Source organism: Haemorhous mexicanus, chromosome 6, assembly GCF_027477595.1.
Source record: "Haemorhous mexicanus isolate bHaeMex1 chromosome 6, bHaeMex1.pri, whole genome shotgun sequence".
NCBI lineage: Eukaryota > Metazoa > Chordata > Aves > Passeriformes > Fringillidae > Haemorhous > Haemorhous mexicanus.
Genome location: NC_082346.1, coordinates 669767 through 813163, shown reverse-complemented (window position 1 = coordinate 813163; position 143397 = coordinate 669767). Strand labels below are relative to the sequence as shown.

At 44.7% G+C, this 143397-nt stretch overlaps 3 protein-coding genes and 1 long non-coding RNA gene across 17 annotated transcripts; 2 read left to right on the top strand and 2 right to left on the bottom strand.

The window, feature by feature from the left end:
- The first annotated feature begins 23204 nt into the window (after positions 1-23204).
- BMAL1 (basic helix-loop-helix ARNT like 1) lies at positions 23205-72871 on the top strand. Of its 10 annotated transcripts, none has more exons than XM_059848257.1 (19): positions 23205-23274; positions 49012-49134; positions 49811-49958; positions 52737-52757; positions 53653-53691; positions 54037-54078; positions 54609-54766; positions 56580-56659; positions 57666-57758; positions 58748-58865; positions 61496-61645; positions 63346-63589; positions 66735-66841; positions 67181-67331; positions 67897-67985; positions 68825-68933; positions 70558-70651; positions 71643-71745; positions 72173-72871. In XM_059848257.1, exons 3-19 carry the CDS (start codon positions 49819-49821, stop codon positions 72331-72333), a joined length of 1899 nt encoding a protein of 632 aa, XP_059704240.1. In that variant the 5' UTR covers positions 23205-23274; positions 49012-49134; positions 49811-49818; the 3' UTR covers positions 72334-72871. The 10 variants fall into 10 exon arrangements, with proteins under 10 accessions (XP_059704240.1, XP_059704242.1, XP_059704244.1 ...); XM_059848251.1 differs by having other exon boundaries at positions 23206-23274; positions 63343-63589; XM_059848253.1 differs by having other exon boundaries at positions 23212-23236; positions 63343-63589.
- Positions 72872-73155: 284 nt separating this feature from the next.
- On the bottom strand, positions 73156-102245 carry BTBD10 (BTB domain containing 10). Of its 5 annotated transcripts, none has more exons than XM_059848263.1 (9): positions 102004-102179; positions 95107-95265; positions 80873-81066; positions 79900-80185; positions 78189-78291; positions 77348-77468; positions 76148-76345; positions 75470-75580; positions 73156-74221 (listed from the first exon to the last, which is right to left on the bottom strand). In XM_059848263.1, exons 2-9 carry the CDS (start codon positions 95205-95207, stop codon positions 73911-73913), a joined length of 1425 nt encoding a protein of 474 aa, XP_059704246.1. In that variant the 5' UTR covers positions 95208-95265; positions 102004-102179; the 3' UTR covers positions 73156-73910. The 5 variants fall into 5 exon arrangements, with proteins under 5 accessions (XP_059704246.1, XP_059704247.1, XP_059704249.1 ...); XM_059848264.1 differs by having other exon boundaries at positions 95107-95231; XM_059848266.1 differs by lacking the exons at positions 95107-95265; positions 102004-102179 and adding an exon at positions 102186-102245.
- A 399-nt stretch (positions 102246-102644) lies between these two features.
- On the top strand, positions 102645-115509 carry LOC132328439 (uncharacterized). Its single transcript, XR_009486773.1, has 3 exons — positions 102645-104030; positions 112343-112437; positions 114936-115509. It is a non-coding gene; the product is annotated as an uncharacterized LOC132328439 (long non-coding RNA).
- Positions 106879-108409, bottom strand: PTH (parathyroid hormone). The gene is made up of 2 exons (XM_059848249.1): positions 108198-108409; positions 106879-107140 (listed from the first exon to the last, which is right to left on the bottom strand). Exons 1-2 carry the CDS (start codon positions 108281-108283, stop codon positions 106879-106881), a joined length of 348 nt encoding a protein of 115 aa, XP_059704232.1. The 5' UTR covers positions 108284-108409.
- Positions 115510-143397: the final 27888 nt, after the last annotated feature.

Here is a 143397-nt window from a genome sequence, read left to right as displayed (position 1 = left end):
CAGAGCAGAGGAGTGTGAACACACAGACAGTGGCACGGGGGATCAGCGAGATGGAAGAAAGTGCAAACAAAGGCTGAATGAAGGCAGAGAGAGAATCACCTGCTTTCCTCTGCCACGGCAGGCCAACAGGGCTCCCCACCATGGACCTCCTCCTTGCACATTGACCTGGCAACTCCAAAAACCTCTTGGATCATTTTTTGTAGCTGGTAAGGCATTGCCAATTGGGCACAATCATTTCCTTTTGTTTCACAACAAACATCAAAGGATCAGCATCCTCCCAAAAACTTTACATTTTGACCTTAACATGCACAAAACCAGAGTTTGCTGTCCTTAACCAGCAAACCTCTTACCCCTCCAAAATGCCTGCCATGAATACAACCTCAAGAAGGAAACAATGCCAGCTTGGAAACCAGAAGAGCTGGAGAGACCATGTGGCTGAGCATAAACTGTGAGAGGGGATTTTCAGCAGGCAGAATCACAGAGAGCCACGGGCAAACGAGGGCTGAAGGTGCAGCACCCTTTGAGCTCATTTAAACTCTTGGGAAATTTTTATCCTGGCAACACTTAAGGAGTTGGGAGCTGAACAGGCACCTTGCTTTTGAAAATGAAAGGCTAAGAACTGTCCACAAAATTAAAGTAACAATAATTTCCCACCTCATGTCACAAATGTAACACCTCATGAAGCAACACAACAAGTTCTATCCAACCCACGGCTTCAGAAATTCAAGTAAAATTCAATGAGCCAAAAAAAGAGAAGCTCCCAGAGGGAACTTTTCTAGATATGGTAGATACAGATTCTTTGTTTAGCTACAGAATAACACAGATATTTCCTAAAACTCCAGGGAACAAACTCTTCTTTTTAGAAGGAGCAGAAACTTGTAGGTAGAATTCTGATCTCAAACATGCTAGAAGTTCTTAAACAGGGAGATGCAAACATTTTGATCTCTAGCAATAGGACATCTGTTTGTTTTCAAGATACAGAAATAAAGAGTCCTACTATCTAAATAATAAAAAAAATATTGCATAACTATTTCTAAGGTTTGCCCACCCCCAGTCAGATGACAACACAACTTGGTTCTGTTATTTTACCTTTAGTTGGAATGCCTGTATTTTCAAAGATGAAGAGCTGACTCAAGGAAATTACCCCAAAATTCAGACAAGAACAACTTGAAGGCAGTTTTATGAAACTATCAGTTCTTCAAATATTGGTTCATGGGATTTTCAGAACAAAAAAAACCCTCTTATCTTCCCAGAGAAGAAAATAATTGACATTTTCATGTGACAACAGCAGCCACTGTCTATTGTGCACTTATTTGAACCAGCTCTTGAGAGAACTGCTTCAGAAAGAAAAACCCACTCTAAATATAATCTGCATTAGGTTTGAAGCAGTATTCAGTGTGATTGCTGCATCTGGGAATAAACCCTGCAATTTCCACTCAGTCAAGAAGCATTTCCAGGCTATTTTGGAAGAAGTGACTCAAAATTGGCTAGGGAATTGATAGTGACTGATAATGAAGTTTTTACCCTAGCAGAGAGACCAATGAGTTTGTAATTCATCGTAGTACAAATCTTGAGAATTGTGAAAGAAACGGGGTCTCAGCAAGTTAATTTCTCTGGACTTTATTAGTTTCCATGGCAATTTACCTGACAGAGGACAGCATGAGAAGGAATGCTTGAGGCAGTTCATAAAATGGCAAAATTCCAAGCAGGTAATGTAAAATATTCCAGATTCCAGTTGAAAGTAAATTGAATAGTCCACCGTAGTTCTTCGTGGCTTCAAACATTGTTCATCCACTAAGCATTAATATTAGAAGAGCATTTGGAACGAGAAGTCCTGAATGAAAAGATTTACATAGGGATATCTTTACTTGTATGCTACTAAAATTATAGTCAGACTGAAGGAGACTAAAAAGCCAAGAGAAACTTCTATCTTATGGGTTTTTCTCTAAGAAAAGTGAAGCAGTATGTAGAAGATAAGACTCTAAAAAATTCATCAGATTCAATTCTCAAACCAATATTTTTAGGCAATTGCAGCCTTGGCTTCATCTGTTGATCCAAATCATTCAGCAAGATCATGCTGACAAGTAAAGCTTGTGTTTATTTGCATTTCAAACAGCTAAAAATTAGCTCAAGATGCTTTATTTATCGGGATCCTTGCAGACAGATTTTAGTGCAGGGCTATTTTGGCCTTCAGAGCACAACTCCCAGTTGAAAATGTTTCACAGGAAGTTGGGGGCTCTGTCAGATGGATTTGCCAAGGAGCAGAGTTAATATTAGAGGGACTTTTAGACTTTAGCTGGGTGCTTTTGTTCAGGGAGCTAAGTGGAAATGAGTGTGGGCACAGGAACAGTGAGGTTGGGGTTGCCAAGTCCTGCTGCTGAGAACCAGGGGAGGATGTCCTTTCACAAGGTTTGCCTTGCAGATGCAGAAACACAAATGGCACCAGCTCACACTCAGGTTTTCCAGATCTGTCTCCCACACCATCACAGGGCTGGCCTGAGCAGCTGGGTCCTGAGGCAGGGTGCTACAGGAAAATGGGCATTCTGTGCCTGCAGTGTTTGAAACACCTGAGCTGTTTGACATCAGACAAGTGCTGGGCTTGTGCTTCACAGCCACACGTGCTCTGCACTGGGCTGGTGCAAAAATACTGCACAGCTGTGTGGGCTTATCCCCTGAATTCCAGCAGCAGGGGTCACACAGCTCATAAAAAGTCAATTTCTGTCAGGGGGATGTAAGTCACAATGCCAGCAGTAGTTCCATGTGTGGGAATTATGGCACTCCTCCAACTCCAAATGATGAGATGGTGCCTAGTAAAAGAGCAAGGCAGCCAGAGTGGCTCATCCAGGTGACACAGGGCAGTCCAAGAGCCCAGATGCCCGGGGCTGAGCTGAGACCAGCCTGGGGACAGAGGTTCTGGGGGAGCCCACTCCCTGCCAGCCTGATGAAGAGCCAGCCCCACGGCATCTGCAAAGTCCTTCGTGTCAGACTGCATCCTGAGCCAAGCTCTGAACAAGCACCACTCCTCTCTCAGCTCAGACAGGGCAATGCTGATCACAGCCCCTAAACAGCACTCCTGCAATAAAACTGGGATTGTTGGCCTGCAAAAAATCCTTCTGCTTTCACTGTCAGGGCTTTAAACAGCCCCCAAATCCTTCTGCCTACCCAGCCCCAGACTGTGATGACCATTTTAGCCATTTCATTCTGATGATAGAGTGATGATAGAGTGAGATTTATAAAGTGTCATTTATAAATTACACTTTATAAATCTCAAGATCTTGCTAAGCACACTCCTGCCATTTTTAAACAAACAAAAGAAGGCTCAAACCCAACACTAGTGGGGTTAATTATTTTATAGGGTTTTTTTAGGGTTTTTATAGGGTTAATTATTTTATTAGGATAAATTATTTTATAATTAAAAATAATTAATTTTATTTTTTTAAATTTTAAAATTATAAAATAATTTTATATAATTATAAAATAAGGTTTATTAATTATAAAATAAGGTTTATTGTAGCTACTTACCATTAGCATGAATAATTTCTATTGCAGCACAAATATTAGGATTTTTTTATTATATCTTTGATTCTTTGATTATATCTTGGGAAAAAGAAAAAATGCAGAAAGGCTAGCAAAAGACCCTGCAATAATAAATCCAAAAGTGTATCAAGGCAAACAAAGAGTGTCCCTGCCACCTCAGCTGTCCTTTACCCCCTCAGTGTCCTCTCCCCAAGTCCTGCTCTGGTTCTGCCAGCCCTTCTTTTTACTCACTGCAAACCCCTGGGGAAGAAGGTTCTGGAAAAAACCCACTTTATCCACAGCCTGGTTTCCCCAAAGTACATTGATTGATTTAAATCACTCCGACTGAGTGGCCTTTAAATCAGGTTCTCTACAGAAAACAGAATTAATTCTCTCATCCCATGCAGGCTTTCAAGACAAACATTGATTTTAACCTGTTTTACACCTATGCATGGCTAATATTTTACAGCAGACATTAAAAACAGGCACTTGGGTTTGGAACATTTTATTCTAAACCTGAAGAAAGGAAAAAATATAATTAAATTATAAACCAGACTATAGTTCGGGGGAAAAAGGGGGGAAAAAAGCAAAATAATCTGTATTTACAATAGTGAAAATGCTAACTGTTTCAAGTGGACTCTGAATAACCCAGGTAAATGCTGCAGCTCCCCTCACAGTGCTCTTAATCCCAGAATTGTTTTCCTTCAGAAACCTTCCTTGGCAGCAGAGCAGCAGTGAAACTCTTGTGCAGGAAATACAGAAATTCCGAATATGCCAGGGATTGATTGGAGGTGAAGATTAAATAACAGCTGCCAGCCAAGCTGCTGCTGGGCTCATCCACTCTCCCCAGCCAACACCTGTGTGGCTCTGCCCTCTCCTGGCCACCCAGCCCGTGCAGCAGGCACTGCAGGCACAGAAAAAACGAATTACTGAGCAGCACCACCCCAGCCAGCCAGCCCTCAGAGGAGGTCCTGCACTGAGCTCCTACAATCCCTCCCTGGTGCTGACCCACCCTGGGGAGAGCTTTGTGGACAGAAAAGGATCTTTCCTAACAAGGGAAATTAAATCATTGATTTACACAATAAAATAAAATGCAAATTTGGTTTTGCTCTCGCTCCATTTGCAGAGAGATCTCAATTAATGCCTTACTTTAGAATTGCCAAATATTTTTTCTCTTGATCCAAACGAAGTTTTCCTGCGTTCACAGCCTTAAATATTTAGATAATTGGATAGTTCTGAGATGTGCTCAGGCCTGAGTGGAACCTCCTGAACAGGTGAGTTTAAAATCTGCAGTTTCACTGAATGTGCTATTTTCTTTTATCCCAGCACTGTGATACTGCCCTGTCGTGTTCCCTCTTCTAACACACTCCTGACCAACTCTAGCCTTGCTACCCAGGAGTGCAAACATTCAAATATGAAATCGTTCCTCATGAGTCAGAAATCTTAAGGAAATTCACCCAAAAGCTCCCCTGTGGCTTCCGTGGCAGCTTTCCCAGCTTCACCACCAGCACAGGGTGTGGAAAAGGAGAACTGCAGAGGGTGTTGCACTGCTGGCTCCGGGGAGCTCAGAACTGCCTTGGCAAACTCCATGAAACTCTGGAGAAGCCCTTCAGGCACCCTTAGGACATTTGTGCAGAGTGAACCATGATAAGGGAAACTGGTCAAAACAGTGCAGAATAACAAGAAAGCTCTTGTTTTTCATTTTAATTGTTAATTTTTTTTTTAATAAGAAAAGAATTCCTTATTTTCTGCTCCTGCTCCCCTGAAAGTAACCAACCTCACAAGGGGATCCTTTTGGGGCCTTGGCCTCTCCCAGTGCTCCAAAGGTTGCAGCTGAATTTAGAACCTTAACAAGATTTTACAATAAAATAAACATCTGATCCCCCCCCTAAAAAGTTTGCTTTCCAAACAACAATAGCTGGAAAAGTGAAGGGAGATTAGGACAAACAAATTTTCTTGTGGGCACCAAAGAAGAAATTTCTTCCAAATTGGAATGCAGGTACTCTAGAAAAAGGCTTGTAAACAGCTAAACAGCTCCTCACAGAGGGACTCTGCCCAAGGTGCTGGCAGAACCAAAAACTGCAGGTCTGCAGAACCCAGGGAGGGATCAGCTCCTGTCTCCCATCCCTCACAGAACTGACTTTGTTTTTCTATAAAATACTTTCTGTCTTATCCTGGCCAGAACCATGCTAGCATAGCCTAGAAAGGAAGCATTTCCTTAAAAACAATTTCTGTCCTGTAGAGGGGTCAAGGATCTTCCCCAGGCAAAAGCAAAACTGCTGCTCTGAGAGGAAAATGCACATTTACACATGCACAAGCTGCAGACAATTCTGCTGCAGTCAATAGCAGTTCTACAAGCACGGGGGTAACAATGGGGTACAAAATACCAGAATATTGCAACCAACCCCAAGGATGTTCTAGTTTCCTGAGAGTAAATTTATAATGACTGCACTCCCCATTGAAGTTCCATTGAAGAAGGAAAGTTTTCTTGTTCTGGAGACAGGAGAATTGCTTTGACATATAATTTGCATTCATGGTGCCAATTTCCAGGATTCCAGAACCATTCCCCACTAATCATGCACCGACCTAATATTTTCCTTTTCTAACTCTGCCACCTTGGCAAGGACTGCCTGGAGCACTCTGAGCTCCTGCTCTGCTGCTCCTACACTCCCACAGAGCTTGGACCAAAGCACTGTTTCAAAAACAACACAGCACAGAAAGAGTGAGAGGGCACTCTCATCTCCTGGGGACTGCACTGCCAGGAGGAAACTCTGGGATGAGGGGAGCAGCAGCTCCAGCTTTACACTGAAAGTAGAAATTGAATTATTACTTGGAAAAGGCCCAAACATCCCTTGGGAGCAAGCAAGCTCCTAAGAATTTTAATCCTGCAGAAAGAAAATCCTGAGATCCAAGAGCTGCCATCTCCTGGCACCTGATACACCTGGAAAAGTCACAGGTGGGTCTGAAATGAGCTGTCAAAACTCCCAGCAGCAAACCCTGTCCTTTATGTGTCACACTCCTTTCTAGATGCTTGGGGGCACTTGTGGGACCCTGCCACAACCATGCCAGGCAGGTGGAGAGAACCAATCCCTGATCCCTGGGCTCCCAGCTGGCCTGACTGGCAGGGTGGAGGCAGGACCTGGGTGTTTATTCTGCACAATTGCTGCTTCACACCTGTGTGAAATGGTCACTGGCACCCAAAACACCCCAGACACACTGCCATGGAACCTAAAAACATCCCAGACACACACACACACACACACACACACACACTGCCATGGAACCTAAAAACATCCCAGACACACACACTGCCATGGAACCTAAAAACATCCCAGACACACACACACACTGCCATGGAACCTAAAAACATCCCACACACACACACACACACACTGCCATGGAACCTAAAAACATCCCAGACACACACACACACACACACACACTGCCATGGAACCTAAAAACATCCCAGACACACACACACTGCCATGGAACCTAAAAACATCCCAGACACACACACACACACACACACACACTGCCATGGAACCTAAAAACATCCCAGACACACACACACACACACACTGCCATGGAACCTAAAAACATCCCAGACACACACACACTGCCATGGAACCTAAAAACATCCCAGACACACACACACACACTGCCATGGATCCTAAAAACATCCCAGACACACACACACACTGCCATGGAACCTAAAAACATCCCAGACACACACACACACACACTGCCATGGAACCTAAAAACATCCCAGACACACACACACACACACACACACTGCCATGGAACCTAAAAACATCCCAGACACACACACACACTGCCATGGAACCTAAAAACATCCCAGACACACACACACACACACACTGCCATGGAACCTAAAAACATCCCAGACACACACACACTGCCATGGAACCTAAAAACATCCCAGACACACACACACACACTGCCATGGAACCTAAAAACATCCCAGACACACACACACACACACACACTGTGCCATGGAACCTAAAAACATCCCAGACACACACACACACTGCCATGGAACCTAAAAACATCCCAGACACACACACACACTGCCATGGAACCTAAAAACATCCCAGACACACACACACACACACTGCCATGGAACCTAAAAACATCCCAGACACACACACACTGCCATGGAACCTAAAAACATCCCAGACACACACACACACACTGCCATGGAACCCAAAAACATCCCAGACACACACACACACTGCCATGGAACCTAAAAACATCCCAGAGACACACACACACACACTGCCATGGAACCTAAAAACATCCCAGACACACACACACACACTGCCATGGAACCTAAAAACATCCCAGACACACACACACACTGCCATGGAACCTAAAAACATCCCAGACACACACACACACACACTGCCATGGAACCTAAAAACATCCCAGACACACACACACACTGCCATGGAACCTAAAAACATCCCAGACACACACACACACTGCCATGGAACCTAAAAACATCCCAGACACACACACACACTGCCATGGAACATAAAAACATCCCAGACACACACACACACTGCCATGGAACCTAAAAACATCCCAGACACACACACTGCCATGGAACCTAAAAACATCCCAGACACACACACACACACTGCCATGGAACCTAAAAACATCCCAGACACACACACACACTGCCATGGAACCTAAAAACATCCCAGACACACACACACACACTGCCATGGGACCTAAAAACATCCCAGACACACACACACACTGCCATGGAACCTAAAAACATCCCAGACACACACACACACACACACACACTGCCATGGAACCTAAAAACATCCCAGACACACACACACACTGCCATGGAACCTAAAAACATCCCAGAGACACACACTGCCATGGAACCTAAAAACATCCCAGACACACACACACACACACACACTGCCATGGAACCTAAAAACATCCCAGACACACACACACACTGCCATGGAACCTAAAAACATCCCAGACACACACACACACTGCCATGGAACCTAAAAACATCCCAGACACACACACACTGCCATGGAACCTAAAAACATCCCAGACACACACACACACACTGCCATGGAACCTAAAAACATCCCAGACACACACACACACACACACACTGCCATGGAACCTAAAAACATCCCAGACACACAAACACACACACTGCCATGGAACCTAAAAACATCCCAGACACACACACACACACTGCCATGGAACCTAAAAAGATCCCAGACACACACACACACACTGCCATGGAACCTAAAAACATCCCAGACACACACACACACACACACACACACTGCCATGGAACCTAAAAACATCCCAGACACACACACACACACACTGCCATGGAACCTAAAAACATCCCAGACACACACACACACACACACACACACTGCCATGGAACCTAAAAACATCCCAGACACACACACACACTGCCATGGAACCTAAAAACATCCCAGACACACACACACACACTGCCATGGAACCTAAAAACATCCCAGACACACACACACACTGCCATGGAACCTAAAAACATCCCAGACACACACACACACTGCCATGGAACCTAAAAACATCCCAGACACACACACTGCCATGGAACCTAAAAACATCCCAGACACACACACACACACACACACTGCCATGGAACCTAAAAACATCCCAGACACACACACACACACTGCCATGGAACCTAAAAACATCCCAGACACACACACACACACTGCCATGGAACCTAAAAACATCCCAGACACACACACACTGCCATGGAACCTAAAAACATCCCAGACACACACACACACACACTGCCATGGAACCTAAAAACACCCCAGACACACACACACACACACACTGCCATGGAACCTAAAAACATCCCACACACACACACACACTGCCATGGAACCTAAAAACATCCCAGACACACACACACACACTGCCATGGAACCTAAAAACATCCCACACACACACACACACACACACACACTGCCATGGAACCTAAAAACATCCCAGACACACACACACACTGCCATGGAACCTAAAAACATCCCAGACACACACACACACTGCCATGGAACCTAAAAACATCCCAGACACACACACACACTGCCATGGAACCTAAAAACATCCCAGACACACACACACACTGCCATGGAACCTAAAAACATCCCACACACACACTCACACACTGCCATGGAACCTAAAAACATCCCAGACACACACACACACTGCCATGGAACCTAAAAACATCCCAGACACACACTCACACACTGCCATGGAACCTAAAAACATCCCAGACACACACTCACACACACACTGCCATGGAACCTAAATCTACCACCTTGAGGAGCAGCCTGCTCAAACTCCACCCCAGAGGGGTTTTTGTTCCCTTCCCAGTAGCTCATACATTAACCATGTTTCTGCCTGCAATGTTTAGAACTGTTTTATGATAAAGCATTCAGCATTTCTGACACTTTATGTCTGAATATAAGCTGTGTGCCAATGCACTCCAGGGCCACTCTGAACACTCATCAACATTCACAATTCACTGTGAGGACAAAGACTGTTCTGTTTGACTATTGTCTGTCTTCCAAGTGAGTAGACAGAATAAAATTGGTGGGGTTTGGTCTGTCTCCCCCATTAATATACCTCTTTCTGCTATACCTGTACCATTAAAACATCATTTTACTGTGTCACCTGCTGCTTTACCATAAAATCAGCTTGTGCCTCTACTGGCTTGGACACTTGGCAGATGTAGTACCTCCAGCTAAAAAGAAACCTGCCCAAAGAGAGGAAAAGGAGGCATTTTCTCCTCCTAAGTTCGGAAGATTCTTCTGCTGTGTGCATTGAAGCAATAGTTTTGTGAAGGTGGTAAGAGAGGCTCAGTCTCTCTCCTGGCAGAGCTTCCTCTCCCCCCTTCTCCACTTCCAGTCAATGCTTCTATCACTGTACAAAACCTTTTCAGTAGACAAGATATTCTCTTCCTATTAGGGACTTTTCTCCAGCTTTCCTTTATCCCTTTCCTTAATCACTCCTCTCCCTTCCCTGCCCTCAGCAGCTCCCTGCCTGTTCTCTCCAGGGAAGGTGCAGAAACCTCCCTTTGATCTGGAGCTCTTCAGCACAGGGTACCATGACAAACCACAGCTTCCCCAGTCCATTCCACACAAAAGCCAGGCTACTGCTTCAGTCTGGGAAAGCCTGACAAGCCCTGCTCCTTGCAGCTGCCTTCCCCTCTTAAGGGTCTCCAACAGCTCTGTGCCACTCACAGGAGGTGCAGCTCTCTGCCCTTGAGTTTCTGGGAAGAATCTAGGCTTTGACAAGAGGTGAGGTCTGAAAGTCAGAAGGGACTTTCTGCCAGTCTTTTGTTAGAAAGAAATGCAGCAATTTGAGACCTGAAATTCTGATGTGAATGTGGCTACATCTGTTAGATAATGCTCTTTTCCTGACCCAGAGATGGGGCAACTGAGAGGTGTTTTAAAAACTTTTATTCCATTTTCAGTCTCATGTGAAGGGTGAGACAATACAGATGTTATAACTGACACCATCACAATCAGATGGTGTGAATTATTTCTTAGGGTGGGACAATACAGATGTTATAACTGACACCATCACAATCAGATGGTGTGAATTATTTCTTAGGGTGGGACAATACAGATGTTATAACTGACACCATCACAATCAGGTGGTGTGAATTATTTCCTAATCAGGGTGGGACAATACAGATGTTATAACTGACACCATCACAATCAGATGGTGTGAATTATTTCTTAATTAGGGTGGGACAATACAGATGTTATAACTGACACCATCACAATCAGATGGTGTGAATTATTTCCTAATCAGGGTGGGACAATACAGATGTTATAACTGACACCATCCCAATCAGGTGGTGTGAATTATTTCTTAATTAGGGTGGGACAATACAGATGTTATAACTGACACCACCACAATCAGATGGTGTGAATTATTTCTTAATCAGGGTGGGACAATACAGATGTTATAACTGACACCATCACAATCAGATGGTGTGAATTATTTCTTAATCACAATACACTACAAGTGTTCCTTGGCCTCTCAGCTTTAGCCACACCAAAGGTGTAAATGCCTTAAAGCCAATGATCTAAAATCACCCCTCATGGGTCCCACTACAGTACATCTTTCACAGTTCTCTTTCTCCACAGTATCCAGTCTTATTTGCAAGGCCATCCTTTGAAACCTGTTTGTAGCTCCATTTCTAAGTCAGCATTTCTCATCTCAAAGTGTGCTCACGGATGCACACTGTGTGGGCCTTCTGTCAGACCCTGAGAGCTCTCTACAAATCCATTTCTCAAAATTCCCCCTCTCTCCTGAACTGAAAACACTTCTCTGATGGCTTTGTCCATCACTGCCTGTGCACAGAGGAGTACACAAGGCACCATCACTGACAATGCCACGATCAATGCATACAAACCTCTTTTGCAGAGTTCCTTTAGCCAAGGTGCAAAACTCCTTCCTTCACACAAGTCATCTAACCATGATCCATCGAGTGTTTTAACTGGATTTGTCAGATCTCTCCGTTTTTGAGGTTGTTTGTGGATGGACACTGAATGGTCAGCCAAGTTCATACAACACAGCTCTGTGCCACTCACAGGAGGTGCAGCTCTCTGCCCTTGATTTTCAGGGAAGAATCTAAGCTTTGACAAGAGGTGAGGCCTGGAAGTCAGAAGGGACTTTCTGCCACTCTTTTGTTAGAAAGAAATGCAGCAATTTGAGATCTGAAATTCTGATGTGGACGTGCTCTCCAGCAAGCTGAAGTGCTTCTTACCTGCACTTGTTCTGTTTTTAACACTAAGCAATAGTACACACAGTGATGGTTAGGGGTCACTGCTGATTATTTAATCACTGCATAGCTCTGAACCTGCATTGTTTGCTCCAAACCCACTGCCTTCAAAATGGGCTGCAAATCCAATCAGAATTAACAGGGAAAGAAAAAAGAGCCCTCAGGTTTTCAGGTAAAAACTCATCTTTACAAAAAGTGTGACAGAGCCATAATCGTGGCACAAGGCTCCAACACTTCCTGAGTAAGTGAAAATTAAAAGTTTTTATTGAAGTGTTTTTAAACAATCTTTTCATAGCTACAGTCTAATTTGTTCATTTTATGCTTATGACAAAAAAAAAAAAAAAAAAGAGACACAATCACTCTGCCTTTGGGAGTTAACAGAACCCTTGTGACTACTTGTAACCATGGAAATATGAAGAGCTACTCAGAGCCCAACATCAAACTCACAGAGGTGCTGGGAGACAGAAAATAGATATAGGATGCATTTGCTACACATGAAAGCCCATTGAACCTGCATTAACAACATGAAAAACAAAGTCACAAAGCCTTTTAATTGCTTAAAAGCACATGGCATTTACCATGGCTTCTCACAGGAAACGAAGGGAAAGACCTTTAAAGGTTTGTTTGGAAGCACTGAGTGCTCTGAACTAGTTTAAAGGCAGGGAGGAGAGGTAAGAATGGTTCCTCTGGGAATAGCAAGAGCAACAATATGCATGAAAAGACTGGAAAAGGCCCCTTGGAAGGAGCAGGGCTTTCATGGATTGCAGGTATGGAGATTATGCAACCCCTGGCCAGGGACATCTGAGTTAGCCTGCACCAAGCACCATCACTAGGGTTTGCTCATCCTCTGCTGGCAATTAAGCATTTACCACACACTGAAATACCTCACACAAGGAAACACTCACCTGAGGATTTACTGACCTATCTGCCCTACAATAATAACAGGGCACGTGCACATTTCCCTGCCTCCCCTGTGGCAGCCCAGGCCACAACACAGTGTTGAGCCAAGCACAGCTGCCCTCCTCAAACACAGCCATCCTCCTTGGGGAAAGAGGAAAACACATGCATTCCTTGAGGAAATAAGCAAAACAGGACCAACAGCAGAAAAAAAAATCGCTTCAATATTTGCCTCAACAAATCACATCTACTTGGAAGACGTAATAATGAATATAATAGGGAAAAAACCCTATAAAAGACCCTACTTGGAATAATAATAATAATAATAAACATAATAATGAATATGATAGGAAAAATCCCTACAACCCCTGTGCACACTGTGTGCATTGCCCACGTGCAGGGCGGCTCAGGAGCCAAAATTTGCCAGCAAATCTGACAGATACTCTCTCACTCCTGTAGCTTTGGCACCATCAGACAAACTGCTCAGAGCTCACTGTGTGACCACTTTCTTCTCTTTAGCCCACTGATAACTACAGAATCAGAATTGTAGGTCAAAAATGAGACATTCTGGGTCCATGTTAGCTGAATGAAATACACACTTACTGTCTCTCACAGCTATGATTTTTTCACCATGCCACCATCTATTTCCCCCATTTGCCACAACAGTTTTTCAGGTCTTCACTAAATTTTAAATTCAATTTTTAAAAGTAAATTTAAATTTCAGGATCAGGTTAATGCCATGAAAAATGAAGATACCATCTGGACGACATTTTCTTGCAATTTTTTTGGTCATTTTATTTGTACTTTCATTTTCAGAGCTACCTTGCATGCCTCTGCAGATACGCTGAGTTAGGGCACATTCATCACACAAACCCACAGATTCTGACAAGATCCAAGTGGATCCCACAGGGTTACATGAGATATGCAGAATGCATTTCAAGTGTGCCAAGAGGAGCTTGGCTACCCATCACATTTGCAATGAGTGTGTGATTTCTTATGTTGGTCACATTTGGGAACTCAATACTCATGAGAAACACCAAATGCAACAGGTAGAAATGTCTGAATACAGGCCAAGTACTAGAAGTCTGTGGTTTTTTATTAATGCAAATTCTTCACACTGGCCAATTAATGTAATTACTGATCGACTTACATTGTTATTTGTGGTGTTTTAGCCTTTTGCCCTCTGAACCTCAAGCTAGTATCTAAGGTCACAAACAAAAAGATAATGTGAAAAAAGAATTAGGTGTGCCACAACAGAACCAGCAAAAAGAGCAATTATTTTCATTTTTATCTTGTATTTCAGTGGAGAATCCTGAGAGACTTTAGAAATATTAAAAAGAATGCTTTATGTAGTTTTATGCCATTGACATAATTCAGCATGACACAGCATAAGGATTCTGGAAGGAAACCTAAGGAAACTCAAAATAATTGGCTACCTCTAGCTGCTGCTTCCACCTTGGGGTTAGAATTAATTAAAAGATCAAGTGTAAAACAACAGTAGAAAACCACATACCTAAAAGGGTTACCCTCCTGAGAAGGCAGGAAGGAATTTTAGTAAAGATTTTCTTTCCACAGAAGGAAGAGAGCTGCAGGGATCACAGCAAGGCTGGGCTCTGTGGCCCAGGAGCCTGCAGGAGGAGAGGGTGAGAAAGCACAGAACAAGGGTTGATTTTGTTGGGTGCTGCATGTTTGTCTGTCCTGAAGCTGTTAAGGCTCCCCTGTAATCTCATGCATCACTTCTCCATCTCTGTGTCAAACACTGGTTTGTAGGACACAAAGGTTATAAATGTACAACCTCCAAGGATGCAAAGAAATGGACAGGGAAATAAACAGGGTAAGTGCATACACAGAGGATCTTAAATTTCTTTGGCATTATGTGAAAATCACTGAAGTAATTCTGGACAAGGAGTGCAACTGCCCACTGGCATTATGTGAAAATCACTGAAGTAATTCTGGACAAGGAGTGCAACTGCCCACTGGCATTTCCTATTGAAAAAAAAAAAAAAAAAAAAAGCATTGTTTTGGTCATTCCAATGTTCTGGTCATTCCAATGTTCTGATTAACATATTCTAGAGAAATCTGCAGCGCTCAGAGCAAGGCTTAGACTGAGGGGCTCCCTCACAGCCCCTCATTTCCCTGGCAGCAGTGAATGTTTTAGCCACGCTGCCCCCACTCCCTCAGACTCCGTGGTCAAGCTGCTGGGTCACACTTCCAGGAAACATCCACAGGACTGACTAAAGAGCACCTGCCTGTGGTCCAGACCAGTCCTCCCATGGCCTCCTTGTCTCCAAACACGCCCATGCTGAGGGGCCAGGTCTGGGCCATGCTTAGGACAAACACTAACAGGTTGCTTTGATGATCATCTTTTTGCTCACCACACTGAGAACTACTGGGATTTTTTTTCTGAAGTTGAAAGAAAAAAACTAATTGCTCACAAAGCATAGGATAATACATGATATGAGTCTAAATCATTGTGTGAAGGCCCTAATTCCCATTGTTGTGGTGAGACATGGAAATATAAACATCACCTTGATAGCAAAGAGGTGCAAGGAGAGCTGCCACTCGTGCCACACCCGGTGACGGGCAGGTAATTAACCCGCAGCTCATGAAGGCAGGGGTGGGTGGGGAGAGGGTGGGACTGTGTCAGAGCTTGGAGGAGCTTTGGAGCTTTACTTCGAGCTCAAACTGTTTGGGCAGCTGCAGGAGGAACGAGTGGGGGTGCAAGTCCAGCACGAAGGCAAAGCTGAAGGACTCCAGGGGTCGGAACGTCCTGGCCACCACTCCTGGGGAACAGGGGGAGCTTAAATCCCCTTGTTTTCCTTTGTTAAATCCCTCCCTTCAAACCCCAGGGCTTGCAGCAGCAGTCTGGGTGAGGATGCATTAGTGTGACATTGGTGCTAAAGGTTTCAAGAAGCGATTGAAATCTTTGGCTGGCTAAACCCACAGAGCACGATGGATGCCAGGCTGCTCACCTGGGAAACAAAGTGTGTGAAGAAAAGCAGCTTCCCACCTTTCCTAGGCAAGTTTTGCTGCTGAGGAGAGTCAAATCACCCTTCCAGCTCCTGAAATCATCAGTGGGACATCCTGACACCTCCCAGCTGTGGTTTCCAGCTGACACCCTCCAGAGCACAGCTCCTGAGCAGGCCAGGTGATGGCAGCAGGGTCCAGGGGCTGCTGGGGCCAAGGGAGGGTGTAAAAGGTGTGGGATTCCGGGAAAAACATCACAAGGGGACCCCTTGGATGAGGGTCCAGTGCCTGCCACCCCTCAGCAGTGCCTTATTTGTCCTTTCTCCTCATCAGCCTTGCTCCCAAGCATCTCCAGGAACGGGTAACTTCAGTGTCACTCGGGACTGCTTTGTCATTTGTTTAGAGCTGACTGGGATTAAAATCCACAAAGATAGAAAAGACTTTTCTTTTTGCATGAACAGATAGATGAAGTCCTAGGACGTCATGGCAAGAGGCAAACTACTTGATAATTGTTGGATTTTGGAATTAGGTTGCAACTTGGCATTCATTTCATCCTTCCACGATGTAAATATTTCCAAGTGAATCTAAATCATGCATGTAGCTCATCTTTGTATATAATTATTAATACATACCATCTTTTTTGTTATTTTTGCTAGTTGCTGGAATTTATCCCCAACATATGTTACTATGGATTCCTTTTCAGTGCCTTTTGCAGTCATCAAAATGGCACATCCATTTTATGACATATGCTGGATATATGTGTATATATTTTTGATCCCATCACCACAAAACATCCCTTTAATGCTGTTGATACACTGACCATTTTTTAACATGAAATGGACAGAAAATGTCCTTGGGGAAAGAGAAGGCACTAAGATGAAATAAGAGTGATTGAGCACAAATATGAGAATAGGTTTTACAGGATTATGTTAGGTATCCTTTAGATTGCAAAGCTGTCAGCTAATGTAAAACTCTAATGTACCAGCTGCCGTCCAAATAGATCACAAAATGAAAGCCCTCATGCTGAGCAGGGCTTAAAATAGAGCAGCTGATGAGTAAGCCACTCTCTCTTACATAAACTTCACATTCCATGCACTAAGACATTTCATTGTCAGCTATTCGTGGGGTTGCTGTTTTCCACGAAAAATCTGCAGAGGAACAAAAGCATCAAACTGTTTCACTGCTCAGGCTCCGAGATTGTTATTTTCATGCCACACAGAAACTCCCTTCCAGTCTGCTTTGTGATTCATGTGTTTGGCTGAATAACTTTCCTGGAACTCAGAACAAGAGGGAAACCTTCCCTAAGTACTTCCTGTCTTTCTGCATGTACTAATAACAAGACAGAGTCCTCCCACCTTTCCCATTTACAACACTCCAGGCACACCTACTGGTTGATATACTCATAAGTCTCAGAATTAGTTTGCTTTTGCTCTGGTTTTTAAATAGCAGCTTTTTCTCTAGCAACAAAACTGGTTTTTGTCTAACCTTAGTATGCACCAGAGCTCTATTAATAGATTGCTTAATTAATAGACAGCAGAGAAGTTGTAGCTTAGCATCAAACATGAAAGATTCCTTGCTGTTTCCTTTTTCCTGGCTACAGCCACTCAAGGATCTTCATCTGAGAACCCTGGACAGAAAGGTGTCGTGCTGAGGGGAAGAACAGCCTGTGTCATGGGTTTAACCCCGGGAGCTTGCAGGCCTCACTGCAAGCATGAAACCAATGCTGAATTTTGACTGTGTAAGAATGAAGGAAAAACTCCAGAATAAGGTCTAGAACATTTGCAAGATGAAACACCAAAAAAAGTAGGTCACTGTCCCACTGTCCTCTTACAGCCTGTGGATCTGGAAATCCATCCCCCACCATGGATTGTTAAGCTCCTATTAGAGTTATCAGCACTGAGAAGAGAGTCAAGCCCCTAACTTTTATAGTTTGCAAAGCTTCTTTTCAAAATATGCCCTAAGCCTCACAATTTCCTTGTGAAAGCAAAATGTTCTGTGTAACTGATATGGAAAACCAAGTGGAGGTGCTGAGTGACTCCCAAACTCTTTAGAAGGCTGCCATGAGTTGCTCCAGTTCTAATTGTGGTTTAATGTGTAGGTGTAATCCTGACCAACTCATTAATCTCCAGGCCTGCTTTCCCAATCTGCAAAAGGGAGGATACTATACTTATTTAATTAATACAGTGTGTGACTGTTTAGTTTAAAAAATACTATTTAAATGGCATTTATAATCCCAGCAGTATTTTTCTGTTCAACTGTTTCTCCTTATTTACCCTTTAGAACAAGCAAATTGAAGCTGGTTGAAATCTATTCTCTGTTCATTTCAGTATCAAAAGCAAAAGTTTGGGTGTTTAATGTAACTTAGAAAATTTTAAGACCCCTACAAAGAAAAGGCAGTAAAACTATACCCTGATTCTTAGTGTCCTCAGTAAATCCTGAAGAAACACTGCCAGCAATTTTTAAGTGTGTCTTTGGCCCAATTCTCTTCTAACAAAATAGCTTCTGGAATTCTTTATTTTTTGTGAAGGGAAGGAAGAATCTCACACCAGCCAACTCTAGGTGTGTACGTGATGCATTTAAAAAAATGTAAGCAATGAATATGGTGTTGACTCAAAATTACTCCAAGAATGCTCATTTCTTACCAAGAAAAATGATAAATAAAACTCCAGGGAACATTTTAACAAAATCCCAGGAAAAACAAAACAAAACAGAACAAAAACTGTTATTTGAAAAGGCTGTAGCCTTTAAGAATTTTCAACTTAGTATTTTATTTCCACTAAAATTTTCTTAACATGTTTACACTTCTTCGAGTTCAGACTTCCAGACTTTGAAATACAAACTCAATTCCATATATTTTTAATGAAGTAAAATCTCTGAAGTGCTTTAACCTTCATTAAGGTCGGATCCACATAAAGATAGAAATTCTTTGTCCTGAACCTTCTGTAAAGATTGAAAATATATTGCAAAGAAGTACTTAGAATTTCTTAATTCCCTGGCTTTAGCCTCATTTTCCTCCTCAGATTCTTTTTCCTGTTCCTGCTATGCTGCCAGGCAGTGGATTGCCAACTCCTGGGAATTCCCATGGAGTCTCTGAATATTCATTGGTGTTCTGGGAGACCACAGGGCTGGAATCGATGGATTGGGTAAGAATCTTCTCTTTTTGCCTGAAACAAGCTTTTAGCCCTTTAAATTATGATAAAGACCAGGAGGAAGAGGAAGGGGTTTAAAAAAGCTCAGAAGGAAGCAGGCACATGAAAAAGTCAATATTTATTGCTTTATATTTATGAAATTAATGCTCAAATGTGGAAATGTTGTGGTAGGAGATACACCCTTTAAAGCAGCAAGTGTTTATACAAACAAAAGCAGGAAAACCTAATATTCCCCTGGCTTAGGTTTTGTAAAAGCTCAAGAATTTGATGAGCTGGGAAAAGAATGAGTCTGCAATAGCTTATTTTGATAAAACCTTTATTTTGAAGAGGTCTGAGCCAGCCACAGGAGCCGTGACAGACCACAGTCAACAGGTCACCACCGTGTGATTTCTTGCATCAGTCTGCAAACAATCCTAGCCAAAGTTTGCAGTTTCTCCTGCCCTCACAACTGGGTTGAAGCAAGGCACCAACTCTGTGTACCAGGGTCAGAAATAACCCCAATAACCTCTGGAGTTTTTAATGTGCAGACAGAACAAGAGATCCAGAGATTCAAATTAAGCCTCGACAATTTTCTGTGAGCTTTGACTTCTCAAAGATACCAGATCATAGCTTGTCTGTCTAGAGAGAAATGGAGGAAGAGGTTGGATAAAGGGGTAGACAGGTTAATTAATCAGTATTAATCAGTATTTCCAGTAATTAGTCAGTATTTCCATGGCTGGGAACTGATAAACAAAGAGCAGCTGGTTAAAATGCTCTGAAGCAGCTGGATCCACAGCTAGGTGCTAAAAGAGATATCCTATCTTGCACATATTTTGGAAGACATTAAAAGAACAATCACATATAACTGTATCTTCAAACCATTTCACAAAAATTCACCATCCAAAGACTCAGAGATCTGTGTCCTCTGGGCCATGAACTGGGGTCATGAATCATGTTTGAGAGAAAACAAAACTAAAACATCAAAGAATTAATTTGGCTGGTTACTTCTGAACATCTGTGGATGCTCCAGAGATATATCAAGACTGCTTGAAGGCAATCCCTGCCCAAAAAAATCCAAACAAAAAACAAAAAACAAACAAAACAAAACAAAAACCAAAAAGAAAAAAAAAAACCCAACTTATCAGTTTTTGGGTTACCAGCTGAGAAACCAGATTTCTTTTCCTGCAGGGAAACAGTTATCTAGATTTAAAAACTTACAGATTCTAAACAACCACTGATATGGCCTTATCAGACCTTAGGTAGGCTGCATTTAATGGAGATCATATCTGCCACTCTTCTCGACACAGAGTCAAAATCCTACGGCCTGGAAAGTTTTACTGCAGCGTCCAAATGTGAATGCAGTAATCAGCTGGAACAGGAGCTGCACTCTCCAATATTCTATTAATAAACCACAACTTGCAGTACAATTGCCACATAGCACACCCTTTTCCTGCTTTTACATTGCCTTTGTAAGCCACACATGAGTGTAAATGTTGGTGTTTAAAGACGGTGTAACCATGCTGAGGAGCAGTTAATGTTCTGCCTGAGATCTGATTTACTGCATTCTTAGAAAGAAAAGACATAAAATCTGAAAATTAGTCAGGTGAGAGCTGCGTGGATGAGGAAATGCTTCAGCTCTTGTATCAGACACGCCAGTGCACAGTGCCCTGAGCTGAGCACACAGCTGAGCTGGTCTGCCCAGCAGCTCCCAGCAGCAGATTTTGGGGTGCTCTACTTCAAGTGCTCCCTCAAGTACCTTGCAAGGAGAAAATGTTCTACCTTTGGTCAAGCCTCACCTCTCCTGTTTGCCTTTTGTCTCTTGAAACAAAAGTGTGGTAGAAGGGTGGTGCACATTTTTTTGGTGTAAGGAGCTGAACTGGGTCTTGTCAAATTTAAAACTGTTGTTTCTTAGCTCCTCACCTTTAAAATTTCAAGGTATAAGATGCCTGATTCACCTGCAGATAGAAACTGCCTGCACTGACCTGACAATCTATTTCAAGGGAAGTCACTGAACACAGGACTGATATACATCATTATATGGTGAAACTGGGAATTTGATTAACCAGGTGCTGTTATTTTCTTTAATACCTCATGAATAGAAACGACGGTGTGAAAACAACTCAAAACAATCTCTCCCTGGGAAATCTGACATATGGCCTGCTAGGCTGCTCTCCTACAGAAATAGCAAAAGATCATTACTCTTGGCATCACTCCCTACAACAGGTACTGGGCTCACTAAAACAGAACTATGTGACTGACTCCGTAAGGAAGATTATTTCTACAGATGGGTGGAAACAATGAGCAAAACTACAAAGGCTGAGTTGAAAGAAGTAGTCAAGGAGACTTCTCCACCTCCATAACTTCTGTGCACTAAAAGAAATCAAAGCAACACCATTTTGCTGGAAAGAAAAGGATGCATCTTCTCCTCTCTCTTCATGGTACACATTTCCATCCTGCTCATGTACGGTGTTCCATTTATCTCGTTCTGCCGGAGCGTTTCTCCCGAGCAGGAGTACCCTGGTGCGAACAGAGAGTTTGTATCCAGCAGGGGCCACCTGTTGCCTGTATTTAGTCCCCACTCCATGAGGCGGAAAGGAGCTGTTGGTGCTGTCCCGGGCTGAGCCCGCGTCCTGTGCCGGCGGATTGGGATAACCGCAACCACGGCGTGCCGCAACGCTGCTGCAATCCACACTGCCCCGGCGATGTAACCCTGGGAAACGTAAACCAAACCTCTGGGACGTGGCATCACAGGACAGGAAATGTTAAGACAATTAGGATGTGGCAATGATAATCTGATCCAGCGATCACGCAATCACGTTTAGCAAATATTTGCATTTGAAAGCAGCTCCACTATGATTACGTTCTTGCAACACATCTCCTCTACGCTGCTGTGTGGATGGTCTAAATTTAGACTAGAACATGGTGCGGTGGATGGCTTTACCACACTCACCGCTGGCCTTCTGCACACCCGAACAGGACCGATGCCGTGAGCAGCGCCGGCGCTGTGCCCCGTCAGTGACAGTGACGCCGTGCCAGCACCGCACCCGAGCCCAGCCCGGCTGGAGGCCGAGGGCTCGGAGGGGCGGTATGCGACCAGCACGGCCTCCCCGGCAGGGAGCTGCGACCCCCTCACACCGGGGACTGCGGGGGGCTGAAGGACACCATGGCACCCTCCGGCAGGGCGGCCCGAGGGCGAAGGGCCCGAGCGCGAGGGCACAAAGCTGATCCCACAGGCGGGCGGGAGGTCCCAGCACGGCACCGCTCCCGAGGCACCGGGGCGGTGTCCAGGGCTGAGCCCGGGCCCCGCCGCCGAGGGAAGGAGGGGGACGAGGCGCGGGCGCGGCGGCCACGCCGGGGCAGCGCCGCCATGACCTTCACACCTCGGAGCGTGACGTCACGGCCGCGGCTGACGTCACGCGGTGGTGACGCAGCGGCTCGGGCGAGCCCCAGCGGAGGGGCGGGGAGCGGGCGGTACCGCGGGCGGCGCTGCCGCCGCCGCTGCCGCCGCCGCTGCCCGGGGAAGCAGCGCGGGCGAGGGCGAGCCCTCCCCGCCTCCCCGCCGCCTCGGGCGCACCCACCCGAACCCTCGCCGACCCCGCCGCCACCGCCACATCCGGGTCCTGGCGACGCCCCCCCGCCGCCTCTCAGACCCGCCCCCGGCGGGGGGCGGGACCAGGGCCCGGAGCCGCGCTTCCGATTGGCCGGTGCCGCGGGGCCGCCCGGGGATTGGCCGGCGCTCGGGGGGGCGGGCGTTGCCCGCTCGGCGGCCTCCCATTGGGCGAAGCGGGCGCTGAGCCGCTCTGCCGTTGGCGGGCGGGCGCGTCCGGTGCGGGGCCGGGGGAGGGTGCCATTGGCTGGAAAGTAGGTTAGTGGTGCGCCGTCGGGTGGCAAGCCAGGCGGAAAGTAGGTCAGGGACGGGGGCTGCCTGCGCCGGGCGTGCGGCGCTGCCGGGGGGCCGCGACCCCCGCCCGCCCTCCCTTCGGCCGGGCGCGGCGCGGCGAGGGGCGCGCGGAGCCGCGGTGAGCGCCAGGGGCGGCGGGCGGGGGGCGCCGAGGGGCGGAGGGGGGGGGGGGCCGGGGGGAGCGCGGCCCCGGCGGAGCCGCCGCCCCCGGGGGCCGCGGGAGTCCCGGGCGGGGCCGGGGGGCGGTGCAGGGGGTCCCGGCCCGGGAGATGGCCGCGGTGGGACCCCCCGGCGGCGGGGCCGGGCTGTGTCTCCGGGAGCCGGGACCGCGGCGGGGGCCCCGTTACGGAGCGGCCGCGGGGCTGGCTCGCCCGGCGGTGTGGCAGCACCGGGGGGACGGGGCTGGCAGGCGGGCCCGCGCCCGCAGCCGCGGGCAGAGCCGGGCCGGGACCCGCTGGGACAGGCGGGGCTCGGGGGGCGTGCCGGGCTGTGCCCCCTCCCCGGTGCGAGTCGCCCGCAGGGACAGCGAGGCTCGGGCGGCCCTCACGGCGGGGACGGTGCCCCTTCCCCGGCCCTGCCCGAGCGGGATCGGGAGGCCCCGTGCGAACGGCACAAGGATGGCGGTACTCGGGAATTCCCCGTTCGTGTGCGCCGTGCCCGCTCCCGCCCGCGGGCAGGTGCCAGCCCCGCGGCCGCACGGAGCATCCCGGGCACCTGCCGGGGCCGTTTCCCTGGGGATCCCCCTCGGCCCCAGCCGCAATCCCGCTGCCCTGGCGGACACCGGTGTGCGCCCTGCCCGGGGCAAGGGGAAGGGAGGAAGGCTTTCCTCCGGCCGGGAACGGAGCGCAGCCGGAGCACCGAGGCGGCTTCCCGAGATCAGGATTTTGCGCTTGGGGAGGCAAGGGAATCACTTTGCATTTTTAATTGCTGAGGTTTCTGTTACTCCAGTGCCTCGATTATAACAGTTTTGGGAAGATTTTCGTGCTTGAAAAACAACGGTGAAGGAAGAAGTGGGTGTGTTTTCTTGCCTTGGAAGCAAATATGCCGAATGGAATTTTAAAGTATTTCCTTAGTGTGTGAGGTAGAAAGGGTCAGCTGCAGAGCGTGATCTGATCTCTTTTCAAAATTCTGTCTTTAAGTAGATTTTTTTTTTTTTAATTCTGGGACTTCAACATTCAAAATACTACATTTCTTTTTTAAGATACTCGTATTAAAAGTACCTGTCCTGCCTGTTTATATTTTCTTTTATCAAAAGGGCTTTTTAAATGTGAGTGACTGATAATACACAGGCTGCAGCTAAGTCTGTAAGGGAGAAAAGAGTGTTTGTTCCAATTAAGTATTAATTCCAGCTAACTGTCTCTGTAAACGGTTTTGCAGAAGGCTGAGGTTAAACTCTGCCCTCTCCATAATGTATGTTTTGTATCCTCCAGGAATATGCAAATGTAAATAGCTCTTTGAAGCATCAGGAACTACAGACTTCTCTCTGGTTACTCTAAACCACAGCTGCTTATTAAGGAGAAAGGCTTTACTCCTCCTGACTTCTGTGGGTTTGTCCTTCTCATGACCATTCCTGGGTTTTTACCCCTACTTGTAGAAATTGAGCGTGTAAAATACTCTACAGCCACAGCATTTCATTGGGGTTTTATGCTGTGCTATCCCATATTCTCTTCACACCGTGCATTTCCATTGTCTCTCTGGGTGCCAGCTGTGGTGTGTGGGGCTGTGAAGAATCCAGCTCTGTAAAAGAAGTTCCTTGGGAGAGCAGACAAGTGAGAGGCACCACAGAGAACATGAGGAAAGCTGCTTGGTTTGGTGTCAGGAAGCTGAGGTGGCTGGAGCTGGGATTCCACAAAGCCAGAGCTGGAGTTAGGGGCTGCTGCCACATCCCTGTCACCACGTGCTCCTCAGAGACCTGCTGTGCTGGGGACCCCTGCTAGGGATGTGTTAGGAAGGTGATGTTTGTGGGGGGGCTTTAAGGGAGATTCATTTTTCTCCTTCAAATACCTGCTCTCATGGATTCTTTTGGGCGACCAGGAGTGAGAACAGAAAGCATTTATTGGGTCTATTTGGTGGAGCTTAGCAAAGCTCACAGTCCTTTGAAAGGACTGATGGCAAAGCTGAGACCTGTGAGAGCTGTAGGGGAGGAAGACAGGTTTTCCAAGGGAATTGATACCCAGGATGCTGGAAATCCCAGGAGACGTGCAGGTTATCTAGTTTACATGAGTACCGAAGTGCTGTTTCCATGCTCAAGTGTAACTTTTTAAGCTGTTTTCAGCATGGGGCCCATTGCCTGTGTTGTTATACTTCGACTGGAGCTACAGGAAAACCTGAAGGAATACATTATTGTTAAGTGAAACAAAGTAAATTTGCTGCATCCTGTAGTGACTTTCAGTTCTGTAACCTGCGTGCTTTCCATTCTTAGCCTTTAGCCTTAGTTTTGTTCATAGTTCTGTTTCTAAAAAAGGGCAGAAGAGTAGTAAAAGGCAGCTGCTTGTATCCCCAAGTGTTAGGAAGTTCTCTGAAGTTAGTTGTCTTCAATAAAAGCTGTATAAAGGCATATCATGTGCAAATGACTGCAGAGAGAAGCCCAAAAAAACTAGGTATTTTTAATCTTGTGTAGCTTTTTGGTTCTCACTAAGTTTACAGAATGCAATATTTAAGCTTTCTCTATTTACTTCAGTACAGTAAACATGTTTTGAAACTTTAATTTTTGGCTGTCATCATATTTTGAGAGCTTCAGCCTGAAATAATTGATTTTGATAAATGCAGTCGCTGACTGGAACTCAGTTACCAACTTTTGAAATTTGGTTTTTGAGCGTTCTGCTCGATGAGCCCACAGAAATTACAGTCTGTGTTTTGGAGGTGCTTGAAGATGCAAATGAGGTGGTTGATGGCATTTTCAAAGCTGGTGAAAAAGCTTTCAGTGTCTCTAAGAGTCACTGTAGGTAGATTTTGGGCAGTAGATTGATGATGGGTGAAGCAAAGGAGTGCTCTGCCTCTGGGTGTGTGTATCTATATGGGTATGGTGGTCTTGCACTGCAGTAGGAAATGTGTTCCAGCTTTAGTCACATCAAATCCAGACTGGTGCTCAGGTGTTTCTTAGCTAAAACTCAAGACATTGAAGCAGAAAAATTATGCACTTAAAAAATCAGAAGGCTTTTCTCCCAAAGAGTTTGTGTATTGGGTTGTTTAGAAAGCCTGTTTAAGTTTTGAGGATTTTTTTGTGTGAGGAAGAAATCTCAGTTGTGATTATCCAATTGGTTTTATTAGTATTTAATGACTCTGAACATTGTCAGATAACCTGTGATGTCTGTTGAATTCAGCTGCACATTGAATGGAGTGGGTATCAAGGTAGCTCACTGCCATTAACTGCATATGGCACCTGCCTTTTTTACCTCAATTTGTTGGAAATATGCAGTAAGGCTACTTATCCAAGGCCCAGACTTCATCTCCTTGGAAACCTGATCTTTCACCAGATGTTGAGAAATGTAATTTCTTTTTTAATCCATTCTGCAGAAGAACGCAGATCAAAACAGCATCTTCAGGCTTTGTTAGTCCAGAATATTAATTACCTAAAAAAATAGTCTGACATTTCAGTCTTTGCCCCAGAAATGATTGATAGTTTCTGTTGTGTTTGGTATTATTTCAAATTTATTTTAGCTGATGCTCTGGTTCCTGGTTTATAGTTTATTTTGATTCAAGAGCTGCCTGATAGTGGGTTCTTCTTGAGTAAAGTACAGGCTTGTTTGAGGACCCATGCCTGCAAGGATTTGTCTTTCTTCCCTCTCTGTTCAGGTCACACTTTCTCCTTTGCAGTTGCAAAAAGGTATTTCTTAGGCAGCACATTGAGAATTTGTAACCTTTTCAGTCTGCTGCCATTTGAGAAGCTGTTATTCAAGGTCTGCTGTGTCAGATGCACTTCTGGGTCAGCTGCTGATGTCAGAGCAGCTCGTGGCCCTGTGCTGGAGCTGTGCTGGAGTTTACTAGGCTGGCCCTGGCAGGAATGGTGCCAGTAGGCTGCTCAGAGAGCAGATCTCCTTGGCAGCACTTTGGAGGGGAGAGCTCACACGCCAGGGGCCCAAGGTGCTGACGTTTTCTGCTGACTTTCAAGGGCCCCATTCATGAGGCCAAGCAGCTGAGGCAGATGGTTGTAGTTTCTGGGGTGGTTTTGGCTGAGTTTTTCCTTGCAGATGTTGGTGGGCTCTGTTTTCCACAGGTACAAGGCAGTTTAGTGCAGCAGACACGTTGCTGAATCCTTACCACTTGTTCCCTGTGTGGCTGGGATGGAAATCCATCTTCCCCTGGACAGCTGCTGCAGCACTGGGAAGGATGTTTGGTGATTCCTGGGCAGCATCTTTTGGCACCATGTCTCTGAAATCACTTTCCCAGGGAGGTACTTTATAGCAATTCTTAGGTGCTCATTCAATTGCAGCTTTTTCCTTAATTCCTTTGAGTGTCAGCTGAAAAATAAGTGAATGGAATCCATGTATTTTAAAGATTGGATGTATTCTTGATACAGGACTACTCAGAAAACTCAAATTTTTATTATCCATTTGGGATTGATGCAGTATTTCAAGGGTAAATGAAATAAGACTACCAGAGAACTCAGAAATCACTATTATTCTTGATCTCAAGTTCTTTTTATCTTGGAAACTTCCTTAAAGTGCCTTTATCTTTTATAATTTGCCTGGCCAAAATGGACAAAATCAAAAAGACTGGTAGAAATTTTTAAATAATGCGGTATTGCAGAATATTTATCAAGTGAAGTGAGAAGGAAAAGTTACTTCCTAGAAAAAACAGGGGGGAAAAAAGCTAATAAACTTTCACTTTAACTTTTTTCCCTTTTTTTTTCCTTTTGTAAGAATGTTTTTTCTGTCTTCAAAGCTGTTATTTTATAGATTCCTTGAACTGGTTGGTTGGGTTTTCTTTTCCTTAACTTGTTGTGAATGGATTTCTTTGTCATCTGTGGATTTTTCTTGGAACATTACAAAATTTAGGAGTTCAGTTCCAATTTGAAGTAAAATGATCTATTAAAATATCAAAACTTTCGTCCCTTATGTTGTAAATATGCATTGTAGTCTTTGAGAGTGGCAGCAAGTTGGCTTTGGTTTGAGTGCCACTGATATTTTTATCTTTCATTCAAGGACCTCTGATAATTGTATTTTAAATCTCCTTGAGTTTTGGGCTTTGTGCTGCACTTTGGCTCCTGGCTTATTAGTTTTCCTATAACCTTGGAAAATAATATTTATTTTGCCCATAGACTTGAATGGCCTGGTCATTTTTCAGTGATAGAATCTGTGGTTTAGAATAGATTGCAAAAAAAAAAAAAAAAATCAGATGTTTGTTTTGGAGGTTTTAATGTTTTTAACCTGGTCTTGACCAGGTTTGCAGTTTCCAGTTTGAAGTTCTAGAATTGTTGACTAAGAAACAGGAGGCCCATTTATTCCTGTGTTTCCTTTCCCAATGTGTGTTGCTGCCAAGGCATTTCATGTAATTTTGGCATTTGCAAATTGGTTTTTTTTATTGATGAAATTAATTCAGTGAGTTAATGGAAAAAAGTCAGTATCAACACTGTGCCCTCAACGTACTTCAGAATATTTTTGTGTTATAGTCAGGACATGGCCCAAATTCATAAATCCAGAAGTTTACATGTATTTGTGATCTTATGAAATTTACATATATTTGTGACCAGAAAGCTCTGGTACCTGGAATAGCTTTTTTTCCTTATCAATCTGATAAAGTCCCACAATATTAGGTAAATTTGCTGCCCTAGAGTAACATTTTACTGTGTTTTTAATCCATGGCTTGGAAGTTTCTATTACAAATAGTGTTTTCTTCCTGATTTTATAGAGTTTCTTCTGTATGTTTTTCTTATTTTAAAAGATATTTTCACTGCAACAACCAAACCAGCCTCTGAATATTGTAATTTATTTTAGAAACCTGTCAAGTCAGGTTCAGTGACTTCTTAGAGAGGCTTGTCATATAAAACATTAGAATTGCTGGAAATGTGCTGTAATTAAAGGACAATCTGTTCAAAATGTTGACAAATGCTTTTTATGCAGTTTGGGTCCAAATTCTAGAAGTGCTAGAAGTTATTTGTGCTTTAGAAATACAAGGCCAGCAATTGGATACTCCTATTTTAAGCAGAAAGACAGATCAAGAGTTCATGCTAGTTTGGGTTCATGTTGGGATTTTCTGTTTCACTTCTGTTAGAAATTTTAGGACTTTTATGTAAATACATTTTTCTCCCTCTGAGACATGTGCAGCTTGGTCAGCTTGTCTGGCCAACAGACAGTCTGAAGAAAGATGGGTATTTCCCTATTACAGCATTTTAAAATCTAGTTCAGTCTGTTTAAGATATCCCAGCTGGCAATTATGAGATCTCAATTACTGTACTTGGCATTATTTGTTGAATGAGGTAATTCCTGTCCTCATTTATCTGACTTGACCATGAGACTCTTCCATAGCAAATGCCTACTCTATTTTCTTAGCTGGAGTGGCTCTTTATTTGTCTTACTCAAATGCTTTTGTCATTGTCAAGAATGGGATGATGAGGAGAGAAAAAAGCCCAGCAGAGGAGAAGATTTCTGCAGTCAGCTATTGGAGAAATTGTTTCTACATTCCCATTTCTGGTGGGGATTATCAACTCACCATTTTAGAGCAAATTTTAACAGTGTGATACAGCTGATGCCATTGTGCAGCTTTCCTGACTGTCCTTTCCCTGTGTGCTCCTCCCAAGAGTTCTGCTCTGACTGATGGATTTTTGCAGGTTTTCAAGGAACATGTTCAGGGCAGGATCACCAGGGCTCTGCTCTGGTACCTCGACAGGAGAAAATGCTGGGTTTGGTGCCCAGCAGTTTGGTTTACAATGACACATGAGTCCTTTGCCTCATCTGTGGACAGCTGGATGGCTTTGGACAGCAGTTTTGATGAGCACTGGAACTGGGTTGCCCTGGACAGGGTAGCCTCCATCCGTGCTCCAAGCCCTTGCTGGCTGAGAATTTCCATCCGTGTATCCTGTCCCTCTGCTCTGTGGTGCCATTTATGTTGGGGCCTGGGGAATCTGCTGGGTCTCAGAGCTGAGTATTTGCCCCAGAAGAGTGCTTTGTGATTGCTGATGCCATACAACTTGTGGCTTCATAAACACTTCTGCTTTTGTGGGTTAGGAAACAGCTCACAAAGTGAGTATTCCTGAAGGAGAGGTGGGAGAGGCAGGAAGTGTGAAGAGTGCTGTTTTAAATGTGTTACACTGCAACCTTCATGTGGAAGAAGAGACTTTGTGACAAGAGTATTTTTGGATTAAGCTGTGTTGGGTCACTTCTTTCATAAATCTACATAAAAACTTGATGAAAAAAATCTGGCTTTGGCACTGAAACCCAGAAGCCAGAAAAAAAAACAAAAAACAAAACAACTTCTTACTTTCATCTCTGGAGTGTACAGGGGAGCTTTTCAGTATTTATTGTGCCATTTTAAAAAATTTCTCTTTTATAACAAGGAAGAGTAACTGAGGCAGACCTCTGACTCTTCTCCCTTTCCCCTCTCTGGCCCAAGTGCCTCTGGGTTTCCAGATGGACAAATATAGAAGTGTTTCAGATACACAAATCTCTCAGGAGCTCATTCACCACCGTCACCTGACTTTGCCAGAGCTGAACACTTCCATGTCCAAGTTGTTGTCAAACTGATAATTTATGTAAAATTGGCAGAGACCCAGCAATGTCTCCTGTTAAACTTGCCAGGAAGTCTGGAGGAAGTGGAATATAGGAAAGAGACTGAGGGGAAGAAGATTTTTTTTCAAGACAATACATGGTTTGAACTCCATTAATTGTGCACACCTCTGCTGCCTTTGAGGAGGGGACATGTCTGTGCAAAAAAAAATTTTAAAATTGCTGTTAAGAATGATTCTCAAACTTGGCATAGATCTCATCTTGCTGCCAGTTGGTTTAAATATTCTGTTTTCAAGAAGCAAAGCTTTCTAAAACTTACCCAGGCTTCCATTCAGAGAAATATTGGCACCATAGTTTGTTCTTGATGTTCTTATCAAATAGCTGTTCAGGAGAGTTGTTCTTGTGTTCAGTGGCATGAAACGCTCTCTAAGACTGTAATGTGCCCTTATTAAAGAGCTTTACTGAAAATTTTGAACTTCATTTGGAACATAAATGGAACGTAAGACAAAGTTTAACTCAGCAGATAACAGGATAATTCATGCCTTCTACTTGAAGTGATTTTAGTTATTTTTTCCCTAGAGCATATGAACGCTAATAAAGAGCAAATCCTTTCACACCTTGGAAAGAAGCAGAACAAAAAAAAAAAAAGTCTTCCATGTAACAAAAAAGTGAGCAAAAAGTGCCCTATTGGTCCCTCATTAGAGACCCAGGTAGTGTTGTAGCATATTGATGATCATTATTCAATATTTTAAGATTCCTAACGTTCCTTTAAGTGCTTAAATTAGTGTTACAGAGGTCTTGCTGCTTTTTAGACAAAATGAACATGCCTTTTAGAGCAGGATTCGCTCAGGCAAGTGCTTAAGCCTCCATGGATTCATTCATGGTGTGCTGTAACACTTGTGTAATCTGCTTTCTTTGGCACACATTTCGGATGCATACTTCTTATTTTTTAAAACAAATATTTGGTCGCTCGTCCGACTCGTCCTCTACTTTTAGGATATTTCTGTGGCTTGCTATTTTCCTGTAGCCCCAAACCCACTGGAACCATGGTGTCCCCTGACAAACCTGGAAAAGTACTGCCTTCTGTTACTTGTCCATGGAACCTATTTTTCCATTTTTCTGTTGAATTTTGTGTGGTGACTTTGGAAAGCCTGGTAACTGGTATCTTAGCTGGCCTCTGACTTTATTTACAGACACAGGCACTCAGGAATTCACCCTTGGAATTGCCCGTGTGTGGCTCCCTGTCCTTTTGTCTCAGTTCTGTGAGCTCTTTGTTTGCTCTTTCGTGCGTGTTCTGTGGCGGTGACGATGTTTTGGAGTGATGCTGTGTTGGCAACCTGGTCACAGAATAACACCGGGGCAGGCTCTCAGGTTTGCCTGGAGGAGTGGCTGGCAAGTGGATTTCAAAGACTTTCAGGAAGCAGAAAAAGAAACTTCCCTGCCCTTTCAACACCTGGAAGACCCTTGATGGACTAGCTTGAAGGAGGAACATGAGGGATAAGTGCAGCTAACTTTGATTGCCCTCCGTAGCGAACCTCATTGCATGCTGCAGTGAAGGGTTAGATTTTCACCTCCAAATGCACCCGAGCACATCCCCTGTAACTCCTCCCTGTGACGGAATTTGGCTGAGTCTTTGTTTGGCAGCAGCGGGTGAGTTCCTCTTCAATCATCCCTCACGGTGCAGTTCTGTATTTTCCACACATCCTTCCAGAAGTGGACTCATCCCAATCATTTCCACATGCGAGCTTTTCCTTGTTTTCCACCCTTCAAAGGGCTGGTCACTTTGTTCCTGGTGGCTCCTTGTGTTGTGCTCTGCTTTTATCTTCATCGTTTTCACATTCCCACTGCTCAGTGCAGTTAGATTTGACTGTTCCATGTGCCACCCCAACCCAGAGCAGTGTTTCTTGATCCTAACTGGAGCAACATTCATCCAGGTTCTTTCTTGACTGTTCTGCTGTTGGTGGGAGATGGATTTTGCTTGGGTGTTGAATAAACAGCCTTCTACAAAAGGAGCAAATCTATCCAAAGCAGCAGCTCACAAACAAAATAAATACATTTCAGAGTGTTTCTTGAATGCTTCTATTACCCTGGAGGCTTTGTAGGGCTCCTTGAGCTGCAATCTGCCTTTGAGAGTTGACCTGTGTGCTCCCACACTGAGGTGTGTGTTTGCAAGGGAAGTTAAATGGACACTCGCTGGTGAGCTCATTGTCTCTCTCTTCCATTGTACAGTGCTGGTATCTGTTTGACTTCTGAATCACCAAACTGTCATTACTCAGACTTGTAGCTTTTGAAAAAATTACTTCTTTGCAAGATTAGGTTTCATCTATTTTGTATCTCTGAGCAGTTCAGTGTGGGGTTAGGTAAGCGCCCGTGCTGTTCGGGAGTACCCAGCTGAATGCTGAAGCCAGGAGGTTAAAAGCTCTAGCAGTCAGAAAGGGTTAAAGGTTAGATTTTTCAACTTCTCAACTAATGAAATAGTGTGAATTCTGTCTTCTGAATCTCCCAAAGAGGAGTGTGCTGCACTGTATAAACCCACCTAGCCCTGTATTAAATAAACTGTCGGACTGATTCATGGTTACTGTGTGTGAGCTGAGTAAGGATTAGTCAGTAGCATTGATTCTGGCAATTTCCACTTGGCTTGCTTGAGAAATACATGTGCCCTTTCTAACTAGCAGCTGAGTCCTGTTCTGTATGTCACACTTCCAAGAGGAAGTGACTGAGGGTGGAAGGACTTTATTGACTGGCAGTTCCCAGGGCAACATTAGAGAGGTGCACAAAAGAATCCGTGCCTTGGTAAACAAGGATATCAAGCTGGACTCAAAGGTAGGTTGATCTATGTAGGATGTTAATTATGTCATGGCTTTAATACTTTCTCAGACTTGATAAAGTGTGAATAGAAAACTGAAAGGAGTTCAAGGAATGAACTGTTTTGCAAACATAAATTTAGAGTGTCAGATGAAAGGAACACAACTAAACTCTCTTAAAGGAGGAAAAAGCAATTCACTGCATTAATCCTGCAGTCAATGAGCTGATAACGTTATCTGGTAGGAGAAAATGAAATGAGGTTTAATAGCAGATAGGCGACTTGGTGAAATTCAGGCTAGAAAACTTGGAAGTTAAGAGCAAGGAGAACTGAGCTTCAGAACAGAAAAGGTGGGAGGCGGGTAAGGGATTCTTACAGCACATCAGTTCTTCCAGGATATCTTTGTAACATAAACTTTGACCTGAATTGCAGCATATCAGCGTGTCCTATAAAATAGTAGATGAGGTTGCCTCCTGTTGCAGCAGAGGAGAGCAGAACACAGGACTGTACAAGGGAACAGATATGAATGAATCTGGTATCAGTGTGGAGATAAAACTTGCCTGCTTATCTGTACTCTGTGTTTGAGTAGAAGGAAGTGCAAGGACATACAGCTTTTACCAGGCTGAGCAGGACAGGGAGGGCCAGAGAGACCTGGAGGAGGGAGAAGGGGGGGCTACAGAGACTCCTGCAGCAAAACAAGTCAAAAGGTTAAAAATACTGCAGGGGGTTCTCATGTTGTTATTCTCTAAAGCATATGTAAAATGTAATACCCATGAGTTTTGTTCAGCAAAACTAAAATGCAAAGCAACCACCACTTTTGGTCTGTAATCTTAATAATTAAATGGATCAAAATATAACACTTTTTTATTTTGGAATAAGAATATCAATACCAGTGACAGAATATTAATACCAGCGATTTGCTATAAGGTGAAATTTTGAGCACTGATACTGGAGGGAGACAAAAGCGGGACAGAAACCTGAGGAGCTGATATTCATATTTAGGAAAACAAAGATGGAGTGATTTAACATCATGCAGGTAATGAAATTGCCATTACATTTGTCAGTTAAGTTGCTCAGGGTAAATATTTTGTGTTTAGTCAGTTACTTCAGAATTTAGAGAATATAAATTTAAGCTTGTACCTTTAGGGACAACAAATAAATTCAATGCATGTGGAAGAGAAGACAGAACCTTTGAAGAGAGCCGAAGGGACTTGAACAGATTAAAAAAGCATTTCAGTTGAGCACCAGATGAGTGACTGAAGAAAACATACATACAAAAAGTGTATGTATTTCTCTATTAAAGTCAGGGCACAATAGTGCATGAGATGGAAGTGAGCATTTCAGAAAAGCAGGACTGTTAAAAAAAGCCAGAACTCTTTGTATCTATTGTTTAGTCCATGATCCTTTGAAATATGTGATTCTTTTCTGTTCTGTTTCTTTTTTGTCTGCTTGGGTTTTTCCCCGTGTGTAGTCAAAGGTCAAAGGTTGGGCCTGATGATCTTGGAGGTCTTTTTCAACCTTAATGATCCCATGATCAGTAACAGTTTGCCTGCTTTAGTGGCTCTTTGGCCTGTTTTAAAAAGAGATTAAGAGTTTTACTTAGTGATAGGAAAGATCTGGCACTGCAGGAGAGGTTGGAGGTGAGTGGGGCAGTGTGCATGCACTGAAGTGCTTGGCTAGGTGAGGTCAGGCCTTCCATTCTGTGTTGGTTTGGGTGGTTTGTGCCTGCTGACTTTTGTGGGGTTCCTTGCTCAGTGCTGTTGGTTTTGGCTGCTGCCGAGGGCTTCAGCTGTTAAAACTGGATTTGAGATTCCATTTAGGAAAGCAGACACTGAGCATGTAAACCTGGCTTCCTGTATTAGCCTGGGATTCTCCTGATAAGCTAAGCTTTTACAAACTGCTTTGCTAAACTCATAATGTCTACTGATTCTGTTCAAATGTTCCACCTGGTGCTGAGTGCTGGTAGGATGATAACTGCAGGTGAGGGAACTTAAAACACAGTTGACCTGGAAGGGTTTTTTGAGGATGTTGTATATTTCACACTGTCGGTATGCCATGTATATCATACTTTAAATAGAAGTTTCTCTGAAAACTCAGAAATGGAGGTAGTGTTCTTTTACTGATAACAAATGAAGGCAAGAGGGACCACTGTGTGCCATGCAGAAGACCTGGTTGCTGTAGAGTTGTGTCTCCAGCAGGGCTGTGAGCTGTTCCTGGTGAGAGTGGGATTAGGGCTCGCAGTTATTTTCAGCTCAGGGACTTCTCAGTGGTGGTAACCCTCAGCAGAATCCCTTTCCATGAGCTGGTCCTACCTCTCTGTGCAAACCACACAGACCACAGGAGCTCCTGGGCCTCTTGGTGCCTGGCAGAGAGTTTCCACAGCCTTTGCACCTGGTGTGAAGGGCTGTGTTGTTTTGAGCCTGTCAGCCAGGCTTTGTTTGAGGAGTTTGTAGATCTTGGTCCTGCCAGTTTTCTAAGCTGAAGAGGACCAGTTTATTTCATTGTTCCTTAAGCAGAACTCATTGCCTCTATTGTTCTACTGAGTGAAAGAAGAAAGTTTTCCATTTTCTAATAAATTTAATTGCTGGGGATTTGTTGGATGATATCCAAGGCATCCTGTGTTCAGGAGCTGTAAATAATTACGAGCATTTGTAAGCAGTAACTAAGGGACTGCATTATTAATCTTTGGCACAAGTCTGCTACTTGCAGAAATAAAATCATCTAAACCTACTTAAGCTTTTTTGAGAAGGAATGTGAACTGTCTAGTGATCCTCCCTAGGTCCATTGGGATCAGACTGCGTAGGTGGTGCAGTGTTCTCATTTGGAATTAAAACAATGCGTTGGAGAAACTTCTGGTTGCAACTGTTAGTCAGATGTGTCTTTGCTCTGTGTTGCATCCCTTCTTGATTAGGTGGGGAAGGAGGTTGTTGTGTGGATGGATCTTTGAGTCAAGGATGAGAAATCATTTAAAAAAAAAAATCAAGTGTGCAGCCTTCAGTTTTATGAAGAGTCCATTTTTGGGTTGGCTGTGATTTGTTGTGTTGGGTTTTTTCTAACAGGTTTTCTTCCTCGATTGCCTTTGTTTGGTCTTAGCAGGATTTTTTTATCTCTTGGGGGTTTTGTATGTGTGTGTCTATTGCACGCTGTTCTTCCCAACTTGCATTTCTGTTATTTTTAATTTTTGTAATGGTTGAGATGTCTGCATAGCAATAAGGATCCCATGAAGTGAACTGCTGGTGTTCCCTGACCATTCCTCTGCCTTTCTAAAGGCTGTCATGATTTGGGAACTTGAGTCTTTGTTCCAAATACAGCAGCAATTTTAAAACTTCTTCAGTTTCAGTTGTAATGTAAAAGGATGCATTCAAACTTGACTGTTGATTTAAATTAGAAATCATGGATTTAAAAGCCTGTCTGGAAAATGCAAGTCTGAGGCTTGTATCCAGCTGGATCTCTGGCTGCTGAATGTCACAGGTTTGGAAATGTGGTGGTTCTCAACATCAGTGTGAATGTACAGAGGCACAAAAAAGGAATATGTTGTATCAGCCATTTCTCTGAAGGGCTGTCCTATTGCTGTAGGCCTTTCTCAAGAAAATCAAGCTTATACTCCCACTGCAGCAGTGACTGCAGAGTGGATGGAAATACTCCTCTACTCTCTCTGTATATTAATAACTTGCCATTCACAAAAGAGCAGAGAAAATGTCACAGTGCAGATGTGGATCAGTGGAAAGGTTTCAGCACACCTTGTCTTGCTCAAACCAAGGAGGGATTTGTGTGTCGAAAACAAATCCTGTGGGAGTGCTGAAAATATCTTGAAAGTGCAGAAAGGCTGTAACAAGGATATTTTAACTGCTTACTGTAGCTGGATGGGACATTTCTTCCCTTCCCCTTCTCTGGCACGTCTCCTCCCCTTGCTTGGAGCTGCTTCTGGGTACCATCTGACCTTTCAGCAAGGCACTGGAGATTTCTGAGCCCCCAGAAGACTGTGCTTTCTCTCAAGGTATTGTTCAGCCTGATGAATTCAACACACTGGCCATGCAGGCTCTGAGGATTTCATACAAGTCTCTGCTGGAGTACTGGAGGGGAAATCTGGGGGAAGAGTGATAAGGGACTGAAGAAAGGAAGTAAAGCCATCCCTTTGGCACTAAGGTGTTCTATCAGCTGTTCTGTGAAACTTTGCTGTGAGGTTTACAGCAGTACCTGGTGCTTATCCTCAGCTAGACAAATACAACTTTTTCCAAGCCGTATTCTGATGCCTTTCCCCTAAACTATCACTTGATTTGCTCCATCAAGTCTTACTTTGAATGCTGTAACTACAAACCCTCCAAAGCAAAACTGCTCAAAATGCTGGTTTTAGTGAGGTTCACACTGTCTGGGGCTCACCTTAAACATGTGTCAGTTGCACAGACATTCCATTTTATCCAAGGAAGAGAGAAGGAAGCATGAAAAGTAGCTAGTGCTGCAGTAGAAGCCAAGAGCATTCACTGAAGTGTTCAGTACGGGGTGCAATGAGACATCTACCTTTGCCTTTGATGTCCTGCTGAGGGATTTCTTCGGGTTGGCATTGTGGTTTTCCTGCCCTGCCATCCCATGCCTTGTTCCATAGCAGTCCTGAGCACTGCTCTGGCTGGACAGGGAGTTGTCAGCAGCAGCAATTCTGCTCCTAATGTGCTGTGTCAATATTAGTGCTGGCCCGGGGGGCCTTGGGAGCTTGCCCTACTTCTCAGTGTTCTCGTGGCTGCACTTCCAGCTGCTTTGTGTGGCTCTCTGCAAAGGGCAGAGTGTGGGATAATGCCCAGTGGGAGCTGTCATGGCTTGGAAAGGCTGCCTTCCTCAGCCTTAGCAGCAAATCCCTCCTTCAAATACCTGGGTTTCAGGTATGGGTGATGGTGTTACCTCTGGAGTGTCAGATTATGTTCTTTTCTGACCCAGAGATGGGAAAACTGAGAGGTGTTTTAAAAATCTTTATTCCATTTTCAGTCTCCTGAGAAGCATGAGACAATGCACATGTTATAATTCACACATTACAATGAGAAGCCAACCATTTCCTAATTACATTTTTTGCCAGTTTACTTACAAATCTATTTCCCACGCTGGAGCATTAACCAAGACCTGAAAATGACACGTGTATCTGTTTTAAATGGTGTTTCTTTAGGTGTTTTCCATAGAACAGTTAAGAAAGTGCTAAGTTGTTGCAGTGTCAGGGTTTCACTGTTTGATTTGGATTTGACTGGCAAAGAGTGTGACTTAGGAAAGGAAGCTGCTGAGCTGATTTATGTCAGTGTTTATTGTTGCTCCACCAACACTGGGACTCCAATTGCAGGTGCATGTGTGGGGAGAAATTTTCTAAACACTGGAAATTTGTCAATAATTGTAGAGTTGCAAATTTCTGTTTCCACACAAACTTTAATGTAGACAGTAGTTATGCCACCATTGTACGTTCTCTGGATCTTTCTTTTTTTTTAACCAGATTCTGACTTGTACACTTAATGAAAAGCTGTGATGCCCTCTTATCCAAAAAAGCACTGGTAGTGCAGGAGAACAGAAATTAAGTTGAGCCTCTGAGATAGTCTGAAGGAAGGAATGTGTATGTTCACATGGACGTGATGCATTTGTGTTTGACAGCTGGTTTTGTGTGAAGTAAAAAAGAGCTTGTAAGAAACCAGTGGGGAAAAATGAGCCTGTGGAGGATATGGGAGCTAGAGGAAATGGTGGAGAGGCAGCCAGAGTGAGGAATACCCCAGCTTGGTTCCAGGCAGGCTGAGAGCTTCTTCCTTTTCCCAGGGCTTGCTTTAGGATGGAAGGGAAAGTGACAGCCTGTTGGCTTTGCTTTGTCAGGCTGGCAGAGTGCTGAGAGCAGGGGTGGCTTCTTCCAGCCAGAGATGAGATCCAGCAGGACCAGAGGGAATGTGCAAAAACTGGAAATGAAAGTCTCAGCTATAAATAGAACCACCTGTCTTTGCTCCTTCTGGTGATATTTTTGCCCTCTTGCTCCAATGCTTTGTTCCCTGAAGATACAAAGTGTTTAGCTGCAGTTTGGCAGTAGATTTCTGAATGAAAGGTCTGGCACATGCCAAGTGTGTTTGGGTTTGTTGTAGTAATAATAGGACTGGAAAACAGCTCTGTGCAATATCTTTAAAAGTATTTGGACCAGGTGGTTCAACTCAAAAGAAAACTAGGATTTTCACCTTAATAGATGCACTTCAGAGGCTGAAAGAAGTGAGTAGTGGTTTAATCTATTCAGCTGAAAAATGGCTAACTTCCCCTAATGCTTAAACTTTAAAAGTCAAGTGAGAAAATATTACTTGGGTAGTATTATTCATGCCATGGCTTGAATGTACTGTCTGGTTTGGGTGCCTACAGTGCTGCAGTAAGAGGAGGGAAGAAAATGAGGCCCTGACCAGTGCCCAGAAGGACTTGGTGGCTGGAAGCTGGAGAACTAATGGAGTACTAAGATAGTGCAGTGCCAGTGAGAAGATGACTTGAGTTAAAGCTTGTGCTCACTTGAAATGTTAAAGTACAAGCAGTAGTTCTGAGCTTGAGGAAGAAGCTCTGGAAGGGTTTCCATGGTGTGCCAAGTCACTGGTCACAGGGTAAAATCCTACTTTTGACCCAAAGGAGGAAGTGTTTTTGCTAGGCTGCTGATTCATTTTAAAGACACATTTCTTTCAACTTCCCAGAGGATTTTGCCTTCCTGCCACTGAAAGACAACTTTTGAGATTATGAGCTACAGGAGGAATATTCGCTGGGTCGTGAGGATCCACGAGCTTCACTGAGCTGCAGTAAGGAAATTAAAGTTGCCCAGATCATATCACAGTCATAATAATACTTCCAGTGTACAGCTGGGCTTTATTCATCATCTCTAGATTAGAAGATGTGCATTTAAACAATATAAAACTTACTTGTTCTCTTTGGCTAATTAAAGTCTTTAAGGCCTGTGTCTAAAACATCTGTCTGCTGTAAACTGGTGCTCATATTTAGGAGTTGGAGAAATCTTGAAACAAAAAGCTGCATCTTTTGGACTGCAAGTGCAAAAAGGAGCTGTTCCCAGCCATGGGGAGGCACTGCCTGTAAATTCCCCTTGTTTGTATAACATGGGGAGTGAGTTAAGTAGCTTACCAACTTGTTATCTTGTGTGCTGCTCCTGCTCCAGAAATGTCAGTCCAGGTTGTGTACAGTCCTCTTACAGAGACATTTCTAATCCAAAAAGTTTGGCTTTGAAGTCGACTCTACAGGGAATCTTCTGTTGTTGACAGATCAGAAGTAATGTGCACAACGTGGGAGACTTCACAGGACCACTGCCTCCTCAGCTGAGAAGGTTTTTGTGGTTTTGTGGGTTTGGGTGTGTGTTTCTGATCAAAGCATGCTGGAAGTACATAAGCTATTAAAGAAATCAACTTTGCTGAGGTTTTTCCTTGAAGCCCATTAATGTTGGATAATTGATCTACCCACATGGTAGGATGGATTTTCCTGTCTTTCACACACCCTGCTCTGCCTCCCACCCTCTCCAAATCCCCTGGCTGGCTTAGGGCTGGTGAGCAAGGGCTGCATGCTGTGGTTGTGGAACAGCAGGTCCCTCACACATTAGTGGCTGGACCTGGCTTGGAAACTCAGGACTTCAGCTAAGTTTAGATTGTAGTAATTGAGGGGGTTAGTTTATTTTGTTGTGCCTCGGTCTGTTTCTTTTAACTCTGTCATTACTAGAAGAACAATTGATTTTGATGTCAATGAGCAGATTGAAATAACTGGCCCAAAGCAGTTAAAGTTTCTGTTGTCTTTTAATTTTAAATCTTCTCATTCTCCCCAGTCTTGAAAATACAATACCTTGTTTTTTCTCACACATGCACAAAATCTTCTGAAGGATTGGAATAAATAAATATTAAATATCACATCCTAACATAGATTTTGTGAACTTACTTTACCAACATTTAACATTAGTGGACCCTATTTTTAATGTTACTTTGTTCCATAACTTAGATTACAGAAATTCTGGGGTGCTGTGCTGAGGAACATTTTTGAAGCATTGTTTTAAAGTATGTTGGCTTGGGTGTCTTGGGTTTAAATAACTAAAACACTTCTGGTATTGGGCTCAGTCCTTTTTCTACTAGCAGCTGGATTTCTTAGGATGACTGATTTTTATTCTGTTTTATTGAATAATGGCTGTATCCCTTTCCAGTGAAATCAGCCTGGATGCTTTAGAACAGCAGGACCTGTAGAAATTCTAAGGCATCCAGAGGTGTGTGCTGATTGAGAGTGGATCTTTCATTGACAGACAGACCTGGGTGTAATTCTCAGTGAAACTTTTTTTACTCTGTAGGAGATCAGCTGTTAGCTTACAGGTGTTGTGTGGCAGCTACACTTTTCTGGTAAAACCCTCCTTAGTGTATCCCTGTTGACATTTGAGGTGAAACATGAACATGTGCTCCTAGAATATCTGTGGTGATCTCAGTGTGTCTGGAAAATGTCACCAGGCACCCAGTAACACACAGGGTGTGCAGAGCTCTGGGGCAGAATTCCGTGGCTCCTGATTTCCATGGAGACACCTGCACTGCTGGTTCAGTCTCATTCTGTGTGCTGGGGCTGAGCTCAGGAACTCCTGCAGCCCTGGGAGCTCTACCCAGCACCAATGTGAGGACCAGTACCTCTTGCTTCCAGTAGCCTCTAGAGAGGCTACAGTTGGTTTCACGTGTAGAGGTTTCATGAATCCCTCCAAGCCTTCCAAGAAAGGCAGATCCCTTTCTGCCTTCCCTGTGGAAGCAGTTTCTTGGAGCCTGAGGAGTGCATGTGCTGGCAGATTGGTTACTGAGGCAGGCCAAATTCCTTTGGTAGCAGCAGCGTGTTAGTACTGATTCCCAAGAGTGTGCATCACCACCTTTTCACAAGGGCTTGATTAGTTCCCTTGTGATGTTTCCTTTTGATGGCTGCCCAGAATGAAGCATGCAGACAGGGCAGCATAAGCTCACTTCAAAGAGTAAGAGCTCAAAGGGTCTAATCTTGGCTGAGGAGAAGCTTACACTAGATCAAGCTTTCAGTAATGGTTGCAAACTGGCAGGCTTTGTTGAAACCCTCTTGCAGCTGGGATTCAGTGGGTAGGTAGAGAAGAGAGGCAGACACTTCTGAGATGTGAGGGGACATGGGGACATGGAATCTCCAGTGGCTGAGGGTCAGCTGCATAGTCAGGATGCTGGTTCTGATGAAGTCTCCAGTGGCTGTTCTGTAGAATTTTAAGCTAGACCTCGAGCTCTATCACTACAGGTATGTCCCAGTCCCCTTTAAGGAGGGAAATACTTCATGCATAGCACAGCTGGTCTAAACAGTTTTGATTCCTGGAGGTGACATGGGTTGGCTTTGATCCATTTTTCCTTTTCTGCTTTGAAGGTGATCATACTTCTATCCACAAGGCATTCCCACGTGACTACACCACCTTGAAACACATATTTGTCTGCTTCACTGAGGAAAGAGCATGAGCTAGGATTTCTGGAGGTTGTTTAATTCTATTGGGTTCTCTTTCCAGAACCAGCCTGTTTTCCTTTCCTTCCATGCTGTCTGAAACTTTACACTTAAAGCTGCAGACAAGTGCAAACCTGGGAGGGGTGTCTGAGACACCACATGAGTGTGCTACCAAGCAGGGGGATCTCTACAGACCAGAGAAGATGCTGAGGTTCCCAGTTGCTGGGGTCCCAGTTGTGGTTTCTCTGGTCTGGACTGAAGGCACTTGAGACAGCAGTTCATGTTCACACTCAGGTGTTCATTGTTTCCTATCAGTAAAACAGCCTCACTGCTGGGAGTTCCGCAGCTTTTCATCAGAAGGCACAAAATGCCCAACAATCTCTTGTTCCAAGGGCTTTTAAGACTCAACTATCCAATTAAGAGCTGAGACCTGGATTATTTCCCTTTTACCCCAATGACTGATCCCACAGAGCCCCAGTGCAGACTTTTCTGCCAAGTACAAATTCCACCCAAACCCATGGAGAAGGAGGAAGAAGAAGCATGAAGAAGGAACCCAGGACCACACCCTGTGCCCTCCATCTTGCTTCCATCCACAACACACTAAAAATCCCAAAAACCTCCATTTCTCACCCAGTGACACACCCACACTGCTCTCTAGAATCTATTTCACACTTTTGTGGGTTCCAGTCTGTCTTGAAATCTGGGAAACTTTCTCCATGGATGAGGGTCAGAGTCAGAGCTGCCCTGGGGGTCAGGGCACCCCAGAGCAGACACAGAAATATTCCCTGTGGTGTCCTGGGTTTCCACAAGAAAAGGCTCACCAAAAACCATAGAAAGAACCTTAGGAAGTTAGCAAAGAGAAATGCCAAGTCCTGCACCTGGAGAGGAAAAACCCCATGTCTCAGTACAGACTGGGGACTGAATAGCTGGAAAAGAGCTTGGCAGAAAAGATATTGATGGTTCATGAGGCTCCAAGGGTGCCCTTGCAGCAAAGAAGGCCAAGAGCCTCCAGGATTGTGTCAGCAGCTGTGCTGCCAGCAGGCTGGGGGAAGTGATCCTTCCCATTTACTGAGTGCTGCTCACACTTCTGTGTTCTGGGTCTGGCTTTGAGCTCCCCTGTGCAAGAGGAAGTTATTTTAGTTAGCACTTATCCTTGGTTTTGAGGCAATGAGGAGTCCTTTGTTAAAGCAGCTGGAAGTAAAGATTAAGGTACTTTCCCTCATAAACAAGGAGAGATAGGAATCCAGAGCCCTCGTGCTCTGGGAGTCTCAGTGTTCTGTGAACAAGATAAAAGGCATTGTTGTGTGTCTCCATCAGCACTGAGAGGGTCTGGAAGGCTGTGAGGTGATGCCATGATGTGACCTGTTCTGCCTTTTCTCAGACTCTGCTGATGAGCAGATGCTTTTGGTGTGGGAGTGTACCTGGACAGATGGATCTACTGAGAAACTCAGGTGGAGTTTTTCTGTTTATTGGGGACTTTTTCTCCTCCATGTCAGAATTACTTGACTTGTAGCTTTGTGGCAGGTTAAAATTCATGGGCTGCTTCCCTCCAGCCTGCTGCTTTTTGCTTAGGAAAGATGGGGAGCAGCTGTTGGAAGAGGGGGGTCTCTTGGGCAGCTGAGGGCTGTGCCTCTGCCATCCCCCTGCCCTGTGGTGAGGGGCTGCAGGAGGCTGGAGCAGCTCTGGGTGTGTGGTCAGGCTCCAAACATGAGCTGCTGATGTCAGGAGGAGTTCCACAACTCAGATGTGAATCACAGGCTGCCAGGGGCTGGTGGGTATCAGTTTCTCTGGGCCTGGATTGAAGGCACTTGAGATGATAGTTCATGTTCAGACTCAGGTGTTTATTATTTCTTATCAGTAAAACAGCCTCACAACCATGAGTTCTGCAGCAAGGCACAAAATGGCCAACTATCTCTTGTTCCAAGGTCTTTTAAGATTAAACTGTCCAATTAAGAGCTGACACCTAGATTATTTTCCCTTTTAACCCAATAACTGATCCCTGGAAGCCTGCAATGCAGACTTTTCTGCCTAATTACAAAACATCACCCCAACCCATGAAGAAGAAGGAAGAAGAACAACAACCTGCCTCCACCCTCAAACATCATATTTATTTCTATATTCTAAAATCCCAAACTCTTAAGTTTTCCATGCTGTGATATCACACACTTCTAACCAACTACACACCCATAATCCCAGTACTATCAATCAATGTTGGAAGCCTTCTCCATGGCCTCAGGTCAAATGCAGTGCTCTCTTGTGGGTCTGTGCCTTTCAGCTCAGAAGGTTTGAAATTCTCAGCATCTGGGATTCCAACAGATGGGCATGCTGAGGACTCAGTGGTAAAAGGGTGACCTCAGCAAACACACCAGGGTGAAATCCCTTCTTTGCACCAGAGAGAGTGGTGGGATGCATCTGCATGTGAGAGGAAGCCACAGGGCTTTTTTCTTCTGGAAGTGCAGGGTACTTGCAAATGGTGTTAGGGAGCCATTAAAACCAAACATTGTCAATATGTTGGGAAGGTAGGAAATATTCTCACTTAGGTATTCCTTAAATCCTGAGGGCAAAGAGAACTACTCAGCTTTACTTCAAAGATCTTCCTGTGATTCCTATGGAGTATTCCATAATAAAGGCTCTGCAGCACTGAGCCCATGGATGCTGGTCTGCATCTTGAGATCAGCCTGGGGACACCTGGATCCTCGTGCTGCTGAGCTGAAATCTCCCCAGCACTGAGTGCAAGTGTGCTGGGAGCTGCCAGCAGCAGCAAAGAGCTGCTGGGGAAGATGAGGAACCTCTTTTTCTGTTTTGTGCCAGCTTGGGCCGTGACCCTTGACTCCAGCACTGCACTACTGCTGTGAAGGGAAGTGGATGGTTTCCTTTCTGGGGCTGCTTTGGTTCAGTCGTTCCCCACAGGGACAAGGAGTGTCTTCTCAATGGCTTCTGCAGGACACCACGCCACGGTTTTCCTCCGCCGCTGCGGAACCGCGCTTTGCGGTCCGAGGCGCTCGTGGCTGATGAAGTTAGGGACTGCTGTTCTTTCAGAATGAATCCCTGCGTGCCTTGGGCACGGCTGCCTCTTGCCTGGGGGACCCAGGGCTGCTGGGGCTTCTGGAGAGAGGTCCTGACTCGGTGGGGGCTTGGCTGCTGGAGCTGACCTACTTTAGCAGTGACCTTGATTTGCTCAGAGGTGTTGTGTACTCGTGATCAGCTTTGCTGCGTGATTCAGCTGGTCACGTGTCATCTCCCTTTTTTCCAAGGGATGAACAGTAAGGTTTATTTTTGCTGTCTCATTAGCCTTGTTCCAGGGGATCAGAGGGAGAGGAAATGCAAGGAAGGGGAATCCCAAGGAAGGAGTCCAAACGACTGTAGAGACAAACTGTCATGGATACAGTGACAAAATACAATTTGATTCTCCTCTGTAGGAGAATTCAATCAGGAAGTAGACCCCATGGCATTTTTTTCAAGTAGGTCCTTAGAGTACTTTGGCAACAAGTCTGGCCTCATACATGGAAGATGTGAACTTTGCTTAAATATATGGGTAACTTTTGTGGTCCTCCTCAGAGAGAAATTTTTTTAGGCATTGAAAATCCAGCAGATGGAGGCTGAAAAGACAGAAAATATTCAATTCCCTAGGATTTTAAGAAAGCCTTGTGAAAAAACAGTTCTCTGAACTGTTCACTATTTAGTGGGGCATGCTGATTTTTGCTCTGATCATTGAGTTGACATCTTCTTAACTTTAAAACTCATTTCAAGAGACATGCATAGTTCTTAACTCCTGTAATGCAAAAATGTTGGACTGTGATTGTTAGGACTGGGTGAGCATTTGGGACATGGTCGAGAAAGGGCTGACTGAAAATTAAATTGAGAATTCTGCTCTTTATGTATTTTTTTCTGCTCAAATGTTCAAGACACTTAAAATAGCTGCTTTGAAACTCTCAAATATAGACAGGTATAAAATAGCATAGCTGAATGGATACTTGATTTTTCTTTTTTTTCCTATAAAACTGATAGGAAATTTTTGTCTGAGATGAAAACAATTTGGTTTTTGTATCAGTGCATGGTGACTTGAGCAGTGTTCTGGTTCTGAAGCTAAAATGCTGAACTGTTGCAGGCATTCTTAAAGAGAGAGGGCTGGGGTAAACTTACAAACCCTTTTTCCTCCACCCCCTTTTTTCTTTGTTCATTCCAGCTCATCCCAGCCTTCTGTCTGAGGTCATCATAGGTGGTCCATGAAGTGTCCTAATGCAGTAAAATGTGAGTTCAGCCTGCACCCTCACACAGAGAGGTGCTCACAAACACACTAAGTTTAGCTGTAATTTCTGCACATCAGCTGAGACTGAGGAGAATGGGCTTGGGTCTGAACCGGGCACAGATAAATAGCCAGTGACTGGTTTTACTGGTAAATGGAGATGCAGCAGCCTCATCCACCACAGTAACACCACTGAGTCTGTGGCTCTTGGGCTGCTGGGGCTGAGAGAGACAAAGCAGACTGCTGGGAAAATAGGGAGAAATAGGGCCTGACCTACAAATAGGTGTGGGTGTGAATGAAGCAAATGTGGTTATGGATTCAATGGCATTTCATAGTTTGACTTAAATTTGTACTGATTTAGCTTTGGTCAGTTCTGGTGCCAGCTGGCCTCTAAATGTGCCTCTAGCAGTATGTCCACACGTTCTCAGAAATGGAAGAGGGGTTGGGTTATTTGGGAAAGGAGGAGAGGAGTTGTTGGGTGAGATGGACAGGGAGCCCTCAGCAGCAGTTTGGATGCTGTGCTGCTGGAACAGCAGTGATCCTCCCTTCAGGAGTTGGTGGTGCCAAGACAATGACTTGCCTGACCTTACAGTGCCAGGACCAGAATTTAGATAATTTAAGCTTGTGAAATTCTGAATTTGCTGTTCTGGCAGAGCTGAAGAAAATTATAACAAGCAATTTTAGATTTCTTTTTTTGCTAATAACTCATACCATGTCTACATACGTGCTTCAGCAGAATTGGTTACAGTGTGATCATGTTGACAGGATGTTTGGCTTGTAAACTTCTGAGGGTGCCATGGGAGCTGCTTGTTCTGTGTCCTTGGGCACTTCTACTGCTGTCACAGGTTGGAAAGGCAGTCAGGATGTTCACAGGTGCATCAGTCAGAAAACTGTGTGTCCAGTGGACTTTGCAAGTTTCCTTGCAGGAGGAAAATGTCAAACAGTTTCTAAATCTGCCGCAGTAAATTTTGCTGACAAACTTGTTTTGTGACAGCAGTGTGGAAGGGAAGGGCATCCACGTGTTTGTAGTATAGTTGGGAGACACATTTGGGGGCTTGAGTTGCAGCAGGGGATGTGCATTTTGTATAAAACTTGAAGCCTGCAGAATAAAACCATGTTTAACCCCTGTCCTTCAAAGATGCTAACTGCTGTTACAGTGGAAGACAAAACAGTGAGCCAAGCCCAAAGTTAGGACCACCCTTAGAGTAAGGCAGTCAGGACTGAAGGGTGAGTCTGTCCTTTGCTCTGGGACAGCAATTTTGGCAGCATCTGGCAGCAGATGTGCTGATGATTGTCATCCTGTGATCACTGTGAGCAGAGGGGGTTGTGCTAAGACCAGCATGGTAAAAAGGGCCCAAAAGGAGGTGGTGCCAGAGATTCCTTCTGCCCAAAGCTTGGACCATTGGAGAGGCACATCCCAATAGCTAAGCCTTTGGCTGGATGGATAAAGCTTCTACACTTTGTAAGGAAATGAATATTTGATCTCCTAGTTGGAAACATCTATTGCTTTTGTAAACTGTGTCTAAACTAATTGCTTTTAAGGTGTTTTTTAAGCTTGCTGGTTTTTCCTCCCATTCAGGTTTTGAAAGTATTTGACCAACAGAACATGAGGCATGGAAGAGTTCTAAGGTTATCAGCTGCTTTGGGCTGAGCATCATCATCTTTGCCCAAGTGGATTTAGGCTTCCAAGACAGGCCTTCAGGTAAAAACCTCTTCTCTTTCACAGCTGATTCTATTTAGCAGGAAACTTTTCACAGGGTTTCTTCCAGCATTGTAATTATTTGCAGTCTAGAGGATTAAATAGTGAAGATTTGAATTACTTGCAGTCTAGAGGATTAAAAAGCCAATTAGATTAATTTGTGCCTTTAACTAGACTTCTTTGACCACCATTGGGTTATAATATTTTTTATTTGTGGAGTCTGCTGTGCAGAGGTGTTTATATCTGTGGAAATGTTCTATTCAGTGGAAATTGAACTTGAAAAGTTTGTGAGCTCTTCTATGATCTTCAAATGTGAGACACATTAAAACAAGTGTTCCCTGTCAGAAATATTCCTGTTAGGAAGAAGCAATTGGCTGGCCAGGTAACTTAAGAGTAAGCCAAGATCATTCTGACAAATCTTTAAAAACAATTGTGTTACGAAATGTGTTTTGAGAATGGTCAAGGTTTGTGTGCAATACTCCCAACAGCAGTAACTGGAAAAGGAAAAATTACCTGTTATTTTTACAGCAAGAGGGAAAAATAGAAACTGATTGTTACAGGTTTTTAAGAATGCTAAGTTTCAGATAACTTTTTTGGCTAAGAATATGTAAGTGTCTGCTTGTATTAATGCAGTGTTTTTTGGCTGGGGGGTTGTTTTTTATCTCTTCCCTAATGTTAGACAGTCCAATGGCAGACCAAAGGATGGACATATCTTCTACAATTAGTGACTTTATGTCACCAGACCCTGCTGACTTGATCTCCAGTTCCCTTAGCACTTCAGGAATGGACTGTAATAGGAAAAGAAAGGGAAGCTCAACTGATTATCAGTAAGTTGGATTTCTCTTGATTTAGCACTGCTAAAAGGAGGTGGTAACACAACAATGCAGTGGGGAAGACTGTAGAAATATTTATAGCAGTTTCTAAATAACCTCTTCTTTACAACCTGCTTTAAAGGTTTTAATAGAGAAGAGAGCTACCATGCACTAAGAGCCAAGTTCATTTTTTAATAATAATAATAATAATAGAGCTGTTATCTCAGTGCAGCTAGAATTGAGGGCTATCCAATGGGGTAAGGCTGAGGAGAAAGACTTGTGGCTGGTGGGGGAATGGAATTAGCACTGATGAAATGTACTGTGTGCAGGTTGATTATATATTGACCATTTACAGAGGAAGTACAATGTCTGCCTAACAGAAGGTGAAGATAATGAATTTATTGAAAAGTGGAAGCAAAACTAGGAGTAATTCCTTTTCTTCGCCTATTTTCTGCCTATTTAGTTACTTCCTGTCAGTGTGCTGCTAGCCTTTACCTGATGAAGCTATTTTGGTCTCTCATTTGAATATGAATCTGAATAGTCTCTGGTTTGAGGTGTTAGAGCTGTCTTTCTTTTAATCAGCTGGTTTAGTCTTGTGGTGGTTCTCAAGTGTGGAAGGAAATGCCACCACCTCTGTTGCAGAGCAGCGAAGGGCACAGCAGAGTTTGCCAGGCTCCCAGACCTGTAATGTTTCCTGCACTGGGAGCAGCAAGAGCAACCTACTTAGTGCAAGTGCCTGTGCAAGCCTCCTCTGCCTTGTGACTGTACAAGTGTGGCTGCAGGGGAGCTTGTGAGTGGCCACATCCATTATTCATTCATCCAGCCACAGAGCCCATTTTTATGTAACTTAGCACAGATTTGATTGCTGAGGGCCTTTGGATTGCTGGCAGCTCTTTTTACAAGGAGGAGCAGAATTTTTAATCCATGCTGAGCATCACAATTAAGAATTAGATTCTTTTTAGGAGAACTTAGGCACAAAATATTTAAATGCCTGTCTGAACTGCCTTTAGTCTCCCTGAAAAGAACATGTGTCCCTCTGGTTGAACTGACTACTACAAAATTGAGTGAACAGTCTCAGTCCTACCAACTTCCTCTTCTCTAGAAAGGATTTCTCTGTTTTTACTCCTCTGGGTAGGAGGCATTACTCAAGTCCTCTTTTCCAAAAGACAGCTTGTTCTTATAAGATATAATTCTGCCCTTTAGGTTTTGTGTGCATTTTTTAAAATGTGTGAAAACTGTTTCCTTGAATCCTTAGTAAAATAAGTTTACTTATTTTGTAGTCATACACTACATACCACTACTTATCACATAATCATACCATAGTTCATTTTGTGCTGCAAAGTAAATGGTGGCTACTAAATATTCCTCTTGGAAAGCAGAACTTAAGGGAGACTACCTTGACCCCTCCTTATATGTGTATGTATGGGCAAACGTCCAGAAATGTTAAATGTTCAACTTCTGCTACCTGTTCATGATTTTATTCCATAAATTATCCAAGTGCCCAGTTTGATGCTTCCTGTACCAGTGAAGCCAGGGAATAAGGGAGGCAGAACCAGTGGTTTAGGGTGGTTCTTTGATCACCTCTGGAGTACAAGCAAGAGGAGTCATCAGCTGCAATTTCAGCTCTCCACAGCAGCTTTTTAGTTCTTTCTGCTGCAACTGCTCCAGGAAAGTCCCTGCCCAACTTACTGCTGTCACTGCAGCAAGGGCTGGTCCAATGCAGTTGTCCAAGGCTTCATGCACAGGACTGTGAACAGTGAATTTTGCTTGGGATTCATGCTTTCAATTGAAAGATGACATGATGAGAAAATAAACGACCCTGTTGCATTAATAACTTACCTTGTGCCTCTTCTAGATTTGGCTGTCTGGGGGTCTTTACACACCAACATCCAGAGCTAAAGGTGGTGTCACAAGGGCTGTTCAGTTGTGAGCATCAGCAGTCAGTGGCTAAGACAATAGCTCAGGTGTGCAGGCTGGGAGATGAAGAAACTGTTTAGCATTATTATTAATATTATTTTAAAACTAATCACAAAAACAATTGATCTAAGAGTGCAGTGAATAATCCATGAAAGGCGACCGTGTTTATTTTTGAGAGGGCTCGTGCCCAGTGTTGAACAGGAATAACTAGTATGTTATTGGCTGAGATGAGAAGACTTTTTCACAAGGCTTTTATAAAGCATAGCCTCTTATCATGGTAAAGCTCAGTGGGATTTCAGGTCACTTCACAGTCTTGAAGTGAAGCCAGCAGTGAGTTTGCATGTAGAAATTCTGTTTAATTTCCTTGTGATATCATAAAGTCTGCATAAAGTTCAGCTTGGGACTTAAGACTAAAGCAAAATGTGCATCTGTCCTGCTGGGCAAGAATCAGAAACTGAGAAACTTGGGATACTTTATTTTTATTTTTATGTTTTATTTCTGGCCTTAGAGTCCTCTGAAATCCCATTTATCTAACCACAAGGACAACACGCATAAAGCACAGATCTTTCCTTTCTGAAGATGAAACAATATCTCAATGATTTGCATAACATAATTTAGGTTAGTTATTTTATTAGTTTTTCACATTAAGTGTAATGAACTATGCTCTCTTTTCTTAAGAAGCAGAATTACTCTTTCAGAAAGTAGATTAATTTGAACGAGCTTGTTTCTTTAGAAAACATTCACTGCTATTGTCCTGTTTTCATTGTGCTTTTCATTTCAAATAGAATCTGAATTAGCTTGAGAATTTCAGCAGAAAATGTAAGACATTGTTCTTATTTCCTATATATGGTGTACTTTATTTTTCTTTCTTTTCAGACTCGATGGCTTTCCTTTTGAGTAAGTATAAATATTTTAGTAATTGGTTTCATTTGAAAAAGATGCCCAGTGTTTTTTCCCTGCCTTCTGCTTCCATAGACCTAAATTTCACAGGTAGAAATTAAACCAGAATGAGCAGGCCCAGCAATGTCCATGTGAGCAAGAGTTGTACAGATTTATGTAAACCAAAACATGCTCTTCCTTATTATTTTGTCTAAAAAAAGATGTGTAGTCATGAGCATTTAGCTTTTTCTACCAAGTGCAGCCATGAAAACTTGTACTCTCCTCTCCTGCTTAGTTGTGCACATGTGGCTACAATATTGAATGTAATGAGGGGGGTTATTTCTGTTCTTCATGCCTCTCTCCTTACTTCTTTTCTTCATGTTGAAACAAAAGCAAACCATGTATCTACACTGAAATTGTGCTAATTTCCAGTGTGCCTTGTTAGTTTCACACAGACTTTTATTCTCTCCTTGCATTTGGCCATCTCCAGTGGTGTGTTAGTTTAGGGTATTACCATTTTCTACCCCAAAATCACCCACTATAAGGCAAACTGAGCTATAGAACATAAAGGTATCTGCACAAGGTTGGGTTTTTTCCCTCTCCTGTAGTTAACTAAAAAACATTTTTGTGACAGATGATATCTTTGAACTGCAGCATGTTTTACTGTCAAACACATCAAACTGTGCCATTTAGTGAGTTCTGAAGGAGACACAACTAATTTAAGAAAATGTTTTAATGCTACAAAAACCACACAGCTTCCTTAGTCCTTCCAGGTTGATGCTTTTATACTCCTGTTTTTGTATTTGTGATTTAGAGGTGGCAGGAATACTTGATTCTGACTTTATGGTGGTTGGATAACAGTTCTGCCAGTCCTGCTGAATTTGTGATGCGTTGCTTTGTTCTGTTTCTGCAGGGAAGGTATGGATACAGATAAAGATGACCAACATGGAAGGTACTGTTGATACAGTCACTGAAATCTCAGTTCCACAGTTCTGACACAGGATCCTGACTGAGGATGCCTGTTCTCAGTCTCACTGTGGTCCCAAATTATTGCTTTGTTGGGACGAAGCAATAATCTAAACAATCTTAGTTTAAACAACATGGAGCAGACAAGCTAAAACACCCCCAAGTCTGAGGTGCAGTGTTACAGATACTGATCTTTGCTGTAGAAAGGTTAAATAAACATTCAAATTCTAGAAAACTGATGGTAATGAGGATCAGTAGGAAGTGAGATGCAGTAAAAGAGTTGGGTTGAGTGCTTTCAACACTGTAACTTTGTGGTGTCATTTCTCAACAGATTGGAGTATGCAGACCAACAAGGCAGGATAAAAAATGCAAGGTAATACTCTAAACAAATGCATTTAAAAGAATCATCTCTTTCTTTTTGCCATGTATGAATTATTTGTGCATTTGTTTCTTCTGCAAATATCTTTTTCTAGCTTTGACCTTCCCTTATTTTTCCATATCTTTGCACTGTTCACATTTTTCATTAAGTTTCCATAGAGTGAAACAACTAATTTGGTGAGTAACTTGGTTTTAGTCACCTCATTGCTGTTGAAATTGAAGCCAGATATGTTTCTGGTAATGTTGCATCCTTCATCATTCTTCTTTCAGACTCCATAGTGGGTTGTGTAAGTGTTAGCAATGAATCTTAACATGAGCAAATACAAACCTGGCCAACAATGGGTGTGTTTCCTGGCCAACCACGAGCTCGTGCTGCAACCTCTCCCGTTGCTTGTAACTGTTCTTTACCCCAATAACTGACATCAAAGGTCTGAAGAGTGTCTGCTGTCCTTTCCATGAGGATGGCAGGGCAGCTCCCTCCCCTGAGCAGGTGGCTTAGGGCGTTGCCCTGCTGTGTGTGTGCAGGGAGGCTCACAGCCAGATCGAGAAGCGGCGCAGGGATAAGATGAACAGCTTCATCGACGAGCTGGCCTCGCTGGTGCCCACCTGCAACGCCATGTCCCGCAAGCTGGACAAGCTCACCGTGCTCAGGATGGCTGTCCAGCACATGAAAACTCTTCGTGGTGAGTTGCCTGGGGCTGCAGGCCCATTCCAAGTGGCATTTCCCCAAAGCCACGCTCTTCCTTTTTTGCTCCAAAGGAGTAAGTTAATTTGTTCACGTCCTCTGGAAAATCCCTTCGCCCAGGATTTTTCTCCTGGGAAGCTGAGAAGTCTCAGAAAAAAAAAGGAAAACAATAATTATCTCATTTGTTTTTCCTGTGTTTTGCTCCTTTGGAATGTGGTTGGAGATGGTTTACCCACAGGTGATTGTTTCATTGGTTTCATGTGAATTGTTTTGACTCTTTGGCCAATCAGGGCCAAGCTGTGTAGGGGCTCTGGAAAGACTCACGAGTTTTCATTATTATCCTTTAGCCTTCTGTCAGTATCCTTTCTGTATTCTTTGGTGTAGATTAGTGTGGTATTCTTTAATACAATATAGTATCATAAAATAATAAATTAGCCTTCTGAGCACATGGAGTCAGATCCATCATTCCTGCCTGCCACGAGGGTCCCCACAAATACAATATTAATTCATTTTGGGAGGATTCCTCCCTTCTCTTAGCATCTGATGCTCAGTGTTCATTCACAGCTTACTAGTTCATGGTCCAGTAAATACCCTGACGTGACTGGGGGAACCTGGGGATGAGAAAAGAGTAATTTTCCATCCGTTGATCACTGCTGCCAGACTCCACAGCGCTGAGGCAGGTGGGGAGAGGGAGCCAAGGGGTTAAGGGCAGTGCCCAGTTGGTCCTGGTGCAGTACTGAGCCCTGCTCTAAGCAGGCAATGTACCACGTTGTTGGATAGAGAGGTTAGATTTTAGGTATGATATTCCCACAGGACTTGTGAGGTTTCGTGTTTGTACCTTTGGCTCTGTAGGAAAAAATAGAGATTACTTTGAAAACCTAATTCTGGTCTTTTGACCAGTTTTTGTTGCAAGCACTTGGAGGGAAACACAGGTTTGGAAGAGTTGAGGTTGTGAGAAATCGCTGTGTGTTCCTAAGGCTTCTTATGCCTGAATCAGTGCTTGGGTACAATTGGTGCTGATGTTAAAAGCTTTAAGCCTTCAAGAAATGCATTACTGAGAAGAAAAAAGGGATGCAGCTAATGGTAAAAAAGATCCTGGTGATTGTTCTCATTTCTAGGAGAGCTGGTGCCTTCAGTCACATTTAGCCTCGCAGTTTTGGAAGGCTTAGCTTTCCTGCCACTGTCATTTGATGAGGTTAATACTTTATAACACTTCAGTGGTTACTAATTTGACTCTCCTCTGCCCTTATGGAGAGAACAGAATGAGAAGAATTACTCCTTAATAAATAGCTGCCTCATTTGTTGCCAGTTTTGGGGTTTGGGCATTGTAAGATGATGTCATTGTAATGCTGGGTTTTATCTTTGGCTTGCAATGAGAGAATTGATTTGTAAATTCCTAAGTGATTATTTGTTTACATCAGCTTGTCATGTTTTACTGAGTTATAAGGTGAAGAAACAGTTTTAATGTTTTTATTCTTTATTATTTTATTTTTATAATTTCTAATTCTGAGACTAGGCCATAAATCAAGGACAGCCTTTGGGTTCAAAAATATGTCAAGGAATACTTTAATACCTCAGAGGCATTTAATTTGCATTTCTACCTAATGCAGCACTTGTGTCTTTGCAAAAAAAGCTTCATCCTTTTCTAAGTTAATACCAACAGAGCTCATGTTGGTAGTAAAACCAAAAAAAGTTAATTTTAAAGAACTCCTTCAATGAACAGCAGTCTAAGAAAGAGCCAAAGGAAGATTGCTCATTTAAGTGTGTAATGTTGGTGATGTGGGAATTGTTTGTTTGTTTGTTTTCTTTAGGTGCTACAAACCCATATACAGAAGCAAACTACAAGCCTGCTTTTCTATCAGATGATGAATTAAAACACCTTATTCTCAGGGTATGTTCCAGCTTTTAATTAAGAGATATTAATATCTGTGACTATAGCTCTTCCAAAACCCACCACCAGCATTTTTCTGCCTGTGTATCAGCTTTAAAATGTTTTGATTATGGAGGATAATTATGAAATCTAGAGCCTGCTTCAGAGAGTCAGTGAGTTTAGGGATGACTAGCATTTCTTAATTCAAGCAGAAAGGTTGAAGAGGGGGATTTAGATGGGAACCATTGGAACCTTCAGTTATTACACATACAAACCAAAATCACATGAATGGTTTTCTTGCAGACTTGCTGCCCCGGGTTACCTTGCCATGATTTTCAGTGTACAGTGATACAGTGAACACCTTTTTATTGAGGTCACTGATGTAACATGACTTGTGTGTTTGGCTGCCTGCTGTTACACTGCTTTTATGGTGCTTTTATAGTGTTTATAGTCTCTCATCTCTCATCAGTCAGTAGGTGAGCTCTTCTGGTGGCTGTGTAATTGTTGAAGCACTGCGGTGTCCAGATGCAGCCTATGCAGAATTTAATTTCTGCAGCATTGTGGCTCTGAAGAGTCACAACTGGGGCCTATTCCTGCATGCTTGTGTGTGACTAAAGGCAGTACTTTGCAAATAGGAATTACTTGCCTCCAGGCACAAAAATAAATATACAGGTTATGGTTGGTTTCTAAAAGAGGAGCTTTTTTAAGTACAGTTAAAATAACATTTTAATTTGAAGGCATTATTAAACATAATCATAATATTATTGGACAAGACATGGATTCTTTCTTCTCATAAAAGTTATTTTACATTCTGGGCACAATGCCCAGAATCGTGCCAAAAATGTTTGCAGATGCAAAAAACCCCTTCATTGTAAGTCACATTTTTTCCTGTTGACTCAGTTACCTCTAAATGTTAAGGCAGCTCTCCTAGTGTAGAAATTCTACTGTGCACAAAGTGCTTTTAAAGGCTATAATGATGCAATGTGGATGGATAACTTGGGATTTGACTTTTTCCCCCCCCGATTAGGCAGCAGATGGATTCCTTTTTGTTGTGGGCTGTGACAGAGGAAAGATACTGTTTGTTTCAGAATCTGTCTTCAAGATCCTCAACTACAGTCAGGTATTCTTTTCCATTTTAAGTACATTAGGTCTTTAAAGATTTGAGAGCTTTTTGGTGGTTATGCCTTTATCTGGGGGGTAGGTATGAGAAGAGCCTGTCTTGAAAGCTGGGAGGTGTTGCAAAGAGAGAGAGCTTTTCTCTGCCATGTCATTAGAGAAGATTGCTTCTGGTTTCCATTCAAAGCAAGAGGTGAAAAGGAACTAAATTTAATTCACTGATTGAGGCATTCTGCTCAAGGATTTAACCTCAGGCTTGCAAAAGCATTACCTAATTGGGAGTGCAAGCAAATATTGAAACATCAGTCTGGGGTTTTTTCAGTAGCATCACATGGATTTTTCAGCTTAGTTTTCTTTCTGCCTGTTCTGGTTTTGCTTGCATGCTTACTGATGGAAACTGGAAAGCAGTTAAATCAAAGCCAGGTTTTTAATATATGCTCAACATAAGGCGTAAGTTGGACCATATATTGTGTAAATAATCTTCACTCTTTCTGTCATCTGCACTCCTCGTCAAATTTAAACCTGTATTAGCTTCAAAAGTTTTCCTCAGCCAGCACTTAGTTAGGTATATACTAAATTCATATGTAAATAATGAAAGAGGACATTTGCAATTAGGATTTTTTTTTCATTCAGATGTGTGGTAGAAGAAGTAAGACTGAGTAGAAACCAGAATATTTGGTGGAGGGGAATTGAGCATGCCAATTCTGCAAAACTCTTACTGAAAATGATGACAGGAATTACTGTGTAATGTAGTCATAACTTCAATACACAGAGAAAACCTTCCATCAAATCACAGAATCACAAAATAGTTTGTTTGGAAGGGACCCTTTAAAGGTCATCCAGTCCAAGCCCCCTGCAATGAGGCTGGATCTGGATGTTTGGTATTCCTTGGTAACACCTGCGTGGAAAAGGATTGTTCATACTGGATGCTAAAATGAAGAAAACCTACTGAGCCATTATTTTACTTTTTGACTGAATGTTCAATCTCTACAGAATGATTTGATTGGTCAAAGTTTATTTGATTATCTCCATCCTAAAGACATTGCCAAAGTGAAGGAGCAGCTCTCTTCTTCTGACACCGCGCCACGAGAAAGGCTTATAGATGCAAAAAGTGAGTGTTCCCAGCTTGGGGAAATGTCATCTAGAGTCCCTGCTGCTGGGGCTTTGCCTCATGTCACACGTGGGCATGTGGGGGGATGCTGCCTGGATTGTCTCATGCCAAGGAAGTTGTAGCTTAAATACAGCAAGAAACAAAAAAAGAAAAAAGAAGTGTGAAACAGGTTCCTGGAAGCTGTGGGGTTTGGCATGCACTGTGGCACAGAGGCATTACTGGAACTGGCCTCACCTGTGAGGTGTCCTCTCTCTTCCAGGCATCAAAGCTTTAACTTTTTCCATTAGAACACATGAAGCATTTCTTCTAATCCATCATTCTAAATGGTCAGAATACACTCAGTATTATCTTGGTAGGCCTCAGCTGTCAGCCAAGATAGAGGATTCATTTTATTTATCTGCTTATTTATTGCTTACTGCCATCAATGACCCAGCCTTTCTCTCAGAAGGTTTTTAACTTTGGAATCATTTCCTGCCGTGTCTCTGAGCTCTGTTCCATTCTGGTATTTTAAAGTAGTTCTGAATCTCTGCTGCTCTTGGGGTGAGTGGGTGTTTAATTCCCTCTCATAACAGGAGTCTGCACTGCTTAAGTGGAAGGTGGCATCTTACAACTGCAGATTTCCAGGCCATTAAGTCTCATGCTTGTCAGAAGCAGAAATCTTCTGGATCTCAGCTCACAGAAGCCACCAGCTCACTTCAGAAACTGAATTTGAGAGAGATCATTTGAGGGCAGGGAGCCTGGAGGCTTCAGCAGAATCAGCTGAAGTTTTTTTCTGGCTCCTGGTTTCATCGGTTGTCAAGCATGAATATCCAGTGCTGCCTCCTGGTTTTTTGTTAGTTTTTTTGGTTGGGTTTTTTTTTTTTTTTGTATGGCTCTGACAAAGTTAGGGCAAAAATAAATACTATGAATTACAGTCTTCCCATCTGCTATGATAGACGGATTGGTAGAATTTCAAGAGCTCATACTGGTGAAGAGTATGAGGATGTATGCACGTATTTATTTTTGTCTTGGCATGAGTAACTCAGCACAGCTTGTACTCACACCACGGTGCAGCAGCTTGGAGGGCATGTGGTGCAGGGCAGCCTGACCTCCTGGAGATCACCTCACTCCAGTGGAATTGTAAGGGAGGCACACTTTCCACTAAAATACTGGAATTGCTGGAATTCCTCCTTATGTTAAAAGCCCACAAGGCCTGAGAAGTTTTTGTTCGTGTTGACAGCTGCTTGATTTTACATATCCCCATGCAGACATGGTTGGAGTGGATGGCAGGCTGTGGAAAAGTTGCTGTGTGATTTAAATCCTCCAGCAGCCCTTGGAGCACTGGCCTTGCTGATTGCTGTGCTCTTGATGCATGCCATGGAAGCAATCCATGTCTTCCCAGAGCCCTGGTGGTACCAACACTCTGCTGCTGGCTCAGACTGATGTGTTTGGGTTGGTTTTCCCACAGAAAAGGATCCCCTGTGAGAATATGATAAAGGTCAGGATTTATTGTTAGGGCACGTCCATGTGCAATTCTTTCTGCATGGCAAGAGACTTCTGAGACATAACTGGAGGTCTTGGGGATTTGCAGTTCCTGCGTGGGTCCCTGCTACCTTTTCTCCTCCATCTCTCCCTGGAGTGTCATTTGGACCCTTCTGCTCCATATGCACACGTTTTTTCTGGGAGGCTGTTGTGATAGGAAAGTGCCAGTCTGAAGGGTCAGGAGCCTCCTGAGTGACTGTGTATGGAATTCTGCTCTGGTTTAATGGAAGAGTAATCTCTCTATTTTTAACCAGTTCAGAGAAATTGCAATGTTTATTACAGGACTTGTGTGGATTTGTCCAGTCTCTTGCTGATCTTTGCACTCAGAGCCCCCTGTTCTCCAGCCTCGGTGCTCTAATAGCAGAAAGCAGAGTCAGAAGGTATTGATGCCTTAAGCAGCAGAGGCTAGACAGAGTTATTGGGAATAAAGTGGATATTTATTGAGAGCCTTCAAAGGCCACACCTTGGCAGTACCAGAGCCACACCCTGGCAGTACTCAGACGGCTCCAAGATGGAAGCAAAAGAGGGCTTGGTCACAAGAGCTCACATTTTTACAAGTTTTGGTCCAGCAGCATATTGGAGCTAGTTGTCCAACCACAGCTCCAGCCCATGAAGTCCCATCCTTCTTGTTTTTTCTCTCTTGGGTCCATGCTGTTTATGCTCCTGGGCCTGAGATCCAGACTGGCTGTCCTTGGGTCCCCAGCTAGAGAAGGAATTGCTGTGTCTACCTGCTCTGCAAAGAGAGCTTGCTATCCCCTGATATGAAACCCAGCCCCACACCTTACTGTCCCCTGATATGAAACCCAGCCCCACACCTTACTGTCCCCTGATATGAAACCCAGCCCCACACCTTACTGTCCCCTGATATGAAACCCAGCCCCACACCTTACTGTCCCCTGATATGAAACCCAGCCCCACACACCAAAGCAGCACAAAATCGAAAAAAAAGAAAAAACAAAAGCCCGAGCTCTCAGTACAGTCAGCTGGGTCCTGCACAGTCACCCACACCCAAACCTCAGAAGCAGGGGGCAGGGTGCAGTGATGTTGAAGCCCTGTGGGGTGGGGGTTTTGGGGTTCCCCTGCAGCTGACCCTGCCTCCCTCCTCGCAGCCGGACTCCCGGTCAAGACCGACATCACGCCCGGGCCCTCGCGGCTCTGCTCCGGGGCACGGCGCTCCTTCTTCTGCAGGATGAAGTGCAACAGGCCCTCTGTCAAGGTAGAAGACAAGGATTTCCCTTCAACCTGCTCAAAGAAGAAAGGTAACCATCATGCTTTTGCTGCCAAGGCTGTCAGGGGTTTTTTAATGCTGCTCGTTCGCAGTGGTTGAATTTTTTACATTTGTTGATGTTTGTTATTAAGATTCTGAGCTATGTCTTGGTCTGTTACTTCTTCAAGCTCCTGCTCGCCCCACTCCAGTATCTCTTACACACCTGTATTAGCATTTAAAGCCAAATTCTCCGCTCTGCTTTGTTTAAACCTTTTCAGGCAGTTTGTGCTGACAGCTCTGGGGGGTCATTGCATCATCTTCAGACGTTGGTCAGATCACGTTCCCTCCTGACCACCTGGCCAGTGTCTCCAGTACAGGGGAGCTGCTCCTTGTTCTCTGCCCAGTGATGGGGGGATGGATATCCACCTCAAAAAATGAGTGTAATTCTAAGTTCACCCCTGGGTTTGGTACATTCTGAGCACTGGAAGTGTGGTGTTTCTACACCTGGAATATTTGCTTGTAGCATTAGCAGTGTTGGTACTACTTTCTCCTCTGCAGGCTGTTATTCTAGGCATGTTGGAATATATATTTAGCCCAAATGTGAAAGTTTCTTCTTTGAGTACTGTGGATGGTACATTTGGTGTTAGTTAAAAGACAAACAGTAAGAGAAGAGAGGCAATTTTGGTGTGTTCTTTGGCTGTGGCAGATGCCCCAATTCCCTGTGAGGTTCAGGCTCAGCCTCAGCCTTGGATGCTGCTTTTGTGCTCTCTGCTGAGGAAGCCAGTTTGAGTAGCTGGCATAAGCCTTTTACTCCACCTGCCTATGGGAGATCATCTTCCTTGGAGTTTCCAGGCCTGCTCAATGCTGAGGAATGGGAATTCTTTTGGATACTGACTTTTACTGGCCATTGCAAATCTTCATTACCCCTGTGTGCCCCACATACCCCAGACAGAGTATGTTCTGCCAAAAATGGGTTTTGTAGGAGCCTCAGGTTAAGATGAAAGAGGCATCTTGTTTATTAATCTACTAATTTCTTCATATGCTCCTTTGAGTTATTTGCCTCTTTGCTGAAATAATAAAATGTGATGCAACTTCTGCTCAAAATTACCAAAAGCAACCTTGGTCTGAACTATGTGATGTTTCAGCATAAATAGTGGTTTTGCCAAGATAAATTGTTTATTGGATTATCTCAGATTAGCTGCGTTACAGCAAGACTGCTGAAAAATCCCTTGGAGTCACAGAGTCATTAAGGTTGGAAAAGGTTTCCCAGATCCCTGAGTCCCGGCCTTTGACCAAACATTCCCCTGTCAGCCAGACTGTGGCTCCGAGTGCTCTGTCACTTCTTGAGCACCTCCAGGGGTGGGCACTCCACCACCTCCCTGGGCAGCCCCTCCCAATGCTGGACAATCCTTTCTGTGAAGCAATTCCTGCTGATGTCCAACCTGAACCTCCCCTGATGCAGCTGGAGGCCGTGTCCTCTCATCCTGTCACCGGCTGCCTGGGAGGAGAGGCCGATCCCCACCTGGCTGCACCCTCCTGTCAGGCAGTTCTAGAGAGTGATAAAGTCACCCCTGAGCCTCCTTTGCTCCAGGATGAACATCCCCAGCCCCTCCTTAGTGAGGAGTATCCCAAATTTCCTGCATGAGAGAGGAGGTGCATTGTTGGCAGGACTGATTTGAAATTCTCCAAAGCTGTACCCACGACCTAACTGCTTTCTTGGGTTTTGTTGTTTTCTTTTTCTTTCTCCAGCAGACCGCAAAAGCTTTTGCACTATTCATAGCACAGGCTACTTGAAAAGCTGGCCCCCGACGAAGATGGGGCTGGACGAAGACAGCGAGCCCGATAACGAGGGCTGTAACCTGAGCTGCCTGGTGGCCATCGGGCGGCTGCACCCGCACGTGGTGCCGCAGGCGGCCAACGGCGACATCCGCGTGAAGGCCACCGAGTACGTGTCCCGGCACGCCATCGACGGCAAGTTCGTCTTCGTGGATCAGAGGTGAGCCCCCTCAGCTTCCCCCAGCGCTGCCACACCTGCAGCTCGCCTTGCAGCACACTGGGAAAAGGCATTGCTGCCCCTCTGAGCTTTTTCTGCTGGCTTGGCTCCTCAAAAGGGGGAGCTCAGAGCTCTTACTGTGCATTCATTCAGCGTGACTGATTGAATTTTTTAAAGAATCCCCCAAACTTCCAAAAATGTGGCAGAATAATGCCAGGATCTTTTCTGCCAGTTCATTGGGGGGGGTTATGTACGTGTGTAATCTTCAGAAGAAAATGTTTTGAAACTGGACCCTAATTGCTCCCTCTGTTACTTGAAACCTCTTGCGAGCCCCAGGCGGCTGAGAGGCTGCAGAGGCTGGGTTAGGCTTCGCTAGCATGAGCACTTGCATAACTGTTTACTGGGACACGTTCTGCTGGATTAGTGCTTCTCTCTGGGACCCTTTGTGTTTGTGAGAAGGAGGGCTTTTCATGAGGGTTATCTCCTGGAAATGGTTTGAGGGCTTGTGCCCCTGTGGTGTCTGCTTTCAAGCATCACTTTATTATCTAAAAGGCTAATTCTTTCCTTTTCCTAAAGAAAGGGCTTGAGTTTTCTTCAGTAGCAGGTACATGTGACCTGAATCTTCCTTGGAAATTACTGGGTGGTGGAGGGAAAAGTCGGAGGTTGAAGGATGTTAGTGGAGAGGTTATGTTAGTAAGTGTCAGTGGGTTGGTTGGAGAGGGGTTGCTTGGTTCCCTTCCTCTTCAGGAGGGATTGAGACTGCCCAGGTGAGGCTGTTCCAGTTCCCCTGTGCCTTTGGCTCAGCTGCTTGAGGCACAGAAAAGCCCAAACTCCAAACTCTGGCAGAATCTCCCTGCTGGAATTGGGTTTGGGGGAGACTCAGCTGATCTTTAGTGCCCTTTGAGAGGAAGTAGAGGATAGCCATGGGAGGAGCTGAAGTGCAGAGAATATGGTTTTTTATGCTACTTATCTGTTTTGGAGTGGTTGGGTTTGTGGGTTTTGGTTAGGTTGGGTGTTGTTTTTGTTTTTTTTTTTTAATTTGACAGAAAGCTGATGAAAGTACCAACTCCTGAGTGCTCAGAGCTGGTGCTCGCTCTGGGAGCTGTGGGAGCATTCCCAGCTTTCTGTTGCTCCAAAATTGCCATTCTGCCTTGTTTCTAGACAAGTTTTATTTTCAAAAGATCAGGCTTATTCCCCTGATGTGTAGTTTGAAGGCATTTTTAAAATAATGAGACTCAGAAAATGTTGACCCATTGGATTTAAACACATATGCTTTTATTGAATTGCTTTCCAGCTGTTGTTTACAGTCCTTGGGATGTCTATGCTACTTCAAAGAACTCTTTGAAAGGGAATTGATTTAGAAGAAAGCCTCATCTGTAGGCCTGAAGCTGACATCCAGTGATTCTTGCTTTTCCTGGAGAATATTTAGGCACCTGTAGAAGTTGAAAACAATTTATTTCCAAGTCAGGTTGTTTTGTTCATATAGACTTGCGCTGTTCATTTATCATCTGTCCAAGGAACTCAGGAAAGAAACACTTCCTAAACTCCCTGTGACCTTTTGTGTCCTCATGGATTTCATGGTCCCTGGAGAAGCACAGCAATGGGTTAGGTACCAATTAGCTGGGCTGCCTCAGCCAGGGAGCTGCTGAACAATTCTCTGCTGGAATGGCAGCTACACTGAGCAGAGTTTTAAAGAGAATCATCTCTCCTCTTATTTATTCAGGACTTCTAATTGGTCTGCATGCCGAATTTGAGAGTAAAATTAAGTTTATTATCCATGCAGATGTCATCAGATACAGCTTCAGGATTCAGAGCTGCCTTGTTAAGTGGGAGAAGCGAGCGGAGGAAAAAAGTAAATGCAGGATGAAATTCCAGAAGGACACAAACAATTTCCTTCCTTGCATAATAGAAGATGCTCAGATATTGAATGCACCCAGTCTGTTACGTCTGTTACTTGGTGCAGATTCTCCTTTCCACAGCACCTGCTGTGAAAAGAAAAAGGTTGACAAATTCCCTGTGGCTGCTCCTGCTGGTTGTTCCCCTCTGTGTGGGGTGTCCCACCAGAGCAGTGCTGCTAGCAGCCCTGGCTACCAAAGTTCTTGGAAATACCCTGCAATAAGCTTGACTGGGTTCCCAGCTCTGCCATTTTAAAGACAGGCCTGGTTTTGCTGCTTTGTGGTTCCCTCAGAGATTGCTTTGATGAGTTTTCCTGGAGTTTGAAGTGGCCTGGCATAAGGCTCACCCTACAAAAGTCAGTTTGAATTCCTGTTTCCTTCTCCAAGGCTGAGGGTGCTGGTCTCCCTGTCGGGGAGGGCTTGAGGTGTCCTCAGCTGGTGCTGAAATCTCCTGTGTGGGGGAACATACAAAAATGCCCCGCATTGAAATACTAGGGGTTTTGTGCTTCAGCTTTTTTCCCTCTGTTCTTATTCATAATTATTAATATGTACTAATTTCTGCATTTTACAATGTTTAATGTGGGCTTTTTTGAGATTGCAGATGAGATGTTGATCTACCTGAGTTTGTTCCTTATTGCCCTTCGTGTTTAATTTGAATTGGAATGGTTTGGAATTGTGGCACTTATTTCAGCTTCTTCAAGGACCTGTCACTTCTCCCTCAGTGATTTTCTTCTCAGAAACACAGATTTTTTTTTTTTCCTAACAAAATTCTTCTAAGAATTTTCTTCTAAGAAATGTACAGAACCCAAGTCAGGTTTGGTGTGGTGTTGTTTTGTCCCAGCCCTGAGTTCTCCAGACCTTTGATGTCTCTTGTGCAGTGGCACTTTGCAGAAAGCTTCGTGTTGTCTCGTGGCTGCTACAAACAGGGCAGCTTTTTTCAGGCCTAAGTTCCCAAAATTACAGCAAATCTTCAAAGCTATTTAGAAAGTCTTACATCCCCTCTGGTGATGGTAGGTCAAATGTAATACCTGAGGGCTCCGGGTGTTAGGTACTTTTTTAATTACCTGAGAATTAAAAATAGTATTCTTAAGGAATTTTTTTTTACCTTCTAAGCCGAAAATTCCTTTCCGCATTAGTTGAGCCTTTCCCAGCCTCAGTGTGAGCTTTAGGAATCTCTGACTAATACTTCAACTTGAAAAGATTTTTTTTTTTTTTTTTAAATTTAATTTTCTTCCTCTCCCTCCCTTCCCCAGGGCAACAGCCATCCTGGCATACTTACCCCAGGAACTTCTAGGTACTTCGTGTTATGAATATTTTCATCAAGATGATATAGCACATCTTGCAGAATGTCACAGACAAGGTATGGTTCTTAAAAATTCAGGAAAAAAATTGTTCAAAATATTGGGAACAGTTGTTGTGTATTCAGGAAACCAAACAGACTCAAAAAGATTTGGGTATTGCTGTTTGCAAATGCTTTAGTCAAGAGCATCGTGCTGCATGTGCCAAACACTGAGATTAGCTTAGACTTGCATGGATTTGTAGGCAATATTTGAGGTTCAGGATGGGGGGGGGATGAGGGAGGAATAGCATTTTTCTTAAGGGATGTGGGGAGGAATTAACTGGGTTTTCCCTGATAAGGGCTCCATTTATGTTGTGGTGCCTGCTTGACACTAATGACTTGCTTTCTGCCTGCCTTCAGTTTTGCAGACAAGAGAAAAAATTACAACTAACTGCTACAAGTTTAAAATAAAAGATGGCTCTTTTATTACGTTGCGGAGTCGCTGGTTCAGTTTCATGAACCCTTGGACCAAAGAAGTAGAATACATTGTCTCCACAAACACCGTGGTTTCGTAAGTGCTCCTCCCTCAGCAGGTGCCTGGGAATGCCCATTGCCTTGCCCTTTCCCCGTGTGAGATTTGACCTAAAAATGTGCACACCTTCTGAATGACAGCCGGTGTCTTCTCCAGACAACACCCCAGGGAGTTTAAGCAACCCCAGGTTTAATTTAAGAATTGCAGTAATTTAATTTCTGGTCGTTAAAGCTTGCAGAAAATAGAAATCTGTTCTTTCTTTGGGAAAAGCTGGGATTTGGTCTTTGTAGGAGCTTAAGGGGCATGCATTTCTTTGCTTTGGCAGGTGTTTCCCCCCACCTTTTCCTTTCTCTTGAGGTGCCTTCTCAGCAGAATAGTTCCTGTAGAGGAGTTCTGTGCTGAGAGAAGCTGTTGGGGTCTGGCACTGCACACGTGGAGGGGGAACAGGGGGGTTGATCCCTGTTGTTTATCCAGCCCTGACTCTGCTGAAACACTGAAGCATTCCATGCTGACGCTCTGGCTGCATCACCTGTAATCCCTGGGAGGGTTTTCTGCCTCGGCAGGGTTTTCTCTCCCTGATTTTTCTCCTCCTTGCACTCCACAGCACCACGGTCCTGGAGAGCGGGGACGCGGCCTTTCCCCAGCTGGCAGCGTCCCCACACAGCATGGACAGCGTGCTCCAGGCTGGAGAAGGTAACTCCTGGCCTCAGGAATCACTGGCTCTGCTGCCTGGGGAGCAGCTCACCCCGCCTGCACTCACTGGCTGCCCTTCTGCACTGAGATTTGTTAATATCCTGAGGAAAATGAGGTTTAGGTTTGGGTCTGAGCCACACCTGCTGAGGGTTGCTGTTCTTAAATTTGCATTTCCAGAAGCAGTATCCATTCTGGATAAGCAATGCTGAGGCCTTGCCTGCCCTCTCAGTGGCAGCTTTTCTCTGCTTGGAGTGTATCAGGCTCTTTCCAAGTGCTCCTCCCAAGTGGAGTGCTTTGGGAGTGCACGGGGAGGTGTTCTTCCCAACCCCCAAGCGCTGTGCAGGTGTGAAATCCCATTTCAGTAACAGCTCCTGACTGCTCAGACCTCACTTTCCCCTTCACTTTTAGACTCCTGCAGTTACCTGCAGGGGCTTTATTGGCAGTCATCAGCTGCCTTGGGTTTATCAGACATTGAGTGGAATATGCACTGGCAGGTTCTTCACACAAAGCAGGGAACAGACATGTTTGGAGAAGGGCCTGTTTGGGCACAGAGTGGGGCAGGGCTGGCCAAGAGGTAGCCCCAGATGCTCAATTCTGAAAGAGAGCAGCCAGATTCTAAAAGAGTTGGGGCCTGTCCTGTCCCTGCAGAGGGACATCAGACCCAGCACAGCTCGGTGCAAGCCAGAGCTTTTCATCCATTTGAAGGCACTCAGCAGTTGGTGGAACTGTCAATAAATCCTGTTCAGAAGGTCCTGCAGCCACTCAAAGCCTAAACACAGTTGCCCTGTGGAGAAAGTTTGCAAGCTTTTCTCTGACCTTAACATTTCTGCTCATTTCAGGTGGCCCCAAAAGAACCCATCCCACTGTGCCTGGAATTCCAGGTGGAACAAGAGCTGGGGCAGGTAAAATAGGGAGGATGATTGCTGAAGAAATCATGGAGATTCACAGGTGAGAGAAAATGGTGTGGAGTTGTTTCATTCCTGTTCTTTAGGAGGAGTTAGACTTCCTTAATTTCCTCTGAAAGAACAGTTTATTCAAGCTGAATAAGGAATGATCCAACTGCACTGAGACAGCTACAGATTCCTGTTCAGCCTTCCTGAGGCAGTCAGCCCCCTCAGGGAAAGAGTGAAGGGACAGCCTTCCAGCTCCCTGCTGCAGGAGACTGACACTGGCATTTCTTTGCAGTGCTGGTGGTGATGGCCTGTTTTCCAGAAACAGGAGTTGAAAAGAGCAGCTACCTAGAAACAAATCCATTCCAGACTGTTCTTTTCCCAGGGACTTGAGGCTGTGAGTGGCACAACCTCCAAATGCCAAAGCTGTTGACTGTGTGCCAGAGCAGCAATGTTTGTTTTCGTGCAGTCCATTTGCTCAGATGCTTTTGGGGTTGTTAGATGTGCATGATGAGCTCTGCAGTTCCCCTGTAGCTCTTGGAGCAAGGGCACGATGCTGGGGCCTTCCCGTGGCAGTCAGGATGTGGGGCTGGGTCAGGCACAGGGTCACTGAGGGTCTGTGGGGATCCACAGCTGCTTTCAGTGGGTACCACTTCATTTCTGTTGGCTGAGAATCCCTGTTCCTCACTGATTTCCTCTTGGGAACTGTGTTTCCTTTCCCAAAGAAGGGGTCTCACCCAGCAGATGTTCAGTGGTAGCAGTTTAACCAGGCTGAAACACATCCAGTCTGTTTCCCATCGTTTTGTTCCTGCTGCAGGCAGGAGACTCCCTCTGTCCTCACTTCAGGCAGCAGCAGACCTATCCCTAAGGCTGCATTCCTCTCTGTAGGAATAGGAAAAGAAGAAAAACATGGCTGAATCATTACTTTGAAGCTTAACCATCCCTTTTAGTAACTGTAAAACATTTAATTAGCCCAAGTGAGTGTAGTAGTGCAGTTACCACCCATGTTTGCATTTCAGTTCGGACCCTGGGTTAGTTCCAGTCCTTTTTCTGCAGCTGTTACTATTTTCCAAAGCTGCCTTCTGTTCAGCTTTCCCAGGGGAACTCTGCCAAGGAGAAGAATCCCATTTCCATTGCTTTTCTCTGTAACTACCCCTCCTCCCTTTAGTCTGGAGATTCGTTGGTGCTACAGTCAATACATTATTCATTATTAACAATGTTTGATCAGGCTGTGGAAAATGGAAGTGAACAGTGTGGCTTTGAGCAGTTACAAACAATCCAGTGTCCAGTGGACTTCTGTAGCAGGAGCTCACTGAGGAGTCTGGGTTACTGTGGCAGCTGGAACTCTTAGCTGGTGGAAATTGAAGTAAAATACTCAAAAATGAGGCTTTCCTTAGCAGCCAGGGCCTTTTCTATCTGACTCTGTGAAGGCTGTCCAGGAAAAAAACAGGGAGGAGGTAAAGCTTGCAGATCAAGCAGGCTGGATTTACACAGGACTGCTGGTCTGGCTGCAAATAACAGCACTGCTGCTCCTACTGGCTTGAGGAACTCAAAAAAGGGAGATTACAAAAATGAAGCTCATGCTTTTAGCACCCTATGGCACCTGATACTGAAGTCAGTATTTCAAACTCCAAGTCTCTGAGTCTCCTGTAAATGCATGCCCTGTTTTATGCATGTTTTAGGATAAGAGGATCATCACCTTCCAGCTGTGGCTCAAGTCCCCTGAACATCACCAGCACCCCCCCGCCCGACACATCCTCGCCAGGAGGGAAGAAGGTGAGAACAAGCTTCCCCCCAGGCTGGGGCAGTCAGGGCAGGGCACTGAGTTCAGGGAGCAGCTCCTGCCTGCTGGGCTGGAGAAGGGGCTGAGCCAAAGCACTGAGGTGCTCACAGCCCCTGTACAGACAGCACTGCCTGAGGGGCGGCCAGCAGCACCTCCCAGACTCCAGCAGTGTTTGACACTCACCTGCCCTTTCGGTTGGATGTTTGCAGCAGAGCTGCAAGGAGCAGCTCTGCTCAGTCTCTCCACCCTCCAGAAACTCTCGGACCCCCCGTGCTGGTGAAGGCTGGCAGTGCTGGCACTGCAGCTCTGGCTGTGCCCGAGGAACGCCACCGGCGCTCCTGAGCACGAACCAGCGCAGCTCCGCGCTTGCCTGGGCACTCAGAGGTTGCTCTTAAGTCAACACCGTGCACCTGCCTTGCTCTGAGATTGCTTGAGTAGCACTCAGGTGCCATTGCCAGCACTGAGGCACCTGAACTCTTGTCCTGGCTGCTTCCAGCAATCTCTAAATGCTTATGGAAGTTTTATCCAAAGCAAGAACACTTACCCAGATCCTTATGCACTGCTTCAGACTTACTTAACCTTTTCTTCTCAGAAATGATGACTTGCTTGTAAGAATTGCTTGTAGTGGAATAGACTGTAAATATTTCTGTCTGTTCCCAGCTCTCTTTGTTCTTGAAATAAAACTCCAGGTTGGAACAGAGTTACAATTCTGGTAATAGCTATTCTTTCTTCTTCTGCCCTACAGTATTCAACATGTCCACAGAATAGGGGCTGCTGGCATGGCATAAAGGAAGATGCAGGTGCAGGGTTGGCTGTTTTCAGCACCCCCTTCATATTTCTCCTTGCTTAGAAGATTGTTTCTTATAAACCACAGGGTTATTTTGGGAAGTCCAACTACCCTATATTAAAAATTCCAGTATAGGACGATTTAAGACTTAATGCACCATTTCATGCTGCTTTAGAGCTTCTGTTTTGTCTTTCAAGATCTTGAATGGTGGCACTCCAGACATTTCTTCAGCTGGGCTGCTGTCTGGGCAAATCCAGGATAATTCTGGGTACCCGTATTCCGACAACTCCTCTATCCTGGGTAAGTGAAGTCACACATGAGCACCCTCAGTACCGGCTGAGCACACATGGACACTGGCTGCTTTTAGCAGTAACTTGCTTTTATCAGCTGAGGCACAAAGCCCACAGCCGAGCGCTCTGTGTGCCCCAAGAGGCACCTGGCAGCCTGTTGTGTAAAGTTCCTTCATGCTGGAATTTCCTTAGGCAGTGCTTGGAAGCCTCTTTTCCTGAGTCAGTGTGAAGCAGCTCAGCTGCTCGCCAGATGCTGCTGCAGCGCTCTGTGCGCACTCTGGCACTCGGAGTCCCAGCGGGGCCTGGTGGCCCTTGCTGGGGAGTGACCCAGCTGCCAGGGGTGTCCCTGGGCCCCAACGCCCTGGCTGTGCCCCCGAGGGGGCAGGGCAGGGAGGGGAGCAGCCCCCTGAGGTGCTGGCTGTGCCGTGTCCCTGCAGGGGAGAACTCCCACATCGGCATGGACATGATCGACACGGAGCAGGGCTCCAGCAGCCCCAGCAACGACGAGGCGGCCATGGCGGTCATCATGAGCCTGCTGGAGGCCGACGCGGGGCTCGGCGGGCCCGTGGACTTCAGCGACCTGCCCTGGCCCCTGTGAGCGAGCCAGCACCCCTCAGCCAAGTGCATTTACTGGTGGAGCTCTGCACTCTGTGAAACCCGTGGGACTGAGAGGCTTTTATGTGGGAACTTCATAAAAGCTGTGTCAGAATGCAACTCATCCTACCATGTGTAACTTCAGACAAAGTGGAATAACCTGCTACAGTGTTCTGTGTTGATTTGGTTAGCTGTGTATAGCTTGCAATACTTGTATATTTTGGATTCTGTTGTTTGAAATTTTTTTTAAATCACTGTGCAACTCACTGGCATCAGTGGTAGCTTTTATATGCAAATGACCATTTCAGATGTATGGTGTGTTTTTACACTGCAAAACAGTCCCCATGTGGATATTTCTTATACTAATTGTACCATAAAGCTGTTTATTCTTTCTTGTAAGAATCCTTTACTATAAATATTGTTAAAGTGTAATGTATTAGACAGTTAAATATTTTTAAAATAAATGTTTCCCTTGTTCTAAGATGGAGCATTTACTTTGATAAATAAATTTGATAAAACCCCGCTGAAGGTGCATGCTAGAAGCACTTGGTATTTATCATTTCTTTAGCCTCGGGGGAAAAGGGAGGAAAGCCAGTGCCTTACCTACACTTACATGACTTTGTCATGACAGTATTCCCAGAGAAGCTGTTGTTACTTACTCCTAGATCCAGGATGATCCTGAGAAAAACACAACAGGCAGGTGTGTTGAAATAGGCTGATTATCCTTAAGAAACACTTGTTTTTCACTTAATATTAACCATCCTTCCCTTGAGGAATGATAAGCAACTACTTGCAAAATTCATAACTCACAGATAATTCAAGCCCATTAAAATAATGGAAACTTTATTTGCATGAAAAACTTGTTTACAATCATTAATAAATGAAGAATGAACCATTTGCATTTTCCTATTTCATGACACTTATGAAAAATGTATTAAATAAATATTTGTGAACAGCTTAAGGTAAGGCAAAATTTAAGATAAAGCCCCTGTCCGTTGTTCACAATTTTTGAACATGGCTCACGCTGCAAACAAGTGAAAAAATTCACTAAAGAACTTGAACAAGATGTTACATGGGTCATTGAATCACGTCCTCAATCCAAAAACCCAAGAGTAAGTAGTTTTGTGCTCAACCATATACAATAACTTCAAAAGGGTCAATCTATTCAGAGCAAAACTATGTACAGTTAATACCTTTGATAGAAGCACTTTGTTAGTATTGTGCAATACATTTATAAAAAATGGCTTCAAATTCCATTTCTCAACCATTTGTAAAGTGCTACTATCAATTCCCACTCTGCTTCCCAACCCCGTGCCACGGCAGCGCTGCGGGGCCGCGGAGCGGGGCCGGGCCAGCTCGGAGTCACCAACGTCACAAACCTACTGGTAAACACAGACACGAACGTCACCGAGCCCAGCGCCGGGCTGCGCTCCTCCCAGAGCCTCCAGGCATCCCCTGGGGCCGTGCCAGGTCCCTGCTGCAATATCCTAAACACCGGAACACAATGGAAAACTGGCGTTGCCGTGTGGGATGAGCTGGGCACAGTCACTGCAGGAGCATGCTTGCGGCGGGGCAGCGCGGTCAGAGCGGGGGGTTCTGGCCCTCGGCCTCCGGCTCGCTGCTGCTGGGGGCCGGGTGCATGGGCAGGATGTCCAGCTCGTCCACCTGCGGCGTGGGGTGCATCACCACCAGCTGGTCCTGCGGGATGTCTGCTGCTGCCGCCGCCAGGTTGGTGATGGATTTGCTCTTCACACACTGGAAGTCAACGTGCCGGCTCTTCCCCTCCTCCTTCTCCCACGACATGCGGATGAACGGCCTCTGCACGTAGTTGTAGATCACCTCGGGCCTCCCGCCCGGCCGCTTCTTCACCTTCTCCTTGTACGTGGGGTAGCCTGGCAAAGGCAGGGCACAGCAACATCAGCCCTGACTGTACAGAGCACAGCCCTACAGAGCACAGCCCCATGAGCACAGCCCATCAGCCCTGCCCTACAGAGCACAGCCCTACAGAGCACAGCCCCATGAGCACAGCCCGTCAGCCCTGTCCTAAAGAGCACAGCCCTACAGAGCACAGCCCTACAGAGCACAGCCCTACAGAGCACAGCCCACCAGCCCTGCCCTACAGAGCACAGCCCCATGAGCACAGCCCCATGAGCACAGCCCGTCAGCCCTGCTGGGACACAGCACAGCAGCCACTGGCACTGCCAGTGCAGATGGTTGTGCTGTGTTCAAGTCACCTCTGTGTGCCCCAACAATAATGTCCATTTTACACATTACTGCAGGGCACCAGAATCACAGTTTGGTGCCACAGCTGTTCCTTGTCAAACCAAGAAATGCCAGCAGAAATAATCTGCAATTAGCCAGCACTACAGGCAGGGCCAGTTCTCGTTTAGCTGAAAGGCTCCCACCTTGTTCAGCTGAAATTAGTTATTTTAGGGCTTACCAGTTAAAAGCATTTGCTTTTTCTTGGCAAATTACAAATGCAACTATGACAACTTGGTGAGTGAATGATAGAAATCCTGCTAATTATAAAGGCTGGATTCTAAAATATCTGGGTCAGCAATCAGAAGAAAAATGTAATGCACAGAAACCCAGTTCTTACATTCACAATAAAAATCAGATTACTCAGTCAGATATTACAGAGCAGCCTCCTAACTTACATGATGTTTATTTCAGATCAGTATTTCTTTGCACTTCACTGATCCACTGGATAGTTTTGTACTTCCTGAAAGAAAATGTCTGCCTGCCACTTAACAGGACATTTTTCATTTCACACCCTGGAAAGGATACAGCCCAAGAACACAATACCCAGAGCTGTACAAATGCCTTGTTACTTCAGACAAAGCACAGAGAAGATTTTGTGTGGAAACTAAAGGGCAAAGGGCATGAGATGCAAGTCATGAAGGCAGTAGAAAGCACCTAAGTAGTCTGCACAGAGCCCACAGCTTGGACACCGGTCTGGAGCCCAGAGTCAGGTTTTCTAGCTGGGTACCATTCCCCCTCTGGCCATTCTGTCACCCAGCCTCAGCAGGAAAGACAACACTGACCCCTTGCTTTTCCAGCTACAGAGAAAGCCACCTAGCAGAGAAGGGCAGCAGACCCTGAAGGCCAAAGAGGGAGAGCACAAGCAATGCTTCCCTTACCTTCGATGCCCAGTCGGATCTTCTTGAGCCCCCTTTCCTTCAGAACTGATTTGGCCACGTCTCTGTTTTCAATGTATTTGAAGAATCTATACAACTTTGTGCTGTAAATAACTAAAAATACATTTTAATGAGAAAAAAAATCCCTGTATTCAAATATAAAGCTTCTAGCCTTAAAACACAAAAGTTTATCTTTTCCACTGTTTTGCTTTACTCCAGTATTTTTATTTCAGAAGAGGGGAAGAAATTCAAGAACTCCAGAGAAAATCAGCTGAAGATACTGGGGAATGGGTTGGCTAGTACAGTCCATTTACAGGTGTTTAAACTCATCATCCACACAACTGTAATACTCCAAAAATAGTAACACTTGGTTTTTTCCTCAAAAAAACCTCTAGTTGCTCTCCCACAGTAAACATGACTCCTTCCCATTTCCCTCCTCAAGCTCTTTCTGAAGAAGTATTTTCTTCCTCCTCACTGGCTAATAATACTTTAATAATAAAAATTAGCTTCTCTTTTTTAATTACATTTGAACATAACAAGCATAATATGCTTCTGTGAAAAAATATTAGTCAGAACTACTCAAACTAAGAGGTTTATTTCTGTACAACAACTTTAAATCAGCACATTCACTGCTACCTCTACCATGGCATGGCTTGGTGGGAACAATGAGGATAAACTTACTTTGTGAATACTCCTCTCCCATTTGGGGGGGATACTCTTCATCCCAGTCAACAACATCATCATCTGTCAGCACAACAATGTGGCACTCCCTCTCCCCACTTTGGGCACTGGCTACCATTAATGGGAGAATCATTTCTTCCAGGTAAAACTCAAATTGCTTGCGAGCACCATCATTTGATAATTCATGCATGAGAGCACCTAGAAGAAAATTTCAAGCATAGGCACATTTAAGAGCTTGCTAAAGAGATGAAAGCAGCAATAAGAATGAGTAGATCTGTTTATCTTGTAGAATTACTGCAGACAGGTGTAAAGACACTTAGTCTCTGAGCTTATGTAGGTTCAGACCTTGTTTGAATATTGACCAGCCTGTCCTGCAGATATTAACATAGTGTTGGGCAGACTTTGAGACATCCTGTGCGTTTCACTACTGCTAAATATTGGGTAATTGTGCAAGGCTGCTCTTGGTTTTCCTAAAAGAAACATCATTTAAGCCAGTTGCTGGGAGAGCAGAGCACACAACCCATGTTTCATAAGCAGCAGCTTAAAACCAAAGCTTCTCAAAGCCCCCGGGGCAGGAGCTGCTAAATCCCTGTAAGGACAGAGAGCTCAGGCATGGGGCAGGGGGGGTGGCCCTGCCAGGGAAGGCACTGGGGTCCTGCACAGCACTCCCAGCAGGAATGCCACAGGCTGGCCCTGCACTGCACACACAGGGAGAGCACAGCAACCAGAGGCACAGGCCAAGGCTTGGGCTGTGCTCAGGGCTGAGGCAGCTGGAGAGAACAGCACGTGCTGGGAATCCTGGAGCAGCCCACTCCACCAGCAAAGCTGGGCTACTGCCACCAGGGAGACAGCCCCATTCTCCTAAGCAAGGAGCTGAAAAATTATCCTCCCTGTCCTCTGCAAAAGAAGATACCACTGAATGTTACTGTATCTGTACTGCAAATGCAGTCATAGAGCTAAGTATTCCACAGGGTGACCACGGCACAGAATTAGATGCTGAAATATCAGACATTATTTTTCAAAGAACATAAATCCATTGGTTTTAAGGCTTTATTACAAAAGAGATAAAAAGGGATGAATTTTATTCATGTAGTGCTAGCCATCTTCCTTATCTTAATAAAAAACATGATTTAGAATTAACACACACACACTTAAGTCAATTTGCATAATTCAAATTACTTTAATAAACTCTGTACTTACTCAGATCTCTGCATTTTATAGTACTATACTCAAAGGAGATACAGAGATAGTCACATGCTTCCCTCAGCTCAGGAATAGATATGCCATCAGGACAGCGTATCACTCCAGTCTTGTAGTAATCCTGCAGGATGCACCAAGAAAAAACACAATGCACAACATCCACCAATAGAAACGTTGCATCAGTTCATTCATGATGCCTTCTCCACAAAGAAAGCCCCCAAAATGTAAGACAGCAACAAATGTTAAACTTTGTGAATCTTCCTGTCCTCAAATTTATCAGTTTTCAGAGCTGCATTCAGAGCAGTGAGTTCTGGTTAAAAATGTTATTTCAGTGACAACTATTAATACTGACAATTTTGCTGTCTTTTATCTGTACTTCACTGAGCTCTTCCCATTCCAAGGCTGCTGATAAAGCAGTCCAGCAGCTCTACTTCCTTGTGTGGATATTAAATAAGGGGCCATTTCCATCTCACACTGAAGTTTGCTTTAGTGCTGTTAGCTGCGTGAAGCTCGCTTCCAGTATTCTCTTTGACCTAATTTCAGCTCTAGAAGGGCAGTTCACTTGAATTTGGTGAACTAAATGCATAGGAAAAGGTGAACTGATTGCTGGCAGCAGTAATTTTCGGTTTCTTTCATGAGTACTTTCTCTCTCCCTGACTGTCACATGCTCACGTTTAAGAAAAAAGGGGGTTCATATCAAGCATCTTCCCCCCTCTACTCAACAATATAAAGAGCAGTATCTATGCCATCCACAAAATCTAGACCTGCAAGTTGGGTTAAACCAAGAGGTTTTACTTCTTAACAATGCTTGTCCTAACAGTATTTGCCCCTAAAAACTCACCAGAATAGCACGAAATACAGTGGAACCAATTCCTTCAGCAACTTCATACTCTCCTTTTTCATTGGGCCGTGTAAAGTTGTGTTCTCTGCCTGATCCAAACATCCTGCTCAAGAATGAAAGGAACCTGGGTTAGAATTCCTCACTATGGTTTTCTTGTTTGTAAATAAGAAAAAACAAAATGCAAGAAATTGTGCAGAAACTGCAGGGGAAAAGCTGTGCATTCTGTTCAGCTGAGATTATGTTTTTCACCTCATGATCTGACGTGCCTTTTCTGACCACTCTACAAGAAATAATATTTAAAAAAACACAGTTTAACAGGATACAGGCTTAAGGCAAATAGTACATTCTTATTATAGCTACTTTTACCTCCCAAGCTGCTCCTGCTTACTGTCCTGCAGACTGACATTGAGGGAAAGTGGGTTTATAAATAACCTGTGTGTTAGAGCACTATTTCCGTATCTTTATTAACCTACTTTTCAATTAGCAAAAGATAAAATAAGCTTGTTCCTTGAACCAATCCCAAAGGGAGAGTAACTCAGCATCACACATGCACAAAAAATCCACTGCATTAGGCAGCACCACTTACTCTGAGGCTGGGCATGGAAAAGGAAACTATTTCATTGCTTCTTTTCAGCTGATACACTTCCAGTCTGTCTGTCTGGATATTTATATGTATGCATGCATTGTAAAATACACAAGTGCTTTAAATCAATTATTTAATTCTATTGATTCTTATTTCCATTTATTTCTTTTGACAGTTTAGACAGAGAAGCATTTCTTGCCTTCTCTGTGACTCACCCAACTTTTCACAAAACAGGGATCCAATGTACTATTTATCCCACACTGCAGTGATTTAAACAGAGTAGAAATTGTGTAATCACGTTTATTACCTGTAATATGGCAAGGAGATTTGTATATGTGTATTTTAAATATGATTATATCCTTGTGTGCTGAGAAATAGCTGTATTTTAATGAAAAAGCCAAATCCAAAGTGACACAGACAAACCTTTCTTTTCTTTCTTGAAGCAACATTTTAAGAGGTACTCTCTGCATTTGGACAAGGCAAAACCAACCAGAATTTGAGCCAGTCAAGTATTGAATCTTTTCCCACCAAGCAAACATATTAAATATGTTGCTCATTATAGTTTCTACAGAAAACATTACACACATATTGAATTCAAGTGTTGATCATTTTGAGTATTCAGCCTCTCTGCTGAGTGGCTCAGGGCTGTTACACTGATTATTTGACATTTCAGAAGATAAATGAGCTGAGCTTAAACATTGTCAGGGTAGGCCCACTAAGCAAAATAAATTCCTTCAAGATTTTCCTCCTTACTGTTTTGAAAGAGACTGTCTACACTCACTATGCCACTTTGTTTTATGAAGCACCTAGCTTGAAAAATGAGGAAGAGTGAGGCAGCTCAACATAGAAGCAATGTCCAGGAAGACAGAAAGAAATGGGAACATCATGAAATGGTAATTTATTTATCAGCTGTCATTTCTAGTAATAGACATCTCTCGGCTTTTCTGCAAAAACCAAAGAACTTGCATTCAATTTTTACTTAAAGACATTTGTAAACTGGAAATATTTAACATTAGCAAGATCAGCTGCAGCAATATGAGTCCAACAGCTATTCAAACAGTTCAAATATCCAGCTCTCTATAACAGCTGGGGACTAAGTAAGAAAACAAAACCAAAAGCGATACAAACCTGCCCAACATTGTGTTAGGTTGTGCAGTGAAGATGGAAGGATCTACAACAAATCTGGTGTTGTCCACGATGAGTGTCACTCGCTCAGAAGTTCTGACGTTCCGAGCTCCCTCTTTGCCATTTTCATACACAAACACCATTTCCCCACCAGCCTTGCAGCTGCCATCTGAGCTGGACTGGCTGCTGTTCCTGCTGCTGGTGCCCATGCTGACAACAGAACCATTGGGGGATGTCTTCTGGGGCCGGGGGCTGCTGGGCCGAGATGAACTGTGATCCTTCTCGCGGTCTTCGGTGGAGGCCAGGTGGAAGGAGAAAAAACAGGAAATGAAATTAGAGATTTACAGGAGTCCTACGTAGTCTTTCTGGGCACAAAACACATCCATTTGAGAAGTTAAGAACAAATTATTTTGGTTAAATCTATTCTAGTTAAAGAAACCTTCAAAAATAACTGCCCATTTATGAGATTCCAAAGTGTGTATGACCTAGACATCAAATCCACCTCACCTTCCCCAAAAGTCTTTACAAAGAAAATTTACTACTCTAGTACTGAGAAAGGAACTCAACATAAGTTGAGTTCCTTTCTTAGTACTAGAGTAGTAAAGAAGCATTGCATCACAGTTGGTACTACAGCTCAAAGAAACAAACCGTATTTTGTCACATAAAAAAATCCTTATTTCCTCTATTTCCAAACACCTAGACTCTACAGAGTAAAGGGGATGTATTCAGTCAATTATCTATAAAAATTAGATTGTTCTTGTATTTGAACTAAATAAGAGCATCATGTAGGAATACACACAGCAGAGTGGAAAAAAAGTTATAGCCTATCAAAGAAGGGCATTCCCAGGCAAGGGCACATGTAGGAAATCCGTATGTTGTGCCTTCAACAAATACCACTTTTTATTGTATTCCTTTAACAAAATAGTACTCAAATTTGGAGGATTTTAATCCTGCAATGGCAGAGATCTGCACACACCAGAATGATACTGTCTTGTTGGTGAAGTGACATTCCTGATGCAGGGAGTGAGCTGAGACTCCGCTCTTTCGTGGGATGAGTCACGAGATCTGTCACTGGATCTGCGCCTGTCCCTCGATCTCTCGTGCCCGCCACTCGCACCATGGAGGCTCATTTTGGTGTAGTCTATTCCTTTAGCAACACGGGATGAGGTGCTGAAAGCGGAAATAAGGCACATGTTCAGCATGTCAAAGTTTCAGAGACATTACACATCTAAATCTTCAAGGCATTCACACTTCATGGAGATGCTTCCAAGATTAGGATTATCCAGCTCCATTTTCTTTGTTGTACTCTGAGTGTATTTACAATTGCTTGGAACATTAAGTGGGCAGCAGGAATTACCTGTTTGCTGCTGTGTGATTTACAGAGACAGCATCTGATCAGCTGAGCCTGCCTGTGAAGATGCATTCACACAAATCTCTTTCGGAATGGGTAGGTCAAATAAAAATGAGCATTTTATTTTGATTCTTACTGTAAAATTAAATGTTCTCATCAAAGAATGAAATTAGAAGTTAGGGATCTTTTTTTTCCCAATGCAACCTATTTTGGCAAAACCTTCTCAGGCCACAGGCTGACTTTACGCTTCTCCTGCAACCTGCCCTTTGCAAAGGTAGTCAGTCTTAAATGAGGGGACACATCAAGACACACCAGACAAGAGTTTGTTTCTGCACATTCTGTTTTAAATTTTCACTTATTCTTAAAAAGAACAATAGTAAGCCATTACAACCCAGATATGAACTATACTATCAAAGCCACAACCTACCAGCCTGTCAGTAAAAAGTAGGATATTTGTTCCAAACCAGCAAATTTAATATAATAGTTCAAGATGTTTTAGACTGTGATTGTTACATTACTCAATTTAAGATATCAATTACATTTTGCAATTATTAAACCAAATAACAAAACTAATCAGTTTTGAGATTCCACAACTCTCAAAAACAATCTAAAAATTAAAAATCAACACACAACAGCTATTGTTGAATTTACCAAAAATTCTTTTATCTTCTATTTATACTCTTTAAAAGAGACAAATTTATGTCTGGACAGCACAGACATGTCTGTGTCCTTGCATCCCACCAGATTTCCTAAAGCAGATCTTTGCTATTTACCTTTCAAGTGTGGGCATGATAACACTCCTTATTTATGGGTTTAACTGAAGAAATTCCCAAAGCCTCAGGTAGTGGATAACCCAGACAGACACCTGCACAGTTACAAGGTCTGCCAGACAAAGCAGTCATGATTTCCCAGAGGAAACTCAATGCCCCACTTGCTTGCAGCCTGCAGATCCCATAACTCCTACCAAGTGACCTGAAATCATGACTGCAGGGATGCTGTAGGAGAACACAGAGAGGTAAAATGATGGCCTGGCTAAAACAAGCACAACCAATACAAAAGCATTCACTGGACAAGCAGACTGAGCAGTGTCCTCTTTTTAGGTTGCTTAGAAGTAATGATAAAAAAAATAATCAAGGCTTTCTGCTAGCATGAGATGTTGCACTTTGAGGTTTCAGAGACTGATAAGAAGAGAAGCTTAACTGAGAACAAAAAGGCTGTGACAGATGAGTGTTTACCACAAGGCAAGGAGTCAGAAATGTAGCGCTCTCTATGGCACACGAGCTTCTCCCTGCCCTGCTGGAACGAGGGCAGGATCTCCTGTTGACAAAGCACAAGTTTGGTGCAGAGGGAATCTACTGCAATCCTGTTTTCTGCCAAGCTTAAAATATGCTGCAGTAAGAAATGCATCCTTGGGATGTGGAGTCAGCCAAAGGTCTATTGAATCAGGGAAAAGAACTGCAAGCCTTGCTTCTGGCTGAAAACGCTCAGATTTACAGTCCAAGAATAATGATCCAAGCACTTCCATTAAAAGGAAATTTCCTGAGGACTTCCAATGCAGTTCTGAAGGTATTAAAATTTATAACATTTTAGCATGGCTAACATGTCTCCTTACTTGTTTTACCTCTCTATTGGAAGAAGACAAATTCTTTATTTTGAAAGTGAAATGTGCAAAAGTTTGCAAGAGTAAGATCTGCAAACCTCCAAAAAAAGCCAAAAACATTATCAACAATTTAGGAAAACCTTTGCACCTTTCCTTTGAGACAGGTATACGCATACATAATGTAACCACTTCAATAGATACAAATTATACCCACAAATTACTAAAAACATGGATTACAGTCTCGAATTCAAGACCAAAGTCTAGCCCCAGTTTAAATATGACAATATTCATTACTACTACAGCTAAACTTCAAAAAACGGTGTGTTTTTTTTTTTTTTTTAAAGAAGCTCTGTATCTCATCTGTGCATCTTTATATTTGCATGCTGTGGTATAATCAAGGGTGCCACAAAAGCGGGTGTGTATGTGTGGAGTACTCAAACACCTACATAGCAGTCTGGTGACAAAACATCTCTGCAAATCCCAATAAAGCCTCATGTGACCAGGCCTCTGTTGAAGCACAGCTTTGATCCTAGACCTGATAACATTTCCAACCATGCTGTGAGAAAACAGAGTTTTGCAGGTGTCACATTTTATAGTATCAAAATGCATGACTCACTGTTTCTCAGGAACTAAAGAGCTCTATTTGCTTTAAATAAGAGAAACACGCTAGAAAATGAAACTGAACCACTGTAATGGGATTGCAGGCTTATCACACATTTTGGCAGAGGAAACACAAATTCTCCTTTAACAGAGAAGGCAATTAAAATGTGATTCTTAATCCAGAAAACCATCTAAAGCCCCATTACCCTCCAAGCAGTGACTCAGAGCTCCCAGTGAAGCAGGGCAAACCCTAGTTAATAATGTCTTCCAGGAGCTGATAAGAACAGGTGCTACAGGAAGCGACACTGACTCAGCTGGCACCACGCTTCCTCCCGAGCCGTGCCCCAAGGAAGGGCCATGGCAGGCACAGCTTTACCTCCCTGAATGGCAACTGGGGCTGCTTCTGCTTTGCTGCCAGCAGCCAGCAAGCCTGGAGGACAGGGGCAGTGCTCAGAGATTATCTATCCTGCTCCCGCTGCCAGCTACAGCCATCCCTGTGGAGCCTGGGCCATCAGCTCAGCTCAGCACACCACACTAGAGAGGCAGAGGCTGCCAGCTGGAGGAGGACACAATCCTTGAACAGTAAATCAACTGCTTCTGAAACAGACAGCCTGGTGGATGCAGGAAAGGCGGTGGATGTGTCTATTTAGACTCCAGCAAGGCCTTTGATACAGTCTCCCACAGCACACTCCTGGAAAAGCTGTCAGCCCAGGGCTGGGACAGGAGCACTCTGTGCTGGGCTCAGAACTGGCTGCATGGCCCGGCCCAGAGAGTGCTGGTGAGGGTGCTGCACCCAGCTGGCAGCCAGGCACCAGGGGTGTCCCTCAGAGTCTGTGCTGGGGCCAGCTCTATTCAATATTTTTATAGACAACATGGATGAGGGCACAGAGTCCTTCATTAGTAAATTTGCAGACGACACTAAGCTGGGAGCTTGTATTGATCTACTGGAAGGAAGGAGGGCTCTGCAGACAAACTTAGATCAGTTGGATGGATGGGCAGAGTCCTACAGCATGAAGTTTAATAAGTCTAAGTGAAGTGCCAAGTTCTACATTTTGGCAACAAAAATCCCCTACAACTTTCCAAGCTAGTGACAGCGTGGCTGGAGTGCGTTCAGGCACAAAGGGACCTGGGGGTGCTGGTCGACAGCCGGCTGAACATGAGCCAGCAGTGTGCCCTGGTGGCCAAGAAGACCAATGGCATCCTGGCCTGCATTAGGAATAATGTGGCCAGCAGGAGCAGGGAGGTCATCCTTCCCCTGTACTCAGCACTGGTGAGGCCACACCTTGAGTGCTGTGTCCAGTTCTGGCCCCTCAGTTTGGGAAGGATGTTGAGATGTTTGAGCACATCCAGAGGAGGGCAACAAGGCTGGTGAGGGGCTGGGAACACAAGCCCTGTGAGGAATGTTTGAAGGAGGCGGGGGTGTTTAGCCTGGAGAAGAGGAGGCTCAGAGGTGACCTTACTGCTCTCTACACCTTCCTGAAGGGAGGCTGTAGACAGTGGGGTTGGTCTCTCCCACCGGGCAGCACTGACAGAACCAGAGCACACAGTCTCAAGCTACGTCAGGGAAGGTACAGGTTGGATATTAGGAAAAAATTTTCACCGAAAGAATAATAAAGTACTGGAATGCTCCTCCCAGGGAGGTGGTAGAATCACCATCTCTGGCTGTGTTTAAAAAAAGACTGGACATGGCAGTTGGTGCTATAGTCTAGTTGAGGTGTTAGGGCATAGGTTGGACTTGATGATCTTAGAGGTCTCTTCCAACCTCATTATTCTGTGATTCTGTGAATCTTCATTCATCTTGGTAACAGCCATCTAAAATGTCAGTCTTAAATCTCATCACTGCTGAGTCACAGGTCACAGAAAATAGTTCTTTGATCTGTTGGATATGCAGCCAACAAACTTGAAGTTCCATGTGTTCTACAGCAGGAGCGCTCAGATCAATGCTACCCCTTAAATAGAACTTTGCTCTACAATGAACAAGAAAACTAACATGAGCTTAAATCTGAACAAAGAGAAAATACAGAGGTGGAGCTTAGCATGTCAAAACAGACAGGCATATCACAGGCTTTACCCTGTGATACCTGACCAGAAAAGTTCTGTCCCTGAGCTGCTCCATTGTTTCTCTGAAAAAGGAGCTAATTTGTGGCCAGTACATATGAAAGAAGTCCTGTGACTTTTATTTTCCTGTAAAGAGGCTTTAGAAGAAGTTGCAAGAGTTCAAAGAAAAAGGAAGACATCAGAACTACCAAATAATTTTGATTTATTTGATAGAAGGACTTGGTCACCTCCTATTCTCCCCCTCTAACAAAGCCAGTGGGGTCAGGAGGTTGTTTCTGCAGGGAGCACACAAAGCCTTCACTGCACACCAGCAATGTGAGGGACTAAGAACAAACCTGGCCCCAGTGAGAAGGCATGACAAATTGTCATTTACAGGGAGTTCCACAGCTGTGCTGTTGCAGCTTCCTTCCCATCTACAGCAGGGGACATGGGATGGACCAAAGCAGAGCTGTCCCGTTTGAAGAACAGGCAGACAGGAACTCCTGTGGTCCACAGAAGCACAGAGCAGACACACCACCAGGACTCTCCAACAGCAGTGGAACACTGCAAGTTCCAAGTGCCAGGGAGCCATGGCTGCCAGGCTGTATTCACCCAAAATCTTAGCCACAGCACCCAGTGGAGTCTGCACAGAGCCTAACTTCAAGCCTCCAAGAAAGAGATCTGAAGCTACAAGGACCATGCCACCCTGAAAAGTAGTGTTTGCAAAGACAGCTTTCAATGGATTCCTCAGATGATGACCACCAGCTGCACTCCAGGGCTGTGGAAGCCATAAGGCACAGCCCCAATCCATAAACAAAATTTTCTCCTGTGCTGAAGGGCACATTGCATTTAATTTAAAAGTGTAAGAGAGGAAAAAGAACAAAGAAAGCACCATTTTAAACCCTCATGCCTTCATTCACTAAAGCTGGAAAAAGCCCCAAATTTGTAAGGCCACCTAGTACCCAAAAGTTTATGAAAGGGAAGAACACCTTGCTTTATCAATTACTTTTCTATAGGGAAGAAAAGAAACACCCCCCCCACACTTCCCCCCAAGAAACAAAACCAAACCAAAACAACTAAACAGCCTCATGAATATTCATGTCTTTTGGCAATATTCACAAATTCAATACTCACTTTTCCCTGGTTTCAAAGGAACATTGGAACATGTGCACTACACCCATTCAAGAACTTTAAGGCAGTCATAGAAATTATTTCCCACCTCAGACAGGGATCAAGGAAGCTCTGTCTTTGTAAGGGAATGAGGCATTTTCTTTAAAAGCAGTTGCCTCATGAAGAAAACCAAATAAGCTCAAGGTTTTATTTAAGCAAATCTATTTAATATGATGTGAAGGAGGGAAAAAAAAGTACCATGAAAATGGCAACTTGTCATACTGGTAATGCTTCCTATTTTTGTAGTTAAGGGAAGAGCTGTTTTTAAAAAATGTAAATGCTCTTCAATTTAATGATGCTTTGGAGTCATCTGTGGAAGGAGAGCTTCAGTTTGACTTTATACATAACAACAGATTGCTTTGAATATATTACTAATTATTAGAAGAAGTCATTAGACCGAATTAATCCTACTGCCAAAACAATTAGCTTGGATTCCAACATAATAGCTTCATGTGCATCCTACTGAATACTGCCAATAAATGTACTTGTTTTAGACAACCAGCTTGTGTCTACACAAAATTATGGTGCTTAACCAATACATTTATTACTCCCAAACCCACCCTAAAACCTTAAATAAATTAAAAGAACACAGCAGTGGAAAATTAATCAAGACTTTTACCATTCCCCCCCCATCTATCTTCTAAAACTTATATTAACTCGCCTTAAAATATAAACTTAAATCCATCCTTTGCTAAGGTGATTCCCATAATCAACACTTGTAGAATCAGGCTATAGTGCTTTATCTGTGCACTAAGTTACAGCTGCCATGCTCCGAGGCTTTAGAAGAAATCCCTTCTGCTCATCCTGCCAGGACTTACACAACGACAGCGCTTATGCCCCTCTTCCTCCCCCTCAAGCCTGCTCTTTGTCAGCAGACATTTCAATTGACCTGTGCACACAAAGGACAGTACTCTGCCTTTTCCTCATTCTTCTCCTGAATAATGCACACACGTTATTCCTGTTAACAAATACTCACCTTCCTCTCGGGTCTATCAGGGAGGAAACACAGAAGCATGGGAACAATTTCGGAATCAGAGCACAAAGGAATTCTGTTCCTTCCAAAAAGGCAGCTTTGAAAGCCAGATCAGCATCCTTTGGCATTACTTATTAAGTTCAGCATATTTGATATTTCCATCATTTCTTCAGTAGCCCACGGCACCGTCAGCGAGCCTTACTTTCCCCTCCATCCCATCCGCTTCAGGAAAAGCGGCCGCGGCTCTCCCAGGAAGCGCAGGCAGCCGGAGCGCCGCTCGCACAGCCCGCAGGCTCCGGAGCGGGCTGCCGGCGGAGCCTGACTCACGCACGGCTGACGTGTGACCCCGCAGCTGCGCGGGCCCGCAGCCATTGGGCCAGCGCGGACAGGGCAGGGCGGCAGCGCCGCCGGCCGCAGCTGCTCCGCTCCCGCCGCCGCCCGGACAAGGTTACCGCCGCTCGCCCCGCTCTGCCCGCATCGGCCCCACAGCAGAGCCACGCCAGTTTCGGGGCGCGCTCCCACTGCTCCCGTAACGTCTGCCTGCTGTCATCGTGAAAATGAATTCTCCTGACACTGAGCTCATAAGCGAGTACAGCAAGAGCCTTTTGAGAACGACACGGCACAACCTCCATTACTCTCCTTTGTAATAATTTCAACATCATTAGTATATAATTATATTAATCAGTACATTTACCGATCAGAAAGCATTGTGCATTTTCACATCAATAGGTCATCAAGGTGAGCCCACCAAGCACAAAAAACAACACAGCAAATGAATTCACAAGTCCATAAAATTTTCTAAAGATTTTTTTGGTGGGAGGATAACTAGGCACTATGAGACAGTTTTCTTTAAATTATTCTTTTTAGAATGTCTGCAGGCTGTTTTAAGGAGTCAAAATACACTGAAGGAATAGCTTAAAAGTAAGTCCTACAATAAATAACAACCAAGATGTCGTAGGGTGGAAATTAAAACATGATGCAAGCTGAAGAAATGAGGAGGATTGTTCAGCAAATGACTGCTGTAATAAAGAAGGAAGTCAGTAGGAAAAACAAGAGACTTGTGATTAGAAAGGCAGGAGAACATCGGCACTCCAGGCTGAAGAGTCAGTTCATTACACATGAAAGGAAGATTTCTTCTCATACAATTTCAATTACCCGAACCAGTGAATTTTCTCCTAGTTTTAGGGTCTTGTGATGGCTCACACAAGCACCCTCCCCATGCCCCAGGGGGAAGAATAACCATCAACCTTGTAAGCCCTTTCTTCCCTTCAATATAAGCCAAGGAAGACATGGCTATAATAAGCTGCATGAAAAGCATGCTGGAAAAACCTCTCTCAGGCACTTCTTGCCTCTGATAGAACACTCCCCCAGCAGCAAGAGAAAGTACCCTGGTTCCCTAAATGGGGTCTCTTCTCCACAGCAGAATTAGGATGTGTTTTCTTCTGTACTCCTACATCAGGCAGAAAAAACATGCCATGGATGGATTGGCTCCCAAATCCCACAAAACCACCCCCCAGGACAGGACACCCAGGAAAATCTTACAGAGACCCAGTCCAGAAGCCACACTTGGGGCTCCATGGAAGGAAAGCCTCAGAAAGAATTCTCAGTGCTTAATTTGGGGGCTGCCATGGGATCTTCCTTCAGCTCGAAGCAGAAACTCTGTCAACACTTTCCACCCTCAAAATTCTTTAATATTCACATAATTCTGGTCTTCAGTGGGTTCTCTCAGCCATGAGTAATGTACTTCTTAGTAATGCAGTTCCATTTCAGGAAAGGATCTCATGAGCAGAGTGTTCAGTTGCCAAAGGGATTTCTTAAAGCAGCAAGGACTTAACCTTTAGGAGGGAGCACATTCACACCTTATGACTTCTACCAAGCTCCCAAACACAAGACTTTCATAAAAGAACGTTGGTTACCTTTATTTATATACCAATTTCTGCTGCATTTTCAACATGGATGTTAAATAAAAATCAAACTAAGGAACTCAGAGCAATATTATCCACTTTAGAACTGGAAAGGGCCTCCATTTATTAAAAAACAGCTTTAGAAGTTCAAATTCAAAAGAACTGGGACCAAACACAAACTACATAGCCATTAGAGTTTCCATTCTCAGGGGTACAAACAATGAAGTGTTGTCCATAAAAAATTCTAGTTCTGAGCATAATCACCTCTAAAGTGCTTTGTGTCCCAATTAAATGTGCCAAAGTCCACCACAAATAACATCTGACAACATTTGGGAAAGGCAATTTGGGTGCTGAAGAACTTTGGGAGGATTTAGCGTGTGCTTTAGCCCTGGAAGTTGCTAAGTCTCCCTTCACAGAAGTGTCAATAAGCTGTTATTGCAGACATGAAAGATGTCAAAAAGGAAATCAAAACCCCAGCCCTCACAACTCTAAGATCGCTCACTATACATTGGGTACCTTGCAGAAGATGAACACACTGGTGTTTTTGAAAGCTCTCACAGAGTGCAGCCCATTTTTCTGGATTACAAGACCACCTCTTCCCAGCCCACCTCAGTTTCTCCTGAGGGCTTTCCATCCTGGTGCCTACAAAGCCTGGATGAGGAGATTTTGATTTCTGTCAGTGCCAGGCTGCAATTAGGCATGTTTGCAGTGATTAAAAGCAGGTGATGCACAGTATGACCTGAGACCCTGGTAAATCAGGCCTCATTATTTTCATGCCATGCCTTGTGCAGGCCTGCCCCATGCTGCAAAATGTTCAACTGCAGAAATCACAGGAAGAGAAATAAAACCTGTCCCACAGTGGAAAACAGATTATACATTCTGATATCCTTCTACAGATGAGAAAGGAACTCTTCTGGTGATGCTTCATGTACTTTACAAAATGCTGAGGCACGTGGTACTTCCATTCACAACCCACGAATGCATCCTCCCAGCAGGCATAAACAATACTGGGGGAAAAAAATCCCAGCATTTAGCATCTGCACAACAACTTCTCATCTATTTACAAGACTTAAAAAGCAACTGAAGATTTTCAAAGATCCAAGAGTCATGGCAACAGAATCAAAGCAGAGTCACATTTTGTTCATAAATGCAGTAGTGCCGGCAAGACTTTGGATCTAATAATATCTAAACAGAATGAACAAATAAGAAACTGTCAAAAGGGACTAAAACAGAAGCAGACTTAGAAAAATCCAGGACAAATCTTGAAGAGGCAAATCTAAGCCAAAGGTTTTTCACTGCAACTGTAGAAAAAACACTCAGTGCAAGAGAATTAGAATTAAAGTCTTCCAACAACAAAAACTCCAGCACTATCAAGAAATTACACATCGGAAACTAATAACTGATGAAAATTAGAATAAAAAGTACAGAACAGCAACTTCTAATAATGAAAATATGAATTCAGAGACCATTTATTTAAATCTTCACCACTATTAGTTCAATGTATGGTTCCTGAATATTTTCTTCCATCTTATTCAGGTACTTAAATAAAAAGCATCTGCAAGAATTATCTGTAATAGCTTAGACAAACAAGACTGTTTGTATGATTATTTAGTCATCTCCAACACCGTGTAAATTCATCCTAACAGGCTCTGCAGATTTATACCAGGGATCATATGCATTATATTTTTAGTTCTTATTTTCCACATCTCTCCCTTCTGAGTTTTCCATTCCATTGCCCATCTCAGAACAAGTAAGAAACAGGAGGAGAGAAAACAACCGTACAACGTGGCAGGTTTATAAAACTGGACACTCACTAAACTAGAAAGAACAAGATATAATGCTGACCTGTACAAGGATGCAATCCATTCCCCTTGTCCTTGGCCACAACCAGACCCTTGGCTTTCCTTGCTGCCACACAAGCCCTACACACAGGGCTGCTCACAGCCCTAGCTTATGCTTTCTATGAGTCAAGAAAATTATCTAAGCTATTTTAAGAATGCTAAGGCTGAAGGATTAAACACTCCAAAGCACCAAGAAGTAACAAGCTAAGAATCTATCTCCTATATTACTCCATTGTTGAGATTATTTATTACAAAGCTCTTATTTCAGCATTATGCTTTCCAAACCAGAAATATTCTCTTTCTCAATGATAATAAGGTATATTTTGAGTAAGACAAACAAGACTGGAGTACTCAAACCTTTTAACGTAACAGTTCTAGTTATAGTATTACAATTTATGCTTCCAGATGCATTTTTTTCCCCTCACACTGTATTTTTCACAGACTTTCACTTGCCTGGATGAAAAAGTGTCAAGTCAGAAACTACAGTAGTATGTCCATATTCAGCCACACAAAATCCAATTATTTTGTTCGGATTTTTGAATAAAGTACACCATTTTCCAATAATTAGATCCTCTGAAGTCATCCAGTATCACAAAGGAATAAGGTAACAAAATATTTATCCTTATTTATACCTTATTTCATTACAATGTCAAACTATTATTTAGATTCTCATTCTCAAAGACTTCCAAAACCACTTTATTTGGGGAAAAAAAATTTAAATGATCAGATGTTAGTTTGAGCACTATATCCCTAGCATACAGTTTCCACAAAAATGCTGTTCAGCATTGGAAACAAATTGTGTTTTGCCAGAAATACGTCCAATAGCTGCAATTATCTTTGAGGCATAGACTTCTGCCTTTTGATGTGTGACCCTTGAATTCAGATTGCATGAAAAGATCAACAGTAGCTTTTCTGAAAAGCACAGGCCATGGATGTCCTTGAGTTAACTCCTGTCTGCATCAAATAATCTCTGCAGAAAGCTGCAGAGCTTTTTATTGAAACATTTCCCCAACATAGATAATCCACCCCAAAGCACACATGGTTAGACATGTGTCCTGTTCCTCTGGGTTGGATTTACCCAGCTGCAGCTCCCAGCTACCACACTTTATTTCAAACTTGCCCACTGTCTACAGCTCATCACCCTAATTTCTGTGCCTGATCAAGAAGTCATTCTTTAACCTTTGGGTTATCCCTGTCTCAGAAGACACTCAGTAGCTTCAGAAAAGTTGTTGATTAGAGGCAATTCTGAACTGCTGACACCAGACTTGCGCTAACTCCACTGCCCACCCCAGAGCCCTTTTGACCACATGATGTTGCTGGAGACTTGTGATCCCCGCTCTCCCTGCGGTGGCAGTGCCATGTCCTTGACAGGTGACAAACACGGCCATGTCCTTGGCAGGAGACAAACCAGGCCTGTGTCCCTGGCTCCCTGCTGACTTCGGTCACACAGCACCCGGGTGTTTGCAGGTGTCAGACCTATCACACCTCGCTGCTAACGAGCCCCTTTCAGTTCCCAACAGCCCCGTCACGGCTCATCCGTCCCGACCAGTTTTGGTTCTGTTCCAGATCCCCGGTCATGGGAGGTTCAGAGCTGAAGCGCCTGGACTGGGCTCAGCAGGGAACCGTGGGGGCACTGCCCAGCCCTCACCCCACACAGAGCCCATCCCACCCACACTGCTCACTGCCGAGGCTGTGCCACACTGGAATGCTAAAAACAGAGCTGCATCAGCCACCCCCAGACACCAGCACCTGAATAAAAACAGCAGCTGCATAAAGCTACACCCCTCAAACCTATCCTGAATAAAAAAATCAGGTGTATAAAGCTACACCCCACAAACCTACCCTGAATAAAAACATCAGGTGTATAAAGCTACACCCCTCAAACCTACCCTGAATAAAAACAGCAGCTGCATAAAGCTACACCCCTCAAACCTATCCTGAATAAAAAAATCAGGTGTATAAAGCTACACCCCACAAACCTACCCTGAATAAAAACAGCAGCTGCATAAAGCTACAGCCCACAAACCTACCCTGAATAAAAACAGCAGCTGCATAAAGCTACACCCCTCAAACCTACCCTGAATAAAAACAGCCGCTGCATAAAGCTACACCCCTCAAACCTACCCTGAATAAAAACAGCAGCTGCATAAAGCTACACCCCACAAACCTACCCTGAATAAAAACATCAGCTGCATAAAGCTACACCCCACAAACCCATCCTGAATAAAAACAGCAGCTGCATAAAGCTACACCCCTCAAACCTACCCTGATTAAAAAAATCAGGTGTATAAAGCTACACCCCTCAAACCTACCCTGAATAAAAACAGCAGCTGCATAAAGCTACACCCCACAAACCTACCCTGAATAAAAACAGCCGCTGCATAAAGTTACACCCCACAAACCTATCCTGAATAAAAACATCAGCTGCATAAAGCTACAGCCCACAAACCTACCCTGAATAAAAAAATCAGGTGTATAAAGCTACAGCCCACAAACCTACCCTGAATAAAAAAATCAGGTGTATAAAGCTACACCCCACAAACCTACCCTGAATAAAAACATCAGCTACATAAAGTTACACCCCTCAAACCTATCCTGAATAAAAACAGCAGCTGTATAAAGCTACACCCCACAAACCTATCCTGAATAAAAAGATCAGCTGCATAAAGCTACACCCCTCAAACCTACCCTGACCTGCAGTACCAGCCACCCTCCTCGGGTCTGCCTTAACCACTCCATTACTCACAGCACAGGCCTCTAATTACATGGGTCTCCCTGTGAGCCTTTTAATTACTGCTGCATTCTTTTGTCCTGCCCTCTTGAATTTCTCACAATCATTCAAGAATTAATGGCAGGAAAATAACCCGCAGTATTAATTGCCTAGAGAATACTTTGGACAACACTTGAGTCCAGTTTATCTGCATCTATACAAGTAAAATGTGAAATGAGTTGCTGGTATTGAATATGCTCCTTAGCTCTTTCCCTATCATCTTGCCAGTAGGAAAGCTTGAATAACTAACAATTTTAGCTCGTTTACAGAGACGTTTCAGTTATATTTAGCACTTCTAAAAGGGCAAAGTACTTGAAAGATACACACTTATTTGGATGCTTAAATATCTTTCCAGCAATATGTTTCTTCTCATACATTTGCAAGGTGACTAACTGCTTTGCTTAGTTCATTTTTGAACACTGTACACTGGAAAAACACTAATTAATTTCATCATTTTGTCAAATCAAGAAGCATTTAAAAAAAACATTCTTACTGTGAGGGATGCAGGCAAAAGCAACATATGACACACAGCTTAACAAAGAAAGTGCTACAGAGAGTGATATTGGCATGCAAGCAACCATTAGTTCTCACCATGGACTAGTTGCACATATTTTTAGGGATGTAACTCCTAGCAAGCATCCCCAAAAAATTCATATATTTAATCACTCAGCTGGTGTTTGGAGATGCACACAAGGCATTTAGGTTCGCTTTTTTTTTCCTTTTTCTTTTTTTTTTTTTTTTTAATTAAAGGACTAAAATGCAACCCATGGCAAAACAAATCTAAGCACAGATTGGGGAAGCTGACAAATCAGGTCAGAAAACACCTTTTAAAATAATTAAGAAGCATTTTTTGAAGAAGAATTACAACGTTTATGACAGGACTTGCCACAACCAGATGCAGTAGCCTTTAGGATGGACTTTGAGTGTAGTTTTTGAGATGCAATAGATGGGACACAGCACCTACCTTGAATGTTTACAAAGTTTACGAGGTCTATTATGCAATTTCCGATCCCAATTCTCTGGATCACTGGAGTTACTGTCATAAGGATGAGGCCGTCCTGCCATTCCACTGCCAGCTTCCTCACACTACTGCTCTGAAAAGCACACATGCAGCACTCACAACCTACATTAAGAGAGCAGTGTTTACCTTTAAGTAATGCCACACAGGAAAAAAAAGTCAGACATGCAGAATTTAGTGTTGTTAGGTTTTGATTTTTTAAATGCAGATTACAGAAAAACAGGATACGCTGAGGCAGAAATTGCATGACAATAATATTTCACACATTTTGCTGATACCTGCACTAAAAAGAGTATTTTGTTATAAAAAAAATATAGTTCTATAAATGCTGGCAGGCAAATTCAATTTTGCAACAATTAAATTCACTGTGTCCAAACAGAAAAGTCACTGGTTACAAAACACAAGACGAACATATCATGATTTTCTTTCAAATGTACAAAATTAATTCAAAGGAGGATCCCAAGTGGAGAACAGAGACCAACAGTTATACGATTTGAACAGCTGACCAAGAAGATAACAGAATTAACACTTCTATCCGAGTCCTCACTACAAAATGGAATTAACAGCAATCCTTAGAAACACTCGATGTGGTCCAGTTTCACTGACTTTTGCAAAGAAGTCACAAAAACTTAATAAAAACAGATATAATAACTACCCTTCCTTAAGTGGGGTCTGACGTTATGTTGAACTCCCTTTAGAATTCTCTCATAGCTCAAACCACCCTGTGACTGCCAGCAGAGAGCCAATCTCCAGACTGGTGTTCAAGCATACCTCTAAGTGACACTTGTGGCAACAGAGTTGATAATTCAGAACGACCTGGTTACAAATACTATAAAGCTGCTACAAGTGAGCAGCTGATGATGACATAACATCTGGAAAAAAATTGAATTATAGATAGATAAACCCTCCTGGTAATGGGAAGTCTATTACGTTTCTTTACAATTTTAAGCTACATATTGTAGAAACATTGTCTCTCTACCTCACCCCACCCTTAAGAGACTTGTATTACGTTCAGTGAAACTCATCCTACGTGGAAGTGAGTCCCAAAGCAACTGAGATCTCTTTAAAACAAAGTTACTTCTCAAATAAACTGTCCTTTAAGTCATGGAAAATGAAATAGCTCTCCTGGCAAATATAGATTCTCCCAGCTAAATTTAGACCCAAAAGTTTTTATTACAGGGGAAGAAGAGAACAAGCTTCTTAAAAATGTTGGTTGCATCCAAGTTTTGCCTTCATGTTCAGTCTTACCCAAGCAAACAGGTTTAATACAAAGTATACAGTCTCCACCACAGGGCTGGGTCTTTTTCCTGTTACAGCTTCTATAATTAAATGCACTTTGATTGGAAGACTCCTACAGTCAGATGTCCATATAGTGTCAGAAAAAGGAAAAAACATTTTATTTAAAATTACAGGAAATACTCAACTTTCTCATTTAAAAAAAAATCCTGATAAGCATTTCATTGTGTATTACCTGGAAAGGTTAGCAAAGCACAGTCAATATGTGAGGATATTACACAGAGAAGGTTGCAGGATCTGCACACATTTATCAGGAGAAACAAGGAGAAACCTACAACCTGTGTCAGAACAGAAGAAGTATTATTAAGGAGACCAGGGGAAGGAAGGCTGGTTTCTAAACCCAGGAGCTGTGGGTCCCAGCTGAGATGCAACACCAGGTACACAAGCCATACAAGAACAAAGACACTTCATATCCCAAGCTGAAACAAACTGTGTTCATTAGATTGAGCCTCCCCAGGCAGGTACAGCGAGCCTTGCTGCCTATGGCAACAGCAGCCTGTGCACACAGAGCCAGGAGCAGCAATGGCCAGGGACACCAGAGCTCCCAGTGTGCCATCACCCACCTCTGCTGGGCCCTGCTTCCACTCCAGGCTGTGCCAAAGCACCACAGCAGCTCATGGAGCACCACATGCTCCTTTACAAGCTTTCGTTTCTTTCCACAAACCCTCTCTTTCCTTTAAAACCACCTAAGAGCTTTACAGACACCTCTCCCTCTCAGGTACACACCAAAGCAGGTGCCTTAGGACAAAGAGGCACCCAGCACACAGTTCTGATCCTCTGCATATATATTTGAATTTAGCTTTTGTACTCAAAAGATGTGCAACTTGATGATTCTTTAAATTGTCTCACACTCTCTGCCTTCTCCCCATCTCTCTTACAATGAAAATGCAACAGAAGATGCAGGTCCACACACACTTCAAGGACAAGCCTGTTCAGAGCAGGATCAGCTCCTCCACATGCTTTGCTCTGCAGCTCCACTCTGAAGCCCTCACAAACAAGAGATGCCACAGGACAGAAACAAACAAATAGAACTGCTTCCCACGAACAACAGCACTCCCTTCTCCCAGCTGCCAGGGAACGGCAGCAGGGTCACCGATGAAGTGCCAGGCTGGCACCCAACTCAGAACCAGGGCACACTAATGGAAGAAGGGAAACAATCCCAAGCGTCCAAAGCTACATCTTGTGAAACTTCTTGTTTAGTTCCAAGCATGTCACACTACAAACAGTCTTCCCTCCATCCTCCACTCCAAGGACCTCAACAATTAACACTACTCTAAAAAACAATTTGCTGTAACACAGCCAATTTTTTCTCCTTGACCACTGCTGATAGTGCTTTTGTGCAGATTATAAATAAATGTACTTCTCAGCTTTAAGTTTTAACAAACCTTTCGACTAAAGACTATAAACAATGAACTCTTTTGTTTTGCTCTGTTGAAAAGAGTTTCTTTTTTCAATTGGAAAATGCTGTATAAACTCTGAAGTAACTAACCAGTCATCCTGATTAATTTTTAAACACTTCTGCAAACCCACTTTTTCCTGCAGCAAAAAATAATGTTTCAGCTGTGCTTTGTTTTTTGGGTTTTTTTTTTTTTTTTGCATGGATTCACAAGGCAGGCAATAAACAAAACATGTTTTGAGGAACATTCTGACCTTGTGTACAAGAAAAAAACCAAAAACAATCCCTGCAAGAGTACCTGGCCCCAAATACTTTTTTAAACCTTCCATGAAAACAAGGACACACATCTGAAATGCTGGTGAAGGTGAAAAGGCACTGGGAGCAAATGAAATGAAGAATCAAACCCAATCACCCTCAGCAGATCACACAACACTGGCGTACTGGCCAAAGTGGTTGACATTCTGATTAGCTAATTAGTAATTCTCCAGGTGTAAAGAATGACTTCATACCCTTCTGCAGAAAGCAAATACTCCAGAGAATCATCACAGGGAATAATAGGAAATCAGGAAGCAGACTTTAATTTTCAAAGCTTTCAGCACAGACAGCTAGAACATTTCAGATTTGCTAACATCAACTTGAAGCCAGAATCATCACTAATTTATGAAAGTTGCAGGCTACTAAAATACAAGGGAATTGTAAAGATCCAGTGGGTCTGACAAGTTAAAAATCAATGTGGTAGAGCCACCCCAGACATTACAAATTACAGTAATTAATGTGTTTACAGCACTACTTAAGGAGCTCATGAAAGGATGTATCATACACCAATTTGTGACAGATGCTGGACAGATTATTTTTAATGATACTTAAAGCATATTCAGTTCTGTGCCATGACCAAATAGAATGCACAAAGGTTGCTGAGGAGATCAAGCAATATTCAGACATCAGGTGCTAGACAGAAGTAGACATGCACTTCTGTGAGATGCAGGACTTGCACTTTTCAAGGCACTGCAGGCCATGAGGGGGTAGAAAATGCTCTCTGGAAATCTTTCAGTAAAGTAAAGCTAATCAAAACCAACATCAATGCATTTCCAGACAGCCAGTCACTCTGTAATTGCTGAGAATACCTGTAGGCTGCAAAAATTTGGAGTCTTACTAAAAATGATGATTACAATACCCTGCAATTTTGAGGCAGAGCCAAGATGTCTTCTGGCCACCAGTTCATCAGGTAGAACAAAGATCTGATGGCTCCTGCTGTCAGTACTGAGGAAAACATTCAAATAACTGACATGTAATACTTCAGGCATCTACTCAGCTCTGAGCTTTGGTCAGAAGCATTTCCAAAAGTAGGACAGGTTTCAGAAGTTCCTCTGCTCTAACCTGCTCCCTGGAAAGGTGACCCAAGATAATCAGGAAGCCCCAACACACAAGTCACCAGCAAGGACAAAACCTGGCATTAGTTGTGACAAAGAAACTTCAAGGCTCAGATTAAATATTTAGACTTTCTGTAAGGGGTGACAGTCTGCTGTTCACTGCCTCTAGTCATCAAAGCACAAAAGCAGCAGCAACAAAAAGGAACTTCCAAGTCAGATTTACTGGGAACGCAAGCACGGTGACATTACATCCTAATTGAGAAATACAGTTCAAAGGACACATGCTCATAATGCAAACACCACATACCATGGAAATTCATACCTGTCAAGTGAGTTTCTTGCAAACTAGTGCAGACATCAGTCACAATTCAGCCACATAAAATAGCTTTATAAATCATCATCAGTGAAATGTTATCAAACTGACACTGATTAAAGCACAGCTCAGAGACATCCTTTGCAATACAGGCTCAGCATTAACACAGCAGGGCAGGACTGAAGCTCCTCTTAATGAGCAAGTGGGGGAAAAAAAGGGAAAAAAAAAACCTGAGCAGTCACAGGAAGCTGGTGGTATTCCTATCTACAGCACCATAAACAACAGATATCTAGTGACTAGCCTGCAAGCTTTAACTTTTTAATTCCTAAAGGGAACACGATGATAGAACAGTTATTTGACACTGGAAGCCTAAAAAGCAAGTGGCAGATGACTTCCCCCCTCTGTACTGGGGCTCACTGGGGGAAACCTGCCCAGCTCCACCTGTAAAAAGCCCGGTGAATGGAGCAGCTTCTCCCTCCAAAAGCAGGATCGTGGCTCTCAGTGCAGCAAAAGGAGCAGAACCTAACTCCTTGCCACTGCCACTGGCCCCACCCCTGGTGGCCCTCCAACACAGGCAGGCACAGGGCTCCATCACACCTGGCACCAGGGATGAGATGCAGGGCACCAGAGCAGCAACCACATCTCCTGAAGGAACCAGCAAGGTCTGTACCCATGGTTGTACCCAGCAGTGACAACACATCTCAGCGAGCAAGAAAATTCACACACATAGTTTTTCACACCTGAAATGAAGTCTAAATTAGCTTTTATACATATTTTAAAGAGATACATACTTTCACTGAAAAACAACGTTGCTAAAGGAAAGCTGTGCTGAAAGGAACTGGCACAGAATGAGGTCCTGATTTTGTGGATGAATACAGGACAAAGCAGCCCCAGCCTGAAGCACACAAACTGCAAAAACACACAGTTTATAACAAAGTGACAGAAAACCCACCAGTGATGACATCTGTTACTAATTTAACACACAATGTCATCCACACATCAGCTGTTCACCATTTTCAAATGCAATTGTGCCTAAAAGGAAAAGTGGGCTTTAAGAAGGAATTTAATGTGGGACGTGAAAGCTGCTTTAGCTTGTGGTCTTTCTTAACCCCCGGGTTCCCTGGCATTAACACACAAACACAAACATGCTGAAAACACTTCCCAGAGCAGCCTCACACAGCACCATCTGCACAGAGGACAATGACAAGCACAGACAGTATGCATGATGAGGTTTGGAGACAGAAATGGTACAAATCCAGGGGTAATACTCAAAGGCTTTTGGCAATCTGGGTCTTAATAGGAAAAGAAAATAAAATCTCTGATGTTTTACAAGAGACTCAGTCCAAGACACACTGACAGACCTGCCAAACACAGTGCAACAGTCTTCCCTAACTACAGGGCAATGGATTAAAAAACAAGGAAAAGAAAATCATCCAGTTCCTTTTGACTGTACTTGTGTTCAAGCTATAGAAATTCCAGTTATCCAACACCAGATGATGCAGAGACATGTGTTTCAGCTCAGAGAAAAGATAACAAGTATGCACCACCAGGTTATGAACTCTGAATAGTGAGGCTGATAATCTGAGTTGCTTCTCTGGGACACTGGGGTTCTCTGGCAAACCTAGGAGGAAAAGAAAGTACCTTCCAGGAAAATGATCAACAAAGCTGAAGCAACAACAGAGCTAAGTACTCTTTAAGTGAATCACTGAAGGTGATCCGTGAAGAATACAGGCAAACAGAAGTAAGGAAAACAGCGTCAACAGTCAAAAGGCTACTGAGAAGCCAGATTTCAAGCATATATTCAAATGTGTAAGAGGCAGCCAACAATAAAGAACAAAAAGACACACGGCTCAACCACTCCTTTGAACAAAGAAGCCAGACAAGCGACAGGAACAAACCTGGGAGAGGTCTAAGATGAGCTCGATCCAAATTCTGAAAGAAAAGGGTTCTAAAGTGACACACTGGATGAGACCAGAGATAAAGAGGAAAAAGGGAAAAAGATGCAGACACGGTAGCTACAGACAAAAGTGAACATAAAGAAGAAAACTTATGGCAGGCAACTGCAACAAATAATTGTACTATGGCAGATTTATCATATAAACAGATTATATTTTCTACAAATAAAATACGGTAACGCGGAGAAAAAAAATCACAAAGATACTGGACTCATGATGAAATCGTTTGAGAGGGTAAATGACTGCTCAGGAATTACACGACGGCTGTCCGGCAACACACCTGTCTCTGTACAGGCCTCACAGCGACTGCAGGTGCTACCAACAAACAACACAAGATGAAAACCAGGAATTTCAGCCGTGCCCAGCCTGCCCACGACACAGAGCTGTCGAGGCACGGGGCAGGCGCAGGAAGATCTGTCTGCGGGGCTCTGGGGGTGCGAACACCGCGACGCGGCCGCCGGCAGCAGCCGGGAGCTCCCGGAGCCCCCTCCTCAGGAGACATTCCCAACCCACCTGGGCGCGCTCCGGTGCCACCTGCTCCGCGGGGCTCGCACCGGAGGATCTCCGGCGATCCCTTCCGATCCTAAAGGCTCTGCAGCAGGGGAAGCGGCGCCGGTCCGGCCGGCGGGAGCCCCGGGATGCCGGGCTGAAGGGTGGCGAAGGCCCGCCAGCCGCACCCGCCCGCCCGCACTCACCGGCTCCGGCGCGGCCGCCTCCCGCCGCTCCGCCAGGCCCGGCACCGCCGCCACCTCTCGCGAGAGCCGCCCCCGCGCCGCGGAGGAGGCGGCGGCGGCGCCCGCATCTCGCGAGACTCGCGGGGCGGGGCGGGGCGGGGCGGGGCGGGGCGGGGCGGGGCGGGGCGGGGCGGGGCGGGGCGGGGCGCGCGCGGGACGCCGTTGCCAGGGAGCGGCCGGGGGCGCCGTGAGGGGCCGCGGGCGCGCCGGGGAGGGGGATGAGAAACCTCCAGCCTGTGAATAAAAACCCAGCGGAAAAATACCGCTGGGAGTGAAATGAATTAACAAAACCGAAATCGGAACAAGTCATGCAGAAACAAGATACATCTCTCGCGCAACCCTCCGCCGAGAGTGGGGGCGGCCGGCCTGAGGGGCCAGGGCGGGGCTGGAGAGCGAGCGCCGCCCGACGGCCGTGGGGAACTGCGGGGCGGGGAGCCGGGATCTCCTCTGTGGAGCCGGAATTTCCCCTCATGAGCCGGGGAGCCGGGATTCCTCCTGAGGAGCAGGGATCTCCTCCGGGGAGCCGGGCTCCTCCTGTGAAGCCGGAATCTCCTCCGAGGAGCCGGGATCTCTCCTGAGGAGCCGGAATCACTTCTAAGGAGCTGGGATCTCCCCTCTGAGGAGCCGGGATCTCTCCTGAGGAGCCGGAATCACTTCTAAGGAGCTGGGATCTCCCCTCTGAGGAGCCGGGGTCTCTCCTGAGGAGCCGGAATCACTTCTAAGGAGCTGGGATCTCCCCTCTGAGGAGCCGGGATCTCTCCTGAGGAGCCGGAATCACTTCTAAGGAGCTGGGATCTCCCCTCTGAGGAGCCGGGATATCTCCTGAGGAGCCGGAATCACTTCTAAGGAGCTGGGATCTCCCCTCTGAGGAGCCGGGATCTCTCCTGAGGAGCCGGAATCACTTCTAAGGAGCTGGGATCTCCCCTCTGAGGAGCCGGGATATCTCCTGAGGAGCCAGGCTCCCCCTGTGGAGCCGAGATCTCCCCTCCGGAGCCGGGCTCTCCCTGAAAAGCCGGCATCTCCTCTCTGGAGCCGGCATCTTCCCTGAAGAGCGGCGCTGAGGGGATGATAGCGGGCCAGCTGCCATATAATACAGTTTATATGTCGGTGAGCTGGCGTCTCCGATATCTCAGCTTTCATCCAAAAACTGATTCCCGATTTTGGTTGCAGCTCTATGTTTGTACAGCCCTGGAGGAAATACGGCGTCTGTGTAATCTGCAGTCTGTTTAGGAATACAATTAGTAGACGTGGCTGCCATTCCCTAATACCGCAGCAGAACTATCCTGTCCCGCAGCTCAGGCACCCTCAATGTACTGAGGTGTCGCAGGTGGCACTAAACCCTTCCCACTGCTCATGGCACAGAGGAGGGAGAATAACCCAATTCTGAGCAATACTCAACACTGAGCCCCAGATAGGTTCAGACCTAAAGAAAACATTTGTCTTTTTTCTAAAATATTCTCTGATGCATCATTATTAAATACAAGCAGGTTTGACTTCCATACCAGGTGAAAGGACTTTAGAAACCCTTATGCACACTGGGGACAGGAGGGGAAGACGGGACAAGAGAGCAAGGACTTGTGCCATATTCAAATACCCCATAAAGGATGGCAGATTTGCTACAACAGACAGCAAACCATGAATTTGTTAAAAGAATTCTCTTTTTTATCCTTTAACAATGGCCAGAGAGACAAACCACCCAGTTCTAGAAAGCCAGCAGCAGAACAATGAGGGGCAAGCAGCTGGCACAAAAGCTGTCAGAATGTGCAAACAAGGCCAGGAGTCAGATGCCACACGCCCAGTGGTGAGGTAAGCAACACCAAACACAAGCATTTACAGCAGGCAAGGTCAGGAGCATCTTAGAAAGCCAAATCAGTCAAATAGCCAGCAGGAGTTTTTACCTACAGATCTTACAGTCTGTCTTATTTCTGTTTGACTTCTTGTGATTTTGGCTTAGCTAAATTTTAACGAGCTTCTGAGGTTTTTTTCCCACGTGCTATTGTTTAGCTTCCCCTGAGGATCAATATTGATATTGGTGGTTTTATTTCAATGAGTCACCAGTGAGAGACATGATCGATTTTCACTGAGAATTCTATAAAAAACAGGTGTGTACAGTCAATATGCATCTGCACAGGATAGGCCAAAAAAAGCCCTTTGTCAGATTACAAAGCAAGGTGATCCTTCCCCTCTCCTCGACCGTAGCGGGGCCACATCTGGACTGGTTATTTGATATACCTTTATCATGCCTCTTTAATTTATTTTCTGACTGCTGTTGTTACAATTTATTATGATGAGATTTATATAAGCATTTCAATGGCCCTATAATTTTTCACCATCCTCTTTCTGGTCCCCTCAAATCTATGAAAGAGAGATGACCAAAATTGCACATTCATCCAGGTGAAGAAGAATCTTTGTATTTTTGGTATTAAAATGTTTTTGATAACATCCTCCACCCCACACTGAACCTTTTGCTGTTTTAACTGCTACTATACTGATCAGAAGTTTAAGCTGAAAATCCATAACTAATCTACTTTCTAGATAATTAGTGAATAATTATATTAATACTACATCTTCTTTTTAATGGGCATTACCTAGCACTAATTAATCTGCCGTTATGTTGTCTCTAGTCCTGAAAAGTCATACTGTAAGTGTATAGAAAGTTTAAATATTTCTGCAATCATCATTCATCTCTTGGATAGCTGAAGATTAGGAGGAATCGTGGTTTGGAGAATAGATTTTTTTTTTTTAGATCAAAATGAAACAGGTTATGATTTTGACACTTGAAGATTATACAGTTTATGCGTGTGTCATTATTGCAAGGGGACATAAACAGGTTTGTGCTAGGTAAACACTTTTTATTTAACCACCATTGTTATTTTGAATGCAGGAAGAATGGAAGGGAAAATAAAAATTACTCTAATCATTACTTTTGTGCTTATTTTGCTGTCATAAAATTAAATGGCTTCATAGTCTTACCCCAAATTGTAAATGTTATCCAAACAGTCACAGGCCAGTCAGTTCTTATGCTTTAAAATAATGTCCAAGAGCTTTTGGTCCACTTTATTTGGTAATATAAGTGAGACATAGGTACAAAAATGCAATTTTATTTATTGAAGTTAGCACAGATGCCTGATTAAAGAATAAATAGAAAGTGCACCTTAAGGCCTCAATCCTACAAGCAGACAGTTGGCACAGAACCCTTGTGCCATCTGCTCCCAGCATCAGGGCCTTTGCATTGCTGCAAGGATGGCCAAGAGGATGGGCTGCAGGTCTCTGCTTACAAATACATCTCTAGCCCTCAGCAGGCTGCATCTATATTTGTGGGGAGTTAGGAGGGGTTTGTGAGGCTCCCCAAGGCGTGCCAGACATCAAACAAACAAATAAGTGCCAGCCTGGGAACATCCACTTGGGCTGAGAGCAGCAATTCGTCCGGGTCTGAGCTCTGCCAGTCGCAGATGTGGAGGCTCCCACCAGCATTCCTGCTGGGAAAACCTTCTTATTCATCAGAAATGGCTGGGGCTCCTGAGTACATGTGTGCACAGACCGTGCAAAGTCATTTTGTATTTGCTGCTTTCTAAAATCATTGCCATAAGGTATTTTTCCCCGTACAATTCTTTCTGAGTCCTGCTTGGAGTTTGAATGTATTGCAGCTAATGGTTCCTCTCCCAGGTTGATTTCTGCATGTTAATGGTTCTCCTTCTGGAGGTCTGGAAAACTGAGATCCCAAAAATGAGTAATTTTATTCATGAGAGCCACTGGTCTCACAAATAAATTACACATGAGGCCTAGCACAACATACAGAAGTTCAAAGACAGATAGTTTATAGAGAAAATGAGGGACAAAAAGTATCTATCACAAGATTTTTGTTTCAGTTGTAAATGTCTGGAGTAGAATCCTTTCCCAGTTCTATAGTTAGGGCCAGACTTACATATGTGCTACCATCTCTGCTCCCACTGTTTCTGCAGTTAATTATAGGGTTTCGTCTCTTGGAGGAGGGGAAGGTAATCAAACCTTCCCTTTGTTTCTGTATTTTGCAAAGTTCTTCAGAATTTGTTTTAATTTTATCCCTTTGTACTTTAATCTTAAGCTTTGCCTTCCTATCCTATTTCTTTTCTGTTTGCAGTCTTTAATCCTAAGTTATTATTATGCAGCTTTTGCTACATAAATAATGTTCATCTGAGTTTAGACCTTCTTCTGAAAATAGATGTGGGTTTAATTTACGTATTTCCATTAGTACAAAGTTAAACAAAATTTAACCCTAGGCCCTTTTCTGGAGACAGGCTCCTCTGCATTTATTCCTTCCTGGTTAACAGTCCGAGCAGGCCTGGTGATTACGCACAAATACTGCCCATGTAAGAGTATGTAGACTTGGCCTTAAATGGTTTTCCAGCTTTCTTATTGATTTGGGTTTCTTTTTCCTTTTATGCTGGCAATTTATAAAATACATCAGCCAAAATGTACCCAGCAGTGGTCCTGGGTAGACTGTAAATACATTTTATTATTTGGTTGTGAAATGTCTCACTCAGCGGGGCTACAGCCTTGAAGAGAGCCTTTAATCCTTACTGCAGCTGGAATAAATATGAATGAAATGCCCTACTTGATCAATGCTACACAAACATGTGCTCACGTGGACAGACACACGCTCTGGCTGCTCTCACTACGGCTTTGTTTTGAAGAGGACATCCATGTAAGCCTTGTCCAGATCCATGGATTTCTTCTGCCCTGCTGCCCGCAGGTGCTCTGGGAGCAGCCTCCGGCCCAGCACAACGTCGTCCTTGCTGCGAGGCCTCTGGGTGCGAGCGTCCTCCAGGGCACTGTGCACATCCTGCAGCTTCATCTGCAGCCAGTCCTGCCTCTCCACCGTGTGCCGGTGCTCGCCCAGGTTATGCATCAACTGCATCTCGCTCACGGACCTTCTCCTGCAGCAAAGAAAAGCAAGGACAGGGGCCCATGGGAGCCCTTCTTGGGTTCCAGAGCTTGGCTCAAAGGCCCAGCGTTAGGAAACTTCTGTGAGGAATTACAATACATAACTTAGGAGCTGCCTGGCTGTAAAGCATAGAATGACATCTGGAGAAGAGAGGGATGTAGTAATTACATCTCCTCTGAACAGAGAGAGACATTTTCCTGGTACTCCCAGGAAAATCCTGGGAAGCTGTGTAGAAGCTTGGGAAACTTAGATGAAAGAATTCAAACAATTATTATCTCTCCTTCTGTAACCATTGTTTATAGATATGGTTCTATAGAGGGTGCTATTCATAGTTCACCAATGGTGTGAAAGAAGATTCTTAAAGGCCAATCAGGTCTCAGGTCCACCATTGTTTCTATAAGAACTGCAGACTTCTAATAATAAAGTGCCTTTTCATGCCTTCTGATGATGGAGTCTCTGTATCACCTTTGGCTGTCCCCAGTACCCCTTTGGTGATAGAGGGAGAGTGGAGGGTGATTTGTCATTGGTAATGGATATATCAGTGAGAAGGCATCACAAGTGGGAAGTAGTTCAGTTTTGTGAGAATGTTGTTCCTACAATTTAGTTCAGCTATTGTAGAGGAGCTTAGGCCCTTTATAATATTAGGTAAGTGATCAATGAAACTATGGGATTTATTCAGTGGTAGTTTTCTGTGATCACGAGAGCTAAGGAAGCATGATTCCCTGTGGATTTGTGTCTGAGTTACAGCTAGATTCTTACAGCACAAAAGATGTTCACCTGTGTAGACCCCCAAGACATGGAGCTTATTCAATTTGAATCATAAGAAAAGACTTACATGATTTTTATCCCTCTACTCAGCTGCCTATTTTCAAAAAATACACATACACACAGCATGTCTGAGATCTCTAGAGCTGTTTCTAGAGGACAGAGTTCAGCCAGCTCGGCCACGGTGTTCAAAAGCAGGGACAGAACTCACACACACATGCACAGACAAACCATCACATTCTCAGGAGCAGCAAAAGCCATCCAGTGTGAGATAATGTACTTACACCATTGGTCTTCCATCAGAGATTGTAAAAAAACATATGGCACATAAAATGATTGCAGCCTGGGCCAGGTTTCTTATAGAAGTCATTTTGTCTACAAAGGTAGAAATGAATACACGTAAAGTCTGTAATTCAAGTTATTTCTGTTTGTTCCAAACAAATTTAAATTAGGAAAAAAAAGTTGAAAGACATCAGACTTTGTTTTGTGAAACGGGATAGAGCAAGTAATGCAAATGAAGGATTTATTTCTAATACTAATTTTGTGAGCAACTTACTGTTATTCCCTGGGCAACTCCATGAATTTTGGTCAGCTTTAGCTGCCCTGTGTCATCATCATCATCACCATCATTATCATCATCTAGGTACCTATCTCTTGCATAATTGGGTGAAAAGCACCACGGTCTTCCAATATTATTATTATAGTCATCATCATCATCATTATGGTGTAGCCTTCAAGTCCAGTGAAATAATTGTGTATAGCTATTCAAATGAAAAAAATTTATAGACTAAAACTTTCTCTATTTCTCTATTTCTTTTGCATATTCTTTAGAATGAAGAGGCTGACACTTTCCCTGACAATTTTGCACAGAGGCATAACTCTACTGAGTTATCCCAGCCACTGCTGAGTTACAGAAGAAAAATCAAAATCATGCCCTTCATTTTATCAGGGATAATCCTGGATTTCTTGTATGAATTCCCCTCTGATTTTTACATCATCATCAGAACTGCCATTTGGAATATTTTTAGAAAATATTTACCACTGATGATGCTACAACAGGCAAGAACAACCCAGTTCCAATATCAGTTTCTAGTCTGGATTTTCAGTATTGGCAGGCAGAAAAGGCATCTTTTTGTTGCACTTAAGAAATTTGATACAGAGAAACTGAAACCTAAGAGATGTAAAACTCCACAATGCCATTTTTTGCAATAGTTTCTGCAGCTCTGCTCTAGGTCAGAAAAGCATTTATAACATGGTCTCTTACATGGCAATATCAATGAGGTCCTGGCAGTCCATCTAACCCAGGATTATAAATTCAGGACTTGAATTCACTTCAAGATATTTCTCACTCACTGTCTCTCTCTGACTTTTTCATTTCACAAATTTAGTTCAGATAACAGAACAGTTTGATCTTACTAATATTCACTCATTTTTTAAGATAGTCTGAAAAAAAACTAACACAAAAATGGGTAAAGAATTGATGGTAAAATATTCTAATAAGTCTTCCAGAGAACTTGGAAAAAAGTAGAGTATACTTACCAGATAGAATGTTTAAGAGATTTCTCACTTGGGTATGTCAGCAGATGACTGTCTCTTGATGTCAAGTATATTTAAAGACCACTGAATTGGTTTAGTGGACCCCTTAAATGTAACTTTAAAATAGAGCTTCTAAGTAACTTGGAAGCCCTTTTATTGTCTCAGTTGATGTCACTGTCACACACACCCTCCTGACCCTCATGTACCCACCCTCAGATGCTTTCGTTGATTTGACATTTCATTTACAGGGTAAAGAGGCCTCAACAGAAAGTCAGTCCTGGGAAGCTGGGAGGAAGTCTGACTTTTAAATTCAGAATTGTGCCCAAGATAACATGAGCTCTGAAACTGTTAGAAGGAATTGCAAAGAAAACTTTGAGTTGTTAAATGCAGGCAGGTAAAACTTAAGTGAGACAAGTGAAAAATTACAACTAAATAGTTTTTAAAAATACTGAAAAGATAGTACTTTTAATGTTTGTGGGAAATAAGAATAGTCACTCCAGGGCAGACATAAAGTTTATTTACTAGTAAGGAGCAGGAGCCCCAAGAATGAAGGAGGATCAAGTTTTTAATGAGGAGCTGGTGCCACTGAAAAGCAGCTGAAATGGTGTTAGACCCTCACTGCTCTGTTTTGCCTGTGAATAGCCCTGAATATCCCAAATATGCTAAGTGGAATGAAGGCACTTGAAGCAGCTGAAATAAAAATTAGGACTTTATAGATTTTGGGAAAGAAACATAGAATTCTGCCTGCTTTCCAAGAAGTGAAATGTGTAAATTTGTAGTATTTTCCCATATGCATGAAGAAAGATTATTTTTGCTGCAAGATATTTTTCCTGTGTTAGATTCTTCTTCTGATTTCCGGTGTGTTTCTACCCCAAAAAAACTCAAGCAAACATCCACAAACATAAAACAGTTTGCATTTGCCCATTGTAACCCAGAATTTGTAAGACATTACTGCTTTTACCATGAATGCTTTTTGCTTATGTTATGGCCCTGTTATATCTCATAAACAGTTGTAAAATTACATGGGGAAAGGGGGTGAAGAACCAGAAACTCCAGAAGGCTCTAGAGATCTCATGGTTCCCTCAGTCTATAGATTAGTGAGTAAAAGTGAGAATTAATGAAGCAATTCACTTGAACAAGTCCAGGAGAACAGAGCTAAGACAGCTTCCAGCATGATATTGTCAGCTGAAAATATACTTCCATTAAATCAGCATAGAGGGGTTCATGGGAATATGTTTTATTAGGAGATTTGGATCTCCTGGAAACACCAGCATATTAACCTGAAGGCTAAAATATGACTAAACTATTACTGAAGGATATTCCTAGGCATAATGTGACTAAAAATGTACAGTGGAATGGCATAACAGGCAAGGATTTTAAAGACTCCACACAGTTGGTAATGGAAAATTCTCTTTTTTAGATTTTACTGTAACATATGCAAAACCTTTGATGAAACTCTCAAGGTAATTTTTTTACAGAGGCCTGGCATTCATATGGGACCTTTAGCATGTGACAGCAAAAGCTTAACTAAAGGACAAGTGGTAGAAAATTTAGTGTCATTTTTATTCAAAGGTAGGGATGGGTCTTACGTAAAATTTCAAACAAAGATGGCTTCACTTGATACCTTGAAAAAGATGCAGTTTATTTCAGGAGAGTGAAGACACAAAAATAAAAATATTCAGTTTGTGCCCATTATTTGTAGACAAATAGAGCCTGTAATGGTAATTAAAGAAATTTTGCATGGCAGCTCAAAATGGGTATTGCTTTACATGCAGAAAAAATAACCTACTTGATTTGGATTACTCTCCTTCATACCCAGAAATTATGTTATTTGAAAATACAGCTGCTAATAAGTTATGTCATTCCCTGTTTGCTAAACCTGGCATATCAAATGTGGGAATGACAGATAATGGACCAAGTGAATGTAGTTTTTTTACCACACACTGTAATTGTTTGCACTTTTGTTTGGACACAGTGTATGCAGTGTTTAATGAGGAGCTGAAAATGGTATTGAGCTCTTTCAATGTTTCAGTCAGAGCATGATTCATGTTCAGATTCAAATTTTTCTCTGTCTTAAGCATCCTTTTAATAATTCAGATCTCTTCTGGGCACTACTGAACTGATCCCAGGAAACCAGGGCTAACAACTGCTGAACTCTTCAATAAGAGGCTTAAAACTACCCAAATTTATAGACACTACCACAAAAAAAGAAACAACAGACAGAAAAAATAAATATCTCTTCAATTGAAAGGCATTTCATGATGTTTTGTGGGTATAAGACTGTGCACATAAATACGAAGGCAAAGTATGGATGAAAAAATCTGGAGGTTCTTGGGAATTTTTTGTGCCTACAAATGAGACCTGACCTATGGAAGACAATTTTTGCTCCTTTTGGAGTAAGAAGAGGGAAAACACAATGGATTCTGAGTTTCCAAAGGGAGCATGGGCACCTCTTGAGGCTGAAATATAAAAATATGTGGAAGATTTTAGCTCACATATGTGACTATTTCTTCATGCACAACAGCAAACTTTCTCAGGCTAGATCTAAGCTTGAGTAGGGTGTTCTCTTCTACCTTCACATAAACTCACAGAGTGCTCTATGGACATGAGACAATATAATAATACATTCTCAAAAGTTTACTGCAGGAAAGGCTTCTCCATGCCAGGAGGCATTACAGACACCAGGCAGGGCATGGCACTTCTGGGGATGAGGGAGAGGCCTGAAAACCCAAAGCTGCTGGAGCCACAGTGTGGGAGGGAAGAGCAGCCTTTTCCCCTGACAAGATTTTTTCTTGATCAGCCAGCAACCTACCCTTCCCTGACCTTCCCTTATAGATTGTACAGATACCTGAACCAATTGGGCATGAAGAAATCTGTGTTGCTTTGTTTGCAGCTGCTGTGCCACTGACGTTGATTTGTGCCACTGGATGTAATCAGACTCCAGGGCTGAAAACAAGGGGAAAGCAATGAGACAGATTTTACAGCCAGGTAGGTGAACAAAGACAATATTGCAAAAATCCTGAATTATTTTTAGCATGCATTTTTTGGCATCTTCTATTCATTTAGTCATGGGAAAACATTATACTGCATCTTGAAATAAAAACCATCCTGAGGTACATCACTGGGATATGATTAAAGGACAAACTTTCTAGAATTCTACTGTTCAGTGAGTAAAGCAGATTTTCAAAAATTAATCATGTAATCTGGTGTATTAATATTAATCATGTAATCTGGTGCATTAATACTCCTACAGAATTCTCCATTCTCTAGATTTAAGGCTTCAATGCTACAGTGAGATTCCTGCAGTGCTATTTCCAACTGCACTTTTCCCACACTGCTTGTTGCAGGGGGTCACTCCAGATAAAATGCTTTCTAACTGCAGCTATGGCTTAAAGAATATTAGTAGGTCATTGAGCAGGGGAGCAAAGTAATTGATGACACACTGGATGATTGGTGAGGCAAATTTCTAAATGTGTCCACGGAATGCTTCTGTCTTGACACAATGAAGAGCCAAAGTGACATTCAGTAAACTCGTTAGAACTTCATTTGATTGACAAGATTTGTGGCTTTTCAAATACCACAGCAGCATTTCAGTAATTTATGTAAGCAATGTTGGGCATCTTCAGGTGGGTTTTGGGTTCATGCAGCCAGATGAAGCTTCAAGCCCATGACAGTTTCTAACTGGATAAAAAACAGCACAAGGATTTCTCAAAAATCACCTATCACAGTTCTAGTTTGTGTCCAGTCTTCATACAATTTGGTCTCAGCAGCTACTCCCAACTGTGCATTTGGACATAATTGCTTACCAGTATGCCTTTTCTCCAGTTACATAAAATCTTTCACTCAAGAATCACTGTATTCCCACATCTCCCTGTTTTCTTTCTGATTAAAGTATATACTGATAATACTTTTTTTCTATGCTGTGGACATTTAGACAAAGATTAATTAATTGCAGACATCACTGAGAGAAAGATCATAGAGGGAACAGAAGCTGGTAGATTTTAGTCCCAGTCACCTGACTTCTAGTTCACTTACCAGGGGAGATGGACTGAGCACTGTCGTGATAGCTGTGACCCAAATTATTTCTAGAATGAAATAATTCAATGGAACACATGCAATGAATGGACACTTCCTTTTGCCCTCAGTGTAACTCAGTCATGTCCAGTTTATCCCAGAACTTCCCTGTTGACCTCTCATGGGCATGGCAGGCTTTGCTGGTGGGATCAGGAATGCAGGAGTGCTCGCTCTCTGCATGCCACCCTGTAGGATGGCTGCCTAGAATGTCACAGAGCACTACATGGCTCTTTTGAAGACCAGATGGAGGCTCCTGCTTACCTCATCCCTCTCTCATGAGAAGAATCTGAAGCTTGGTGAAGCAGCCCAGAGCAGCCTGGAGGAATGCTAAAATGGCTGTCAAGGGAAGCCATGAAGGAGAGCTACCTCTGAGTCTCTACACATTTCACTGGTCAGTAAAAAAAAATGCTGTTGTGCACCCTGAACTATAAGAAAAGCCATAGTTTCAACAAGTACATATTGGCACATTTTTAAAGTTCTATTAGTGAATTGTGCACTAAATATGTAAGTATTTATAGAATTGCCAGTGTAAGTCTAGGTTTTGATTTGAGTTTTAAAGTTTTGGTAAGTTATTTGACAGTCTGTAATCACTAAATATTAGCCCTCATGACACTGAAACACCATGCTGTCAATGCTCTGCTGAATGCAATGCTATAATGAACAACACAGTACTGTATGACCTTTTCCAGTAGACAGGAAGCTGGTACAATACTCAAAACTGCTGTTGGATCATTGGATTTTAGGATAATACCAAACTGGATTATGCACATGCAAACTCACACACATCTATATACAGGCCAGAATATGTCCAGGCTCTTGCTGGCACTGAGTGCTTTGGGCAGGCCTGAGTTCCCTTCCAGTGCCATGCAGGGCACTCGGAGCTCTAATGAGGGCTGGGGTTCTTTTGTGCCATCCCTGAAACTACCATGGCATCCCTGACAAACCACACAAGGACAGCACTTCTTGGAGCACAAGTAATCCCAGAGGGAAATGAATCTAATATCGAAACGGGGATGAGTCTAAAATCCACTCCCATTCCTTGGTCAGTCTCAAGCATTTCACTCAAGACTTTGGGATTCAGGGAGTGAAAAATCTGTAAAAACTCTTCTTAAGTAAAATTATGCACAAACAATCACATACATGCACATTCTATAAAATCAACATTTTAAAAGCATTCAAAAAAGGTTTGAATACTTAATATTAAGAACAGCAGATACCTGCAAGTGTCAGGTTTGACCTACCAAAACTAGTGCAAGAATGATTGTGCCAGCTCTGCGTAAAAGAACCATGAAGACTCAGGATGATACAGGATAAAACAGAGAAGGACTGCAGGTTTTATGCAGGTAGCCATGTATTTTTCTATCCTTCCTCCTGAAAAGATAGCTCAAGTTCATATTCCCCTATTTTTGCAGCCACTGCAGATGAGCAGATAGCACCCAAGCAAGCAGTCTGGAGCCTGATGAAATCTCATGGGAATGACGAGTGCAATTCACAAAAGAAGGATGACATTTCAGACCCTTGATGCAATCCAGTGACTATCCTGAAAAAAATCTTAGTCCACAGGCTGCTGAAAAACTCATAAACATGCAGAACTGGCATAAATCATTATCTGGGTTTTGAAAGAAAATACTGTGCTATCCAGGAGATGCAAAGAGATGCAGACCCTCTAATAATGGTGATACTAAGAATGAAAAATATGTTGTATTTAATGCAAAGCTTTTCATTATTTGAGCAATAAATTGCAGCAAATAAAATGCTTTATGTTATATATTAAGGACCTTGTCCCAGAAATAAACCCCTTTAAATGAAAACTTCTAGGTGAATACTTATCAAAAATTACCTCTATATATATATATGTTGCCCTGAAGTTTCTTCATGATAATCTCTTAATGTACTTTTACACATATTTATATGATTTGCTAGAGGGATAACACATTTTCTGTATTTTCCCTGCTTTGTTTAATACAGCCTTTTCACTAAATTATTGCCTGGACTATTAATATTTGCCAAAATCAAATTCTTGAACAAATAATTTTCTTCATTTTAAATCCATGCATATTGTTTTCATTCTATTTTTAAAAAATAGTCCTGTGTTGATCAGAAATTTCCTCAAAACTATTTTTTTCCCCAGCATCTCCTGAAATATCAGTACTAGCATGAAAATCTAATAGTAATTCTGACAATCTAGTTCACCAAGAAGTATAGCACCTTATATGAATGCTATACAGACTATCTCAATTTAAAAGTTGTCATCTTTAACTGTTTTTTCTTTGCTTAACCTCCACTGAAATCTATTCATAGGTTGTGTCTCCTTCCATTTGACATTCAGACTCTTCATCTTAATTTTCTCTGCTTTTTATAACAGGCCTAGATCACCACTTGCACTGCACATTGTCATTTTAATCTCTGCAGTTTGGACTAGGTAAAAATATCAAAATTTGCATAGCTTGCACTGGGCATGAATGACAAACTAGAATGATGAGTAATTGAGGACCTAACCCTGTATTTCTGCCCTCATTTTCTGTTATTCTTTTTTTTTTTTCACTGTGATCTCCCTGGCTCATGGGAGGGTAAGAGTTAACCAATTCCGCCCAATCAATCACTTCATTTTCCATGGTTCCTAGTCATTATTAAAATGGTGAACCCTATAAAATCCAGTCCTTATATTAATTCTTTTCTGGGTAAACCTCTTTTAGGAACAGGCTTTTCACCATTACCCAGATAACTTTCCTCCTCTTGTCTCCTCTGCCCTTTTCTCACTGCCCACTACCTAAACAAATGGCTGGTTCTCAGCATTTAAGAAAAAATAACAATTACTATATATACAAATATTTATATCTAAAAAACAGAAGAAGTCCAAGCCTATACAATCTTTCTATGAACTGTTCCTTCTTTTCTTGTAATTTGTACAATTTTGTATGACTTCAAGATTGAGGACTCTAAGCACAGATTATAGTCTTTCATTAATTCTGCACAATTATCCTCCTGTAGCAGTAACAGTGGGCTTCATACTTTTGCAGTGATCCTGTAAATGCATCTTAGAAACAGAGAACCATGCGAGGGGAGGATTCTAAGCCAGCTTCCCTAGCAGCCTTGTGAAATTACAGAGCAGAATAATTCAGGCAATTGCTGCATTAGTTTTCCCAAGATTAGTGTCCCTTCTCCTCTTTCCTACATCAGGAACCCTGAAAGGGATCTTTGTGTGCGTCTGTAACACAAATGACCTGAAAAGCCAAGGCATGGTCAGAGGCTGATAGGAAATAGGGTGTGCTAATGTGCCAACAGATGCTGAGGTGGGAGTGCATCCTGGACCGCTGAATCTCTTTGTGTCTGAGAGATCTGTAAGCATTTGTGATGTATAAATTCACCTGGGGCACAGAGAAGGTGGCTTGAGCTGAATGTTGCTCTGTGCTGTAGCTGCAGGAGCAGACTCTATAAATAGCCCAACCCAGTTACCTTTTCCAGAACTTGGGGGATGGTTGATCCCCAAAATAGATGAATTACATAACCCTGTTCTCTAAACATCCTCATTCACTCTGCACATTGGGTTCTTTGCCCACCACTTTAAAATTAGTGCATCCCTCTGGTTTACACTCAGCACTTGCTGGAGCAGCTGTTAGGTTGACACCAACTCAGAGGAGCAAATGCTCATTTTCAGCATCCGAGGATTTGGGCCTTGGTTGCAGATATTTATGAAAGAACATTTAAAAAGAGCAGCAGGTCTAAAATATCAGAGTACAACTCTGACTCTAAAGTACAGCTGGGTAGGGTCAAAATGCACTAGGCTGGAGGCACCTGGCTGAGTTAGGGAGCAAATATCCAAGCAGAATGGTGCACTTTTGCAAGGCTAGCCTTGAACTTAAGGTTGCCTGGGAAGCCAGTGAAGTGTTTTTTCTTCTGGAAACCATTGGTATTTAGCAAGCATCATATACTTAAAAGGAAGATTTCATTCTGGAACTCTGAAATCTGTCCTTAAAGGAGCCACTGGACCTAGAATATGCTGAGTGAAAAATCAAATTCTAACTCTCTAAAACTCCTAGGGCCCTCTACAGTGGAGCTGTGTGTTGGAAGTGCTTGCAAAGAGAACACCCCAGAGGTCCTTAATGCTCACAAAGGTGTGTCCAGCTCCTGCCTCCTCAGGCTGAGCAATCAGGGTGGCCCAGCACCCTGATTAATGTAAGGAGAGGACAGTGCATTGGAAGGGACCGATCTATGCACATGCTCAAATATGACCTCAGCACACTGAGGACATTCTTAGAGAACAGGATCCTTCTGGAAAGGGTGCCCTACAGCTGTGTTGTCACTAATGCCACAACAGGTCTCTTGCTCGTGGTAACTCTCACCAAACAAGACCAGGAAAGCTCTGTGCACAAGTCTCTCAAAGCTGAAATCTACCTGCAATAATGGGAAATATCTCCCAAGGCTCCCTGCATCACTCCTGTGGGTAGAGATACCTTTCCATGGCATCATGGAAAGTTGTGGAGACCAAAAGCTGACCTGATTTGGTGTGAGAAGTGGCATTCCAGGCATGGAGCTGCCAGTCTATTGCTGCTCTGCTATGTAACATGCACCAGCTTTGGCACAAGGGATCTGACACCTGCAAGAGCACAGATTTCCCACTGTGTCAGGGCTGCAGCCTCATCTTGTCTTCCCTGTATTGATCTTCACAGAGGAATTACACAAAATTTTCAGGCTGGATTGTTAAGCTTCTTGGGTGTTACTAGGTTTTCACTTTATGTGTGTCAATGTTTTGTGCTCTCCAGACATACTTTTTTTCTTTCCATAAGCCTTCACTATTTTTTCCATCTCTGTTGGGGTTCTCTCTGGGATTTTTATTCCTAATTTATAATCAGCCCTCTGACACACTACATACCATATTTCTGAAGAAATAGGAATAGATATTGTTCTGCTTAGCTTATAACTCTGCCCTTTTGAAGCATGATGTAAAAGCTCTTTGCAAAACTGTGAACACTGATTGGAATGATTGTCATTTTTTGGATTTCTGGAGAGTCTCACACTGACAGCTGTTATTTCTGGTGCCAATCGCACCTCCATGTAATAAAACACCTCTCTGTATTATCTCACTGCACAAGCATGATAAATACTTTGTCACAGGCATTTACTTGCATCCTAGTCCTCCAGTGATGGTGAGACACAGGTGTTAGCTCAGATTCTGTGCCTGCATTGTAAATAGCATTAGACTAACTAGGTGATGATATCACGTCAATATTTTGCATTTCCACAGAAATATCTCACATTTTTATTTTTTTGAGACTAGACCATGAAGAAATGCAAAGGGCATTTAATATGTATCAGTGTTCAGAAGAGACCAGTCTATGTAACATCTTTAAAAGAGGAGGCTTTCAACTATCTCATGTTTCCAGAAACACTTAAATACTCAGATGTCCTGGAGTACAAATGCCTGCCCAAAGCAGGGCTGACAATTAATTCAGAACCAGCATGCTATTTTCAGTTGGGTCATGAAAATCTGCAAAGAAAAAAATCCTGGAAGCTCTCTGGGCAACCTGGTTAATTGTGGAACACTTTTTTCCTTAATCAGAATCTCCCATACTTCAAGCAGCAGTGATCTTTCCTGCCAGTCCTTGCCCAGCCATTGCTATGGCAAGGTGAATGTCTTGCACTAAATCCAGCCCAAGCTGTGATTGTACAGGAACACTGAAAATGTTTGACCTGCAGTTTCTGGGCTCATCCTTCTTGAAGTGAAGGGAAAAACCATGTGAAAGACATGCAAACAACTTAGATCACAGTTTCCACCATGTCTCTGAAGCAGCTGTTGGGTTTTTTAAAGGATTCTAGGCTGAGGTAGTTACATAGCAGCTTCCAATGAAAAGTAAAAAGCAAGTGGGAAAATAAAGCAAATATAATGTTTAAAGATATATAGAGTGAGGTTTATTGAGAATTATAAAGTTGTAGCTGTACAAAGGAAACTGATTTAGGCATTTCAAATGCCACTTAATTATAAGGCAAGTGATGCAGTAACTAGGGAAAGAAACAAGTTATGTAAGGTAGGTAGAGATTCTTCAGCATTTAGTTTTGGTTACACTAAGCAAAACATTGAATAGAAATAGCCTCTGTTCCAGGGAACAGTGAGCAGGTTGTGTCTCTCTGAAAAAGGCTCTTTGGGTAATCTGGTGTATTATACAACACTAAGATTTATTTAGGTACATTGGTTGCCTGCATAATTAAAGTGGAAACTACTGCAAGAATAACCAACATAAACAAAGAAGTTCCTGCCTCACTCATCTCTCAGAATTATTTGAGCATGCTAATAAGTGGTAGACAGAGAAGATGGATCTTGAATAGGACCTGATTTAGAAATTTCTGTTTTCCTAAGAATATCACATGTCAAGAGATATCATCCACCCGTGGATGAGTTTCCCACAAGGATTTTGTTCACTCACTTTCTGTTTTCATCAGAAAAGGAATCCAGACATGAAAAAAATTGATGTGAAAGTATTTATGTAAAGAACACTTGTGCATTTAAACAGCTTTTCCGTCAATGTGTTTTACCTCATTTGGGATTTTTAGCATATATTACTCCAGCTGTAAGTTGGCTTTGGCAAGTTTTGTAGAAAACTATTGCAGCTCAAGGAGTTTCAGCAAGCACTGGCAAAACATTTGAATACAAAAGCTTTTGAAAATCTGATGTATTTGCAGCATCTCAACAACAAGTGTTCCATTATAATTAAAATGATGCCATTAGTCATGAATATTTGCAATCAAGGGCAGATCTGCTGAGGTGGAGGTATCACAAAGGTCATTTTTTGCCTACCATGCACTTTTCTTGCCTCATCTTATCATTACATCTGTACATCTAATTGATTTTTCCAGATATCTGTTTGAGAACCAGAAAAACAAAGCAAAAGTACAAAAGATTATGCGGGAGGAGGTGTAGTTTGAATTTATCACACCAAATCACACACACAACAAGGAGAAGCAGCCCTTTGTAATGCTTCTCTCTTTGCTCAGTGTATGCACACAGTGCCTGAAATGTTGAATAATTAAGTTTGGTGACCCAAAACAGCTGTGACAACACTTCCTAGAGTTCAGTGGCTGTGGCTTCCTTCAGTGTAAATTCAATGGACCAGATTTTCCTGGGTGGTTCTTGAAACCAGACTGCCAGGGTGTTGGGGTTTTTCATTGGTACAGTTTTAAACAGACTCTTGTGTGAGGTTCCACTGCTCCCACAAGCCAAACGTTCTTGCTGGGAAATGTTCTCAGAAGGAGAATCTTGCCTACAGAGCCAATTCCCCAGCTCCCAGCTTTCTGTTCTGAGAGGCAAGCAGGCATTCCCAAGTAAAGACAGCTCTTTAAATGCTGTAGAGGCAGGGGTGCACAGCAGGAAGCTCAGCCTCGGCCAAGGAAGTTTTTTATTAAATCCTGATATCCGATGTGAGTGTATTGACGTCATCAATGGACTCACATTGCTCAAAACCACACAAGTTTAAATTTAACAAAAGGTCTGTAAATTGTGTCCCTGAGGAGCTGATGACATTTTAGGGAGGCCATGGGTTTCTAAGAAACTTCCTCTAACTCTTATAGATATAAGTTCTGGAACTTTGGGTTTAACTGATGTTTGGCCTAGGGACCTTCTTTTCGATGGTTGTTTCTTTTGATGACATCCACAATAAAAGTTACAAGAATCCCCATGTACTACCAACAAGGATAGGGGTTTCCTTGCTGGGGAAATGAGGAAGAATGGTAAGAATCTTGAGGGGAAATTGCTTATCAGCTTTACATGGATCTTCTTCAATTCTTGAATATACTAGAAAGATATTTTTTCTATTACTGCTGCCCTCTCCTGGGCACAGAGGACCAGCAGGTGCACAATGAATGAGTTTGCTTCTGCTGCTGAAACTAGTAATGCTGGGTTCCTTATTCATGTCATTGAGAAACAAATCTCTCACGTTTGTGAGAAGAAAACAGATAGCCCAAAACCCTATTCCTAAGACAAGAAGAATCTGAACAATTTGCTCAAATAATACAGAATATAGAATTATAGAATAATAGTATGGATTGGATTGGAAGGGACTTTTAAAGGTCTCTAATCCAAGAGCCCACCCAAGGACAGTGACACTTTCTACTATCACGGGTTGCTCTGTACCCCATCCAACCTGGCCCTGAGCACTTCCAAGGATGGGGCAGCACCAGCTTCTCTGGGCAACCTGTGCCAGTGCCTCACCACCCTCACAGGAAGGAATTTCTTCCTAATCAAAACCTGCCCTTTTTCAGTTTGAAGCTATTCCCTGTGTCCTGTAAATACTCTTTCCCCATCTTTCTTGCAGGCTCCCTTCAGTACTGGCAGGTTGCAAGGAGATCCTGCCAAAGCCTTCTCTTCTCCAGACTGAACAAGCCCAATTGTCTCAGCCTTTCCTCACAGGAGAGATGCTCCATCTCTCTGACAGCCTTGGAGGCCTCTCTCTGGACCGGCTCCAGCAGCTCCATGTCCCTGCAGTGCTGGGACCCAGAGCTGGATGCAGCCCTGCAGGTGGGGTCACCTCACTCAGCCTGCTGCCCTCGCTGCCTCTGGTGCAGCCCAGGTGTGACAGAACCTTTCCACAGCCACCGTGACAACAAAGGGAAACTGGGCCAAGTTCTCCCTGCAGGAATCCTGATGGAGTCAATGAGCTGTGGTTGCACAAAGGCTCAGTCTGGTCTGTGACGTGGCTAATTTCTTGTTCAATTGAAGGGTTGACAGGTGAACTCCAGATTTAGGAAGGATGCTCTAGGATGTTACCACCTTCCTGTTGATTTCTCCTCCCAGCTGGGTCACTACCACAAATACTGAGCTGCACTAATCAGGCATATGAGTATTTCTAATCAGCTGCAAAGCAAAGACTGACAGATTCCCGGACAGAAAAAAACAGCAGAAACTGGGCCCGTATGAAAAATTGTGTAAGTATTGAGAGAAATCAGATGTAAGAAGCAAGATGCAGTTGCTAGTGATTCACACAGTAGCTAACACAATAGCACTTACATCACTATTCTGATGCAGTAGTCAAGCTTTAACCTTAGAAATCAGCAATCTCCAAAGATCTGTTCAGTCTGGAAACAGACTGTGCCAAACTGTTCCTAACTCAGAACTGTCACATGGTTTTTGTGAAAATATAACTTATAATACTTTAAAAGCATGCAATTAACAAGGTTTTGGAAATGTTTTATTCTCCACTTTCTTAGGACTTGAGCTATATAATTTGATCCAATGAAGAAGACTTGAGAGCCACTGATCTATGTTAAAGTAATTTTCCCACTTTCTTCTTAGTTCCTCCTTGGTTCCAGTATAAAAACCATCTCCTAAAACCCAAGGCATGCAGAAAACAAATACCCTGACAGTTTTTTGTTTCCCAATAAGAATAAAATTTTAGTTGCATATCTTTGTGTTGCTTTCAGCCAGAGTAGAGTTAATTTTCTTTGCAGTGGCTGCTGTGGGGCTGTGTTTGGATTTGTGCTGAACACAGGGTTGATCACACAGAGATGTTTTTGTTGTTGTTGTTGTTGCACAGAGCCAAGGCCTTCTCTGCTTTTGTTAACCCCACTGGTGAGGCAGCTGGGGGTGCCTGGGAGGGTGGGAGGGGACACAGCCAGGACAGGTGACCCCACTGACCAAAGGGACATTCCAGGCCATGTGGAATCATGGTCAGTGTATAAAGTGGGGGGAAGAATGAGGAAAAGGGGGGCATCTGCAGTGATGGTGTGTGTCCTTCCCAAGTCACCTTTACTCATGACACAGTCTTGATCTCCTGGAGAAGGCTGAACTCCTGCCTGTCCATGGAAAGCAGGGCATTAATTCCCTGTTTTGCTTTGCTTGTGTGCATGGCTGTTACTTTCCCCATTAAACTGTCCTTATCTCAGACCATGACTTTGTAGATTTTACCCTTCTGATTTCCCCCCCCCAAGTCCCAGTGGTGTGGGAGTGAGCAAGGAGCTGTCTGGGGTTGGGTGGCCAGCTGGGGTTAAACCATGACAAACTTTTAAGTTGGTTTCCCTGTGGAGAGCCACATATATCCTCAAGAATAAAATATGATCCTTAGAAAATAACAGAGTGACCTGGGTTGGAATGGACCTTAAAGATCATCCAGTTCCATCCTGTCTGCCATGGCCAGGGACACCTTCCACTAGACCAGGCTGCTCAGAGCCCCATCCAGCCTGGCCTTGAACATTTCCAGGGATGAGGCAGCACCAAATTCTCTGGGTAGCCTGTGCCAGTGCCTCACCACCCTCCCAGTAAGGAATTTATTTGTAATATCTAATCTAAACCTACTCTCTTCCAGTTTGAAGCCATCCCCCTCCTTGTTCTGTCACTACATGCTCTTGAAATAGTCCCTTCCAATATCTTGTACTGGAGACCCTTGGTTTCAGTGATCTTCTGGTGTCCTCAGACCTGAAATTATCCTTCAAACCTAGAATCCTTCAAGTAAATTTCAACTGCCAACTCTCAGAAAAGGCTTAAATCTCCTGCAACATTCAAAGGTAATTTTGTTCTCTGCTGGAATTACAAGGAGTGGGGACAAGTGCATGTTGTGACATTTTGTCAGGTGACACTTGTTCCTAAGCACAGGAAGTTAAATCCAGTTTAGCCATGTATTGAGGTACATCTTCAGTCCTCTGCAGGTGCTGTGTGCAGGTCACAGGATTTCCAGGCACAAAACCTAAAAGAAAAAGCAATCCATGACCACTTAGATCTTATCCTCCTCAGCAAACACTTAGGAAGCACTAGAAGTACAAAGTGTAGGAAGTATTTTAACAATCATATTAAGACCTTTCCTGCCTTAGGATTACTACATTACTTTGTGATGGCAGAAAAGGAGATACTGACATCCCAGAGGATGGAAACAGGAGGCTCAATAATTCATCCCCCTGACTTAGAGGAATCTTCAAAACCACTGAGAATTGCTGCATCACTATCAGTGGGAACACTGAATTTACAAAGCAGACTGTAATGCCATAACATTTATATCTAAGGCATCTCTGCACAGCTAGGTAAAGCTGAGAAAGCAATAAAGCTTAATTAAATAATCCCGCTACCTAATAAAAGAAGCATGGTGAAGGCCTTGTGGCACGAGCTTCACCATGGCCTGGCAGCTAAAAAAAGGTCTCTTCAGATGTTCTTACTGACGCCCGTATGGCTTGAGCCAATCATTTCTAGCTGGTGTGGATGAACCTACCGAGCTGAAATGACCCTTTCTCTGGCTGGATAGCTGTGGGTAACTGGCTAATTGCAAACTTCAAACAGCATTGTAATTGCTTGAGAGTGTTTGTCAGTTTGGGAATATTTATTAAAAGTATATCGAACGTAATTCTGAAAGCCCCTAAAAATCTGAAGGAAAACATAATTACCTAAGGAATTAGTACAGGTTTATGCTACAGTTTATGTTGTTTGCACTAGATGGTGCTCTCACGTTGAGATGAAACAGCTTTTTATCACCGCTCTCAAAATTCATGAATAATAGCTAAACAGTTTTCTCAAAGTCAGAATTGTCAAAGTTTTCAAAAGAGCAAGGAAAAAAAACCTGCTGGAATGCATACGAGTGTGCCATACGGTAGTTTCAGATCACTGATGTCCCCCAGATGGCTTGAGGAAGGGATTTCAATTCTAGGAAAATCAGCACTAAAGCCACACGATACTTCACAAAAAAAGGTAAAAACTCTAAAAAACTTCAAAGCATTTGTCAAATAATACCTTTATGGTTAAATAACATCATTCCAAATGGGTGATCAGCATTACAAACTGGAAAACAAAGGCAAGGGGATTTAGCAGCAAAGCTCAGTGTTTTACTGTAAGGACAAAGCCCACTGTTCCCTGTGTGGTTTGTGCATATTTCCACTCAACATTCTCCTTCACATGATGCAAGCATAATGCCAGAAAGTAGAGGTGACTTATGTGTCTCAGAGATTTCTCACTGTGTCCATTGTGTTTGAGCAGGAGGCAAGTTTTTACATCATTTATAAATGATGTGAATTCTTCTGGACCCCTTTCTATTTTCAACAAGCAAGTCACCTTACTCGTGCACATTCCTTTCCAGGTGTCCTTCACCAGTAAGAAGCTCTCTCAGTCCCACCGTTCGCTCCCTAATTCCTCTGCCATGTGTAGCTGTGACACACACAGGAGCATTGTGGTTAACAATGAAACAGAACAACATTCTGCAGGCCAGCACTGTCTTGCTGATAGGTCTGAAATTGAAATGGACTCTTACAGTGTGAGAAGTTTTGCCTATGCTTTGTAGTTACTGAATACCCACCCTAAACCTTCTTTTTCCCTCTCAGCCCTGTATAGACAATTATGCAGGGCTCCTCTGGTTCCTTTCCTTGCAGATTTCATCTGGCTCCTTTCCTTCTAGGCTCACATTAGACTAAGCCCTATTGAGACACACCACTCTCTATTCCTTTGCTTATTTTCCTGGACGTTAAGCTCCTGCTCATACCAGCTGTTAATGTTCTAGGTAAAATGGAACACCCAATTGCTCATGATCAAGACCAGGATGTGGCTGTCACTGTTCCCACACATAGAGAGTCTGTTTGCTTCCAGGCAGCACGACATCAGAGCTGTAAATTATACAAAGCTGGCATTTACTGTGCCCTTTACCTTTAACACACCCATGCACTGAACAAAAGCAACAGAGACTCCAGTCTCAGAAGGCAGCCAGCCACTCGGGGCCACAGGCCCCTGAACACCAAGGATGGCATTTTCCCAGGGAAACAAAACTCACCAGCCCAGGTTTCTAATGTCAGTTTGCATGAGGCACGTGGCACCGTCAAAGCAGCCCGAGTCGGCGGTGGTAGCAGCTGGGGTCTGGGCAAGAAGCAGCTGTAAATTCTCCTGACCTGGATTCCACAGGGCACACGGGCTGAAGGGAGCACTCTGATTTCCCCCTTGCCAAGCGGCTTCTTTAGCTGAAGTTGCTGACCAGGGCCAGACTTGACACAGCGTAATGGCTTTGTTGTTTTTTTATTTCTCAGGCCTTCAGTCCTGCGTGGGATGCTGTAAGCGGGTGCTGCAGAGGCTCCGGCAAGGCGTCAAAAACGCCGGCCCCGCACCCAAGGGTGGCGCAAGATCTCCTCCAGCTCCGGCCTGTCCGCGGGGCGCGTGGCCAAGCACCAGCGGATCAGATGCTGGCACTCTGGGGAGAGAAGGCAGAAAGGGCCGGTCACGGGCAGAAGGCTCCTGCCCGGCTGCCCGGGCCGCGCTGCGTGTGCTCGGGGCTGCGGCGGCCTGCCGAGCGAGCCTGCCCCGCGCGGGAGAGCGGCACGGCGGGACACGGCCGCCTCCCTGGGCCGCGCGTGAGGGCCACGCCGACCCCGTCGCCACGGGCCGCCTCCTGCGGCCGGCCCTCGGGGGCAGATCGAGGTTGTGCGGGGCCGCGTGAGGGCCAGGCCGGGCCGCGCGCCGCCGTCTGCCAAAGCCCGCCCTTTTGGGGCCCCATACCGACCTGGAGAGACCTGCTGCCAGAAGAAGAGCTGCCCCAGCACGATGGCACGCTCGTCCTGGAAGGGGAGGTTCCCGCAGACCATGACGTACAGCAGCACGCCCAGGGACCAGATGGTCGCCGCACGGCCGTGGTAGCGGCCGAGGCAGATCCACTCGGGCGGGCTGTAGGCGTGCGTTCCTAGGGGAGACAGGCGGCGCTGTCCAGGCGCGGGCTGCTGCCTTTCCCGGAGCCTAGCGCCAGCCTCCTGGCTGAGGCAGGGGCTGCACCCGCGGCAACAACTTCCCCCCCGAGGCCGCCCCGCCTCCCCCAGCCAGCTGGCCAAAGCCAAGAAACCATTCTGCAAGGCCAAGAAGGTGAGCGGAGCAGCCCAGGCCCTTGCGGGCCTGCCGAGCCGAGAGGCCGGGAGTCGGCTTTTGCCGCCCTCTTCTGTCGGCAGGGCCGGCAGCCGGCTCCCGGGGCAGGGCCTCTGCCCCGTGCCAAAGGGCGGCCTGCTGAAGGCCGCAGCCCGCAGCCCGGGAGGGAGCGGGGCCGTGCAGTGCCTGGCACCGGGAGGAGGGCCGGGCCGTGGGCTCACCGGCAAACCACGTGTAGGACCCCTCCTGGAGGAAAGTGCCGCAACCGAAGTCGATGAGCTTCAGGTCACCGCTGTCCGGGTCCACGAGGAGGTTCTCCGGCTTGATGTCCCGGTGCAGGACGCCGCAGGCGGTGCAGTGCCGCACGGCCTCCAGCACCTGGACGAAAAGCCAGCGCGCCATCTCCTCGCACAGGAACTCCCGCTCCAGCAGGAACTGCAGGAGATCCTGCGATGCCTCCGGACGCTCCATCACCAGCACGAAGCTGTCAGGCAGCTCGAACCAGTCGAGGAGCTGGATGATGTTGTGGCAGCCAGAGCCCACCTTCTCCATCAGCACGATCTCCAGGGGCACGCGGGTGCCGTCGGGTTGTGAGGAGGAGAAAATCAGTGCCTTCGGCAGGCCCGATGCCGCCCTGGGGCTGCTGTGCGGCGCCCTGCCTGGGAGTACCCCAGTGCCCCCATCGCGCAGCCTCCCTGGTGCTTGGGCTTCCTCCCGCCCAGGGGATGCTTGGGGGGTGCCCCCTGCCCGGCCCCGCCGCCGCTGTTTGGCGTGCCCAGGCCCGCGACGCTGCGGCCTGCACGCTGAGCCCACGCCCGCTGCCCCCGCCATCCCCCGCCTCCCGCTCCCCATCGGCGCCCCGGGATTCTCCCTGCCCGCCGCACCCCTCTGGCCCCGCTCACTCACCAGCTCGTCCCACTGCAGGACGCTCTCCCGGGCCACGCGTTTGATGGCCACCTGCAAGCCGAGGAGAGAGGAGGGAGGGCTGAGCTCCAGCCCCGCCCCTCCCCACCGCTGCCCTTCCTCCCACGCCCGGCCGGTGGCGGCCGCTCACCGGGCTCCCGTCGGAGAGGCGGATGCCCGAGAAAACGGTGCCGAAGCCGCCGCTGCCCAGCTGCGGGCCCAGCTGGTACAGCTCCTGCAGCTCCTTCTTTTGCCCTGCGGTCGAGAGCGAGCCATCAGCCTGGCGCCCGGGAACGTCCCCCCCCCCCCCATGCAGGTGCCCGCGAGCGAAGCTGCTCTCACCTGCTTCCTGCTGCGCGACCCCGGCCAGCGGCCGCCGCCCCGCAGCCGACGGGCCGGCGAGCGGCAGAACCGGGCCAGGGCAGCGCGCACAGGCGGCTGCAGGAGCCTCGGTGCAGCGGGGCGGGCCGGCACCGTCGCTGTCCCCGGCGTCGTAGGCTGGGCTCTGCTCTTGACGACGGCCGGGGCTGCAGCCCGAGGCTTCGCCCAGGGGGGTCCCTGGGGTAACTGCAAACCAAGCAGGGCCTTATGAAGCCGTGCCGTCAGAGGCACTGGGAAGAGGCAGCGACTAGGCTGCTCTCAGGGGCCCTGGCCTGGCCTGGCCGCGCCCCTCAAGAGCCCCGGGGGAGCCTCAGACAGCTCCTCAGGAGATCTCACCTGCTATTAGAGAGCCCTTCGTGGCCCTCGAGGGCTGTCCTGGGACAGCTTCCTGGAGATGGAGGAACCTCCTTGGTGTCTCCAGGCTCGTCTCCACCCCCAGGCTCGGGCTGTCGCCAGCCGGCACAAGCGGCACAGCGTCCTGGCAGCTGCGGGATGGCCGCTGCTGGCTCCAGGACGCTTGCTGCTCGGCCAGCTTCGCCCGAGGAGGCTCCCCTGGATCGGGCTGGGCTCCCATTTGGACTTCTGGGCTTTCCCCGGCCACCTCAAGGCTCAGGGGTGCGCCCGTGTCGTTGAAGCCCGTGAGTCCAAGGGAGCTGGGAGACCTGTCCACGGGCTCTGCACCCTCTGCAGGCTGACAGGTCTCACTGAGCCTCTGCCAGGGATGGAGGCTGCCAGAGATAGCAGAGGCTCCTGGCAGGGTGCAGGGTCTCTGACAGCCTGAGGTTCCTGCAGGGATGGCTCTCCCCTGCTGTGCCATCCTTGCAGGCCTTGAGGCTCTCCCAGGGATGGAGAATCCTGCTGGGAGCAGCCTCTCTGAGGGATGGCGGCCTGGGGAGGAGCTGGACGGGCCACAGCAGGGCAGGTGGCCTCGCTTCACCAGCTCCTCCAGCTCTTTCCACAAGGCCTGCCACATCCCCGAGTAGAGCGGCGCGCGTGTCCCATTGCGACCCCAGAGCCGCCGCATCAGCTCCTGCAGCTCCTGGGCCACTGCCACGCAGGGGCCGCAGCTGCAGGGCCTGCTCGGGGTGCTCGCGGGAGCACGCGGCCGCCTGCGAGGAGTCGCCCGAGGCCTGGGGCACCTGGGAGCCACAGGGGCTCCTCGGTTCCTCCGTGAGCCTCTGGGCCGGACCCCGGGGCGCTTGCTCCTCTTCGCTGTCCGTGCATGCCGGCTCCGTGGTTGCCGGTGGACAAGGGCCCACCAGAGAGCCACAGCGGCCAGCAGCAGGACAAGCGCGGTCATCAGGACGCCGCCGTCACTCGTGGCTCCGGCACGTCCCATCGCGACTGCACTGGCGCTGCAGGCGCTGGCCCGTCTTATATAGCCACAGCGCAGTGATGTCACAGTGCTGCAGCCCGCACAGCCCTGGGACGTCACAGCCCTGCCTGACGCCAGCTCTTGGCCCCTTTGTGCCGTCACAGCCCAGCCCCCCTCCGGGATCAGCAGAAGCGGCTCGTGGCTCGAGATGGACGTGGCCAGAGAAAGTCTGCTGGGAGCGAGAACAGGAGCTGAGCCTGTTGCAAGGCATCGTTCCCCGGAGCATGAGGCGCACCAGGGAGAGCGCTGGTGCCAGCAGCGTCCAGCCCCCGGCTCCCGGGACGTCTCAGCGTTCCCAGCTGGAAAACCCCACTGTTCTGTGCCTGAGAAGACAGATCCTCCAGAGACAAAGGGAGTTGTAGTTCCTCTGTCTCTGGGCAGCTCTCCTGAACTGGCTGTCAAGGGCAGCAAGAGTTTCTTGTTAGCGGCTCACTGACTTCTGCTGTGCCTCTGCTCTAAATAAATCAGGATTTGCCAAGGAGCGCTCATTGTGCTCCCCCTGCTCGGGCTGGGACTGGGATTCGCTTTCTTTCTTCCCAATAGCTGGCATGTGTTGGGTTTGCATGCTACATCACAGGGAGGCATCCTGCACCATGCAGAACCTCAGGAGCCAGCCAGCCACTCCAGGCCACAGGCCCCTGAGCACCAACGCCAGACCTTTTCCCTGGCAAACAAAACTCACCAGCTCAGGTTCCTGGTGTCAGTTTGCAGGAGATGCTTGGGACTTTAAAGCAGCCCCAGTTGGTGGTGGTGGCAGCTTGGGTCTGTCCAGGTGTACAAGTGTAAACATATTTTAATATATATATATATATATATATATATGTCCAGGTAGATCTAAAATGGTTTTAGTGTACTTACTTAGACACAGAATCATGTTACTCAGAGGCATAAAGGCAGATAAGGTCCTGTTTCACATTTGGGCTGTCTTGGCTGTGATAAGGTCACACTTGTAAATTCAAAATAAATCAAGTGCAGCTTTCCATCGCATGCCTAGTTTTTGCTGACGAATATGTATTTTTTCTGTAGTATATGTTTCTCTGCCATAAATCAGAGAATATACTTAGGGACTTTTTCTCAAATTCTCCTTAAGGTAAATGAGGTTTTACTTTAATCTACATCCTTTTAAAGCCAGCTGTCAGGGCAAGTCCATAGTTAAAAGTTTCATGTTGTAAATCTGAAATCACTTGTGGTAAAATCTAACATATTTTAGACACACGTTTCCATCTTTTAGCAAAACATCCCCCATGCTGTTATGCCAGTCCAGTAGGACGAAAAAGATGGTAAAGACTAAGATGCAGAAAGAACACAAAAATCCCCCTTTTAAGTAAAGAAACTTAAACAAAAGTCAAACGTTTTATGTATTTTTAATTATTTTTAATGACTAAGGGGCTAATAGCTTTAAAGCAGGCAGAAGATTTTCTTTGTTGCTGTACCATGATACAAGTCTTTAGCCATTAGCTCAAGCAAAGCGTAAGGCAGGAGGTCTAAACATTGGATGTGGATTGCAGAAGATTATTTCTCTCTCTATTATTCTTCTTTTCTAAGCAGCCATTTGAACCAATAGCCATTCACGTTGGCAATAATCAAGCTATGCATCTCTTTCAAGGTATCTTGGGATGCATTTAAAGCAGTGGAAATCACAGAACAACAGACATGGAAAAGATACAAAAATTTTCAATTTCTGAAATCTTGCCCTGTTTTTCTTCAAACAGGATTGCTGGTTTGAGAATGTGCTAGAGGCCATACAGTGCCCTTGAAGGGCAGTGGGTAAGAAGCAGCTGCTGCAGCGAGCACTGTGATAGGTAGGGTGCCCAGAAGCACTGCTCATGAGGGAGGAGCTGGAGCTGGTTAACTTCCCGCAGCACAGCTGGAAAGGAGCAGGACCCAATTCTCTCACTCCTGGTCACACCAGCCCGCAGCTGTCTCCTGTCCTTGCTGTCTTCAGCGCTGTGCTCAGCACTGGGTTTTCCATGCTGCTTCCTGGCAACTTGTCCGTCACTTTGACATGCAAGCAAGCAAGAACAGGGCATGTAGGAGGAAGATCCTATCCGTTCACTACATTGGCTTCTCCACAAGATTGCCAAATGTTGTACAGTCACCATGTGACTGGCAGCTGAAATCTTTTTGCATCTCTTACTGTTTATCCCGGGATAGGGATCACATAACTACCTGTGGCTCTACCTCTTCCTCCTCTTCTGAGGGTCTTTCTTTGTTGAAGGTTAGGAATTCTTTTTCCCCCTTTTTGTTTCTTTTTCTCTCAGGAAATTCTCTCATCTCTTGCCTAGGAGATAGTAACGACCAGTACAGAGGCTTTTCTCCTGGGAAGGGCAGAGATACCGTCAGGTGTTTGGCTGGGGGTTGAGGGGCTGGGCTCAGCTCCTCTCTCTCTCTCTCTCTCTCTCTCTCTCTCGCTTTCGGGACAGGAGGGGTTCGGTCGAGTTGCTGCTACCGCGGGGAAAATTCGCTGCCACCGGGGAGTCCAGCCTGGTATTGGCTCGTCTTTATCGCGGGTGAGCCTCTGCCCATAAGAGCAGCCAGTGAACTGGAACCTTATTAACACCCAATTTGACTGGAAAGGACCCTCACCATCTACTCCGGTGCCTCAGGGGAAAACCCGGGACCCTGACCCCTCCTCCTTCCCGGAGGGAAGTATCTCCCTGGCATCCACATCTGTTTCTGCCTCCCCAGTGGGGAGAAGAAAGCCATGCTGGCACTTGCTGCCTCTCATTAGAAGTGGATGTTGCTCTGCTTTCAATGCCCTTAAGACGTGCAGAGCTGCAGTCCCTGCACGTCAGCTCTGGGCACACCAAAGCCTCAAGATGATGAGGGCACTGCTGACCTGGTGTGAACTAGCTTTGCCTCACATAGGTTAGAAATGGGGTTTTCAAATCATGGACTTAACTTGAAAAAGTCATGATAGCTCAGACTAAGGGTTAGTAAGGGTTGCCACAGTGCTCTCTGACCTTTTTAAGCTTTGTTGGGGCTATGAGCTGACTAAGGGGTCTGATGTGCAGCCAAGATCTCCTGGAGATTAGACCGCAAACAGGAGTTTGGCTCTGCAACTACCTGTCCCCGTCAGATTAAATGCTTCATCTCAGTAAGCGCATTTGTATTCTAGTTACCCATAGGTTTATTTATTCAGAATAAGGTGAAGAATCATTAATCCTTGAAAACCTCCTTTTTCCTTCCAAGAATTTTTTAGTCCATTTGATTTGGCATATACATCTGAAAGTGTTTTGGACAGAGGCATAGATCCAGTCAGCTTTACTGTGGCCATGGAACTGTATTCTATGTTTCCAGTCAGTGATTTCAGCAGTATTTTTAGGCTCTTGTTTAAGAAAGGAGAGATGCAACGAGCTCATATTTTCTGCTGCCATGCACAGCCATCCTTGCTCATAAGCACATATCTTGCTCCTCCTCCTGTAAGAGGAAAAGTGCTCTCTCAGATAAGGTTGTTGGATGTAGAAGGGGCATGAGTTCAAGGATTCCTTTCCAGGGCATATTTATGACTATTAAAAATTAAAAAAAAAAAAGTAAGGAGGGTGTGAAACAGCAAGTACCTTCCTCTCACCACTCAAGATCCCTCACGTCGCCCTTGCATACAGACCCAAGGACTTGTGCAAGGATCACAACACTGCTCAGTAAAGGGCAGGAGAAACACCATAAAACATCACAGTATTGAGCATAGATATTAAACCAGGAATGAAAAATCCTGTCTTCACAACTCAACATTGCTGAAGCAGCCCTATTAATTTGGATGCAACAGAGAGCTGGATGCAGAGGAGTTTCGATCTGTTTCGATTCCTTTCTGGGTCAGCATAACTTTTGGCATCAGAGTCCCAGCACAACCCTGAAGCTGGCTAGAGATACAAATAAGAACTCACAAAAACTTGCTTAGACTTCACTGATCCCAGTTAGCACCACTACAGGGAATATACACACACTATATTGGAGGAATCCTGCAGTACTCTCTGTTGCTGTCTCAGCAATGGATGCATCTGTGAGAGGACATCACTCTCCTTGGACAGTGGATGTCAGAGGACAAGCCCTTAGCTTAGCATTGTTGGGACCAAACAAGGCAAAGAGTCATGGTTTTTTTCTCATTTTACTTCTTCACCCATCAGTCATGGTTTTTTTCTCATTTTACTTCTTCACCCATTGTCATCCAGACTGCCAAATGAAGACCTGTAAGAGCCTAGCTCTGCCTTGTTTAATGTGTTTTAATTTCATATTTATGTAATCACAAAAAGCAAGGAAAGAAGAAATGTGACTGGTTCCCTCTATTGCTGTGTGAAGGCTTTTTTAAAGGCTGTATTTGTGTTCTCTTTTTCCACTCTGAGCTTCACTTTTCCCCTCCTTTTTCGAGGTCTGCTGCATTGGGTGTCCCAAGGAGGGCTGGGTTCCTCAGCAGGGGTCTTAGGAGTTGGTGCTGATTCTGCTTTTTCTGAAGGTGTATCAAAGTGTGCTCTCTGTATGACGCTTCTCTCCACTGGAAAGCTTTCTCTCAATGCCATCAGCGCACGAACGCGTTTTAGTTGTGGAGCCAGACGGAATGAGAAAAGCCAACACCCGTAGCAGATTTCTGTTTGCTCTGGGTCTGTGAGAAGCGGGCTCTGCGCTGGTCACCGAGAGGCGCTGTTGGAGAGTGGCACCAGCGCCGGGTGTGAGTGTGAGGATGATGAGGGCTCGGAGCAGCCCCAGGTGTGAACTGTAAGGATGATGGGGGCTCGGAGCAGCCCCAGGTGTGAGCTGTAAGGATGATGAGGGCTCGGAGCAGCCCCAGGTGTGAGCTGTAAGGATGATGGGGGCTCGGAGCAGCCCCAGGTGTGAGCTGTAAGGATGAGGAGGGGCCGGCTCCTGCCGGGGTCTGTTTTAGGGGGAGGGTGTGTCTCAGCTCTCTTTCGCATGGTGCTGCTGAGTAGCGGGGTTCATGGGGGGCTCCCGGGGCTGTCTCATGGAAGGACGGTGAGAGCTTCTCACGGACTCTGGGGGAACACCAGGATGCGCGCTTGGATACGTGGAGCGTTGCTTAAAGGAGGTGCCGAGAGACAGAGCTTTGTGCCGGGAAGCGGCAGCCGAACAGGTGAGCCCGTGTGGACTCGGAGCGGGGACTTTTGTCCTTTCCCTTCTCAATTTCATCTTGCCAGTCCCTCCCCGGTGCCCCCAGGAACAAACATGGAACTTATGAGGACAAAAGAAATTAAGGAGAGAGAAGCAGCTACTCTTCTATTGTTGTCTGTGTTTGAACCGGGGGGGATCCCCCTTCACTTGTGGTTTTAAGGGCGTTGATTGAAGGAAAACCTGCCTTTTCCAGGCTGTTAGGGGTATCACAGGGGCGACAGGGAATCCCCGCGTTTTGTTTTAAGGGGAATGGGGAAAATATTGTGGTATTATGAGTTTGATTTGAAGGCAGCCACCCCATTGTCATCATCCTAAAGTTTAAATTGAGGGGGCAGCCCTGGTGTCCCTCCTTTTCAAGGGTTTGAATTGAGGTCAAAATCCCTCTTTGCCATCAGTTGAAGGCTTTCATTTGAGGAGAACCCCTTATTTTCTGTTATTACAGGGGATGAAACTGAAGGGGAGAACACACATTTATTCGCCCTTGTTGAAGCGAGGTGAGCCCCGCCCGCGGCGTCAGTTTCGGGGTACAATTGCGGGCACCTCCAGCTCTCGCAGCGTTCGCAGGCTTGCGATCGGGCCGCGCCGCTGCATTCGAGGGCGCTTCTTCTGCCCGTGGCCCGGCCCCGAACGTTCCCGCTCGGGAGCCCTCCCGGCACCGCCCGGGCGCTCGCTGAGGCGGACGGGGAATTTGGCGCGGCGGGGCTGCCGCGGCAGCGCCGGTGCGAGCCGTGCCGGAGCCGAGCGGGGCTGTGCCGGGCCGGCGGGCGGGAGAGGCGGCCCGGGCCCTGCGCTGGCCCGGCCGGTGCCGGCCGCTCTGCCCGCTCCGGGCGCGGGGCTCGGGCGCCGCCGGGGCCCCCTGGGCGCGGTGCCGGCCCCGCCGGGCCGGGGGAGCGGGCGGGGGGCTCCGGGGCGGCGCCGCCCCTGCGCGCCGGAGGAGCCGCTGTCCTGCCGGCAGCCGCGCTCCGTCCGTGCCGGCAGCGCGGGCTTCGATTGCTGAAAGTTCTTGGACGTCGTGGTTTCGAGGCGGGTTTTGGGAATCGATTGCATCGGTTCGTTCTGTTTGTAGTTGGTGGATGCTGAGGGATAGGGTGTTTTTCCTGAATGCTGTGGATCTCGGTTCAGGTGGTGACGATAAAGGTTTGTTTTGAATGGAGTTTTGTAGTCGGATATATTTTTTTGCCGGGTGTGCGATGTTTTCTAAAGGTGTGCGATGGTTTTTATGGGTCGTAGCGTGAAGTAGCGCTTAGGGTTTTAAGTCTGTTGCGGTGGCTTTTATTAGCGTGAGTGTGTAGCGTTTGTTCTGGTGGGTTTCAGGTGGCGTCATGTAGTTAATAGGTGAGGGTGTTTTAATACTTATACTTGCAGTTTTGTTTATTATCTTACGGGGCTTTTACTTTTTTGGTCTGTTTGATTGGAGTGTATGGTTTATGGCTTTTTCCGTTAGGAATAATTTATTTGTTGTCAATTGAAGTTGTTTTGGTTTTTTTTTTTCGTTGTCGTTTATTACTTTGGTTTTGGGAACGTTGGTATTTATATGGTGGGTCTCCTTAGGTCGTTTTTTTATTTGGGTAGTTATTTTCTTATTCTTTATTGGTTGAGGGTTTTTTTATATCATTAATTACTTCTGGTTTTTTAGTTATTTTTATAGAGTATTGGTTATTCTTTGAGTTACTGTAGAGGTAGTGTTGTGGTTTTTGTTTCTGTTTTTTTTTTTTTTTTTTTAGTAATATTCAGGGTCAGTGGTACGGTTTATAGTTTAGTAAGTTGGTTTGATTTTTTTTTAGTAGTTTTTGTGATTTCCTGTGTTTTTCCATAGTGGTTTTTTTATTTTCGTTCTATTATTCTGGTGTAAAAAGAATTGTTAGTGAAAAGAGCATAGTGTGGGGGTTTTTTGCTGGCAGTTGGTTGGCTGGTGGAGGTATTTTGATGTTTTTCGACGATATTTGTGGATATTTGATGCTGTTTGTTTTGTAATTTTTTAGGAATTAGATTTTTAATGTGAAATTAAAACTATATTTAAACAAAACAAATATATGTATAGAAATGAGAATAAAAACTTGAATTTTGAATGCAGAAAGAATATATAAAAATAAAACATGTAACATAAGTCCTTATATATTACAATATTATATTGTTTCTTATAGAGTATTTTATATGTTTATAGAAATATATAAATATAGATTGTAAATATAAACAAACACATACAAAATATAAGTATAGAAATATATTACAAATAAATGTAGACAAATATAAAAATATAAAATATTCATAAACATAAAATAATAGAAATCGATACAATGCATAATAGAAGTAATATGTGAATATCTAATTATAATTAATTATAGGAAACATTTATAAATATAGTTCATCAATATGATATCATATGATATATATCAAGTTATAAATATAAATATGAAAAATATAAATATAAACATATTTTAAAGCAGTTTAAATAAAAGGGGGGGTCTTGGTTTTTATTTGGCAATAGGCAGGGTTTTGATTATAAAAATTATAAATACAGATAGTATAAAGGTAGAAATCTAAGTATAGAAATATATCATGAATACATTGAGATTTATATTAAAATAAAAATATAAGAAAAAAGGTTGTAGCAGTAGATAAGATACATATGCAAATGTTCGTTTAAATATATTTTTAGAGTTTTATACGTATTATATATAATTATAAATATAATAAATCAAAAGAAACTATAAATATAAATGTGAATATAAGTATAGAAAGTGTAAATATAAAAATATTTCAATATAGTTTAAAAGAAGGGTTTTTTGGTATTTATTTAGTTGGAGATGGGCTTTTGTTTATAATGATAGAAGTATTATAGAAATATAAATCTAAATCTAGAAATGTACAATCAATATATAAAGATATTTATTAAAAATCAATATAAATAATAGGAATAGGCATCATATATAAATTACATAACACATCAATGTCTATAATATGCATGCATGTGATCATAAATATGAAGAATATAATCTAAAATATAGTTTAATATGTTTTTAAAGGAAGCGGGCTTCCTTGGTTCTCGTTGGGTTAGAGGCAGGTTTTTGGCCTTTATTTCAGAGGAGTTTTCGGCGGGGGCCGCCCCTGTTCTCTCTCGCCGCCTTCCCTGCCCGCCGCCCCGGCTGGGGTGCTCGGCGGTGCTGCCGCCTTGTGGCCAGAGCGCGGTACTGCAGCCCTGCGCCGGCAGGCAGCCCCGCGGCCGCCATGTTGGGAGTGGCGTGTCGCGGATGTCGCGAAACCGCTTGACCTTCTCAAGGTGGCGGCAAAAAGGGCGGGAAAATTGAAGACCCCGCCGGTCGGTATAAGCGGGCCGCCTGCACGGCGCCCTGACGCGGCGCGGCTCCGACGGGATTTTCTGTGGCGTTTAAAGTGCCCCGGACACTGGCTGTGGGCTCAGCGGCGCAGCGAGCGGTTCCATTTCGGCGGGTTTCTGAAAGGTATCTGCGTAAACGCCTCTCTGCCGGCGTCGTCACGTGGCCGCCGCCATCTTGGGAGTGGCGTGTCGCGGATTCGCTTGACCTTTTCTAGATGGCGAGGAAAAGGGCGGGAAAATCGAGGACCGCGGTCCGTCTGCCGCCTTGTGGACAGGCAGCGGTACTGCAGCCCCCCCCGAGGCAGCGCCCTGCTCCGCGCCGCTGGGTGCCGGGGGGGCGGGGGAAGGACCGCTGCCCGTCGAGGGAAGGCGAGGGGCGGGAGCGAGCGGCGAGCGTGGCGGTGTCTGTAAATAGAGGGTAGGAGGGAAGGAGATTCAGGAGTGCAACGGGACACGATGACTGGGGTGAATGGCAGCGGCGAGGGAGGCCCGGCGGGGCCAGTTTCGGCGGTCGGCAGGGGCGCGATCGCAGCGCTCCACGGGCCGGGGGCAGCCGGCGGGGGCGGGCGAGCGGCGTCGGAACAGGGCTGCAACCCCCGACCCCCGTCGGAACAGGGCTGCGCGCCCCTCTCCAGGCCCTGGAAGTGACCGCGTGCCGGAAAATCCCGGCGGGGCGGCGCCGGGGTGGCGTGGAGGTGGGACGCGCCGGTGCGAGCCGTGCGGAGCCGGGTCAGCTGTGCCGGGCCGGCGGGCGGGAGAGGCGGCATGGGCGCTGCGCTGGCCCGGCCGGTGCCGGCCGCTCTGCCCGCTCCGGGCGCGGGGCTCGGGCGCCGCCGGGGCCGCCTGGGCCCGGTGCCGGTCCGGCCGGGCCGGGGGGAGCGGGCGGAAGTCTCCCGGCTCGGCGCTGCCCCTGCGTGCCGGAGGAGCCGCTGTCGTGCCGGCAGCCGCGCTCCGTCCGGTGCCGGGATCCCCGGGCCGCCCTGGGGCACCGGGTGCCGCCGTTCCCGTGGCTCGAGTGGCCTTCCCGGTGCCGCCCGCCCCGCGGAGCGGCGCCAGCCGGGAGCGAGTCCCGGCAAGGGGCGCTCGGGGACGCTTGTGGCTTGTCAGCTTCGGAGCATGCTTGCCAAAGTCACTGAAAGGAAGAAGGGGGAAAAAAACCCAGCGCCGACCACGAGGGCTTTTTGTTTGTGGGCTTTGTTGGTGTTGCTCTGCAAGCGAGCCACAGCTTTAAATAATACCGTGGGCGTCTTATGGAAACAGTGTTCCACGCGTTTCGCACTGTGTCGTGAGACCTCCGGGTGTCCGTTTTTACATTGCTGCGTCCGTGCAGCGGCAGGGGCGGACAGAAAGGTGCATGGGGTGTGACCAGCATCTTTTCGTCATCAGGTTTTTGGTGGTGGTTTGGTTTTTTGTATCGCAGTAAAGTTGAATAGTTTTAGAAGAAGAAATTACGGTTTTGGCCAAATTTTTCGTTTTGGCTAATACATGAGACGTAAGGTAAAATAAGTAAAGAATTGATTTTTTATTTTTTCTATTGTTTGTGGTCGGCAATATAGTTCAGAGAGAATTTGGGTGAGGATGATAGAGAATATCCTATTATATTATCACTTTAGGACGTTTTATTTTCTTATATCGTTGGTTTAATGCTCAAATTAATGTATTTTTATTGTGTGTATGCATTTATATATATGGGTAAATATATTTAATGGCAGTGCTGTTTAATAAATAGTGGCATTTATATGTGGCTTTTATTCATTTTTTGGTGGTATATAGTGTGTTGGTTTATTTGTTGGTGTTATTTACCACTTGTAACTTGGTTTTTGTGATTTTTTTAAATTAAGCTTGGTACAGCAGTGTTTAATGGTGGAGTTAATTAAGGTATGATACTTTATAGTTAATTTTTATTTGTTTTGGTTATGTGTGTAGGCTAAATGGGTTTGTTGAAGGGTGAGTGGGTTTTGCTGATTGATTTTGGTTTTTTTGGTGTTTTAGTTCATGGTGTGTTTTTTGGATGGGGATGACAGTATTTTGAGTTGCTAGGTGTTGCTGGTGGTGTATTGTTGAGGTGATAAATGGTATTTGTTGGGCTGTTTTTTAAGAAGAGATATTATAGGTAGTTTTAGATAGTTGAGGTTGGGTTTTTAATTGTTTTATGGCTTTTGACTCTTTAGTAGTTATTTTAAATCTTTATTTGTGATGTTTGGGTATTAGGAATATTTGTTTTGGAGGAAGTCCATGTTTAGTATGTATAACTAATGTATGAGTTTTCAGGTTATAAGGGAATTTTGAAATTTTATTTTGAGTGAGGTTTTCAAGGTTTTATTGCAGTAAAATTTGGTGATGTTTTTGTTAGGTTAAAAATAGGTGGATTTTTATATGTTGTGATGAAATTAGCGTGTAATGCTGTTCAGTAAGGTTTTATATTTTTGTGGTTTTTTGGTGTTACGTTAATGATTTTGTATCGATCAAAAGACTTGTTTCTTTGCCTTTTATTTGGTAAGAGGCAAGGTTTTTTCAGTTTTAGGGATTTTTTGGCACAGATTTTACAGGTTTTATTAAGGGGATTGGACATGGGGTCTTTAATATTTTATCAGGCAGTGTGGTTATGAGTAATTAGAGGCAGGTTTTTTGGTGGATTTTTTTTGAGTTTTGTTGTTTAAAACGTATATATTTGTCTACCTAGGGTGGTGGTGTTTCTGATGCAGATCTAAGCATCCATTGTTGTTTGCATGTTTTAGATGGTCCACGCATGTTATGCTGAGAATAAAAAACAGGACAAGAGACCCGGTTCGTCGCTCTCGTGGGAACTCAGGAAGTTATATAGGCCTTATTGATGAAGCCTTGACCTTTGCCATTTGAAGGTGAGGCCTGGAGAGCCTTCAGGAAGGGCCGAGGAGTTGCTGTAAGTTGGGGAAGTAATGAGGAGGAGCCTGACTGCCCTGAAGATTCAGCAATGCCAAATCACCTTGTCTCCTCTTGAGGCAGGCAGAGCCCGCGATGACGGCGGCGGCCTCCGAGCGTGGCCGTAGCGTGCGGCCCGAGGAGCCGGGCGTTCTTGGCAGAAGGGTGAGTAGCAGGCTTGGTGGGCTTTGGCCGCTGTGCAGCTAAGAGGGTGCAGTGATATTTGGTGTTGCTGATTGTAGCTGAGCAAGAGACCAGAGACCGGTGACTGCGGCAAATTCCCAGCGGGTGAGGCGGCCTTCCTTGGCAGCGGAGGCGGATTGTCATCGCCGGACGTCCAAGAGATAAGTGGAGGGTTACGAGCCCCCTGAGAGGGGGACGAAAGCGAGGTGCTGGGAGGGCCTTTGGAGTGGCAGCTTTGGAGGCGGGGTTGTGCAGGAGGTGGCCCCTTAGGCCATGCAAAGGAGGAGTCACCCGGTGCTGAGGTGCTCAGGGCAGAGCAGTCCCGGTGCACGTCACTTGTGTCACTTGTCTATCGTGCCTTCTGTGTCTTTTGCCTCGTGCCCCACAAAGGATTATCCGAAGCCCAGGTGTCCATCTTTGCCACTGAGATCTCTGTGTTCCTCGGCCCAGTGCGTGTTCCTTCAAAGCCTTGACTCAGGAGGCTGGACTGGCATCGGCATAGCATCTCTCTTAAGACATCTGACCGGATGGTTCTTTTCAGGTCTTGTTCTGAGCTGTTCTCGACAGCTGTGCATGGCCACGATCCCTTCTAGCTGGTTAGGACTTGTACAAATTCCAGGATAGGGGGAGATTCTGACCGTAGGATTCTCGGGCACCCATCTTTGCCCCGCTTGCGAGAAGTCCTTCTGTTAGCGTCTTTGTTCCTCCAGGATTCTCTGAGCCTGACAGGCTCACCGTCGCTCTCACCCAGGTCATCTGGTCCCGCTTTCTCTGGGCCCTGGCTGGCATTCTTCTCGCCAAGAGCTTTCTCTCCCTGTTGTGTCCCCTCGTTTGTCTTTTTCTGTGTCACGGGTGTCTGGGTATTGGGCCCGAGGCTGCTCTGCCCTGCTGCACAGCCTGGTGTAGGTATAATAGGGCAAGTCCTGGGGCTTGGGGAGTTGTAATGCAGGGTGTAGCTGGACTCTAGATGGCATTTGTCGATTGACACAAGATGTCTGGAAGGCCTAAGTTATCCTGCAGCCCTCTGACCCCTGTCCTCCCATTCTTTCAGGTGCTGGCAGATGAAATCCGTGGCAGAGGGCCCCGTGGCGGGTGAGTGGTTCCCCGGAGCAGGTGAGGCACCGTTTGCCTTTGCAGGGGCGGCGTTAATGGTGACTGTGTGTTTACAGCGTTGTTCTTTGCCTTTATTTTTAGGACATAAAGCCGAACCTGAGGAGTCAAGGTAAGCGGGCAAGGTGAGCAGCGGGCCCTGGATGGAAGCAGTGGTTATTGCGCAGGTCTCAACTTCTGCTGCATCTCTCAGCCTCCGTTCTCCTTTGTGTGCTTCAGGCGGTCCCCTGGTGTCACGCCGAGACCCCGTCAGCGAGTGGCCGACAGACCCGGTTCGTCGCTCTCGTGGGAACTCGGTAAGCGGTACAGGGCTCTGTGATGGTGCCGTGACCTTTGCCATTTGAAGGTGAGGCCTGGAGAGCCTTCAGGAAGGGCCGAGGAGTTGCTGTAAGTTGGGGAAGTAATGAGGAGGAGCCTGACTCCCCTGAAGATTCAGCAATGCCAAATCACCTTGTCTCCTCTTGAGGCAGGCAGAGCCCGCGATGACGGCGGCGGCCTCCGAGCGTGGCCGTAGCGTGCGGCCCGAGGAGCCGGGCGTTCTTGGCAGAAGGGTGAGTAGCAGGCTTGGTGGGCTTTGGCCGCTGTGCAGCTAAGAGGGTGCAGTGATATTTGGTGTTGCTGATTGTAGCTGAGCAAGAGACCAGAGACCGGTGACTGCGGCAAATTCCCAGCGGGTGAGGCGGCCTTCCTTGGCAGCGGAGGCGGATTGTCATCCCCGGACGTCCAAGAGATAAGTGGAGGGTTACGAGCCCCCTGAGAGGG

Excerpts from the sequence above, each read along its gene's own strand:
- BTBD10 (XM_059848262.1), bottom strand. The coding sequence starts at position 87,755 with ATGCCAAAGGATGCTGATCTGGCTTTCAAAGCTGCCTTTTTGGAAGGA. Across the intron at positions 77,469-78,188 it reads CTGTATTTCGTGCTATTCTG|GATTACTACAAGACTGGAGT; the intron begins GTGAGTTTTTAG and ends TGCATCCTGCAG. Across the intron at positions 75,581-76,147 it reads GGGAGAGGAGTATTCACAAA|TTATTTACAGCACAAAGTTG; the intron begins GTAAGTTTATCC and ends ATGTATTTTTAG.
- PTH (XM_059848249.1), bottom strand. The coding sequence starts at position 108,283 with ATGACTTCTATAAGAAACCTGGCCCAGGCTGCAATCATTTTATGTGCC. Across the intron at positions 107,141-108,197 it reads TCTGATGGAAGACCAATGGT|GAGAAGGTCCGTGAGCGAGA; the intron begins GTAAGTACATTA and ends TCTTTGCTGCAG.
- BMAL1 (XM_059848251.1), top strand. The coding sequence starts at position 49,819 with ATGGCAGACCAAAGGATGGACATATCTTCTACAATTAGTGACTTTATG. Across the intron at positions 57,759-58,747 it reads AGATCCTCAACTACAGTCAG|AATGATTTGATTGGTCAAAG; the intron begins GTATTCTTTTCC and ends CAATCTCTACAG. Across the intron at positions 67,986-68,824 it reads CGTGCTCCAGGCTGGAGAAG|GTGGCCCCAAAAGAACCCAT; the intron begins GTAACTCCTGGC and ends TGCTCATTTCAG.